The sequence below is a fragment of the Chaetodon auriga genome, chromosome 1, assembly GCF_051107435.1.
Source record: "Chaetodon auriga isolate fChaAug3 chromosome 1, fChaAug3.hap1, whole genome shotgun sequence".
Classification (NCBI taxonomy): Eukaryota; Metazoa; Chordata; class Actinopteri; order Chaetodontiformes; family Chaetodontidae; genus Chaetodon; species Chaetodon auriga.
Genome location: NC_135074.1, coordinates 25,337,758 through 25,480,765, shown reverse-complemented (window position 1 = coordinate 25,480,765; position 143,008 = coordinate 25,337,758). Strand labels below are relative to the sequence as shown.

Sequence of the window (143,008 nt, the reverse complement as noted above, 5' to 3'; positions counted from 1 at the left end):
CTGTTCACTTAGAATGAAACATAGCGTGACGATAAGGCCTGCAAGAACACACTGATGTCCTCTGATGTCCTCTACGTTCTCCCAGCTCTCCCAGAACCCAAGCGTACCTCCTTATCACACGCAATTAGTGCACAGGCCCAATGTAAGCACAGGAATATGTAAGCTTATGCGCGCACACCAAACACTGCTGCAACATCAAATCAATAAGCCCATCCCATGATGATTAACAGCACAAAGAGAGCACATTTTTCTGCCTGGTTGGCTATTTTTGTTCTGGATATGTTACTCTAGTCCACACAGACCTCACTGATTTTCATGAAAAGCCATTTCTGCATGCCAAATGCTGTTAGGATCACAGATGTCTGAGGATGTCACCTCAGGTGAAATGTGAGCTGTCTAGCATATTGAATTGAGAAATTTTTCTTTCAAGTCTCATCCATTTTGCTGTTTACAGAGATGCATTTGAATCGTCAGGGCAATTTGCATCTTAGATGCCTTTCCACGCTGACGGGGAGGAGATCATAATCTTCATCATAATCTTTTTTTTCTCATTGGAACCTCTCTTACCCTGTACTGTAACATCACAATGTTATGTATTTACTTCAAAGCCAGTGCACAGGTAGGCACAAAATATGGAAAATGCTTTGCGTGTATGACAAGATTGATGAAAGCAAACATAAAATCCCTTTGCGCAGTGCTTTATGTCGACTGCAGATGCAGGTATAGCTTGGTGTGATGTTTGAGTTATGAATGCATTTTTATAGCATCTGGAAGGTTTTGGAGCCTTATTTTGGTGTCAGTCACCCTCTCATGGAATAAAGATTTTTACGTAATCTGTAATGATATAGCATAAACTTCACTATTTTAAATCACATGCATGAACCTAAAGTTTGGATTTGTCATTTACAATGGTTCTGCCAGTTAAGTGAGATTCACGATTTTGTGGGCGTTAAAAACAACCTCACACAATATATGGTTGGCAAGGGCGACACTGTCTTTCGGGCCACTCTGGTAAATTCAGAGTATTCTGCACTCACTTGATGCACATGAATGCAACATAATGGGATGCAAAATAAATCTTTAATCTTCCATCATTTTTAGCTCCACTAGCTTGTCTTCTCATGCCACTGCGAGAGCCAAAGAATCAGAGGCAAATTGATCAGATATTCTATTTTCATGTCCTTGAGTCCTCTGCAGATGGGAAATAGGGCACAGACTTTGTTTACAGAGCGTGCAGGTGATTCCTCATGAGAGCTGACAGGTGCTTGGGTTCTACTTCTACTTCATCTGTAATGTACTTGGCCAGTGGGGACCTGGATCTTCCCTCAGACAGAAACATTTTTAGTGGCTGGTGATGCTCAAATGACCAAGTAGCAGTAACTTACTGAACATTTGGATGGCAAAAGATTTAACTTCATCTGAAATGTTTTTCATATTTACAATGAATTAAAGGACTCTCTGTGAGATGAAAGTGTTAAGTTGAACTCAATGAACCCCACTCAGGAGGAAAAAGAGAGCCTGAACTGTTTTGCACATACACACACACACACACACACACACACACACACACACACACGCACACAAGAATCACAGAAAACCATTACAGAGTTTGTTGTTGTACTCCTAACATCACTCTGAAGGTCTTACATACAAAATCCTCCAAAGTCTGCTCTAGGTGGGTGTGTTTGATTTCAGTCACTTGACATGTGCGACGGGTGGTGCATTGAATCAGTGATTAATTAAGGTAGATGCAACCCTTTTATTTATTTATTTATTTTCCCCTAGGCTGTTGTAATGCTAATCTTAGCCTTAAAAGAACAATGTGTAAGCTATGGCTGGAAAATGTTCATATCATCAGAATGTGAAACAGTTCTGACACCACGTCATAGATGTCTTTGTATTATGTTGCAGTGCTGAAGTTAGCATGCTAATCAGTTAGCCCTAACCTGGCCTGTCTTTTAATACTACTTTGTACCTCAGTTGGCAATAGTCCAATGGTAAAGCCCACTGTCGTATCAGCTGGGAAATGAATGCGGGTTTGCAACATTTCACAATCTCACAAAATATAAAGAAGAGAAATATTCTTACACCTCTTTTCCTTATCAAACAGAAAAACATAACAGTGCACCTCCAGGCTCTAGACACAGCTTCCATGCAGATGATTACTTACCACCCTCTTGCTGCTCTTCTGGTCTGCAGCTCTCCTGTCCAGGCCTGCTGTCTCACCATCATCCCCAGTGCCAAAGTCCTGACAGTAGTTGATAGAAATCACCTCAACACCAACGTTTGAGGAAATATATTAACAAAGTAAGACGACACAATTTTGCTAAGCATGTTACTACCTGTTACCTAACAACTGTATGCTGTCAGAGATGTGTGTGTTGATATGTGTTTTTGATGCAGATGGACAGACACAGTGTCACCAGTTTTAAGAAGGAACATACAAACCACCTCACTAATGGTTAAAACTTCAAATCAGCACAAAAAAGACACACACATTACAAGAACTATTGTGCAAACACTGATATTACAAAGTAACATTTGCATTTTGAATGTAACACAGCAAACTTAACAAATTACTCAGTCCAGCCCAGCACGGCATGATGGGAAATGTGGGCTGTCACTAGTTCAAGTCTCCAGCAAGCTTCATGCAAAAGAAAAGTGTGTGTGTGTGTGTGTGTGTGTGTGTGTGTGTGTGTGTGTGTGTGTGTGCGTGCGCGTGCATGCGTGCGTGCGCGCGCCCACTTGGGGCAAACATAGCTTCACTGATGAAGCGAGGTGTGGTTAAGTGTGGGCAGAATTGTGCTCTTTTGCACCTGTAACCACAATCAACAGCGAAGAGGTTTAATGACACACATTGAAGACTATATTTTGCATTGCTGTGAGAAAGATGAGAAACCAAAGCGAGTTATTAAGATTTTCATCTTGCTAAATTTTTACCACACCAAATCTTTACCCGTCCCCAGCCATCTCTAACCATAACCTAAATATACAAATATTATGCCTAAAATCAACATTCTGGTTTGGAAAAGCCAGTCACAGTCCTCACAGTATGCCTGAAGGGATTCATAGTTTTACCCACAAAAACATCAGGTAATGAAGCTTTAGGTCTTGTAGTGTAAAACTGAAGGGATTTTAAAAATGAATGATATACTACACTGTAGCACAGCTGAACCCCCACCCGCAGAACCTGTGCCAAAGATGCTCCCTCGCTATCTTTGTTCTGGTTTTCCCTCGAAGTATAATTTAAATCTATGATTACTCTTTGGTCGAACTCAATTATTCCACTCAGAGAGAGATATAGAAATCCTCTGCAAAAGTTTTTCAATAAAAGTTTTACAATGAAAGATGAGTCCAATAAAAGGCAATAACACTAGCACATCCTCATTAAAAAGTGCTTTGTCATATTTCAACTCCAAAGGCAACGTAGGACCAGAAGACTTTTATTAACCCATTAGCATGCTAATTACTCCAGACGAATAACAACACATGGAGAGATGGAGAGATGTTCAACCCCACATTTTAGTTGCAAGGAACGTGTTTTGAATAGTTAGGACGTATATTTCATGGCCCATTTCTCATTTGCACAAATTATGAGAAACACGTTCAACTTGCCGCTGAAAAATGATATTGTCAGTGTAATGAGGGAGCCGCATTAAGCAACCCTGGCTACTGTTTGCAAACAAGCATCATTCATGATCAATATCCACAACTATGAAAGGTGATCCTCCAAGCTTTTCTCAGAAGCTCAATTGATTTTTAGTTTGTCTTTTGTCTGAGGTTTACGAGTATAGCGGAGTGCCATACACTCCGAGACGCCCTTAAACGCTTCTTTGTGCTCGGCTCGTCTTTGAAATGCATCCTTGTCAGTTTTGTTTGATTTGATCCACAGTAACCTCAAGTAGCGAAATACTTCAACAGCTGTTTCTCCCCTGGTTGCATAGAAGAAATGTTTTAAATGTATTGCTTCTTTAAAGGTGCTTATGAGAAGACAAGGGGGGGGGCGGGGGGGGGTGAGGAGAGAGCAATAAGGATGGGGTGATGCTGCAGGGAAGGAACTGGTGCTGCTACTGTAACACCATCATCCAGGTGGTGGATTATCCAATAAAAGGAGATAAAAGACATGACTGTTGGTCATGTACAAGAACACACCAAAGGCCCATATGGAATTGTGTGAGTGTGTGAGCGTGTGTGTCCGCATAAGCTAGAGACAGAAAGACAAAGAGGGGGAGTTTAATGGAGTGTCCCAGGGCGAGGCTCCGTTGTTCCCCCTCATCAAGCACGCTGGCAGTGCTTTAGCCCCATAATGGCTACCGTGTGCCCTGAGCCACTACACGCTCCACAGTTTCCTCTCACTCATTGCTCATTCTTATAGGCCAGGTGCAACCATACTGGGGACAGGAGTTGGAGAGGATGCACTACATTGCATGCACAACACAAGAGACGGGGGGCAGGAGATTGCTGTGATAGGGAAGGAAAGAGATGCAGGGACCAAAAGGGATGGAAAGAGGAGGAGGGAGAGCAAGGGGAAGGGCAACTGGTGAGGGCGGGAGGGGTTTATGAGGTGATTATGGAAGGAATCACATAACAGCACGGTCTAATCACAGAAACAAAGCGGCTGCCAGTCTCTGAGAGGGCAATGCTCGCTCTTATTAACATGCCCATCTGGAATCAAGTCACACACATGAAGAGACTCGCACTCTTTCATGTGTACACAAATACATATATACAGTCAAGAACATCTATGACAGCAGCCATTTAGAGAAGAGGAGGGATATTTGGCCAAGTGGAGAATAGCATGGGGCAGCCGAATCCCTCCCTCATATATCACAGGCAGAGACCATTATAGACAATCATAACTGTGTCATTCAATACACACGAGGAGGACATAACAACAAAGCTGAATGGGCTGCCTGCCTGCTCTCTCTCTCTCTGTCTGCCTTTCTGTTTATGGCCACGCATTTTCAAAACCATTTTCATGCGCTGATCTCCATGTGACTGGAGATTAGACTTTTAAAGCACTGAATTTCTGTATTGACAACAAAAATTAATATTAGAGAAATCTCAGGTGTGAGAGTTATTAGCAACCCAAAAATGGCTCTTCCAGCTATTTGCAGCTGAGCGTTTTTCTTGGTCTCTACTGCCCCCTATTGATCGTAAAGAGAGACACTCACATTACAATGATTGTGGTGGGAAAGGTTAACCCAGAAAGGAACATTAATATAACTGTCCATTTAAAACAGTCACATAAAGACACACATTTAGAAATAGTGAGCGCTGCCATCAAGCCTGTTCTTCTACCCAAAGCGTCCCACAGCGTTTTGACATGAAAACTTTCAGAAGTTAGACAAAATGCAATGCTGGCATAAGATCTGCAGAGAAGGGAAGATCTGTTTCTTAACACGTGAATGTGACATATCCGAGTCAGCTGAATGGCAGGATGTGCGACGCTGTGCTTGCTGAGTGCCCTCATTTCATATCACACTGTCAGGGGAAATTATCTGACTGAGCGTGGTGTTTTCAACCTATCAGTCCCACCAATCACAAAGTGTCGTGCAAAATGAATGTGGTGATAATGAAGGGTGACACGGAGCTGTTTTTTTATACTAGAGATTGCTGGGACATTTCATCCTGTTAGCCTTTAGCCTATTTTCCATCCTATTTTCGTTTCTCTATCGTCCTCATCAGCTGTGATGAAAGTGTGAACTGTTTCATTGCAGGGAAACAAAGTTACTACTAATTCATTGATGCATGCCAGTCAAAACATGTACGAGAAGTCACAATTTTGATACCATCTTTTTTTTCTGCACGCGATTATCTGTAAATTTAAATGCAGCCTTCTTCAGGACGAGCGTTAAAATGCTGGGAAAGATGTTTGCTGATCAGGATTTTAGTGTAATAGCCTGCGAACAAGCAAGACATTTGTACCTTGTAGCTCAGCCAATCTGTTAATTGGTTAAGATGACAGTTTGAGCAGAATTAATTAGAAATTTAGAAAACAAAGGAAATTAGTGCAGGTTAGAAATCAAATTGATGTCTTTATCTCAGTATCTGCACCTGGGACTGAATCTCATCTCACCAGGCCTTTCTTTTCTCCCTGCCACTGTCTAATGGCTCTTGTTAGAACAGGCATGGAGTAGTCTTCACCATTTCTCCACCTCGTAGACCTTTATGTGGTCCCCTCTCTTCACAGGCTTCATTGTCTCCTCAGCTCAGATAAGAAGTCTATTATGAGCTTCCTTTAAAATTTACAAGGGCTGCAGTATGACCATCGTCAAACTCAAGGTCTTTCAAAGTGCAATGGCTTTTCACACTCTCTGTCTCTTTCTTCCACACACACCTGTCAGTCTAAGAGTGATCTTTTAGTTGATTCTCTCTCTAGAAACATTTTATCAGGCCTGATGGTTCAGATTAATGATCAGCCAGAGTACAAAGACACAAAGAAAGAACCATTTACAACAGCCTGCTTTTAAATCAGCCGCTATTCAAAACACCATTTATTATTGCAGCCCCTTTTCTCTCATATCTAATCTCCTTTTGCAAATACACCTTTTCAGACCTGAATTATAATTCCTAACTCGAATGTAGTTTCTGTTAAATACTGTTGTTCACACAATGTGGACTATTGTGTAACTATGAAGCAGGTATTGAAAGGACTAAATCTGAGCCATATTCCCTCCCACTGGGGCTGGATGTTTGGCATCACAGTAGGTGCTAATTATGTCTCCGCCAACTCTGACAAAATAGTTAGTCTTAAATTTTCTTTTTCTATATAGAAAAAAAAAAAACATGTAGCTGTATCAGCCACCTCTCCTGATCCTGGATTCTAAGACAAAGAGCAAACAATTTTCTTTGTTCATTGTTTCCTAATCTTACTATGTGTTGTATCTCCTGTTTTATTAACCACATCGGTCTGTGTCATGACATAATCCTGATAATCCCACTGTAGGTTGCTGAGCCAACAGAGCTGTATGTAAGCTTGGGGGGGGAGGGAGGGGGGGAGGGAGGGAGCTACTCAGCAGCAGTAGTAGCACTGTGTGGTATAATAATTTCCTCCTGCTCTATAGGCTACTATATTCCTGGGGTTCACCCGTCTGCTTATGCCAGACACACCTGTAAATGGATGCTGCATAAATGCATGCAAGATAATACACACAAGCAGATGCACAGACAATAAACTCACTTATATACAAACAGACAGCTGAGCAGTTTCTGCACAAATTTGGCACGTCAGCAGGAATAAATTTTACAAGCAAGGACAGGAACACAAATGCACACACTCACATATTTCATTGACTACAAATACTACTCTACCACAGGACCCACAGCTAAGATAAGGAAATAACTCACTTCCTTATTCGTACACCAAAACCACACAGAGCAGCCCCCCAACCAGCTATGTCTGCATGTTATTTACTTGCTCATTATCAGTGCTGAAACGCTCCCTTAGATATGTTGTCACCAGTCAACAGTGCCCTCTTCTGGCTGATATATCACATTACAATTAATTTGTGTTGAAAGTGTGATATTTATGGTGGAAGTCTCTTTTATCGTTAAACAAATTCATTGCTGAAGGAGCATCCATCACTTTCAGGTGGTGTGGTGATATGCTAGATATCTGAGCCATTTTCCGCCATGTTTAGGTTTGTGTAGGTCAAGATTAAATGTCCCTGCTTGACCAAAATCACAGAAATATAGATGATGTAAGGCATGTCGCAACCCTGCTAAAACCCCTGTGTTTTGAAATGCAGTGGATCACATGTCTTTGTCTGCATTTGAAAAATGGAAAACTGACCCACAGTCACCACTGTCGTCCAGGGTGATTTTGAGGAAATCAGTTCAGTTAGTGGGTTCACATCACCAAACCTAAACCTCTCTTTCACCAACAGTCTAAACCTGATCAAACAAAAACTGCAGAGAAGGGAGACATTTAAACCCATTTTGAATTTTATTTGAGTGATAGATGCAGAGCTCTGACATACGTTTTAAAGTCTGGACCACATAGTTTTATTATGCATGATTTATTTCTGCAGGGAATTAAGAAATGGCAGCAGATCATTATTTTATGGAACATATTCACTCAGCGTCAAGTGTTGGAAACCTCGCAAAATGAAGGGTCAATTAGGGAAAGATGTAAAATGGTCATCTACAGGTACAGCACACTACAGGAACAAGACATCCTTACCCTTTGCTGGCTACAGTGTAGCCTGAGATATCCAACTGTATGAATGTTTGAAATCCTACTAATATCACTGTGCCATGCATTCTCATGATGCTGTGAAATCAAACAAACCTCTCTCAGAAATAGACATATTTGTCGCTAAAAAATGTTTTAAAGATTATTTTGTATTAGATTGTTGTCAGGGGAGAGTGACAGGAAATATTCAGAGAAGTGAAGAGGGAGTATTGGCTCTGGACAAAGGTCCCTGCTCAGATTCAGAGTGACTACAACAAGGTGCACCATGTGAGATGTTTTCCTGACCACCAGGAAAAAAGAAGATAAGCTTTACAGTGTATATACCTGACTGACCCTTGCTTCTTAAAGCAAAACTACAGTGATGATTCCTCTGTTGGCCTCTAGTGGTTCACCACAGAAGAGCTCCCTTGCCTTCAAAGTACTGTGATGCAGTCAAATCAATTCCAATCATCTGTGCACATAAAATATAGTTGTAAACATTTGTTTTTTTAAGAATCACAATAGCATTTCACAATAGCGCACTGGTTCATTGGAGGATTTTTCATGAGCTTCAGTGCAACATGCATAATCCCAGTTCAGTAACAGCAGTTCCTGTGTCAGAGCACGACAGGTAGCCAACCTCTTCTACAGTGGCTTCAGCCTGACTCAGTCGTTGACCCTGCTGTGCAAACTCTGCCTGAATATCAATGAGTGATCTCATAGCCACTTTGTCTGTTACTGTCAACAGTCTATAGATGCCCACTCTTAAAACACTGTAAAATATGACTAAACCATGAACTCACTGTTTAACTCATTCGGTAACATGACCAGCATTCTGCATTAAGGGGTTAGGATAACTGGGCTAAGTGCTGAAGCCCCATGATACATACAGTATATGAATAACAGATATGTGCACCTCTTTCTGTGAAAAATGTTTGAAAATATAGAAAAGCAAATTATAATAAATGCTAAATTAAAGTCTTCTGAGGTGCATGCATGTATACGCCAGTGTATAATATAAACAAAATGATCATACAGCTGTTAAATGCTTTGTAACATCGAGTTCATCGCTGTCTGTCACAGTGATTCAGTAACCTGTTGCAACTCAGATGGGATTATAAGCTTTGGTATGGTCTGTTTGTGTGTGTTTGTGTGTGTCTGTGTGTGCATGCGTGTGTGTTTGCGTGCAAAGCCCTTGATCTTCTCTTCACACTTCAGAACCACGTCAGAAATCTGCTCACGCCCACCATCTGCTCCTCTATCACGTACTGCACTTTGCATAGATGAACTCATATTTGTGTCTGACAAATTATTCGTACACTACAGTACCATCACTCACATCAGGTGCTTGGAAAACAGACACATGCACAAACACTGTGAGCACAGCACCTGCCAAAAGAGAACAGCATGTGAGAAAGAGAAACACAATAAAGCTCAATAATGTGGTGACGAATCATGTCACAGAACAAAAGGGGCCGAGGAAACTTAACATTGCAAATGCATTTCTGCTACTGACCCCACCCACACGCACATTTAAATTGTATTATTGAACAGCCCTCAATAGGTTTCTGAACCACTGAATAGGAAGGGAAATAATTCACACACACTCATCGGCAGTGGCAATGAATAATTCCTGAAACAACTGCAGGCGTGAGAGATTCATCAGTTAGCCCAAGGCTGGCTGGACAGGAAAGCAGGAGAGACAGATGGACTAGTTAAACCACAGCAAAAGAGGGTGACCTTCCTCCGAGCAGGAAGAGGAGGGGAAGCGACATGAGTGTAGAAAGAGCGACGGGAAAGACGAGGCGGTGTCAAAGACGGAGACGATGCTCTGGAATAGCTGTCATCAATCTTCAGTATCTCTGCAGACACAGAAATCTCTGAGCAGGATTGCAGAGTGTGTGAGACAGAGATGGAGGAGGAGGCGTAGAGGAAAGAAAGTGAGAACAGATGAGACTGACTGTATGCTAGTAAAGCCGGTGTATGAGGTTAAAGGAAATACACACCAAAATCAAATACTGTAATGTGGAGGAATTACTGAGGCGAGGCAATTACGCTCAACCGCTGCCAGGAAATGCTGACAGATAAAAGAACAAATAAAACCCTTATGAGAATCACAAATCATGAGCGCTTGTAATTTTTCCTCCAGGCAAGAGAAATCATTAGGATCCATCCATTAAGATGCCCTGGCGGCCATCGAGGAAGTTTTTATTTTATTACGTTTTACTGTTACCATACTGAGACTGAGGAGAATACAGGATAATCTCTGTACGATACTTTTCAAGTTTCACTTTTTCAAGTATTCCAAGTTTAACTGAGGTGCCCCTGAGCTGGATGCTTTTCATTTGTGAGGCATGATGATGCCAAAGATTGGAGACTACAATAGCAAACATGGCTACTGGCCATGGCTTCCTTTCATCATAACGTGCACAAACAGGATGCCGTGGATGCACCTGAACAAATGCGATGTTTTTGCTCTGAGATACATGCTGGCCCCCTGCAGTGCTTTAGATTTGAACAAAAGGATGTTTAAATCCAATTTTGTCCTCTGTGGGTAAGCAATAAAGGATGACAACCACTTGAGCAATGTGTGACATATAACATGGCAGAGTTAAATCTCTCACAGCAGCATTCTGCAGTGGGAGAGGCATCTAAGTGTTAATAAACATGGCGGCATAGAAGTCTAATAAAGACCAATCGCATAGTATTATAGTGCTTTTTAGTTATTGCTAAACAGACCCTCATCATCATCATACTGTACAGTTTGAGAGCAGCAGGTGGACTCAGGAGCAGGGGTAGAAAAAAAATCAAATGGGCATCCTATATTGCACTGCCTCATGTTTTCCACTGATGGACACCCTGTAGGGAACCTCCTCGTGTCTTCTCCACTGGATCAGCACCCTGGAGGGACCTTCATCACACCCAGCCACGTTTTCTCCACAATATCACACTCTCTCGCACATTGGGTCACTGTAGAGTGCAATTTATCATGCTTTAGCACTACCAATAGCGGCATCTAAGGGCATTTTTGCTGCTTTTCTTTTTTTTCTTCACACGCAAAAAGCCAAAAAGTTAAAAAATGGCCAGACTGTACCCCACCTCATTAAGGAGTAGACCTTGCCCCAGAGCACAGCTTTCATTCTGTGTTACACAAAGTACTGTACAAAGTGGTAAACTGTCATAAGAGGCTTTTAAAAAAAGACCCTAATAAAACAGTTTATTGACGCTGTTATGAAATGTTTTACTCTCCTGTGCGTGCTGTTTTTAAGGCAGAACACTTCTCTCAATTGAGCAGTTTGACTTGAAAAGATGACTAATTATATATGTATTTTTTATGATTCAGCTGCTTATAGTCGTAAAAACTGGCCCATTTTACTTCAAATTTTCAAATTTTATTGATTTAAGTGAACCTCTACCACCATCATAAAACTTTAATAACTCACTATAGGGGGAGCCAATATGAGATGTTTAATAACACTATTAGTTTTGTTAGTGACAGCCGCTTCCTGTGTTCTGAATGTTCGCTGGTATCTTCTTTGTACATTTATATAATGGATTGCGATGTCTTTAATTATTAACATATTTTATTCATTTGAGCAATCACTTCACCAGGCATGCTATCATCATTAGTATCAGTTGTTACAGTTGAACACAATCAGCTTTGTGAAACGATAGAGGGAGGAAGATAAAGCTAGAGACAGAGAGACTGCATGCAGCATGGTTTGAGACCGGAGGCAACACATCTGTTCATGAATAGGGTAGATGGATGAACACTTGAGTGGCCTGTTTTAAGCCCGCTTCCTCACAAGTGGATGGATGAGAAGCGTGCCCAATCCTGTTCAAGAGTCGTGTTCTTTGGAATGCGGCATTGATTTGCTGCCATCGGCGTGACGCATTTCATCTCCTTTCTAAGCAGACGATAAGGAAATAATAGAACGACTGGTGAAATGATTGCGCGTGATGTGTGAGGAAGGTCGGGTGTCTGGCATGCATTTTGCTCATGCGTCGTTTTTACGTGCAGTTAAAGTGTGCCGGTCATGCTTCCTGAGCTGTGATTGATTGATTGTGTTAAGAAACTGTAAGAGTTGAGAGTTGCTTCAACATACAAAGGTGACCTGATCAGATCATCTGATTTCATGAAGGCATTTGAAATATTTGGAGCTTTTCATTCTAACTCTTAGCTGCCATCAGTCATGTTGTTGAAGCGAAGAGCTAATAGTGTAATTTAACAGCACTTCTGAAAGCTGTCTTGAATCCTCTCTACCCCTGTACAATATATTACTCTGACATTTCAAAGGAACAATACTGTATTAGATATTCTGTGTTGCTCTCCTGGGTCCCATTAGTATTATTTGCAAACATCACAATGTGTTTATCTCATAATTTCCACCATAATTCATTTTCACTCACATTTTCAGAGAACCACTGAATAATTATTAAGGTTATTCTTTGCTCCCTGCTGGTCAAGGCCCATTTCTTTTGAAACAGTGACAAAGCAAAACGCATGTGCCAGTAGTCACAGATTGCCAAAACACACAGAGCAGAATGAATACTGATTCTCTTGGTTGTAAAACGAGATGAAATAAAAAAGGCTCTTCAGACATCGAAACTTATTTATAGTTTTAATCAAAGTCTGACTGAAATGTCAGATTCACTTTTCGACATTTACAGTGAAGACACAAGGTACCATTGTGCTCAAACTGTAGCTTATCTCGGCATTTACGTGCCGCTTTGACAGAAAACTAAGGCGCTCACACGGTCAATATTGTTACATTATGACAGTTACATTTAAACAATATACAGCGATTTAATTATTTAAGATTGTGTAGAAGCTCCATTACATTTTTGTCCTGGGGAGCAGAATGCGTTGTACCTCCGGCCCAGACCGGAGCTCCCTCCAGCTAGCAGCCATCCATGAAATGAGAAAATCTATAATGCATTTAATTCTGTTCTCTGTAGATCAAGACTCTGTCTCCCAATGGCACTGCAGGGACTACAAACACTGCATCAACCTTCTTCCAACCCTACTGCAATATCCATACATACAGTGGCTGTTACTCACAGTGTCCACCCCCCCCACACACACACACTGTGCATATACTTGCATGAGCCTCATTTCCTGATCTAAATACACAGGTTAGCTATGCTGCAGTAATGGAATATCCTCATATAACTCTTTTTTGGCTCTCTTCTCTCTGCAGTGATCTCAGCATTCTTGGCCAAATGCACAACATCCCTGGGATTTTAAGAGATGAATCCCCTGTTTCTTAATAATCTAAAGTGGATGCTCACCATAAATCATAATCGATAGGGAAAGGCACCCTCGAAATAGGTGAATGTGTCCAGTGTTTTTTTTTTTTTTTTCTTTGAGTGCGAGTATAAATAGCCTTAAAAACATTTGAGATATATTAGCTTGATTACTTTTTCGGAGAGAGGTGCTTCAAGGTAAAGGTATGCAATCGCAGCAGTCAGCCATTCAGGAGCTGAAAGAAGCAGATTTCAAGCAAGATTTCGCTGACTTTCAATTTTCTGGATGGTTATCTGGATTGCACAATGCTACATAGTCATGCAGGGATTCTGTTCCTGATTTATAAAGACTTACAAACGGCTGCTTGTACTGTGTGAACTGGTCTTTAAGTTATTCTGTGACAGTAATTACTTAATATCAGAAAAAACCTTGAGTGATCTTGAGCCTCTCTATATTTACTTTTCAAATTCCCCCCTTCAGTCAGCACAGATAGCGCTTCCCTTCCCATTATCGTGGCCTGTCAGTGATTACAGAGCAGCTGTAACATCTGACACTCCAAGTTCAAGTCACCAAATGCTAAATGGACAGACAAAATACTACACATCCTCCAGGACGAGTGTCCCCCGCCATTGTTGTTGACACTGCTTATGTGTATGTGTCACATTCTCTCTGGGCTACTGCCTCGCAATTTTCTGTTCTGCTGTCCTGCATGTCATGGTGCCTGGCAGGCTGGCCCTGCCTGATGATGTCAGTGTGGTTTAAATAAGTAGGCCAATGCCATGATGGTTGGTTGTGAGTATCACCACCACGGGTCCCCGTCAGTCCTCTCATCAGACAATGAAGGAGAGAGTCTGACAATGGATACGTAAGAGGGGGTTCAAAAGAGGAGGCGGATAAACAGTATAATGGTGATTTGCTCCATTAAATCTCATCAGTGAGACGAATGAGGGTAGATAAGGAGCTGAGGGACAGTTGCAGCGACAGTGAAGCTCAGACAGGTCTTGCTCACTCACTCTCTGTTCTCTGTAAAATGTCAAACAGTAATGGACATCATTGTCACAGCACTTCGTGGCTTATGTTGTAGCTGTGACAGCAGCTGTTGCCCATGACATCAGGGCTGCAACTAATGGTTATTTCCATTATCAATTATTCTGCAGGTCATTTTCTTGATCATTTACTATCATACTGGTAATCCAGTAAACAACTAAATGTTTCAGACGTACATACCTTGAAACCTTCACAGCTTCACGCGGGATGGAAACAGATTTTTTTTTTTTTTTTTTTTTTTTTTCTCCATTTTTTCTTGCTGAGTTGTTGCAGCACAGTTTCATAAGCATCATTAAACAGTTTCCAAATTTGCATGTGACCTGGTTAGACTGCCACTTTCAACCCCACATAAGAAAACACTACAGCTCCATAAAGGCTGCTGTCTGCTGCATTTCAACGCTGTTTTGCGTCCACAGTTTTCTCTCATTCCGTAACTTATTTCCAATCCTTCAATATTACTACTCTCACCAGGTTTGGTTTCACCACAGACTCTACTTTTATGATCAATGAACTCAAATCATCGATAGAGGGCTTCTAGCTCCACATACTGGCGCGCCGTAAACATAGAAAAGCAATGCTAGAGCGGCTGCACAGTGCCCCAGAAAGAGACACGGTTCATCATGAAAAGAAGTGTTCGAGTCATTTAAAGACAGACACGGTACCACGCACAACAGGATTTTATATTCAGGAATAAGGCCAAACAGGCTTAAGGTGAAATCCAAGAGTCGGTAGGTCCCTGTCTAGGTTTCGCGTATCTATGATCATTCAGTCGTGCCTCGACAATGTCGTGAACGCGCATGTCAGGTTCGCTGCAGAGATCCCACTGCCTCGGCTCTCACGATTAATCGTAGGGATGGTGTTGACAGTGAGAGGCGACGGGCGGCCAGTCTTACATGTTTAAATAGATGACAGGGCCAGGTGAGATTACATTGATACGGGTCGAAGACAAATTCCCCGCAAACCTTCCGTTTGTGGGGGAAGACGACGCTGCCAGGCCGAGGACAACGTTAACGTTACTGATGGAATTCCCAGTCGTTGTTAGATGGAGAAACCGAAAGGGTGGACTCGTTATTAATAATTAAAAAAAAAAAAAAAAAAAACATCAGCTGCTAAAATATAAGGAAAATGCATCTGCATCAGGTGCTGACGGGAGCTGTAAACCCTGGAGATTGCTGCTATTCGGTGGGAAGCGTGGTTGACATTCCGTTCACGGTGAGCTTTTATTTTGATATTATTTGCTCAAGATGACACCCATTGAAGCTAGCCACTGACGAGCTAGCTGGCTAGTTAGCTAGCTAGCGCTGTATTGGCTGGAAGCGGGCTGGCTAGCGAGCTAAAGCCCTGGCTAGCCGGGCAGTGTGCTAGCCAATCTGCCGCACCGAGGGATTCACAAACAGTGAGTCGAGACCACTCGGGGCACCCTGATCACGAGCCCCTCTTTCATTTACCTTGACAGTCAGGCAGGCATTGATAAGCAAACGTCCTCAAGTAGATACTCAATGGAAATGTCTGCATTTATCCCTTAAGGGTAACGTTATACTGTAACGTTATTATTTATAGCTACAAGACGCTAGCCACTCAAATGACCTTTAGCTGCATCTCGTTACGTTAGAATACTGCAAGGGAATCCCTTTGCGCAGCCATAACATTATTGGCAAATATTTGCAAAGGGGACCAGCTCTGACCACATTTTGCAGCGCACACACACCACAGGTGACTACGCACGGGGCTCGGCAAAAATTGCGCACCGCTACGGGATGGCAAAGCTGTGTTTTGTCTGGTTGCAGAACAAGCTAAGCTCGCTACCATTTGGCGTTAAATCCTCCTCACGGATCATTAGCTCGCTGTCATCCCAGCATCAGCTGCGCCAGCCATGACGTAGAGAGCCATATATGGATACATGAGCTGGAGGGCTGAATGGCAGCGTGTTGGTGTCGAAAATAACAATCAAAAACGTGGTGCCATCTGTCCTCTTTTTGAGTTCAGTAGAAGAGAAACCGCATCTATTGTATTGATGTCTGCTGGCCCCTTTTCAGCTCGCATGGGGGAGCTTGGCATCAGTCATTTGGGCTTTATGTACTGGTGCACATGCTGATCAAATACTACCTGCCACATACTGCGTCTGCCATTTATTGACCTCTTTGGATTATACTCATTCTTTATCCGTCTGAGGTCTCTTTGTGCTTCAAGTTGACATGACCGAGAAGCCCAGTCAATATCCCATTTAGTGCAGCGAGACATGGCAAGAACATACAATAGTGCAGCCCCTTTTGTGAGAACGGGGGAAAGTGGCCAATAGTTCATAACCACATCAGATGCCGTGGCTCTTAAAATGCTTAAAGTGGATCTGTTGACGTTTAGAGTAAAATGTAGTAGAAAGTAAAACTCTAGCATCCTGAGTTGGCTCTTGGATTGAGAGCGGAGGGTGAATGGGGAATCTGTTTCTGTCAAAAGCAGCTTTGTCACCTTTCATACAGTTTATCATTTACTGAAATGACGTCTGGAATGGTGTTTAGCTGAAGCTCAGGGTTTGTCGACCACAAAGATTGAAAGCTGAGAAAATATGCCACTGGTATGTCATTACATAATGAAACTGAGACGTGACGGTCTTAAATGTTAAGATTGGTTCAAGATGGAAACGTTAGGTCATCATTTTGGCCCTGTTGGTGACGCTTGTGGCTGCTTTGTCACCAGGACGAGAGTCATGGAGTCTTTTTTTGACCAGAGTTCATATCAAAAGGAACACGGCTGCATTAGTGAAACTCTGTCCCTGCAGCCTCAGAGTAAATTCTTGAGCAGATATGTTGCAGGCCACCATTCCCTCACGCTGAGAACACAGTGAGCCTGTCTAATGGCTGCCAAATCTGGGCTTGGTCTGTTCCTCCTGCGTATTAGTGAGGTGCTGCTTTGTTGTTGTTGTTGTTGTTGTTTCATATTTTTGTCAGCCACCCTTTCCACCCTCCTTTCTGATTCCCTCAGTCTGTTACAATATAGTGCACTGATTCGTCATCGTGTTCATTTCTGTGAAAGCTATAAATAGGAGTTTTCCCCCTTTCCCCTTACACTGACCCCAGATCAAGGATGTTTGAATGTAAACAGGCGGGCTCTGTACCGAGGGTCATATCTGCTCAACAGCACAGGACAGAGCTGGTTGTGAGGCTAAAGCCCGGCACGTCGCCACTGGGCCCCAGTTTCTATGCCTGGTGTTTTCTTTCTGTGTCTGAGAGGATATTTGAAGAACACTAGACATCATGTCCGATGCAGTTACACTCACACTGACCCTTAGGGCTCCTAGGCCAGACCCTGACACACACACACACACACACACACCTAACCTACAGCAGCCAGTGCACCAGTTCAAGTGAGCAAGCTTGAGGCCAGCACTTCATTGGACATGGAGTCGTTCCCTCTCCATGCTGTTTGTCTCTGTGCTCCAGCATGGCCTCTAAATGTTGTGCACTGGCACATTGTTAGAAATTGAAAGATTTAAGTGGAGTTTGGATGATTGAGAGTAAAACGCAGGTGCCCTGTTGTTGTTGTTTCTGTGGGCCCGTGGATGGTGGGTGTAGTTTCATGTTGAGAAGCCCCCATCAGTTAAGTTTGAACTGTGAGTACAAATGTGAAGGAACTAGATGCTGATCAGCAGGAAGAGACCAAACCAAAGTGATGTTCTTTCTGTTTTCGGTTGAATGACAAATATGACAAAACAACCGTTAACCATATTTTTTTAGCTATTTAGTGTCACCTGTGTCTGTTATATTGGGAACGTTAAGCACTGAAGACTCAATGGTAATGTTCTCTTGAGAGGCTGTAAAAAAGATCATGGTTATAAAGACTGTTTCTGGGTCTGCCGCACTGCTTTTTCACTTGTGGTTGTAAATGCACATACAAACAGACCTTTGGGTTTGATGTGCAGAGCGACAGATGAGTGATCCACTAAAAATAGATTACACTACAAAGCACACAGAGAGAGATCGAGAGAGAGAGATTACAAACCCCACCCAGGCTGCATATTCCTTTAAATTTAGTTATCTTAATAGTGGAAATATTTACTCTGCATCAGGATCTTGATCTGTGTCAGAATATAGATAGAAGTGTGAATTTTGTAAAATTTCAAGTGTTTCAGGCTCATGACCCATAGCCCTTTAGCTTTAGCGTGTTACTGTAGAAACACCAATAGGCTGAATGCAAAAAGATTTCGCTGGTTGAAGTTGCAGTGCGTTCGGGTATGTCATGGCAGCGCATGTGAAACGGGTCATTCATACAAGATTCGAGCCATCCTTTACAGAGCAGTGATATGGCATACCAAAACACGATTGACTAACCTTTTTCAAGTTCCTCAATCATGTATCCGAATCCCGACTTTAGATAAACAGGATATTATCACCCCTGTCTGTGTTTTCAGATCGATTAAGATGCTGCAATTGCAGCCAGTCCACTGGATACATGGATTAAGTTGGATATGATATGACCGACAGACAGAGTGGAGACGAGGTGACGCTGGACTTGGTGTAGTTTGACCACTGCTTCACTGCAGTCATGCTGCAGTGCATAGCATGAACAACAGGGCCCATATGATATGGCTGTAGACAATGGGATCAAAGTACAGGTCAGTGCTTCAGGCTTTGCCAGGGATAATGCAGGTCGACAGAGAGACCAGGTTACGACAGGCCAGAATTGATCAATTCTTTCTTTTAAATATTTGCTGTTTTGACCGTGGCCCAAAGCCAGCGAGCTCGCACAAACATGAAAATGGTCCACATGGTAGCAGCTGTGGCTGTGGGACATTTTCACATGATTGCGTTAGGCATGGGGAGTGAGGGGCATTAGCAGAAGCAGAAGTGATTCCTCCTGTTATCTGCTTTCATTATCACAGCATATACTGTAGTGTTCTGCATTCACTCTTTCACTTTCTTTTGCAGTGAATTTCCCCTGAAAAGCAGCTGAACCCCTTCCTCAAGGTGTTTTCCATTATTCAAATAGCATTTAAGACACTTTCATCAGTAATATAAAGTAAATCAAAAAAAAAAGCTCACGCTCAAGAGTCATTGCATAAACTGGATGAGCTGCAAGGATAATACACTTAGTAAAATTGATCCGAACTGTCAGTTTGCCTCGAATAATTAATAGAGATGAAGGAAAACCTGACGTGATAGGAAGTGTCTGTGTGCTCTGGTCTTCATGGTGGACATTACCAAGTGGCTCTGAGAGCTCAAGCTCAAGCTCCAGCCGGCTTCTCGGCTCTCTGCTGTGGCAAGTGCAACGGGGAAGAGGAAACAACACCGTTCATTTTCCTTCTCAGCAACATCAAAAGCCTGCCATGACATGCATATATGCTGGTGTGTGCAAAACTTCCTCTGACGCTTGATGAGAGGTTTTAGGATATGAAACAAAAGGAGTTGAACATATTTGCTGTTTAATGTGGCTTCAGCTGCAACAACCTCCAACTGAGAGCAGCTCTTTCAAAAACTGACTATACTGACTGACCCAGATCTGGAAAGCCATCCACGAGTAGCATCATCTTCATCAAAACCATCAGACACCTCAGCAAAGAGAGCAGCCGTAGTCATCGTAGAGGTTAGTGTGATACATGTGGTCAATAATTTAGTGTGGGCAGGGGAGCTGCCAACGGGCAGCACAGTAAGCTTCTTAGGTGCTGCCCAATCACCAGTGACCCACCTGGCATGTGTGCCACTCCTGTGACAAATTTCTGGGGTTGCCACTGAGTATGGCCCTAGAAGGATGTTATAAAAAAGGAAATGACCCTCAATAGGAAAAAGGTTTGCTACCCCTGCAGTAATAGGACATCAAAACACTTGTAGACCTTTAGCTCAAATCAAAATGCTCCCAACGAAGTGCAATGCAAAAAAGCAATTCCAGCAAAAGGTCACGTGACTGCTCAAGACAGTCGTTGAATAAATGTAAGTTCACTTTCTATAAAGCAATATCATGACATTGCAATTGTTTCCCTGCCCACTATAAATGGAACTGCTTCGTCAGTGTTAATGTGTTACGGAGGTAATATTTATCCAAAGGCAGCAACGGTCTGGATGTAAGCAGCTTTCGTGACTGACAGGGAGGAAACCTTGCTGCTTCAGGGTTGCACTCATTAAGTCAGCAAATTTATAAGCTACAAATACTTTAGTGTAGCTCCAAGCACATTCATAGACAGAATCAGCGGCTCCTTGCTGCTGTCTGTTGCTGAATCAAATGAATATCGTGACAGCTGCTAACATTAAATTGATTAGACTGGGCATGCAGCAGACCCTCATGTCTTCTGTCTCCAGTATTATTGCCCCTCAGTAGTTGAATACAGTCATGTAAACAGATAGTGCTTATGAAAGGCCAGATTGCACCATTTTTGATCATTGTTGAGATGGGAAATTTTCTAGTATTGACTGTTGAGGATCTTATTCTCCATTTAAAAGACCAGATAAACAAATGTTCAAAATCAGATCTATGAAATTACTTATGATGAAGATGCTAATGAGGCTTCATGTGAGTTGTGTCAATGTTTACCATGATGCCATTTATCAGTATTATGCTGCTACTAATGAATCATCCCACTTCATATTACTGTCCCTCAGTACCTTGATGTTCTGCGTCCGTGCATGTGTGCATGTGGATTTATGGATGATGAAAGAAATACATGACACACGCCAAGCCCAAACCAAAAGAATAAAGCCGTGATGATAGGTCATCCCATTTAAGGCAGACTCATGCTTACCAGCCTGGCTCAAGGTCCTACCACATCCAAATTACCTCGCTGACAAAGAGAGTGAAACGGACTCACACTTTCTGTGTGTGTGTGTGTGTGTGTGTGTGTGTGTGTGTGTGTGTGTGTGTGTGTGTGTGTGTGTGTGTGTGTGTGTGTGTGTGTGTGAATGAGAGAGAGGTGCAGAGCAGTCCTAGACAGTGCGTGACGGTGACCGCTTTTAATTCCAGCTGTAATGTGCAGGAGGAAATGCCGCAGTAATAGTAAAGCACACACTGCGCCACCCTTACTTCTCTTCCTACCTATGTCTCACATGTTATGTAAGAGCATGTAAAGTATAATCTTATGACAATCTTCAATATAACTTCATCCCCAGCTGTCACTTTATATTATCCGGCAGGCTGTAACGCTGTCCTGTTGTGTGACCCAGTGCTTCCCAGCCTCTCCTCTTGTTCTCCTGAATAATGAAAGACACAAGCCGTCATCCTGGCTGTACTGTTGCTTCGAGGCCGGCTTGCCCGTCTCCCAGGTGCTGCTGCCATTGCTGCCATTGAACACACGGCTCCCAACCGCCAGCAGCCACCATTGTATCAGTTTACCTTGCTGCTCGTAATGCAAATATTAACAGAGGTCTGCTCATTAAGCTTGGGCGTTTAGCATGCGCTGTGTATTTCTGCTTATTTCACATGAGTAGGTACAGTCCTTTCATGTAGTAGATCCGTAAAACAGCATCCTATGTTAGCTGTTATGAGGTTTCTATGCTCTTTTTCCCACCACATCCTGACAGTCTTACGGTGGTTTAAGGGAACTGCCGTGCTGTGCTAATCCTGTCGTAATATCTCACCCTGCTTATGCAATATTCATATCAGAGTCATGGAGTGCGATGACGGCCTGCTTTTAGTTATTCATACTTATATTTAGTTATTCAAGCAGTAGACTATATGAAATATAGAGTTAATTCATAAATGTGACTGAGTGTTTTCAAGACACATTTAAAGCATTGATGTACTTTACAGTCATATTTATGATTTAAAGTGCTTTGTAGGCCTGAGCAATTAATTGATATAGTATATGTTAGCCTCTATATGCAGCTCAAACACATCGGATAAGGGTGTCTGACGGAGGCTTCTCTCACGTTCGGGTAACGCTCCTCCTTGTTTTCAGTGCTTGACCAGAAACGGACGTAGCATGCAGCCACGAAGTGTTAAGCGAACTTGCGTCTTGCGTCTGCCGATGAGGTTGCACTCCTGAGAGTTCATCCAAGTGATGAGCTCTTGCTTGCGTGCTGCCTCTCTCTTTGACATGACTTTGTGTGCGTAACACCAAAACACAGCATCAGTGGCTTTTTGTTCTGTTCATCAGGCATAAGTGCTGTGAAAAAGAGCGTTTTTTAAATATATTTTGGATCTGTTATTATCAAATGCTGCAATTCTGTCTGTGTTTTCTGCACTGTGGAAACTCACAGTATCGCAGTATTGTCATTTATTTTTTGCGTACTGTTCATCCCTAGTGTTGAAGTGAGATTTCTTCATCGTGACTCGCTCTGATTTGCTTCCTCTTCCTGTGCCTCTTTCTTTTCCAGGCCTATGGCTCAGGTTGTGATGTAGTGATCTTGGCTAGTGACTTTGAGTGTGTGCAGATTATCCCGGGAGCTCAGAATGGAAACATACAGGTGGGCTGTGTGGAGTGCTCCCACCAGCTTGGCAGGGTAAGTGTTGACTGCACCTTCAGACACGCTCCCACATGCGGGTTTTGTTTGTTCCGCGTTGCCAGAAGACATTGTCATTTACACTGAGGATAAAGAAGTACATTTAGCCCTGCGTTTGCTGCTGCCTTGCACTGCCCGTGCTCTCCTCTCCTTGCCATCGTGCACCGCTCCCCACCTACCCCTCTCCTGTGGGAATGGCTGTGCAGAAGCACTGATGGGGTGAGTAATGTTGTGATGATGAACACAGCTCTTTATTTTTAGATCGCTGCTTCCTACGGAAACACAGTCTGCATCTTTGAACCTCTTTCTACCAACCCAAACAAACGCCACAAGGTGAGCACAAATGTCAGTGTTTTAGACATAAATAGTGCTTTAAGTCGGTACCCAATGAGTTAAATCACACTTGTGTGCCAATAACATTGCATGGTGTGTGTCACTCTCCTGTCACTAACAGCAGCTAAACTATCAGTGGCAAAAGACAGGACAGTTCTTCCTCGATGCCATCACCTACAACCTGGCCTGGGACCCACAAGGTACGCCCATGCTTTCTGTGTTTAACCGATTCACTGACAGAATTAATCCACGCTACGCACAGCTCCCATTACAGCCCCCCGCGGTTTGTCTGGAACAACATGTGCATTATGTAAGAGTCACAGTGTGCATGTGGCTCTGTGTACTGTAGTTGTCAACGTGGGACGAGAGGTGTGTAACATAGTGCTTTTGTGTCCTCAGGGAACCGTATCCTAGCAGCAACTGAGCGGCTCCAGCTGTGGGCTCCACCACTGACAGATGCCCTGATAGAGGAGGAGGATGGGCAGTTGACGGAGGACAAGCCCCACCCTGTCCTCAATGACTGGAACTGTGTCTGGCAGTGCAAGTACGCGTTTGCATTAGTGTATACTGTAAAAGCATGCAACATGATTGACATGGAAAGGAAATATTGCTGCATCAAGGTTAACGATTATGGGTGAAGCAAATATGTACACATCCCAACAGCTAGCTAAGCAGTAAATTGATTAGCCTGAGCATCAAGCAGACTTGTGTGTTGTCATTTCCTTCATTCCCTCCTCTCTGCACTCTTGTTCTGCGAGTTTGTCACTCTAAGTGAAAGACCGCTTTGCTCGTCTTTGAAAATACCAAAGCTTACTGTCAATTTTGTGAAAGAAAATTGAAGTGGAATTGTTATTCGGGCTGTGAGGGAGCGGTTGAGTATTACATGTGCGCACGGTTCATTTTTGCCCACTGAAAGTAAAACAGGAGCAAAATGTTTCTGTCTTTTCCTGTCAGCTGATGTGTTCAGCTTTTTTTCTGTCACTCGTGCAGTAAAGAGTTTGTGCCGCGTGCAGACAAAATATTAACTGTAATTCTTCCTCTTGAAAGTTGTGACATTCCAACATTTTTACTGATAAAAACTTACAGGCGGTTACTGATTATCCAGGCTCAGCTGAGCAGGTCTGTATGCGCTGTCGTCAGCCACTCTTTTGACTCTGTGGCCTGTGCTTGCTTTGAGCTGTGTAAACAGACATAGACATATAATACCATATGAGTAACTGTCATCTGATGACACTCGTGCATATCCAGCAAAGCAGCTACTGTAGAACAGGGAAGTGCAAGTTCTGAAATAACCCACGTGCAAAATCACCACATACAGGATAACAGACGACAGCAGAACCGCTTGTGCGTGTTTTTTGTCCCGTGGAGAAGTGAATGTAGCTGATACCATTGTTTATGCTTTCTCTCAGGACTGCTGCATCCGTTCACGTTGCCAAGTGGTCTCCTGATGGGGAGTACTTTGCAACAGTGGGGAAGGTATGATTCATGAAAACAGGTTGCAAAACAACACATTGCTGAGAAGTTTTTGTAAATGAGCCTGTGGTGATGTTTGTGGCGATGCATGTGTTTGCACACGCAGGATGACTGTTTGCTCAAGGTGTGGTATCCCACCACGGGCTGGCGTTCTGCAGTGGTGGTCCAGGACCCCTCCGACAAAAAGCCTCCGCCCGTTCACTTCTCCTTCGTTTACCTGGCTCATCCCCGCTCGGTCACTGGTATGTCCTGGAGGAAGACCAGCAAGTTCATGCCCAAGTAAGAAAGCACACACACAAGCACGCGGTCAGAGTGGCCTGTTCTCTTCTAAAGGATGACCTTATTTTTTGGCTCTAGAAAGAGATTTTGATCCTTTTGAGTTATGTGTTATCAGTCTTCAAATATTTAGCAAGCTATACTTTCACAGATGCAACAATAAAAAAAAGCTTCGCTTAAACATTTTCCTGCAAAAGTGTGCAGTCCCATGGCTGACCCTCACTGCCGTCTGCCGTGTCTGTGGCCAGTTTGCAGCAGTCGCACTTATCTGTGGCTGATCGGCAAATTAAGACAGTTGGATCGGTGGTGGAAGCAGCCAGTTCTCTGTTTGGCCTTTCCGCTGAGTGAATTAGTGATTTCATCAAGCAAAAGATCACAGGCTGAGCACAGAGAAGTGTACAGCGTTAGTTACACATACTCTCAGCTTATATTCAGAGCATCTAACAGGTCCATTTAAACAGTTTTGTTTGTGAATCTGTAGTGTTTCGTTGGATCTACGAATAAGAAGCAGTCTGGTTGTTTCCTCTCATGCAGAGAGAATCTGGACATGTTAAATTTTATTCCACCCACTTGCACTCCCACTTTATTTACCATTTTATAATTCATTGTGTCTGTCGTAAGGGTTGTAAGATGCACCGAGCCTTTTAGAAAATACTTAAATGACAGTGCATGCTCATATGCCACATACCACTACCAGTTATACCCACGACCGTCTTGATTTCATAATACAGTGTAATGTGTTTTAATTGAATGTTTTTAGGGTAAAAATATTGAGGAAGAACAAAGTGATTGCTGATTGTGTAAGACAGTTGCTGTCTGCTTTTATGTTCTAGGGGTTCGGTGTGCAACGTGTTACTGACGTCCTGCGAGGATGGTGTGTGTAGGTTGTGGTCGGAGACGCTGCTACCAGAGGACAGCCTGCTTGGAGGACAGATCTCTGAGAACACACAGTCCTTCAGCTCCAGCCTGCCAGGCCTGGCAGGCAATAAGGACAAAATCCAACACGCTTTGGAGGTACACTTATTTACTCAGTCAGATCTGACCAGAGACAGTTCATCAGAGAGAATCTAAAATATGTACTATTTCTGCTTAAGGAATTATCTAAATCTGGTCTGTGTTATTCCTGTGCTTTACTCGATTAGTCAATCCACCACCTGAAGCATCTGCGCCGGGGCCGGAGACGGTCCTCGGCTCTGGTGGCACACAGTGAGCTGCTGCCCTCTCAGCTCAGCACGCAGGACACACACACTCACCGCCATATCGTTCATCACGCTAACGCCCTGTGTCACTTCCATATCTCAGCCAGTATTAACCCCAACACAGGTGGGTTGTCCTTTGTTGCAACTGGCTCAGACATGTTTCTGTATTTCTGATTTCTTGTCCAAGCTTGAGTAATACTTTATTGACCCTTTTGTCACTACATTCATCCATATTTGTCTTCCTCCTCCCACCTTCCTCTTCCTCCGTCAGATATCCCGTCAACGCTGGCTGACTCTGCAGTGTTCAACCCTGACGATGGCAGTGGTGGTGGAGGCTTCGTGGTTCACTGGCTCAACAATAAGGACCTCAGCTTCACTGCCTCCATGGAGCTCTTCATGTTGCAGCTTCGTAAGTTCTCTGAACAGCAGCTGGAGCAGACCACTGAGGACCCCCTGGACCCCGAAGGATCCCCTATGAAATTCGACTTTGGTATGACCCACAGCCAGGCCAACACTCATTCCTTAAAACGCATTAGTTTAAAAGCAGCATCTCATATTGTAAAAACACATTGTTTTCTGGCCTTCCAGACCTGGACGAGATGTCTGACAAAGCCTCCTCGGAGCAAGGGGAAGAGGGTGAACCAGGGGAGCAGGGAAGCACCAAGGCATCCTCCCCGGGATCCAGCTCCAGCATGCCTTTGCCCTCCATGCTGCTGGAGCGGAAGATGGAGACTCTGACCACGGAGTGGAACAAGAGCCCAGACATGCTGTTCACCATCCACCCTGCCGATGGATCTTTCCTGGTTTGGCATGTGAAGTACTTGGACGAATTCAACCAGGGAATCTTCAGACAGGTTCAGGTGAGCAGCAAGCAAAGCAAGTGAGAATTATTGTTCCAAATTAGTAGCTCTTCTGCTTTAAATTCAGTAGTGAATCACTTGCTCACACATTGGTCAGTCAGCAGTGAAGTTGTAGTTTGACTTTTGTCGAAAATGTGAGGTGACTCAGCACTCCCCCAGCCTTATGTAACACTCCTAATATCCCTTTTCTTTCCTCTGGGGGAGAGGCACTGTGCTCCTGTCTGCATGTAGGCTTTTAAAACTTTGCCATGTCATAACACTGTTTTCTGAAAATTGATTGAGTTCCTGGCAACTGTTTATTTTATATTTGGAAAGGCAATGTGTATTATTAAAGTTTCACTTGAATGAATCTTCACACCTTAATTGAAAGTTTTCAATAATAATTCATGTATAAAAAATATGGAGGGGTGTCCCATTCACATTTTTGGGCCCCAATCGCAGTCATTAAATATTGGGTATCTGCAGAGACTGTTAAGTTTCTAATTTTTAATTATTGATCTGATATAAATACAAGTTTAAGTGGGAGAATGCAACCCCTGAAATTACAAATGCAATGCAAACGAGGCGATCAGCTCGTGAGCTGAAGAGCTGTTGGAACTACACAAACACTCACAGTTGTAGGTGGTGTTACAGTTACAATTGTTGGCTGAGTGTAGACACTGGCTGCAGAGACCAGACAACAGTCAAATTTAATTCTGGCCTGTCAACAAGTTGCCAACAGAATTGACGGTATATTGTCGACAGCTGATAACGTGCCCGCCAGCGACGTTTAACCGGTGAGGGCGACGGTTAGAAATGAGAGATCACAGATTCGTCAGCGAGTTTAGTGAATCTGTCTTTTGCCAGCCTTAGAGTGTGAACTCCGAGTCGCTCACTGGTCCAGCAGACTGATTTTCAAAGGCTATAATTTTACAGTGAAGAAAGCATCAGAATTTGATTGGTTCAATGTAAGCCGATGCAGACCCAAAATATGGCCAGATCGGCCCCAGGGAGGTCAACTCTGAACATCTCTAGAAAAGTAAAATAAGCTGTGTGTGTGTATGAGCCTGTATTCCTAATTCTTATTTCCCCCCATCTTTCCCACCAGGTGTCCTTCTCCTCCCGTATTCCAGTGGCATTTCCTACAGGTGATGCCAACTCGCTGAGTAAAAACATCCTGATGTACGCCTGCACTTTGACTGAGGGTGAGAGTGCCGGGGCAGGGGAGTTGGGTAGGATGGTCCAACGTGTCTCCCACTCTGCTTCAGCCTCAGCCGGCCTGGGTTCGCCCGCCCTGGCCTCCTCTCCCAACCCCTGCATTGGCATCAGTCCTGCTGTCATGATGGTCTCCAAGCATGTCGATGGATCTCTCAACCAGGTAAAAGATTTGAGAGCTTGGGATGCCCCTGTTTTATTCCATGTTTTTCAGTGACCATTGTTGACCAAACACTTGGCCCTCACTTCATTTTTTTGGTTCCCTCTGCAGTGGGCTGTGACATTCGCTGAGCGTTCTGCCTTCTCCAACGTATTGACTGTATCTCACAAGTTCCGGTACTGCGGCCACCGCTTCCATCTGAACGACCAAGCCTGCCACACAGTGCTGCCCCTGCTGCTGACCTCCTCTCACCATAATGCTCTGCTCACCCCTCCGTCGGCCCCTGGCAGTCTGGAAGGAGAGCAGCCTCCTACCTTTCCACTACCAAAGGGACTTCCCAGGTACAGAAAGGAGGGAAAGCAGAGTACGAGAAGGGAGTAAATGAGAAAGAATGAGCAAGGAGCACATGATTGAAATGCCTTAGATGCTGCTTATCGTAACACACTGTGAGACACTTTCATACTGTAAATGATGGACTTGTGCCTCTGCATGATGATGAGTGCTAGTGTTACTTTTCCATTAGCAGGAAGCAGCTTCGTAATGCAGCTACAAGGACCTTCCATGACCCCAACGCCATCTATAGTGAGCTGATCTTGTGGAGGGTGGACCACATTGGACCCCTGTCCTGCACTGGAGGGGTTTCTGAACTGGCCCGCATCAACTCCCTGCACACCTCTGCCTTCAGCAATGTTGCTTGGCTACCTACACTAGTACCCAGCTCTGTACTCGGTAAACACCCCATGCATTTTTAATGTGGTGGAAATTTTAACCTCAGTGATGAATGACAGTGCAGAAACTTTGTGGCAGTGAGAAAATACTTATCAAGAACTCAAATAAGAACTTGTTTGTAAAAGTGGAAGTTTCACAGTTGCTGAAGCATCTGAACTTCTGCTTTTTCTCATAGAGCAAAATTAAATTTGGATCACTATGTGTGAAAACAAAACCGTGCCAGATATATGCACAGTGTGCAATGGCATTCAGGCCACAAAAGTGTGTACCTCCAATGCAGTTTTGCATGTCAGATTTGCACTCAAAAGTTCCTCCGTGTCTCATTATTGCCTGCACATTTTCATGGCTGTGCTTTGAAAGATGATATATACACTATATAATATATCATTTTCCAATTAAAATCCAACCTGGATCTAGTCTCTCTCTGCCGTCTGAGGAAGGAAATGAATCTTTAAAAGTAATTCTTTCTGAGATTATTATTAATTAATAATTAAAAACTGCCAAATATTTAATGAATTTCTTTGGATCATTGTGTTGTAGACAAAATAGTAATTGATACATTCTTTGGCACTGCGGTACTTGCATGAACTTTGTGTTGTGTCCCTCAGGAACTTACTGCAACAGTGCGAGCGCCTGCTTCGTGGCATCGGATGGTAAAAACCTGCGTCTCTATCAAGCCGTGGTGGATGCCAGAAAACTACTGGATGAGCTGTCAGATCCTGAAACATCTGTGAGTGGACACACACACTCGGCCCTGCACAGGAAAGGAATAATGTTGCTTATTGGGATGTGACAAACTCTGCTCAGTGAATCTTACACATGTGGGTCTTTAAACTTTTATCAGAAAGGAATGGAGTCCAAAGCAGGCTTGCGGGCACCCATCAATCATGAAACATCACAAATCTGATATAACAACATCATTCACAGATATTAAATTCTTATTATTAAGCAGCTTTTCATCATCTGTGAGCTTTTTAATAATTTCCTTTAGATGCTGCCTTATAAATCTTGCCAAAACACAAAACAACAATATGCTTTTGACATCAGACACAAGATCTTACATTTATTGGAAATGTGGCTGTAACCATAAAGCTAATTTTTCTATCTCTCTCCTCATAGCAACCACAAGCCTATATTTCCCTGCACACTGCATCATATCGTGCAGTATTTTCTCGCCATGGTATTGGTTTCAAATGCAGTACACTAAATGGATAATTTGCCATTTTTCATGCGTGTGTCCCTGTTTAGAAACTGGTGGGCGAGGTGTTCAACATCGTCAGCCAGCAGTCCACTGCCAGACCCGGATGTATCATAGAGTTGGACGTCATTACAAACCAGGTTAGCAGCTGCTCTGTGTTTTTCACACCCACCTCAGGTCAGCGTTGGGCAGAAATGCAGGGCTTGAAATCCCGAAAGCTGCTAATCAATATACATAGTAACCTGTTTGATGCTTTTTCCATGTGCACCCAGTGTGGCGCCAACACCCAGCTGCTTCATGTCTTCCAAGAGGACTTCATTCTAGGTTACAAGCCCCAGAAAGAAACAGACGCATACACACCGGCTTTTCCATCTGGTGAAGGTATAGCACACCATTAAATTAAAACTCTGTGCAGGTACGTTTCCAAAAAAAAAAAACAGATTTTCATTAGAAGAAGACAGTAATGTACTTTTACTATACCTAGATTACCAACCTGCCCCATTCTCTGAGAAGTTCTTCCTGGTGGTGATAGAGAAGGATCTCAACAGGAACTCTGTCCTGCAGATGTGGCACCTGCACCTCAAGTCTGTGCAGGCCTGTGTCGGTAAGTGTGCGCTACACACAGCTGAGCAGCTATTGGTATAATTGGAAGTAGAGACATGAATTTTAAATATGAAGCCAACCATTTTATTTACATCAAACTGCCTCTGCTGAGATGTCGGCCAGCTTTGATATTCCTGCGTCTCTGTGTCCAGATGAGCCGAGCCCAGATTATAGCTTCCAAAGCCAGCTGATGGTTCCCAATCAAGTTTTCAATGCCGACTCGTCTCCGGAGACCTCTCCCATCAGGCCCCTGCCACGGTCCGCCTCCACAGCCAACTTACAATCAGCAAGCAAACTCATCCTCAGCTCCAAGCTGGTGTACAGCAAGCGGCTCGACCTGCCCCATGGGGTGGAGGTTACCAGGGCCACCCCCTCTGCAGGTGGGGATGGTTGTCACATCTATGACTCACACCACCTTGTTGTTGCCAAATCAAAGGGAATGTGTAGAAGGCATAGTCCCAAAAAGGTTTATACTCATTTTTGATTTAAGAACTCATGGTAATGCAAGTAAGCAACCTGGATCTCCTCCTCTTCCTGCTAGGTCACCTGAGTTCCTCCTCCATCTACCCTGTGTGCCTGGCTCCGTATCTGATTGTTACGACCTGCTCTGACTCTCGAGTGCGGTTCTGGCACTGTGCTGTGGAGTGTGATGACGGGTACAGCGAAGATGACCGGGACAACAGGGTGTACCGCTGGGAGCCCTGGGCACTGATGAACGAAGAGGAAGACAACAACAGTGCTGTGTGTGTGTCAGGGCGGCCTGTTGCTGTGTCCTGCTCCTACATCGGCAGGCTGGCCGTGGCCTTTAAAAAGCCACGACAAGGACAGGTGGGAAATTGGAATTTGGCTTTGTAATGGTGTTTTCAGTGCAATGCACTAAAAAGAATAGCAGTGTGGGAATCCATTTTACTGTGGCAATCACCTTGAGGTGGAAAATTGCAATAAAAATGTAAATGCAGTGAGTAAACATCATTTGGCTACATAGCCCGGATCCTCCAGAAATAGATAACGATTCCATATATCAGCATATGAATACGTATTTATGTGAAGCAGAGAATGGCCGAGGAGGAACTAGATTGGATCAGCACATGCATTATGCACATTATACATTGCAGTGTGTTCAAAATCTGTGCTAACAATCATTAGACATTAGTGAAAAGGAAGTGATAGAACCTGACTGTCTGAGCATCCTGCAGCTGCTCTATATCTGGATTATGTGCAGCTGGATGTCACTGAACAGAAACTGAGTTGAGGTCTAAGAACAGTCGTCTGGCCTGTGAGTTTGGGTTTTCAGCGTATTTCAGGATGTGATTCAGGATAGAGGCCCTTTGTCTTGTTTTTACAGTGCGCCTGATTGACTGTTTCACAGTGTCTACAGTATCTTCAGATGTGCCATGTTGTAAGAAATCAGACATTTTAAGAAAGCACTCATCTTGTCTTCAGCTGCAAGGTTCTGGAGAGGACTTCTCCATGCACGTGTCCATCTATGAGTGCGAGTCCACCGGTGGCTCAGAGTGGGTTTTAGAGCAAACTCTCCACCTGGACGACTTCACCAGACCTTCGACTACCCTGGATCCAAGAGTCAGTGTGGACTCCAACCTCTTTGTGTACAGCAGGTCAGGAGAGCACTGCTTGTGTGTTTATATCATATTCTGTCTGCCACTGTATGTAAACCAGTTATTGGGTGTTATAATAAAAAATCATTTTCTACATGCCAGGTCTGACCTGTACATGAGCAGAGACCATAGCTCCCCCAACATTAAGCACTACGTTCACCTGGACTGGCTGTCAAAGGAGGATGGATCTCACATCCTCACCGTCGGAGTTGGATCCAACATTCTCATGTACGGCCGGATCTCTGGTATGGTCAATGAGCAGACGAGCAGCAAGGAGGGGGTGGCTGTCATCACCCTTCCTCTAGGGGGCAGTATCAAACAGGGGATCCGCTCCCGCTGGATCCTGCTTCGGTCCGTGGACCTCCTGTCCTCCGTGGACGGCACACCGTCTCTGCCAGTCTCCCTGTCCTGGGTGAGGGACGGCATCCTGGTGGTGGGCATGGACTGTGAAATGCATGTGTACGCCCAGTGGCATCAGGACAAGAAACCCGGTGAGGGAGAGGAGGGCAACCTATCGTCCGCAGACATCGCTGGAGGTCAAACTGCAGGTTCCTCCTCGGTCTTTGAAGGGAGAGCCAGGTCTAAGAGCGTGTTTGAAGGGAGTGCCGCAGTGGACGAGGCCCTCCGTGCCCCGGCAGGACTTCAGGAAGGGGGACTGTTCGAGGCGGCTCATTCCCTGTCCCCTACTCTACCCCAGTACCATCCCACACAGCTGCTGGAGCTCATGGACCTGGGCAAGGTTCGCCGTGCCAAGGTGAGTCTGTTCCCACCTCATTCAGTGACTCCAAAATATGTGAAGTAATGGATCATTAAAATCTCTAGAAGGTTAGATTACATTGAGACCTACTTTTAAAGAGACAGATGGCCACAGACACTGTCTAATAGATAAACAATGTCTAATCCATATTATTGTATTCTCTGTATGACCTGCTGCTCTTCTGTGTTTCAGGCCATCCTCGCTCACCTGGTGAAGTGTATCGCCGGGGAAGTTGCCGTGGTGAGGGATGTGGAGGCTGGTGAGGGCGGCGCCAGGAGACATCTGTCTCGGACCATCAGTGTGACTGGCAGCACAGCGAAAGACACCATTGTGGCTGGCCGCGATGGGGGCAGAGATTACACAGAGATCAACTCCATCCCTCCCTTGCCTCTGTACTCCCTCATGTTGGCTGACTTAGACACCTCGTACAAGGGAGCAGAAGAGGCTGCTAAGGGAGCTAAGGTGGCCGACGGCGAGGGAGCCCAGAAGTCCACAGAGGACCAGTATTCCGACCTCTTCCAGGTAGGTAGAGTTAAAAGAGCTCTGAGAGAGAGAGCTGCTAAAGGTGTCGTCCGCTGATGCTTTTAACTCCCTTCCTCCTGTGTAAACAGGTGCCAACAGTTACCACAGACGACTTTGTGAACTTTGCCACTGACAAACCAGAGAAGAAGTCTCGAGTTATCAACCTCTCTCAATATGGACCAACCTACTTTGGACCAGAGCATGCTCAGGTATAGCTCTATATTTTAGAAGAGGGTCCCATTTAAAAAAAACAAAAGGAGAATTACACTTAATGTAGGCTATTTATGATGAAACTCAAAGGCAATTAATTATTTTTATTCCTCAGTTGTATTTGAATTAAGTGGTAAATGAATTATATCAGAATAGATTTCTCAATGAGTTTGTGTGTCTTATTGTATAATTTTTGCAAATTCAAAGTAATGACAATATAAAGGCAATATTTAACAATCCATTTTGCTTTTTTCGTTGCTCTCCTCCATCATTTTCTTCCTTTGCGTGTCCAGGTATTATCCAGTCACCTCATGCACTCCAGCCTACCGGGACTGACCAGACTAGAGCAGATGTTCTTGGTGGCCTTGGCTGATACGGTTGCGACCACCAGTGCTGAGGTCACCAGCTCCACTGATCAACAGTACACAGGTTAGTATGTATATTTGTGTGTGTAGGTTACGATCATATTTACGTGTACAGTGGATCATGTAACAGAGTAAATATATCATATTGTACCAAGGTTCATTTGAGTTAGAGAGTCTAACAGCCTTCACCCCATTAAAATACAAAGTAAACACACTCTTCCTTATATTGAAACGAAGCACTCACATCAGCACTCACTGCAGCAGTCCAAGCTCTTATCTTTGTTGAGTTATTACGTTGATTGAAGTTCTTCCATGTGCCTACTGAAGTGTCCTTGACTGCCGACCAGCTCCAGGGTCTTTATTTTATAGCTGTCAAAATGCTCTGATCTGTCAGGTGGGAAGACAAGTGACGAGTATTTTTCCTCTGTGGATGAATAAAGTATTGCCTTATTTTTTTATTATAATGCACTCTAAATGTTAGATACATATACCAGTAGAACATGCTTGTATTGTAATTTGCAGTGTCTTCACATTGCCTAAGCAGTCCATTAACTTTTACCCTTGGTAAGAAATAGTACTTTATAAAAGTTGACTAAAGGTTATAGACGTAAAAGCTCCAGCCATCAAATCTTCATTAACATAAACAGCAGTGCTTGTACTGTTCTTCTTTCTCCGTACATAAACACACACTGCACTTTTTCCATTATCTTTGTCTTTTTTCTCCAATTTTCCATCTTATTTATTTAGTCTTTTGAGAGGAAGATATTAGCAGGTTGTTCCAGGGCTAAGTAAGCACAGAAAGGGTAAGAAGGTTCAGGGACGAGAGACGCAGACAGCATCGCCTGAACTCAAGTGATACTGGACTTTTAAAGGGCTTTGCTCTCCGGCTGAATTTCAATAGAGGGGTCGTAGAGACTCAGTGACACCGCTGACAGCTCCCTGGTGTTGTGTTTGTGTAGGTGCTGAGGCTCTCGATGAGTGTGGACTGAGGTACCTGCTGGCCATGCGTCTTCATACCTGCCTGCTCACTTCTCTGCCCCCCCTCTACCGCATGCAGCTGCTCCACCAGGGTAAAACACACTGCTGCTGTGACATACTTATTAAACATTTTGTATGAAAATAACATCATTATATTGTCATTTAGTGGTTATGAGATGTAGATTTCTCAGGTATCTTGGAAATGAACTTTAAAACGTCTTGCTCGCTCCCTCTCGCTCTATCTCCACGGCAGGCCTATCAACATGCCACTTTGCATGGGCCTTCCACTCGGAGGCGGAAGAGGAGCTGCTGAACATGATCCCAGCCATGCAGAGAGGCGATCCACAATGGTCTGAGCTCAGAGCGGTTGGGGTGGGTTGGTGGATACGCAACATCAACACTCTGCGGAAAATGGTGGAGAAGGTACCAGGACGAAACATGCTGTCTTCTTTGTGCTAACCAGCTGAAATGTATTTCCTGCAGGAAGTCTGCAGTTATAATGATAAGAAGTCAGGATTATCTTAAAGAGCAATGCAAATCAAGGCAAATAGTTAAAGTACACAGAAGCTGAATAAGGTGACCATTTGTACTGGCATGTGTGGCGATTTGCAGTGTTTCGATTACTTTGATTTCGATGTTGTTACAGTAAGTAACTGTAATATTTGTGTGTAATCAGTTAGGTAAAGCTGCGTTCCAGAGACACAACGACCCTTTAGATGCTGCTCTGTTCTACTTGGCCATGAAAAAGAAAGCTGTCCTTTGGGGGCTGTTCAGGTAGGACTTTGTCTCTGAACGCATCACTGTTTTGAATCGAGTTACGTTACAGGATATTGAGCTGTGTGGTTTCCTTCTCTCAGGTCTCAGCATGATGAGAAGATGACTCAGTTCTTCAAGAACAACTTCAGTGAGGACCGCTGGCGAAAGGCAGCTCTGAAAAATGCATTCTCCCTGCTGGGAAAGCAGCGCTTTGAACAGTCCGCTGCCTTCTTCCTGCTGGCTGGATCACTCAAAGACGCCATAGAGGTGTGAACAGCACACACACTTCTACACTCGGCAACACATGAGATTGAGTCTGCATTTCCATTTCCCTCACAGTGGAAACTTGGCATCACCTTGTTTTGTAGAAACAACAGAGTGTGAAGGTGTGTCTGAGACTTAAATCAATACATCACTAATGTGCAGATATCTCTTGCTGAGAAAGCTGGGTATTCTGCAGCCTGTAAAACACATAAGAGGAGTCTAAATTACACTGATAAGATGCATAAAAAGCCTGCATAGTTTTCCTTGGCCTGGGTTTTCATATCACACAGTCAAAATATACAGATAACCAAAAAAAGGAAATGGAAACATGAGCATTATGTGCTTCAGCTGCATGTAATGCACTCAGTGGAAGTTACTACCTCAAAGTTCTTTACATTTACATTAACTTACGTTTCTAAACTCCAAACTGAACCCAGTCACACCTCTCCTCTGCCGATCTGTGTTGTGTAGGTGTTGATGGAGAAGATGGAGGATCTCCAGTTAGCCATGATAGTAGCAAGGCTGTATGAGGCTGACTTTGAGAACTCATCCACTTGCCAAGGCCTCCTTCATGAGAAGGTCCTGGGCTGTAACAGGGATGGAAGTGGCTATCACTGTTCCAGACTGCACCCTGACCCATTCCTCCGCAGCATAGCCTACTGGATCATGAAGGATTACACCCGGGCCCTGGACACTCTGTTGGAGCGAATCCCCAAAGAGGATGACGAGAACCCTGGTCAGTTGGTAGCAGGCATTTCAGTCACTGTCCACTAAATCCTGTTTGTTGTGTTCATTATGTGCACTGTGTGCTGTACGTGAAGGCCTTTTCTTTTCACTCTCCCGGTTCTTCATCCGTCTTTTTTAGATGTGATGGTGAAATCTTGCAACCCGGTGGTGTTTAGCTTCTACAACTACCTGAGGACACACCCTTTGATCATCCGTCGCCACTTCGCAAATCCGGAGGGCACAGCAACAAATGTGGGCCTGACAGCTGAGAAGAGCAGCGCAGATGAGATCAACCTCATAGAGCGTAAACTCTTCTTCACCACAGCCAATGCACACTTCAAGGTGAGCGCTTCCACAGTGTGACTACTCACTCCAATCCAGTTTTTTTATACAGTGTGATAAAATGTGTTGACATGGTGTAACCATGCATACATCTTCTGTAGGTGGGCTGCCCAGTTCTGGCTCTGGAAGTGCTCTCCAAGATTCCCAAAGTTACCAAGAAATCTGGCTCCTCACCTCTTAGCAAAGCTTCATCCAAGGCCAACTTAAACTCCAGTCAGCCCCTGGAAAATGGCACCCAGGGAGGTGTGGACTGGGCCTCCCCAGCAGCCCCTGCCTATGCCTGGGGAGGAAACGATGCAGGTGCGGGTGGGTTGGATTGGAGCCAGCCCATGATAAAGGTGGAGGACGACGGGCTGAATCTGGACTGGGGAGATGATAAGGATGATGATGAAGATGAGGATGATGATGATGGTCTGACCATGAAGAAACCGGAGGCTGAGACCAAAGCAGACGGAGGCTCAGGGGCCAGTGGCTCCAAACTGCAGAGAGAGAACTCACAGGTAGGAATAATGTCTGTCTGTAAAATTACAAATACTGAAATGATTATAGGATAGGAGGATTGTACAAACTTGAAACATTAAAGATTCCTCTATTTTAAATCTACTCAAAAATAAAGTCTTAAAAAAAGTCTTATATATTTATAAACTTGAACAGTAAGTTAACTGGGATATAGAGACATTGTCTGATTTGCAACCAAAAGTTTTGCAACATTTCAGACGAAAGTGGCTGAAATGGCATGACACATGGAAGAGGAGGGTTTCAAATGTGTTTGGAGATGAGACTCCCAATCACTGCCATATATATACGGCCAGATCTGAGGTCTTGACCCTGCAGTCCAGCTCAAAATATTTTTCAGAAAGGTTCATAGTGGAATTTACGTTCATAATTTGCACCATTATTTTGCTATTTAGGCTGTTTTAGAGGCTATTTTTGAGGCTGCTTTTTAAACAAAATCTCTTTAAGACTGCACCCAGAACAGACTCTCTGGAGGTTTATAGAAAGTGTGCTTGAGAGAAGAGCCCTGACAGAATTGAATGCTCCCGTAAGGTCAGCGAGTCTGCAAAGCGCGGGGCATTTCCTTAAACTCGCTCTCAAATATTTCAGGGTGAGTCAGAGGTGGACGTGATAGCAGAGCAGCTGAAGTTCCGTGCCTGTCTGAAGATCTTGATGACAGAGCTGCGCACGCTGGCCACGGGCTTTGAGGTGGATGGAGGAAAGCTCCGCTTTCAGCTCTACAGTTGGCTCGAGAAAGAGATCGCTGCCATGCATACGATCTGCAACTACAAGGTACGCATTGATGATATGAGATGTAATTCCGTTATGTTCTTCATCCTGGCTGACCATGGTTATGCACCATAAATTCAATTTAAAGGTGGAGGGGAAGGAGGAAGATTCAGAGGTGGAGCGTTGGGGGGAGCGCACAGCGTCAGTGGACATATCAGACGAGGCCCTGGAGAACACAGAGGCCGGGGCCTACGAGCGCCACCAGATGGAGCGGCGTCGTCTTCAGGCCAAGCAGCAGCACTCCGAGAGGCGCAAGGCGTGGCTGAGGAAGAACCAGGCCCTGCTGAGGGTGTTTCTGTCCTACTGTAGCCTTCATGGAGCCAAGGGAGGAGGAGTCACCTCTGTTCGCATGGAGCTTCTGTTCCTTCTGCAGGAGAGCCAGCAGGTACACACACACACACACCCGTACACACTTTTATGTTATGTACTTCTACTGCATTGATGCAAAGCCAAAGAAAATCTACATCTCCTTGTCTCACTCTGTAGGAACTCACAGTTAAGCAGCTGCAGTCTCCTCTGCCTCTGCCCACCACACTGCCTCTGCTATCTGCTTGCATTGCCCCCACCAAGACGGTCATAGCTAATCCAGTTCTCCACCTCAGCAACCACATTCACGACATCCTCCACACCGTCACCCTCATGGAGGCCCCGCCGCATCCTGACTTCATGGATGATCGGGTCAGAGTCTAACTTGGTTCAGACTTTGCACAGAGTCTGCAGCCTTTCTCGCAGTCATCTGAAGTTGTTCATTTCGATGCCGAATACGTGAAATGTGTTTGTCTTTCACACTCAGGTGAATGCTCTGCACACGCTAGCAGCGTCTCTGTCTGCTTGCATCTATCAAGCACTGTGTGACAGCCACAGCTACAGGTAACTGTGCCCCTGCAGCGCGGCCGCCTCAGGCCCAACAGCCTCTGCCTGTTTGCCATCCTGAAAACAAAAATGGCTTGTTCAACATCATAAATGCTTTTTTTGATGTCTGTTGTACACACACTGCTGCTTTTTTCCCCTGAAATGACATCATTGTAAGCTAAAGTAGGAGTCAAACATATTGGGAAATTTACTGTTGATGCCAAACTTAGCTCACCACACCCTGACTCTAGCTCATACGTCTTCTCTTCTCTGCTTTTGGCTTTCTAGCAGCCAGACTGAGGCCAACCAGTTTACAGGGATGGTGTACCAGGGCCTGTTGCTCAGTGAGAGGAAACGTCTCCGCACAGAAAGCATTGAAGAACACATAACTCCAAATTCCGCTCCTGCACAGTGGCCAGGTAACAAAGCCTGTGCTTCTCCAACCACGCGCATTTGTGGGATTGAGGGGCCCGGCTCCTCATTAACATTTTTGTCATAATGCTCTCAAAAATAGCTTTAATGAGTCCGAAGCTAAGTCATGATCATATCCCAGAATCTTGCCGAATGCATAGAAAGGGAAAATGGCATATGTCTGAGCATCAAAGGCATGATTGAGGGAGAATATGAAAAGCAGAGGGAGAGGAAGAGCAGAGCAAAGCAGGCCGTCTGTGTTTATGCAGAGAGGCAGATGGTGTTCTATAATAGGAGCTTCATGGCCTCTGGGAAGGAAACGGAAAGACAGAGACTGATCACGCCATCATGCGAATGTTTCATAAATGTGTTCTGCCTTGTGCAGAGATAATGTTTTGTTCTGCTGTGGAAGCTTTTTTTTTTTCTTTTTTTGCAAATTGCAGGTTAATATCTACCGCAAATGCCATGTTGTGTGTACGCGTGTCCTCTCTCTGCAGGTGTGTCGTCTCTGATTTCTCTGTTGACGTCTGCCAGAGAGGAGGATCAGCCGAGGCTCAACGTGCTGCTGTGCGAGGCGGTCGTGGCTGTTTATCTGTCGCTGCTCATCCACGGCCTGGGCACGCACAGCAGCAACGAACTCTTCCGCCTGGCAGCACATCCCCTCAACAACCGCGTGTGGGCCTCTGTCTTTGGAGGAGGGGCCAAAGTCATTATTAAGCCAAAGAGGCCCGAGGCCCCACCAGGTAGGCTTACTGTATTGTCGTTGATGACTCTTACCTGTATTTCCATCATCATTGTCGTCCTTCGTCTCCCTCCCTGGTCTTCATAATCTGTCCCTGTCCCTGTTCTCTTTTCTTGCCGTCGTCCTCTTCTGCTCTGTCTGTTGACTCTCTGACATCCTGACTTATCTCTGATCTGAGGCAACGCTTCCATCCCTCAGGCCTATCCCCACAGTGACATAGACATACACCTAGTCCTGTCCTGTTGATGCTCCTAAGATGCTGCTGCCGCCGCTGTGTAGTGTCTTGTGTGAGTGTGCCCTCTGCCCTGTGTCTCAGTGCCAGCTGATTTTGAAGCAGCCAGGCCAGAGGAATCTCAGGAGGCAGGAAGATCTGAGCAGAGCAGCCTCACCCCAAACCCCACTCCCATCCCCACTGAAACCCAGCGCCCCAAACGACCCCCTCCTCCCGTTTCAAGGGGAGAGGGGTTGGGCACTGTGGCACCAGCAACTAAGGCCAGCTGTGAGTAACTGGGCTGGTGGATTGCAGTGCTGGTTTGCAGGATTGCAGTGCATGGTAACTGTAGAGGTTTGCATTGTTGCAGATGCTTGACTTACCCTCCTCTCTCTCTCGTGCAGCTACGACTGAATGCCCATTAAAAATAACAAAGCTCACTAGTGCTGTGAAGGCTTAGTCTGTGCTCAGTGTTACGATAAGCCAGCAGCCGTGTGTGTCGGTGTGAGTGCGTGTCCTGCATTGCATGTACATGTTGTAACGTCCTCTATGCTCATCTCATTGTGTCATTCCCGTCATGCCACTGAAGCAACAGCTGGGCCTAGCAAGGAGGGTTCAGAGGACAAGGCTGAGCAGCCCTCTCAGACTAAATCTGAATCTGAGACTAAACCAGGTACACCTCGAGAGGTTTTTAGACTAGTAGAATGCTGATGTAGAGCTGGCACTGCATGACTGGTTCTGTTTTGTCCTGTTTGTGGCATTAAATGTCGAAAAAGAACGTGAATGGACCAGTTTTTGCTTGTTTGTAGCCGAGGTAATACTTAGATCGTGCACTGATTGTAGCTCTTGTGCGACTTGATTCAGCTGTTTTGTCAGTTTTTTAGATTCGTAGAAATTAAGCCATTTCCTGAGTAGCTCTGCTGTACAAGTCTTAGTGTGTTGACTGAACTTGACACGTTCATTCATATTCATTAGGCTAAAGTAATCTGCGCTCACGTTGTGTTTGTGGGGGAGGAAGATACGGGCTGGCATTTAGACTCGTTATCACTGTAGAGTCTGAGATAGCTCTCAGCAAAGCCAAGAGCCCTTTGAGGAGCTGCTTAGGGGGATCTTAAATGCCAGATGTTGATAGGAATCACTTTGCCAAATGTTAAAACCCCCCTTTTTTTTTTTATTTGAGCACCGCTGCAAACTAAACATGCATGTCACAAACACACAGCCGTATGCAAATGTTACACATCGATGCCTCCCTATCATGTTCTGATTAACACTCATTTTTAAACTAAATAAACATTTTACAGTCGTTTGCCTCCCTCAAGTGCTGTGGATACAAGAAAACACTTAAAACATGACTGCTTAACAAATTCACCATTGATGTTTGATGTGTTTTTTTGTGTGTATTTCCTTTCCGATATTTACTGATCCAATTATTTAATTATCTGTGTGTCTAACTGCACTGTCTACTCTGGTCTTGTTTTGTCTGGTGCGATGCCAGAGATAGTCGCCAAGGATAACGGTGCAGGTTTGTGCACAACCCCGTGTGTCTTGCCCTGTGCCTCCACCCTAAACGTTTGTTTGTGCATTTGTCTCCCTCTCTTCCAAGTGTGTCTCTCATGTGAGTTTCGCTGTAGAAAAGAATCTGATTTTAGAGAGGATTAAGGTAATGGGTCAGCATTTATAGTTCATCCCTGTCATGGATGCCGTGCTCTGTGCAGGGTTTGGGTGCAGTTCACTTCCCCCCGGTCTGTTTCTTGACCTTCTTCTGGCTTTAAAATGGTGTTGAGTCTCAGCTCATCCTTATCATTTGTTCAAAACTGCAGCACACTGCAGTCTGCAGCAGACTGACCTTATCAGAGTTCATTGTGTTTGATAGATAACATCTCTTCGTTCTTCTCCTCCCCCCTCCAGCGGCTCCCCCTCAGCCCCCAGCGGAGGATGTGGATCGATACAGACGTAGGTTCAACATGAGGATGCTCGTTCCTGGACGGCCTGTAAAGGAGACGCCGGCCACCCCGCCTCCTGTGCCCACAGAGAGACCCGCGTACAGGGAGAAGTTCATCCCCCCGGAGCTGAGCATGTGGGACTACTTTGTGGCCAAAGTAAGGCATCGAATTCTACATATGAGGAATCCTCCAATTAGATCAATGATTCATTGTCGCCCTGTCTGCCTTTTCATCCACTTCGTCCTCTTTCATCGTTATTTCCTCCCTCCCAGCCCTTCCTGCCGCTGTCCGACAGCAACGCTCTGTGCGACTCAGACGAAAGCGGCGCAGAGGATGATGAAGATGATGACGACGCCTTCCTCTCTGATACGCAGATAACGGAGCACTCTGACCCCAACTCCTACAGGTGGGGCTCACCCTCTTTTGTTTTCCGGCCGCCTAATTTGGAGCCGATGCTTCAGATTTTAAACTCTCTGCTTGTCTGTCTGTGCGATGCGTAGCTGGGCTCTGATCCGCCTGGTCATGGTGAAACTGGCTCAGCACAACGTCAAGAACTTCCTCCCTCTCACTGGCCTTGACTTCACAGGTACACACCTAAACAGCTCCTTAAATCTCTGTACAAAACGATTTATTCACTACGAAGATACACTGAATTATTATACTGTGATTTGAGAATGTATATAAATACACATAAGATATTCATTGGTGCTGTATGCAGTATTCACTCTATACTGACATGCATATGTGTTTGTGTCACAGACCTGCCAGTTACCTCCCCTCTCGGCAACGCCGTGTTGAAGACTTTAGAGAACTGGGAGCAGCTTCTGCTGGAGCGAATGAACAAGTTTGACGGTCCGCCTCCCAACTACATCAACACTTACCCCACTGACCTCAGCGCGGGAGGTGGACCCGCCATCCTCCGTCACAAGGCCATGCTGGAGCCAGACAACACACCCTTCAAGTGAGCATTAAATCATGCACAGCATGCAAAAATGGAGATGCGCTCTCACACTAAGGCTGGGCATTTATGCAACAACATCTAAGTTTTATTTTACTTTCTAAATTTGGAATAGACCACACTAGTCGTAACAGTAATACTTAACAGCTATTTCAGCAAATATTGAGTTTTGTTTGTGGATAGATACGAAGTGCACAGTAACAAAACAAAAAAAGACACCAAACAGAGAGTCACAACAGACACCAAATGAAAGACATATCTAAACTAACTCATTTTACTAAAGGACAGGACTGTAGCTCAGGAGCCCGCCTGGATCAGTTTTAAAAAAGATCAATCATAGATGATGCACCCGAGAGCAAGACCGATAAAATACACTGCATATGAAACAGCACCTCAAAGATTATGTCAGATACATCCACAGATCACGGAAAACATGCAAATATAAAAGCGTAAAGAGCGCTCTCCTCAAATATGTCAGCAGCAATTCTACTGTTGCTTTGAGAAATAAGAGACCTCTGTCAACAGTAACAGCAAGCACAGGAGCAAATCCCAAGACACATTTTAACGGCAAAAAAACAAAAAAGAAATACAATGTCAGTCCAAATTAATTACATACATAAACTCTGCCATAAAGTAAAAGTAGTTAAGTTGATTACTTCTTTAGAAAATACTTTGGCTCTACAACCAGTTTACACACCCAGAACACTTAATCAAACAGTGAGCAGTCATTGGTCAGATGTGACTGTACTGACACTTCATTTACATCCTGTATATTGTGTGTTTGGATAATACAGAAGGGAAACTTCACTATTAAAATCACTGTGGCTTCATTTGCTCTTTCCATATTACCGATGCAGTCATTCAGTCATGTGCTGCAGATTTCAGTCATATTGTTTTCCATGAAACTGAAAACCAATCGGATTTGCCTCCATATTTTGTTTCTTTCAGGACGAAGAACCATCAGTCCTTTCCAGCCCGACGTCTCTGGCATTTCCTGGTCAAACAGGAAGTTCTTCAGGAGACTTTGATCCGGTACATCTTTACTAAGAAAAGGAAGCAGAGTGAGGTCAGTGGTCCACAGACATTAAAAAAAAATCTGCTTGTTTTCTCTTCAGTGTTCATTAGCTGTGATGATTAAACCTACCCTTGTTTAATTTAAGTCACGTTTATTCATTTACATTTTATTTTTTGGTCACTTCCCCTCATGCAAGTACTGCACTGGTCCAAATATAAGACTGTGTTCTTTTGGAAATAACATTTTTAGAAGTGTGTTTGTCTCATTTAACAGCTAAAGGTTTAAAAGTCACGTGTAAAAGAAAAGTGCCCTTTGAAAGGCTCAAGTTACTGTCACTAAACTTCAATGCCCGGATCGACAGATGTAGAAACATTGTATGTGTGTGTTGAAAAAAATGGCTTAAAGTTCGCCATAATAACGACTGAACATGACGGCCATAAGGATGGTGACTGACACAGCTGTCACGCAATCAGAGAAAATCTTTTGTGTATCATAGAAGGTGTTATTGTTATTTTTGTCAAGGTCATTGTATATGGGCCAGTTCAGTACATCATTTAACTTCAGTATTTTTTGCACAGCCACCAGAAACCAGAATCTCCACATTATCCACGTAGTCTTTTGCATTGCAGTTGCAGTATACTTAAGCTCGGAGGCGATGGTTTATGGAGGTTTTTATCATCATACTTTAATCATTTACCTTAAATGAATGACTGGCTGACTTCTAAATTCACGTCACGTCTTTGTAATACACACAGAAGTGCTCAGTAAGCTTTTATCTCTTTTGCTTGTATGTATTTGTTATTGTCATTGTCATTGCTTTGACTCCGTGGTCTGTAACCAAAGCACAGGACAGTTCACTGCCTTCTGTGGTGTCTAGAACTAATCATTATTATGTAACCACTGCCATGACAGGCTGCTGCTGAAGCTGCCCGTCCAGAATTAGACAAAAATCCCAGAGATCATGGTCCCAGATTCTGAGTTTCTTTATGATTACAGCATTGATTTTGGTCTTTGCTAACTGTGGTAACCGTCTTGCTTTAGATTAAACTGTAGCAGTCCGATCCGTAGTTCTGCCTCCATCCATCCTGCTGCATGACTGCAGCTCTGTGCCAATGAGGCGGACTGCAGAGCAATTTACATTTTATCACCAAGTATACATCAAAGTTCCTGTCAACCTTTTACATTTTCTTTTCATCCCATGTTTTATTTTTCTGTGTTTGTGCATGTGTTTTGTGTTGTGCCGTGTTGGTGTGTGTTCTGTGTCTATATTGCCTCTGTGTGTGTTGTGTAGCCTGTAGAGAACCATATGGACCGTATAAGCCAAAACTGCATAGCAGGAGCTAGCAGTCCCTATAAGGTAGTATCATTTACTGTACCAGCCCGGGCCCTGGCTCTGTCTGTCCGTCGCTCTGTCTTTCTGGGAGAGTCACTGCAAAGCCAAGCTTGAAGGAACACATGCATCAAACTTTAAAATGACCGTTGTGCACCAGTTGCACAGGTTTGCATGTTGTGGTTAACAGTTGCACCAAACTGGGTGAAGCTCTCGGTGTCTCCGCCCCAGCTTGGCCTCACAGTGACTGCTCTGGCAATTTTTCTGTCCTAAAATTTACTCAAGGCTCTGAGGCTTAGATCTAACGTCTAATCTCTTCCTCTCACTGGGGCACCTGTGACATCCACTCACATAACCTCACATCCGATCCCTACCAATAACACGTCTCCCTGTGTTTCTCACTCCTTCCTCCTCTCTAGCTGGACTGATTCTGCTGGACCCAAAAGCAAATAAAAAAAAATCAAGCTCCCCTTAAGAGAGTTGGCACATACAGTAGACCTACTAACTAACTTGCATGCTCACTGTCAGGGCTGTGTGAAGCTTGCTAATGGTGCAGGGTGTGGTCACAGGGGAATCCCAAATCAACAGTCCAGATAGTCAGTATTTAATTGTGTACCTCTACATGTGACATTCTGCTGTGATTACTGCTCTCCCCCCTTTGAATGTGGCTGTACTTTGTGCTACATTCATGTGAAGTGGGAATATTCTTTGGAGCAACTTTATAGCCCAAAGCAAGTTGTTTTGGAAGTCTAGATCTGAGCACCCTACATGTCGTAAAAGGAAATTAACATAATTTATGAACAACAGGCTTCTAAACTTTGTTCAAATTTTCAGTCAGTGGCCCCGGAGCCCCCTGTTTTAGCTTTCATTTTATTAAAATATTGAACCCTGATGTATTCTGTTTTCTTTACTTTTCCAGGTGGAGGCAGATCTTGGCTACCCAGGAGGAAAAGCTAAAATCATTCACAAGGAGTCTGACATAATCATGGCATTTGCCATCAATAAGGTAAGCTATATCCTGTCCAAGAGCCTCCCTCTGAAAACAAATACTTATCAGTTCCTTTCTGGGAAATTAGAGCAAACTGTTGCCAAGTCCACCTTTAATGTTGTCTTTTCTTTACCCTTCCTCCCACTCCCCCACTCCCCTCCGTTTCCAGGCTAACTCCAATGAGATAGTATTGGCCTCCACTCATGATGTCCAGGAGGTGGACGTGTCGAGCCTGGTGGCTGTCCAACCCTACACCTGGATTGGGGAGGACTTTGATAAAGAGTCCCGCAGGTGAGGCTCAGGGCAGATCATAGGTGGCATTTCTCAAATAAACAGTTTTAATCCTCACTGCTCCTGCACACACACACACACACACACACACACACACACACACGATTAACAGTTATTTAGTTCATATTTATTTCCATGTCATGCTGAGTATTTGGTGCACCCTGCATGAGATTGCAAAACACCACTATACACCAATCATCAAGAATATGCATGTTCCTGTTTCACCAGAAACACCAGTCATAATGGGGGGATGCCGGGGCCGATCAAGGCATGTTTGAATGGATCAGTATCTACAACAGTAAAGCCAATCAGAATCTGAGTCTTTCCTCACTGCGCTACACGGCAGCCTGCTGCTCTGCTGCTTAATGACAGCCGGGCTCTGCAGTGCGAGCATTGTGCTCTGCATGACAGTGAAAATTACAGTGTGAAATGATTTGATCGCACTGCTGATTGACTCTGTTCTGACACCTGGGTTGGTAAAATACACGCAAAACTGTTATCTCTCCTCTCTTATTAGCAAAGCGTAGTGAACAAACCAGTTGGCCAGTTGCTTTTTATTTTGAGCCAGCACTCACCCTCACATGGTATTTAAATGTGTCAGACACATATTTAATCAACATTCAGGTAAATATTAGTGTGGGATCGGTATCAGCAGATAACCAATATTAAAAGACTCTGATTTGGGCCAGAAAACTTGATCACATGCTCATATCCCAACAAATACACCTCTACATAATTTCAGGTAAGGTCTTAATGCTTCAAATGAATTGTGCACTGAATAGCAGAGGAAACGGTGCCTGAGCTTCATCCTGATAAAAGGCTCGTTTTCCTCGTCTCCCAGACTTTCTCTTAGCACAGGGTGCGCTGAAGGCCTGCTGGAGGCAATCATGTTTGTTATAGAAGGTTTTTGTATCCAGTTGCGGGCTGTCAGGAGACATTACACACCTTTAAAAGTGAGATTGTTGCAGCAGTGGATTGTGTGTGCAGGAGGACGTTCAGTCTTTTTGTGGAGTTTCAGTCAGTGCCATCACACCTCGTCAGCACTCTATCTAGGAAGCTCATTGTGTCGTTTAGTATAAACTTTTAATAATTATCAATTAATTATTATTATATATTGCTGAGAAGTAATGAAAAAATATGATATAATAATAATTAGTTTGGGCCATTTCGCCCCTACTGGTCTTCCATCATCACCACTGTCAGACTTGGGCAGGTATGACGGTATTACATTGCATTCTATGTGGTGTTATCTTAAAAGCTCTTAACTTTGTGAACCCTGCAGAAACCCTGTGAGTAACCAGCTGACTTCAGTGTTTTGTGTGTGAATGGCCGACTGAGTCTTTGTTCATCATCCGTATTTTAAACATCTCAGCGACGGGTTGTGTTTTGTTTCTCAGCTCTGACGACATCGACCATCGTTCTTCTCATACCAACATCGCCCAGGCGAGCTCCGTCCCCTTTGCGCCGCCGCAGATGCCGGTCTCTGCGTCCATGCCCTGGCTCGGCAGTGGGCAAACCAGCATGGGAGCCAGTGTGGTACGAGTCTATGCGCTTCAAGCACGGATAAACACAAACACAGTCAAAGCAGGCAGTAATGGGTGTGCAGTTCTCAGTAATCGTCAGCAGGGGGATTCTAAGCTCTGTTTCGGAGCCTATAGACATAGAATGTTTTAATTCTTATCAGAGTCGAGCCAAACTGAGCCATGCCGACTAAACAGTTGGCCTGCTGAGTCTATGGAGGCAGATACAAAGAGGGGGTGTGTTTGGGAGGCAGAGATGGGCGCGTATAAACAGAGATAGCAGCAGGTCTCACAGCCGGCGACTCCAGATACAGATTTGCGTCACACTTACACGCAGGCAGGGTTCGACGTGTCCCTGCCATGGCGATAAAAAGACAGGACAGAGGGAGTCACGCCGGTTCAGTGGATTACGGGAGGGGCTCTTTCAAGTCTGCACTGGGGTCTGGTTAGTTCACATCCAGCCTCTCAATGCCTGGATGGATAGTCAGAGGATCCTCATCTGCTGAGATTTGTTTCTGGTCGTAGCAGAATATTATTCAGCAGGAAAGAACCAACATTGTCCAACACTCCTGATAAATGAGTGAAACAGCAAGTTAGTGTTTGCAAATCCTGGAGGACTGGGATTGATGGATCAGAACAGAAATATTGATGAAATGGAAAAAGCACAATTTTCTGCAGATAATTCAAGCCACACTGACTGGTTGGCTCACACTGAAATGTGCTCACTGGAAATGAGTTTGTCTGAAAACACGACAAACGTCAGACTCATTTCAATTTAACGTCATGCGTTTGCACTTGTCGTTAAAATAACGTGTGGTAGGCCCCATTGTTTCCCACAGACGTTTTCATCATTATAGTAACTTTAATGTTCATGTTTTCTGTTGATAAACCAATGCTTTTATCGATGTTTTTCAGATTATGAAGAGGAATCTAAATAACGTGAAGAGAATGACATCCCATCCCATCTATCAGTATTGTAAGTGTGCACACTGAAGCCTCTTCATAGCAGTGTGTGTTTTAATTATGATCGTCTTTTAGTTGGTTTCTCCTCATCTCCTTCTCCCTGTTCCCTCCCGTCTCCCTTCCCCTCTGTCTGCTCCCATCTCACTCACTGTTTCTCTTCCTCTGTGTGTGTGTGTGTGTGTGTGTGTGTTTGCGTACATGTGCGTCAGACATGACAGGGGCTCAGGATGGCAGTGTGAGAATGTTTGAATGGAACAGACCTCAGCAGCTCATCTGCTTCAGACAAGCAGGCAACGCTCGAGTCACCCGCCTCTATTTTAACTCCCAAGGCAATAAGGTACACACACACGCGCGCGCGCGCGCACACACACACACACACACACACACACACACACACACACAGCAGCGTCTGTGTTTGGTGTGATTGTCCTCATTCCCCTCTGCTTGTCTTCCAGTGTGGAGTTGCTGACGGAGAGGGTTTCCTCAGTCTCTGGCAGGTCAACCAGACATCCTCCAACCCCAAACCCTACCTGGTGAGGTCACCACTCACCTGCCTCACCTCTTTAATCACCACCCCAGTACACGCATACACATCTTCAGACTAAAAAACGAAAGATGTGGCATCTAAATGAATATGTGCTGCTTGTTTTGTCGCTCTCTTCCTGCCCACAGAGTTGGCAGTGCCACACAAAGACCTGCGGTGATTTTGCCTTCATCACGTCCTCCAGCCTCATCGCCACGGCCGGACAGTCCAATGATAACAGGTCTGCTTCTGCACCACCATTGAACCATAACTAATCCTCCTCTTTCAGTGTCGACTAATATCATCCTTGTCTTGTTTTTCCCTCAGAAATGTTTGCCTGTGGGATACTCTGATTTCACCTAGCAATACCATGGTCCACGGTAAGAAATCCCAAATGCTTCCAGTAAAAATACTTTCATGATTTTCCCCCGTATATCAAGATGTTTTGTGATCCAATTCCGCATTTCTTCCCGCCCACCCCTCCAGCGTTCCCCTGCCATGAGAACGGGGCCACTGTGCTGCAGTATGCTCCTAAACAGCAGCTGCTGATCACTGGAGGCAGAAAGGGCTTTGTGTGCGTGTTCGACATCCGCCAGAGGCAGCTGCTCCACACTTTCCAGGCTCATGACTCAGCCATCAAGGCTCTTGCGCTGGATGCCTTCGAGGACTTCTTCGTCACTGGCTCTGCAGAGGGCAACATGAAGGTGACGCATGCTCCATCAGTCGCTCACGGACCTGCCAAAACACATTCATTTTTACAGTCAGGCTTGGATTGTGTACTGAGGGTTAATGTCTTATTCTCAGTACAGAAAATCAGGTCAAATGTCCAGTTTTGACACTTATTGCTCATAATGTTATCAGACAAATACTGTATATGCAAATAGTCTGGGGAGAGTCGGACTTTAAAAAGAAAGTTGGAAAGGAGGCCATGACGCACGTTATTAATGATTCCCTGTAATCCGACGTCTCCTGCATAAAAAGCAGAATACTGTACTGTTGTAGCCGACCCGTGTGATGTGTGCGGAGGTATATGAGGTTATTTTGGAGCAGCCCGTTGTTGCACGTGATTTAATGAAAGGAAAACACAGTGGACCACCATGCCGAAATCAAAGGCTGCACATTTATTAGCGCATCTGTCGTGCTGCCTTCAGCCGCCTGCAGAGAGTTAATGAACTGCAGGAGGAGGCTTTCATATCCGTATAAAGCAGCTGCTGCCAGCAGATCATGTCATGAATTTATAAATCACTGCAGACTCATTTAAAATGTTGTTTTGAATGTGATGTCTGATTCAGATTTCAATGCATCTATTGGCAGGAGAGTGTGTAGTTCAAATAGCTTATTTGCATTTTGAGCATCACTCCATTATTTCTGCGCATTTGCTGCGAGTATTCAGTTTGCTCTTGTTCACTGAAGTGGCAGCGGTATGACGTTGCACCAGAAACAGACGTCACTCTTACATCTAAGACACAGTTTCCACTGATATACCGAGACAGTTTTGGCCTCAGAGTTCTGCTTATGATGGCATGCTGGTTACGGTGAGACATTTGTCGGCTTGATTATCAGTTATTATAAATTGGATAAAGAGCAGAAACACAATTGCTTTGGACAAAATCATTTTTACACCACTTTGAGAAAGTGTCGCAGCAATCAAACTGAACTTGGCAGTTGACAATAGCAGCAGCAGGCTGTGCGTCATGGATTTAATAAAGAGCAGTAAGTCGGTGTGAAAAGAAACTTGACGCCTGTTCCGTCCTCTCTCCCTCTGCCGTCTCTGCCTCCAGGTGTGGAAGCTAGCCGGCCACGGGCTCATGCACTCTTTTAGCACCGAGCACGCCAAGCAGTCCATCTTCCGCAACATCGGCGCCGGCGTCATGCAGGTGGAGACGCGGCCCGGAAACCGAATCTTCACCTGCGGGGCAGACGGCACCCTGAAGATGAGGGTCCTCCCAGACCGCTACAATATCCCCAGCAGCTTGGTTGACGTCCTGTAATGCCGACTTCCACTTCTGAGGGTCCAAAGAGGAAAGCAACAGAAAGAAAAAAAACGCAAAAGGCTTATGTAACACTCGCTAGGCATTAATAGTGTAATTGATGGGGAGTTCGTCAAAAGATCACCACGCTTTTGGCCTCTTTCAGCGTGTGCAGTGTTCACGGGTTTACACTCAGTGTAACTCATATCCAGAATGAGAAACGGAGCTGCAAATATTTCTTTTTTCCCAAAGGCTGAAAGCAAAGTTACAAGAAAAAGGTATCATACTTGATTTTAAAGCTAGATTTATTGTAATTTTATTGAAGAATCTCTACTCTTAGAGTGTGTCCATAGGGAAGCTATGCATGTCCTGTTCTCGTTACGCGGTGCAATCACAGGTCTATTGATAGTGCTCTGTAAAAGTGCTCAAGCAAAAATTTTAAAAGTGTGTAACTGTCGTCATTTTGTGCCCACAGCTGAAATCTCTTAGCATCTACTGTAACCAGCACTGTGGTTTGTTCTTAAGTCAGTGGTTTCCAGTGTGAATCGAGTTGTTGGAATCTGCATTTTGTTTCAATGGTTTTGCCCCCTCTGCCTTTTTGCCCGGCTTTTCTCAGCCCTTATGGAAGAGTTGATGGTGCATTGCTCTTATAGTGACGCCCCCCCCACCCCCCACCCCCACTCCCCGACTCCCCTCTTCACTGGCTGCCCGTCACTCACTCGGGCCTCTCCCGGTTTGGGCTCGACCCGGCCCGGTTTGGTCGTGGGGTGTGCGTTTACTCTGCTGTGTCTGCCATCTGTACGCCTGCCCGCCCCCCCCCTGCCCTCAAATGCCTGTTTGTGCGGCAGACTCACCGCTAGAACATTCCTGTTTGGAAGACGATGTGTTTTATTCCTGTGACTGTGATTTCAATGTTTCCATCTGTCTGGTCCAAACCTGAACGCCCACCCACCCAGAGAAGAAACACAAAGGTTCACTTCTGGTTTTGCACAAAATATTCTTGAATTTGTCTTCTTTTTTTTTTTTTTTATTATTTAAATTATTTATATGTTTGTGTTTGTTTGGTTGACCATTCCTTTGTAAAACTATTTAACTTATTGCCTTTTATTTTAGGAATGTAAGAGGTTTTACTGTATCTGACTGGGAGATGTGCAGCACAGTCTACTGTATGTAAGTGTGTGTTACCTCGCTAGTTGTTTTTACCGTTTCATCCATAAGGAATAGATATTTGCACTCAAATTCTGGAGACACTAAAAGTTTATTTCAAATAAATAGGTTATTGAGGAAGAAACTGTTATATACAAATGAATGTCTGGCTTTATTTGGCCTAGTAGTAAAACGTTTGAAATAGTTTTAATATATAAATGATATAAATATATATATATATATATGAAATACCACAACAGCTTGTACAAACATGAAAGCATTTCTTTATTTTTGGTTTGTATCATACCAGCTGGATTAGTTGTAACTTTTGTTAAGTGTATGTATGGTATTTATTAAAGAGATTTGTGTTTCTCTCCCTCTTTCTGCCCACTACGTGTACTGTATGTATCTTAAGTGTTTTACCGATGGTCCTACTGGTGTCTGGTGTGTATGTGCGTGTGCATGTAATAATGCAAAAAGAAGCCAATATCATGGGTAGACGCTTACTAGGGCACTTGAGCCTGGAGGTGTGTGAGAGAACAGGTCATGGTCAGAGTTTTACCTTTGTAAAGTGAATAAATTCTTTTTATTTCATCAGGTGGAATTGGCGCTGTTATTTTTTGGGTTTGTTTTTCGGTAAAGAGGAATAAGCGAGCAGGGACATCATTATTATTATTATTATTATTATTCATCACAAAGGCAGACGGACGGACTGTCTGTACAGAATATCAGGGAACAACATGTACATCTATGTAAAAATACATGAAAGATAACTGTCATGCAAATACACTAAATAATGGAACAACTTACAACACAAACGGCCACAAAAGTTGAGTTATAAGTTCAATTCGTATAAACTGTTTGACACAAAATGAAAAAAGTTTTCACACTGTTAGTAAAATCTCACATGTGCTGTGTGTTGGGAGCAGGATATAAATACAGCAGTGTTTATTTATTTATCTGACAGGATCACAATAATTATGGAGCAAAACCTGATTTCCTTCAGTGAAACTGATGACTGTCCGTACATCTGTTCAAAACCTAAATGTGACCACTTTCCAAAGACAGAGTGAGTATTTGGTAATCAGCAGGCTCTCTGCTCTCGCTGTGTAACAGTCATGTCTGCATGTTGTCTCTCATGACACGGCGTTTCTCACTCGTCAGAGATGAAGTGGACCACGTAGAGCCTGACGTAGCTGTGGTCCCACACGTACAGGTGTCTGTCCTTCGGGCTGTAGGAGAGCATAGCCAGCACTCCGCCCGGAGACCTCAGGTCAAAGGTCACATTGACCGGCTTTCCCTTCAGCAGGTCAAAAGCGAAGGTGACCCTGGTGTCTTTGGTGTCGGTGACATAGAGGATGCCGCAGGCGATGAAGGCGTTGCCGGCCTTGGTGCGGGGATAGGTGGTGTTTATGTAGGACGTGACGGAGAAGGTCTTCTGGTCCAGCTGGGCCACCGTGATGCTCTCATCTACGCTGGAGGCAAAGATCAGCCACAAGCCGTTCTCATCTGCTGCCAGCTTGAAGTAGGTCTTGGAGTTGTGGAGCAGGTAGGCGAGGTTGTGGTACAAAGCGTTTTCTATAGTGAGAGTGTGAAGCTTCTTGGTTTGAAAGTCAAATCTGGGGAAAAAAAACAAGCAGCGAGTTGTTAATCAGCACAGCAAAGCATCGGACTCTGCATCGCACGGTGTGCCTGCTTACCTGCCGATGCTGGAAGTGCCAGCGATGTGATAATAGAAGGAACCGTTGTGAACAGTGTGGCCGCAGCCTTGGTAGAACTTTCTGACATCCACAACGTTACTGCTGCTGTTCTGGAAGGAGGCGATGCTTTTATACTCCTTCACCACACGACCTGGAGGAGAAAGAGGAAACCGTTCACTGCCAGCTGCTAGAAAAACAGTGCAGAGCTTGTCATACATCTTTGTATTGCTTGACCTGGTTTGAAATACAAAGATTGCTGTATTGTCTCTGAGTCCATGCTGAACGTCCTCAGCCACGACCTACCAGAAAAGTGTTCCGCCACCCATATTCGCTCATCGTTCAACCGAGCCGTGTCTTTCATCCATGTACCAAATGTGCTCTCCATCTTCGTCACGTTCCTGGGGTTGATCAGAGACTTGATCAGGCAGTCTGAGGGGAAACAAAACAACAGGCTTAGATGATGCTCCCATCTCTAGCACACAGCACACATTGTGCACGTAGACACTCTGAAAACGCACCGTTCTTCTTCGCAGGCTGCTCGTGTAGTTTCACCGCCTCCCTTACCGATGAGGTCTCATCATTTGGAATCGCGTGCAACAGCCCTGTTAAAGGATTTCATATGAAGTTATTCACTTGGCAAAAGAATCTGTAGTAGCTGTTCTGGAGCTTTTAATCATATCATACAACTTTCCTCAACAGACGTTCAAATTTCAATACTTTGAGAATGTGGCTATGTGAACACTTTAAGGTCTTGGATGAGAAGTCATGTATGACGCCATGTCATATGAAAAGCTCCAGAACAGCTCCAACATGAACGTCGTGGTTGAGAACGTTTCCCAGAGCATGAACTTTCAATGTCAGTTGCAGAGCATGTGTTTGCTGCAGGCCAAAAAAGGCCTCTTACCCAGGGTCTGTGCAGCCTGAAGGTTGGCTCTGTGGTGCCTTGTTCTGGGAGGCCCCTGAGGCCCAGGAGGCCCAGGAGGTCCTGGAGGTCCAGGAGGACCAGGAGGACCTGTACAAAGAAGAGAGGACCACATCGAAACACTCTGAATGTAAAAAATATAACATGAAACAGATTTATTCTCATCAGATTTGACGTCCTATATGTGAGAATTCTTTCTATCCTTCATCATTTTAATTGAAGTTTAGAGTGTAAAGCTCTACTTGCCCTCGATAATGACATCATTGGACGGTTTCCCCATCTCTCCAGGCTCCCCTCGCTCTCCTTTTTCTCCCGGGTCTCCTTTGTCACCTGGCGGTCCTGCGGACGACATTATGCAAACTAGCTCCGAGACGGCATTCATAAACTCAATACACTTCGCTCTATTGTTAAAACCATGAATTATTCCATTGACTTGCTCGGGTGAATCATGCCATCCACTGTGGAGGAGAACAGAGTGAAGTGGGAGAATATTTCCGGTTAATTTAGCTGAAGCCCGAAACCGCAGAGATGAATAATATTATCTGACAATGTGAGAGAAAGGGCGCTGTTTCAGCCTCTTCGGCCATTTATGAATTCCAAGCAGAATCCACTGTGAATAAAAACCGCAGCCATTATGAAACATGGATGGATCAGGACGCTGTGCTGGTATGTTTTGACTTTGTGTCTTTGTATGACTTTAAGTGACTGTGTGTGCTTTACATTTTGGTATTTTTAACCCCAGGTTACACTCAACCCTTTGACTGTTGCATTGTACTATTCTACACTAAAATGGCCAGCACTGCCTGAGGCCTTCAGAAAAATGGACATGCAGTAAAAACAGAACAGAGCCTCACTATTTCCTTACCTTTCTTTCCTCTTTTCCCATCAGCCCCGGGCAGTCCATTCAGACCGGGGATCCCATCAGTCCCATTGTGGCCGGGCATACCGTCCGCACCAGGCAAACCTACAGTAACACAAAAAAAATCTTCACCATGGGCAGAGTGGAAAATACATTTCGCGAGGATATGGGTCACTAAACCACAAAGGAGACATACAGTATGGCTACATTTTAAATTTGGATCCAGGATTAAGAGTTCACTCACCAGGCGGTCCCGGGGGTCCTGCAACAGAAGGTTTGGGGATGTTAGAGAGTAGAAAGTGATGTTTTGGACATGAGTAGCTGGTTAACAGGACATGAGTGAGACATACCGGTGATGCAGGCTCCCTTGGTGCTGTTGCAAATCTCGATCAACAATTTGATCTGAAGACAAGAGAAAATATCAAAATATGATAAATCACTAAATCATTGACCCCCCCCCCTCTAGTATTTAGTGATAGACCACTACAAAAATACTCCTTTAAGCAAAACTTACGAAGTTAATTAGTACTGCAATAAAGCATTGAAGTATTATCAGTAAAATATACGTAAAATATACTTAAAGTTGGCTAACTATAGCACAAAGCAGCACAAACTGGAAATGCTCAAGCTCAGCACAGGTCTCTAAAAATGTACTGGAGGGCCTCGAGGTTACATAATAAAGCAGGTGTTTCCCTGAAGCCCGGATTATTTCAGTTTGTGTTGTGCTGGTGGTGCATACAGCTTTCCCAAACAAATTAGGAATCAATCAGTTCCCCTTAAGGCCCTCTGATGAATGCAGACCCCAGGACCCCTGCCCATAATGACAACATAACACATGGCACCATGTGCTGCGTCTTATTTCTAAATGTGTCTGCCTGCACCTCCGCTCTACTCCTCAGTCAAATAAAATCCACCAGCAGCATCTCACCGGGACCATGGAGTAAGTCATCATCATCATCATGTCATCCTGCACGTGGGCTTTGTGGTAACTGTGTCGGTGTTTGTGCTTCAGCTCATGCTGCATCTTCTTCTCGGCCTCCTCTCCCACCTCCTGGCTGGCCTCCTGCTGATGGACCACCTGTCCCTCCTCCTGGTGATGCTCCTGCTGTAGCTCCTTCTCCAGCTCTTCACTTCTCTTATTCCTGGAGTACTGGTACTGGTACTGGTATTGAGGAATTTCCGCCTGCATCCCCGCTGCTCCTCTTGGCACCTCCTGGAGGAACTCCACCACCGAGCTCTGCTCCACCTCCGTCAGCCTTGCCTCTGTCTGCTCCAGCCAGGCACGTTGCTGATTCTGCTGGACCAAGAGCACCAGAAGGCCCACAGAGTTAATTAACGCCACGATGCACGTCCCGTACAGCACCATCCGCTGAGGGAGAGTCATGCTGGGGGTCGGGATCCACATGGTTACCACTTCACCTCCTCTCTTCTGAGCGTCGCCCGCCAACCTCAGCATTCACAGGCGAGCACAATTCCAGCAAGGCAGTGAAAATAAAAGGACAAAGGTCAAACAGACGGACGGAGAAAGTTCAAGTTTTATGACCTTGTAACCCAAGATGCTGCCAGCAAAGATCAAATCAAACCAACAACAACAAACTAATCCAACAGGAAGGAAGTCCTCAGCTGAAATTCAAGCTCCTGTTCAGATTATCTGAAAGCTCCAAATAGAGTCCAGTCAGCCTCAGTGTCTGCGCTCCACCCGGGTGGTCTATCTGAAGGCAGACTGGTAAATACCAGTGGAGAAGGGGCTGTGGTAATATGTGTGTGTGTGTGTGTGTGCATACAAACCAGTGTATGTATGTAGGAGTGGGCATTACACAATCTTCTGGGCTTGTCTGGGAAGAAACCCCCGCCTGTTCAGTCACCTGATTTATATTCATCACAACCCATTCGACTGCACCGCCGTGGGCAGACTGACATCACACACACACACACACACACACACACAAGAGCATGATGCATGAAAGCATTCATAAACACACCAAATGAAAGCACGCACTGCACCAGACAAACTGGCTGGTCGCTGATGTTTACATACGCGTACATATTATTATCATTACGACAGAACCAATCCAGAATTAAAAGAAAATACATGAAATCAAAACGCATTAGCATCAATTTCAATGGTTCATGGCCTCTCTTACCCGACTCCTGTATCCTCCCTTCATCTGTCCCCCTGGGCGCTGGTCCTCCTTCACATCCTCACAGCTTCCCTCCACCGACTGCGACCACGACCCATTTCCGTTGCTTTGATTTGGACCAGAAAAGAGACATTTCGCCAGAAAAAAGACAGTTGAGCAGAAACCTATCAGCTCCGGGCATTCGTAGCATTCTTCACCGTGAGAGGTGGTTGGCTGTGCATCTTTCGACTGTAGGTGTAGCTGGCCCATTTGATAATTAGTTCAGTAACGACACAGCATGTTTCAGTAAGTCAGTTAATTGGCCTCTCTGGTGATTCGCGTAGCTGACCTACTGTACAAGTGTTGTGGACACACACACAGGAAGAGGTAGAGAGCTGCAACGTTACTGTCAGATCCACGTCCTGAGCTCTGTTGTGTGGACTCCTGCCTGAGGCTGTAGGTCACTGACAGCCAGTCACCGGACATGCTGATGTGCAGCAGATGTGCAGATGTGAACGCACATACAATCCAAAGAGCACTGAGGTCGTTCCTTTGTTGCCTCTCCTTCACTCTGCTCTGGGTCCATTAACATGAGCCATATGACGCAAATGTGTCCACATGCCCACAAAATCTTCTCCACCTCTGGTCTCTGATTGACCTTCTGTGGTTCTGTTTCCTCCTTCCTGAAGTGCAGCTGCTGGGAAAGCAGCCTTATCTCTGAGGCTTACATCTTCTTACCACAGCGCTGAAAGGCCTGTGTCCATCATACCTCTCCAGGCCAAGGACAGCTAGATGACCTGACTCGTCTTCCAAAGAGCTTGATCCTCCCAGCGCCTCTTCTCTCTGTTTCTAAGAAACTTGGGAGTCTTTTTTTTTTTTCTTCACACTGTTATCTAAGTTTCACGAGGTTAAATCTGCTATTATTTGAATGCCAAAGTCATCAAGAATAAAAGAACAGAATTTAAAAAAAAAAAAGCCAAAACATAATTTACAAAATGAAAAAGAAAATCATTTATTGATCATCCTGAATTTAAACAAAATGAGAAACATGTTACTGAGAGAAGTCAGCTTTTCTATGTATATTATGTAAGAGATGTTTATTGCGTAAGTGTGAAGCTACGCTCTCTGTGACATGTAACTCTCATTGTCTTGTGAGAGAGTTCATGTTCTAGCTGTTCTCACATCTCTTTGCCACCTCTCATCTCCATCACCTATTCAATGTTTCTGTCTTACTGCATATATACTGAAGAAAAGTGAAAGGTAAGAGAGGAGTTAATGAGCTCTGTTCAGACATCGTGCATGTCTTGACATTTCACTTCTTTTCCTCAGCTTTCCATCAACAACTCCCTACACACACAGTGGAGACAAAGATGTGGTTGACCACAACACCAGAGCCCAGAGACGAGGTTACATTAACTGCTCCTCTCGGGTGGAGGAGGGCTGTCTCTGCTTAATCATGCAGTGCAATCTGGGTCCGAGCCATCGCACAGGGCATCGTTTTCAAGGCAGGGCCTCAGCACACAGTCGGCCATTTGAACAATTCACATTCTTCGACTGGCGTGTGGGCGGTGAGTGAATTCACAGAGTCCTTTATACAGAATGAGCAAACGGAACGATGGCAGAGATAAAGGCGAACAGCGCTGGCCTTGTCACAAATCACTCAATAAGAACAAATAAATCAAATAAATCCATTTTGATTGAAATCTAAGCAAAGAAAAAAAAACAGTTCACACAGCTCAGAGTTCATAGAAGGTAATATGTAACAAAGGGCTGGCTAAAAACAGCCGTTCATATGTTTGACAAAGTACCATAACCTATATGTGTGTGTGTGTGTAGGTGAATCTTATATTTACATATAACATAAAAGAAAACATATTTTTAATGTCTTTCTTCAGTTTTCTTGGCCTGATAACAGTCAAATTCAAAGGTCTTGCGTCTAATTAAGATACGGTATCTGCCTTTAAGACCCCCATTATGACTAACATCCTCCAATTCATCCCCCACTAATTCGGACATCTTGAACAATTAATTACATTCATCCGTACATAATCATCCGGCATCTCTCGACACTCACGGAGAGCAAACAAGAAGAAAATGATAGTGAACATTTTTAAGTATGGAAGAGAGAGCAAGCGCAGATCCGCTCGCTGCCTGTCTCCAGACGGGAAATAAATGATTTATTTGGAGCCTGACGGCGTGCAGGGCCAGTCTCCTTCAAACGCTGCATTTAGTTGCAGCTTTCCCTTGTCTGTCTGACAGATAAAGCTGGAAGAAGAAGAAGAATAACAACAATAACGCAGATATTCTCACAGCCAAGTGATCTTCTGCGGGATTTCCAATCAGATGCTTTTGATGTTCAAAGGAGGAGCAAATCTTTGCTTCTCATCAGCAAAATGTCAAATACGGCCCATGATAGAAGCTCGCCCCAACGCCGGATCGCACTGCAGCACGTACCCACTGAAAGCGCTGTACGCTCAAGGGCACAGGCACAAATCCAACCCCTCAAGGTTAGTGTATGTTTACCTTTTCCCTCCTCTGTTGTGGCTTTTACGTTACCCTGACCTGGCTCGTAACCAGCTCAGACCACATATAAAGAGGAGGCTGATAGTTGAGGCAGCTTTCATTCATCCTTTTGGGTTTGTACGGACGTGTGTGGGTCGTCTGAAATCTGCCTTCTTATGGATCTGATCTCTGCTTGTGAAGGGGCCATGACTCCTGTTGGTTTGGACGCCATAGGGGCAGACCTGGTCTCCATGTCCCCGAATGCCACTGCAGCGGGATCACTGGACATCTCTGTGGCAACCAGAGCTCTAATACTGCTCATCTGTCTGCTGCTGGTCGCCTGGAGCCACACAGACAAGAAAACCGTACCAGGTAGGTTCACCTCAGGTTTGACACGTCTCTCTGCCACTCTTCTTTCATTTCAGTGAATTTGCACTGAGATACTTTTACTGTCATTTACCACAACAGGTCCTTCTTTCTGTCTGGGTTTGGGGCCACTTCTGTCATATCTGAGGTTCATCTGGACTGGCATCGGCACAGCCAGCAACTACTACAACAAGAAGTACGGAGACATTGTGAGAGTCTGGATCAATGGGGAGGAGACCCTCATACTCAGCAGGTTGGCTATCTCTGCTAGTGCTGATGAATAAAGTTACCACACAGTCAATCCGAGTGTAAAATGATAATCTGGATGTTTTTGTTTTTTCCTGTTAGGGCATCAGCGGTGCACCATGTACTGAAGAACAGTCATTACACGTCACGTTTCGGGAGCAGGCAGGGGCTCAGCTGCATCGGCATGAATGAAAGAGGCATCATATTCAACAACAACGTCACTCTGTGGAAAAAGATTCGCACCTATTTCACCAAAGGTAGTGTTTTAACCTTTATGAACTCAGTGACTCCAGGTGCAAAATATTTGACTAACCTGACCCCCCTGACTTTCAGCCCTGACTGGTCCGGGCTTGCAGCAGACGGTGGAGGTTTGCCACTCCTCCACACAGACTCACCTGGGCAACCTGGACAGTTTGGATCACGTGGATGTCCTCAGTCTGCTGCGTAGCACCGTGGTGGACATCTCCAACAGGCTCTTCCTGGGTGTGCCTGTGAACGGTGAGTAAGCATGCAGAAATCTTACTTATCATGGCGCTTGGGTCGGTTCAGTTTATCTCACTGCCCTGCTGTGTTCTTAATACACCTGCGTTAACTCTGTGTCCAGAGAGAGAGCTGCTGCTGAAGATTCAGAAGTACTTTGACACGTGGCAGACTGTGCTGATCAAACCAGACATTTACTTCAAGTTCGGCTGGATTCACCAGAGGCACAAGACGGCAGCGTGAGTCACTCTATCGTTTTATCATTCATATTATCAGGCTTCGTCAAACATAAGCTCATCTTTAGTTTCTTGGGCTTGTTGAGTTCCTTCGTTTTATCGTGGAGGGTTATATATCTGTTATCTCACAGCCAGGAGTTGCAGGATGCCATAGAGGGCCTTGTGGAACAGAAGAGGAGAGATATGGAGCAGGCAGATAAACTGGACAACATCAACTTCACCGCAGAGCTCATATTCGCACAGGTCAGTCTGAGAGATGAATCGCTGCCGTTTCTGTCTGCAAATACAAAGAGTTCTTCAATTTCAAAGAGAAGTCTTTTGTCCTTGTTGCCATTCTTCAAGCCCTTTCAGCATTTCCTCCAACCCAAATGTCAGAAATCCTGCAACGATGAAATACATTCTTTCTGCCAATCAGCTGATTCATGTGTGTGTGTGTGTGTGTGTGTCCCCTCAGAACCATGGCGAGCTGTCTGCAGAGAACGTGAGGCAGTGTGTGCTGGAGATGGTGATTGCAGCACCAGACACTCTGTCCATCAGCCTCTTCTTCATGCTGCTGCTCCTCAAACAGAATCCAGATGTGGAGCTGCAGCTGCTGCAGGAGATAGACACGGTTGTAGGCAAGTAGCTGGAAGATTTAGAGACGCTGCGCCTGATAAAATATAGATTAAGGGCTGTCTACTGATGCTAAAAAGCTAGATTTAAACATTTGAGAGGCTGTCACTTTGAGTTATCACCTCATCTGCCGCACATTAGAGACGCATCACGGTGTGCTGAGATATGAAAGGCGAAAGTAAGCAAAAGGTTTAAACTAATGCAGTCTGATATAACAGTTCTGCATTAAATACAGTCTTCACAGCAGTTATAATGCTCAGTTCTGATTATATCTCATTGTCATTGTCTTGCTACAGGTGAGCGCCAGCTTCAGAACGGGGACCTTCAGAAGCTGCAGGTGCTGGAGAGCTTCATCAACGAATGCCTGCGCTTCCACCCTGTGGTGGACTTCACCATGCGTCGAGCCCTGTCTGATGACGTCATAGATGGCTACAGGGTACCGAAGGGCACAAACATCATTCTGAACACCGGCCACATGCACCGGACAGAGTTTTTCCTCAAACCCGATGAATTCAGTCTGGAAAACTTTGAAAAAAATGTAAGTATCTGCAGCTCTGAGACTCCAAAGTGTGAGAGGGAGGAACTTAAAGTGAATGAATCAACTCTTAAAGACCCTGAAAGTCTAGTTTCTCATCCAAGCTTCTCACACTGGTTTGAAGAGGGCGGGGCTCGGCTGAAACAGCTGACGTTCTGTCCACCAATTAGGATTTAGCAACATCTGAACGCGAATCTGATGAGTTGGTGTGTTTGTTTATATTGCCGCTGTCAATCAAATCTGATCAAACCACACCAACACAGCCCTCGTGAAGCAGATTAGCTGAGTTTTGAGTGACATTTTTTAAATAAATAATACATAAAGCTTTTGTTTTCTTTCAGTCATGAATATTTCTGTCATAGATAAACGTTTTCAGGGGCGTGAACCACCTCTCTCATCCGTCCTCTGCCCCTCCCCTCTGTCCTCCCTCAGGCTCCTCGCCGTTACTTCCAGCCGTTCGGTTCAGGACCTCGTGCCTGCGTTGGGAAGCACATCGCAATGGTGATGATGAAATCCATCCTGGTAACGTTGCTCTCCCAGTACTCTGTTTGCCCCCATCAGGGCTTGACCCTGGACTGCCTCCCACAGACCAACAACCTCTCCCAGCAGCCTGTAGAGCATCAGCAGGAGGCCGAACATCTCAGCATGAGATTCTTACCCAGACAGAGAGGTAGCTGGCAAACACTCTGAGACTCTTCTTCATTTGTACCCACACACTTATAAAGAATATATACAAATACTATATGGTCCCCACTACTTCAGCTTTAATATCTTAAGCCTGTACAAAGCAAACTTTTATATTTTGTATGTATTAAAATTGTATTTCTACTATTATGAATTGTGTGAAACGTAAGTTTAGACACTGAAGTAAATGTAAATTATTGTGCTGATATTGTGCGTCGTTGTCGTTTTTTCCCTTTAATGTGATCACAATGTTTTAGACCAGTAAATATTTGGAGTGTTTTCCATAGAAGGAAGTGACCCTTAGTTTTAAAATCCCTCAGCTCAATTTCATAAAATGTCCTACACCACCATACTTATTAAATTCCACTCATAATTCATTTTAACTTTTATTATCTTACTCCCATCTCTCCCAGCTGCATCTCGTGTATAAATAAAAAGTATTTTAATTATCGGAACACAAACTTTTATGAGCATCTCTTGTGTAATTCCAACTCTGAACAGCCACAGACAAAGGAGCAGAAATTATTTACAACAGTGAGAGTGAAAAAAATATATTGCTTCTCTTTTCATATCATTTTGTATTTGCAAATATTGGTCAGCAGAGGGCAATGCAGCACATAACACAAAGATGTGGTCTTCAGCGCAGCCCACTGCAGCAACCAACCTGCTCATCACGTTCAAATGCTCTGCTTGTGGGCAAACATGGCAACACGTTCACACACGGACGTTTCAGTTTGTTTTGCCTCTGCTTTCTGAACACAAGGGATTATTCTGAAAGGCCACAGGAGCTCTACTTTCTAACGTGTGTTTGAAAGAAACAGAGATGGAGGTGTTGATGAAGAAACTGAGAGAAAGTATACGTGTAGGTAAGGTTTTCAGCTGTGCGGTGCAGTTCCTCCAGAGGTGTCAGCTGTCAGCCTTTTATCAGTGATGCAAGAGAGGGAAACATCTAAAATAAGAGTCTCAATCTCACTGACACACAACCTCCTGGGAGCACAAGTGTGCTGAGTACAGTAACGAGGAGTCTGCCAGGGAAACACACACACACACACACACACACACACACACACACACACACACACACACAGTGTAAGTGTGTGTGCACTGTAAGTGCTGTAAGTGCTTCACAGACGAATCAATATCTGCAACAGAGCATTTCACCACCTCAGCAACAAGTTTACCAACTGCGTGTGTGAACTGTAAGTGTGTGTGTGTGTGTGTGTGTGTGTGTGTGTGTGTGCGCGCGCACATGCACTGTATTGGAGTCTGGTTTGAGACTCAAGCTTGGTCATATTTATGTTTTTTCTCTGTAAAATGTTCTTTTCAAGTGTTTTTGGTGTGTATGTGCATGCAAATAGCATTGTGTGCGTGTTTTTTCTTGTTTCTTGTTTGCGTGTTTGCGTGTGTGCGTGTGTGTGCGTCACAGGCTGTTGCTTGCAGGTGTCGTGGGACCTCTTGAATGAATCACTATATTCTCATTAACCTCAGTCTCGTCCCTGTCCTCCATCAGAACGGAAAAGCTCTGACTGCACTTCGTTAGATGTAAATCTTGTACATTCAAAATCATCTTCACAACAATCTCCATCTTCTCTGCAAAGCCTGAAGCCACTACTGAGAGAATTAAACTATCAAAAATGGATGTCAATAGAAGAATACTTGGAAAAATCAAGCCGAATATCCGATGAATCTGTTGCTGCTAAGATCCTCTCATTTGCTGCTTGTTGCTCTCTCTCGCTTTCAGTTTGTCTTTCCACAACCCAGAAATCCTTAAGGCGACACTTTGTCAGTCTATTTTGGCTAATAAAGTTAAATTGAATCTCTACTCTGTAGAGGATGACTACAGGCTGAACAGCCAGTGATAAGACCAAACTGGGATCAACAGACTTGGCAGTTTAAGTTTTAGTTTATTATCTGCAGCAGTTTTTAGTTAAAGTGCCACTTCCAACAGCATCTGTCACATTTGTTCACACTTACTACAGTGTTCAGAAGCTTCAGGGTGAGAAGATGCCTTAATTATCACTTCCTCACATGAGGTCCTAATACTGTCTTTTCCAATCACCATCAGTATCTCTCATCTGTCTGTCTCTCAGTCCAGGGATGGAAATATTTTACTCAAGTAAAATTACCTGTGTGAAAACCTACTCAGCCAAAAAAAGAATGTGGCAAAGAGTAAGAGTAAACATTACTGTGCGGGGTGAGGAAGATGATGGGGAGCATGATGGTGATAATGTGACAGAACTATCAAATTAAAGAACACCTTCAGGCTACCAAATCAAATGCATCGTCATGTCAGCTTATGCACGAGTGGAACAACAGCATACCTTTCCCTGCAGTGTGACCTGCACCACCGAGCCCTCACGTCCAGCATATATTATATAATTCTGTTTCTGCAGACGGACACTGGCAGCCTGTGCATTACAGCTGATCATCAGCTATAAAAACACAGCTGCCGTGCTCAGTGCAGCCTTTCAAAAATTACGTTAAATGACGCGAGCCTGTCACTACAACCACTGTAACAGCATCATAAAGCAGACGACACAGAGATGTAAAGATAATGTACAGATATCAACAGCTGCTCCAGCCTCAAACACAGTCATTAAAGCATAAAGAGAGCCTGCGGCAAGCTCTCCACTGTTGTCGATGGTTGTTGCTGCTCTCATCTGGAGACAGAGTTACAGCCATCAGTGAGTTTGTGTTGTTCATTCGCAGAGCTCTGTACACTGCGCAGTGCTCCTCAGTCTGCTCTCGGTTCATTCTGTACATATTACAACATGCATATTGTTCCACTGCGCTCCTAAAACCTTTGAGCTGATTGAGCACTCAGCAGTCACAACTCTGACATGGATGGACAGTTCTAAATATAAAAGTCAGCTCTGGATGACCATGAGCATTTTAGACCCAGTGTGCTGACACTGATCACACAACATCATGGATGTGTTTGATTTGGGTTACTTTGCATGCTCACTGGGCTGTGCATCAATAATTAATTACTGTTGATACAACCTTTTCTTATCTATGCCGAGGTAATAAACTTTACCATAACCCACAGCAAGGTCATCCTTGATTTTATTGCATTGTTTATACTGTTCACAGACTGACAGGCCTAGTTGTGACCGCTCCTCCCTCCCACCCTGACACTCGACAAACAGTGAACGTTTCCATCACTGGAATCTATCTGAGCCACGTATCATGTTGTTGTTGTATTTAATCAAAGAGTCCACGCTTGCAGCCCTGTGAGGCTTTACGTAGGCACAGTAGTGCTTTGAACTAAATGCTGGTTTCAGCATGCAAACATGCTCACAATGTCAGGAACCACATGCTGATCTTTAGCAGCTATAATGTTTAGCATGTTCACCATCTCAGTTTAGAAGTTAGCATGCTCACATTTGATAATTAGCACTAAGCACAAAGTAGAGGCTGATGAGGATGTCATTAGGTTTGCTCATAAAAGTACTGGACAAATAAAAACTTTTACTTGATGATGGCTCTCGATGAAAAGACTGCCAAAGTTTTTACAATTTATCCGTGTCTGTAACAAATTACATTTGTAGTGGTGGATCAACCAACAGAGCAGCATCCCCAGAGCCATGCCACTAGCATGGGAAATATTCGATACTTCCTTTAAAGCTTCTTGTGTGTCTTAAGAGTAGAATAAATTTTTTGCCTGTCAAAACTCGGTTGCTTTCAGTGGTCTAGTGCAGAAAATGTGGAGAGCTCCTGTATAAAGAGTGCATACTGAGCTAATGTGATTCCTCTGGCTCCAAGCTGTGGGATATCAGGCATCTGCTAAATAGATCTGTGGTAACTTTCACTTCAAGTCTACCACTGGGTACTGCGGTGTGTGTGTGTGTCAGTTTAGGAAATATTCTCAAAGGGGAATTGAATAATACTTGTGGTTTCAAACTGTGTCAGCCTTGCCTGCTTTTGGCAGAAAGGTCGCCCGTCTGTCTGTCACAGTGACTGCAGTTTTATCATGCCAGCATCTACTAAAGTGAAAGAAAGGACACCTCAAATAAGATATGCATACTGCAAATCTACAACACAAATCTGCATTTTACTTGACCAGCGAGGGGCATTAGTGTAAGGCATTACAACAGCTCGCCTTGCAGAATCTGATGCACTTCTTTGAAATATTCAGTCTGCTCTTTCTCTTAAGAAAGTCCACGGTTCTTCATTTGTGGCTTTTGTTAGTCACATGATGTATATTTTCCGTCTCGTTCCATTTATTTCTATTGCCGCATGACAGATTTACAGAGGCAGGATGCCAGACAGCTTTTAAAATAACTCAGACGCAAGAGCCTCGCAGCGAAAAGTTTAGACCGTCCTGCCTTTTGGCCCGATTGACAATCTGACTGATTACACGCAAACAAACAGACACACCGTGCACACGCATTTACGTTGTGCTGAAATTCTCAAATGCCAGTGGCCATATTGTCTCTCTATTTCAGTCCTCTGCTGGATCACTGCTTCATTAAAAGAGAGCCTTGGTTGCCATGGAAACATCGACCATAAAGGGTCAACTGGAAATGTACTCATCTCTCTACATTGTCATTGTCGATGCGAATCGTACCTCCTACAGCTGGCACTCGCGCTGTTTTCCATGACGCTGGGAGACGTTTACTTATCTGAATGTCTGCCAGCCTCACTGATATATGAACTGTGTATTTCAATGCTTTTCACAATCACAAGAAAACAGTAAAAGAAATAAGTAAGTCCTTGAAACAGGAGTGAATCTCTTTCATCAGGCCAGTCTGTCTGAAGAGGCCCAGACTGGAAGGCGCTCTGCCAGTAAAGGCACCGGATCACAGGGAAACTCTCACTTCATGGCCTTTTCATGTGGCCGCTTTGCAAAGTCAGCTCATTTTGTTTCTCATTGAACATCAGAGAAGGGTGGTGCTGCTCATCATTACAGGAAGCTCTTCTTCTTCTCCTTCTTCTTCTTCTTCTTCCAGTATTCCTTCTCTGCCCACTTTCAAAACAAGCCAGTCTGAAGGTTTCAGTTTGAGGCTGCAAAGTTTTGGTGCAGCAGCTGGTCCACATATACGCATCGATTCTGTAGTTTTACTTCTTTTTCTTTGGGTTGGAGTGGGAAAGTTAAGGATTATATTACCTTATGTTAATAGTAGTATTGTACTTATTATGACAAATACCCAGCCTGCACAGGCATATGAGCAATTAAATTCGCCATTTACAGGCGCTAACGTTGTCACGAGGGGCGTTCAGGATCATCAGGTTAGCCAGTGAACCGCGGACTGCTGTTTCCGGTTTGTGAATCCGCAGCTGGAACACTTCGGCTAGTGGCAGCGAGAGGTGAGGCAACTAGACTACTACGCATAGCTGGCTAGCTAGCCCACCCACGGCCGTCACAGAATTTATTATTATTTATTTTTCTTCCCGTTTATTAACACAAACAGGACGTTCACGTTTATACTCATTTTATACACCGTTAGAAAGTTAATTGTCTTGTGAATCGATTGATACGGTCACAACAGGAAGCGCAATTAACAGCAACAGAAGACAAACAACCGTTTTTAAAATTCATACAGCATTGAGGTAACTCACCAATGACGTCTCTCAGGGATTCACCAAGCGATAATACTCCGACAAAAACGGTCTGGTAACATCAACAAAGGTCCACACGATCCACTGCAGTAAAAATATTTAGTCAAAAACCGGATAATAATCCACAGAAAGATGCTTCCTCCTATCAAATTAGCAGGTGATATGCTCGTTTTCCGCTTGTTTACTCTGTTTCCCCGTTACAACTTCCGGAATCATAAACGGGCGCTCTTCACTTGGCCAATCACGATCTGGCGTATAATTTTGCAGATGACTGGCAGTTTGAATAGCCAATAAAATTCTGAAGAGGACAACAAGCCACTTCAGTGGATTATTTATAGGAATCATTTACAGTGATAACTATAGTAAATGGCCTCAATATAATGATATATATAGCCAAAATATTGGTATAAATACCTTAAATATGAAAATAGATGGTCTAAATAGAGATTTCATTAATATAGATATACATGTTGATGATGATGATGATGTACAGCTTTTTAAGCTGATTTTACTATCGAGATATTTGATCAGTTGTTTAAATGTGTTATAGATTAACCTACTTAATAGTAGTTATATCCTCTGTCCATTGGTAGAAGTATTCAAATACTTTAAAAGTAGCAATACCACAGTGTAAAAAAAATAAATACTCTGTTACTCTGTTACAAGACAACGTCCTGGATTCAAACCCACCCACAGTTTAAAGACATGCTGGTTAGTAAAGTGGTGCCTCTCCATGGCCTGTGGGTGTGATTGTAAATTTGAATGGTTGTGTATGTACAAGTGTCAGACTGGTGACCCCACCACCACCACCACCCACAGGCTCCTGCCCCTTGTGACCCTGCAAAGGATGGATGGATGGATTCAACTAGACAACAGTATATCATGCAGTTAAAATGTGCTTCATATATTAAAGTATTTTGCTGATAAGACTTATGTTCCTATACATCTTTACTTAAGTACGATCCTGAATGCAGGACTTCCACTTGTAACTGAGTATTTCTACATTGTGCTACAGATATGCATTCTTCTTTCACTGGTGGCCATTATCTTCTATTAGTGTAGGCTGGTTTGTCCTATATCACGCACAGACACAGTAGATTTGACAGTAGCTTGCAGTTATACAAGCAAAAGAACTTACAAACTAAATGGCCCAACAGTCCAGGGGGCACATTTACGGAGATGCTGGTGATGGTGATTACTGTCAGAAAGTGAATTACTGAAGCTTAGCCAAAAAGTCAAGAGCTCTTACGCAAAGGCCAGAGGGACTGAACTGTGCTTGAGAATAATACTCTGCTTCCATTTCGTGTTTGTGTTCTCATAACTTTTGATTAAAATAAAATGTCCAAGTACTCCTCCAAGTAAACCAGAATGCTGTAGACTCACTTTTATGCTTTTCTGTCTCACGGCACTGTTTGGTTTTATTCACGCTCATGCAGTCTGTACACGCACACATACACTCCATTATACACATCAGGTTGAAGACATACACAGCATTAGTGCTTGGATAACAGTAGCTCAGCTTGCTGTGATCGCAGGCATATATTTTTTGTCACTACAACATTGCATAAGATAGCACACATGCGCATGCACGCAAATGCACACAGTGTCAAAGATAAGTCAGCCTTGGGCAGTGGGCAGACAGGCTAATGCCATCTGGTACCCAGTGTTCATGCTGAGCAACAGTCAGCTCCACACCTGGGAGATGGTATCGCCTGCAACTGTTGTCGGACCACCAACTGCACGCCCACCTGCCCCCACACTTCTCAATCTGAGCTTTCTGTTCAGACAAGAAGTAATTGAAGAAAAGAGAAAGCCACCCAGAGAGGTTTTACACATCTTACATGTCACCAGTCTGTGATGTTCAATGTCTTGGAGGGATTTTGTGTTATTCATCTGGTGAGTGTGTTCATGCAGTATTTCCCAAAGTGCCCCTTTTTCTTGTTTTCAGCTGGGGGAAAGAGAGTAAGACTCTTTTTTTTTTTTTTTTTTTTGCAGTTAGAGTTCCAGTTTCTGAAAGTCACAGCGTCTTGCAGCTTTAAGTGGGTGGAGAAACTGTTAAATCTTCCACAAAAAAACTTCTCTCTGTATGACTGCTGAATGTGTAAAATGGTGAGTCAACAAAGAATCTGTTGTGTTTGTTGTTTGATTCTGAAGCCAAAACCTGACACTGATTGCTAAAAATCTAATGCAGCTGTGCTGGAAATACCTTGAGACAGCGTCTCTGTACTTTTCCAGTTATCCAAGGGAGCAATTTAACCCAATGCTGCAAAAAAGTCTTACCAATAGCTGTTTATTAAACAGTTTGAAGCAGATTTTTCTTATTCATTTATTTTTATTTTTTGGCTGCTTGGGGGCAGTGGAACAAGCTATAAACACAACAGTGACATGTTTTCACCTTATAAAGCTGCTGTGGCAAACGTGTTAGCAAACAGTTGACTTATTGTACATGTAGCAGACACACAGCAACGTTAGCTTTAATTTGAATTGGTGTTTTCTGTTTGTCTGTTTTTCTTATGTGTTGTTTTTCTGGCCACCCAATGAATGTAAATCAAATATTCCACCGCATTTTAGTTCTGTTTTGGTCTCCACCAACTCCTGGGGGAAATATCTGCCTTTTTTTTTGTTACTAGATGTTCCACTTTTTTCACCACCTACTTATTGTCTGCCTGACATTTAGTGCATGCAGTTAGCATACATTGGCTTTATCTGAGCTTTTTCTTTTTGAAACAGCTGCCTCGATGCTGCTGGAAACCCTGTAAAACCAAAACAACGGGCTGAAAGACCCTAAAACGCTCTGCAGAGTCTCTGTGGGTTTAGCACCGCATTTAAGAACTCACCAGTTCTGCATGTTTATTGTGAAGACTTTACAACAGATAGAAGAAATGTAAAGTTTGCATAAGTGTCAACTATTTTCTTAGATTCACTTAAGTTTCCAGATTTGGCTCCTACCTTTCTGATCTAGCCTAGATCTGCCCATATACAGATTAATTATCCTTATAGTCTCATATGATTCATCAAGTTATACATTTACTGAATAGTAATGCATTTTAAAGCAGGCAGTACTCTGATGCTCAAGGACACACTGACATTCTGAATTTCAGAGTTGGCTTTCATAAGCTAAGTAATAAGAAAATCAAACCCAGGAGACAAATATGGAGGCTGTGAAAGTGATTCTGTAGGTTTTATGATGTCGTGCATTTGAAAAGGCTGCTGTTTGTTGACCGGCTATGAAATACTGCAAGCTGGAGCATCCGTGAACATCAAATCATCGTCAAAAACAAGGAGCAGTTCTCTGCAACAAATGAAAACAAATCCGTTTCTGTAAGAAGGAACCAAAACTATACAAGGGTTTGGATAGAAGTGATTACTGATGGAAAGCACACAATCAGTCATGTGACTTTGTGGACTTTCCTTCAAATGTAAATCATCATTTATGACAACCCAAAAACTGCTTTTCTCTTTGATTTAAACAACCAGAAAACATTTCAGACCCATTCCGTGATTACTGTAAAACCGTAACCTGGCCTGACTCCATGTGACCACCTCAGATAGTAAGTGACTGATTTTATAACAGCCAGTAACAAGGGGTCATGGGATTTTTACTGCTGGAGATGAATTTCAAGTCGCCATGAATGAGTCTCTCCCATTGCTCTGTTAAAACACAGGCAGCACTCTTACCCAGAGACACAGAGCGGGAGGGAGAGAGGAAGAGAGAGAGGAAGAGACGGCACTTACAGCATACAGAAAGAGGTAGAGAAAGAGTTTGAGTGGAGAGAGCGTGAAGAGGCTGAGTGTGACAGCACCAAATGAGAGGAGGAGGAGGTGGAGGAGGAGGAGGGACCGAGTGGCAGGGACAAGGGAGGGAGAGACCGAGAAGGGGACGGACCAAGAGTGAGCGAGGGGAGGGAGCATCAGAACCGGGGAAAGTAGATGAGAGGGAGAAGGAAAGAGGGAAACTGAGGGAGTGAGGAGAAGAGAAGAGAGCAAAAGGGAAAAAAAGGAGGACAGCTCAGCAAATCAGCCCAGTAGCATTCCTCTCACAGCTACAGTGATCCAGGCTGGGAGGGGAAGTTTAGCTCACCAGGAGAAAAAAAAAAATACAAGAAATTGCATTTTTTTTATTTTTTTCTCCGGGTGAAGAAAACAGAAGACTCCCTGGAGAGGACCGGGAACAAGAAGAAAGAGGAATCAGAGAGCTTCTGCAGCCTCCGAGTGTCCTGCAGGGGAAGATGGATTCAGACTCCGGAGAGCAGAGTGACGGAGACCTCTCCCCAGGTAAGCATCAAGACCCTTACTGCAAGTACAGCATCACTTTCTGACATGTTGTCATAACTGGATTTTAAGCAAATGCATTCTAAACTATAGTTTACCCAGAGGGTCAGTGAGTTCATGCCGCCTGCTTTCCATGTTCACAATCTTCCAGAATCTTATCAGGTACTGGACCCTCAACACAGATGCATTTTGTCACAGGGGCTCATCAGCTCTGTGCCATTTCTCTCAAAATGCCACTTGCCTAAACATGTGAAAACCTCTTTTAATGTCCCCAAAATTAAGAGATCAAGAGTCACTCTTATCCAGTATTTGTGGCTCATTTCTGACATGTATCAAGGGCAAGCTGCTGTCAGCTCTGATGGATGCACACTCTGATGCTGGTGACTGGCAGAGCCTTGTTGAGTGTGCGAATGAAAGCCGGCTCAGTCACCACCAGGAACAGGCAAGCTCTGACACGTGCAGCCAGTACGCTCATCAACACGTCCAGCTACAAGAGAGCACGGCCTCCCCGAAGTCTTCCTCCTGTCTGTGGTGCATCTCACACTCATGCAGCATGGAAATGTTTAGATTCTGGAAGTTTACTGGAAGCCGTTTGTGGCTGTTTCAGAAATAAATTCTGCCGCGCATACTTTGTAGTGTCAGAGGACAGGATTGCAAAGATCTATCACAACGATGAAAGCTGGACTCGAACGTTAAACATGCAGATGCTCACACAAACACTCCTGAAAGTTTAGTGTCTCTTACTGGTTGTTTTCCAACATTCCACGCATGTGGGCGATTTACTGAACTGTGATCATGTGGAAAATTCAAGCCAGGAGATGAAACAGCCTTCTGGAGATAAGTTAGAGTTCAAAGATCCAGGAGGCTTTTATAACACGGCGTAGCAAACTGGAAGAGTCAAATACCTGCACTATATGTCATCCAGAACTGAAACTTTTCCATGTGCTTTTTTATATACAGATTCAGATTGATGATTACCAAATACCAGAATTATTATACATGTATGGACTGTCCCTGGGTACTACCAGCAGATTTGCTATACATGTCAAACACTTGGTTTACAATTTATCAGAGTATGTTGTTGTGTTAGTTAGTGATGGTGTAGTATTGTTGATGGTGGTGCGGCTGTTTGCTGTTTATTTGACAGCATAGGGCTTTGTATGTTAATAATGCTGTGCTGAACTCTAACCATCTGTCTGTCCATCTGGCCCATTGTCTGTCTGTCTGTCTGTCTGTCTGCTTGGTCCATTTGCAATGGGAGGGGAACTTTAATATGAGAAACAGGAGATATTTTATGCACATCACCAGAAGGTGATGACGTGTATGTATCATCTGCTGATTTAAGGCAGACAACTCAAGGTTAAAACATCAAAACTCTGAATATGTACTGTAGATCCATTGCACTTTCATGTGAAGGATGTGCTCTGTTTTCCAGAGACTGGGCCAGAGGTAAATCATGGAAGCGTTTTCCTCGAGATGCTTTGATCTGCTTAAGCTTCGAGCGGCAGTTGGATAGTCTTTGTAATGTAAGAGGGGAGAACCCTTGTAAGCTCTTCTTTTTTGGCCTGGTGCTACACAGGTTGAAAAGTTAGGGTGATGTGAGAGCAAAAGCAGAGTGACATTTTTCCCAGTCAAGAGAAAGCATGAGCCTGAGTCATACTCAAAAGGCATCGCACTTTGCGGCCATGTCGCAGTTTCTACTCTTCGGTCCACTGCCAGTGAAAAAAAACTGGTCTGACTCACTTCATAAGGTCAAGTGTCCCAAGAAACCTGAGTGAAAGTATTTTGAAAACAGTCATATTTTGAAAGTGCTGCTGTACACAAACATGACCCTTATTACTGGGTATGTGCATGAGGGATGTGTGATTGATCTATGCTTTTAACATGTACTCCGGTACAAAACTTCAGCAGTGTAAATATTGGGGGATTTTGTTTCAGGTGGCTTTGACCCTTCAGCCTTCTCCTTTGCCCTTGAGCTGTAAGTGGTTGTCGTTAGAGGATGAGACTGACATCTTAGAGTTCTCTGCTCCCTTAAATTCACCCGAAGACCTTGTTTTTAGTAGCAATTAGCAATGTTTGGGACATTCCTGCAGATCACAGTTGCACCAAATTTCCCTCTATCTTGTATTTTCCTTCAATTTTTCATCTCTCACGATGCCTTTGTAAAATGCCAGAGAGCATGCCTGACCTTGGTCCAATCAGCCGTAGGTTATGCTGCATGTGAAACACGAGAGGTAGTGTTTTCAGCATGGGGACGTCAAGAAGATGCCTTATTGTAGGCGTTCTACTGGTGTGTCATGAGAACATTGTGGCTAGATGGCTATAGAAAGACAGTATAGACAGATGGTTGAGTGATTCTGTGTGCTTTGCATTTTATCATCCTGCTAGGACTAGGAAGACGATAGACAACAAAAGCAATTTAAAAGCATCAGCATGCATCAAAACTCTAGCAGAAATTTCCACTTAAAAAGTCATGAACTCATCAAATGCTTCCGATGGAGTTAGATGAAGCGATAACACCAGGTGGGTTTGGAAAAAAGGCAGCGTGTTAAACAGGTTCTGTTGGTGGAAACGTTAGTCCTCTCCCTGATTAGACTTCAGCAGTCTTGCACTTGCATTATGAGGGGCTGGCTGCTGCTGTGCCTGCAGTGAAGGCTTTTCTACTGTGCAATGGAAATGATTCAGCGCGACTTCACATAACCTGTGTTTGTTTGTTATCTCATCCCCAAAAATGTGCAAAAGCCCACACAAAAGAACCTTTGCAGGCAGAGTTTTGTCAGCTATAATTAATGTTTTTATGACAGGTTATCATGTGAGAGTCAGGATATGGACTGTGGAGTGACACAGAATCACTAAAGAGAGCCGTAATGCTTTTCTACCTTTGCTCTACAGCTCTCTGTACCTTTTGTTGTGTTAAAGCCAAAATGACCAGCCATTATATGCAGAGCTCAGCTGTAACTTCTCTGAAAGAAATACCTCCTAGACCTTACAACAAAACATACACACACACACGCACTCACACAAAGGCTCACATTTTTTCCTGTAATCATCCAGTCATGCAACGAGCACGCCACTGACCATACCAGAACCCACAGACTGATTCATCCAGCAGTCCTGTCCTTCCTTCCTGTGGCAGAGTGGAGGTGACCACACCTGATTTTGATTATGAGTCAAAGCGAGGCACACCTGTTGTGCTGCAGGACTGCTGGAAGCCACATTGCAGATACTCCGGCATTCTGGTTCGAATTCTTTTGTTATATTAGTCTGATATTGTGTTGGTGAATAATCAGCCCACGGTCCGCTTTTGGCTGATTCACCGTGGTGATGCGACACACTATAACACCATAACCCAATCTGCCATCTGCAGAGCTATTTCCAGCCGCTTGTGTTTACTTCAGATTTTCTATGGAAAGCGGACTTGCTGAAAAGAGGAGCTCTTCGGCTATTATAATAACAGCTGTGAGATCCATAAGGGCATGAGGGTTGTTGCTGTGCTTCCATTACAAACAAAAAAAACTGCAGATGTTGTTTGATGACACAACTGAAATTTTAATCCGCGGAGAGGTGATCTTCAGCATTCACACATTCGCATACGGACAAACTCTTCAGCTCCATTGCCCCGGCTAATTGCCACTGATCCACACTTCCACAAACACTTGAAAGATCCTAGAAAATAAATCACTGCTGCATTAGACCGAGCCAGGAGCAGCCGGCAATCAGAGGACAGCTTCTGCCTCATGATTGCCATGTTGGCAGACTGGCCACATGCTTTACACATGAGAGACAGGCAGAGTGGGCCAGCCCTGCATACACTGAAACACTCCCATCCACAGACACACACGCTAAAAAAATGCCCACACTCTTCTTGCTCATTCCCCTGGTCTCGCAACACATGCATCCCTGATTTTTTTTCCCCTCCTTCCTTTAATCTGGCCCACAGATGGAGAGTGCTCGCTGCACCCCAGCCCTCTACACACACACACACACTCGAGACACCAGGAGCTGGTTCTGGAAAATTGTAACATGAACTGAGAAAAAAAAAACAGGAGCGAAGCTGTAAGTGGAAAAGACGACTCAGGAGAAAGTGTTTTTTCCTCTCGCGGCAGCAAAAGACAAATCCTAAAGCTCCCAGGTCTCTGGTCGGTGTGTAGGCACATGCATGCTCTGACACAATAATACTGTGGCATTTCACAGTGTCTGTGGGACATTTGGAGAGAGAATTGTTTCCCCACGGCTGAGCCATTACTGAAACATGGAATTAGACCACAGCGGCATTTTGACAAGGCCTCATAGACACACACTCAGGAGGAGGAGAAGGTTGTGGTTTCACTGGAGGGCCAGTCGGAGTAAAGCAAACAGTCACTGGTGGCGCCTGGTGTGAGAAGCGAGCTGTTTGAGGGAGGGTTGGCGTCAGCGGTGCATTGAGCCTGTGCAGGTATCTAGTTCTGTGAATCCTTTTTTTGAGGAAAGTTTTTTGGCTTTTTAGGTCCGGTTTCACGTCAGACGTCACAACTGTTTTCACCATTAGTGCCAGTGAAAAGGCTGATGTGCCTCCGGAAGCCACTGCAGTCTGGCTTTGTCTTGCCCACCTTCACCTATTATAGCTTTACCATGCAGATTACATCAAGTTAAATGGAGACTTCTCCTCTCCCACGTGCACATTATGCCAGCAAAAAGGCATTAGAAAACGAGGTAGAGTGGGAGGCAATTACACACGAAGCTTTTCACACTAAACTCTGGCTCAACTCAACCAACTGTGCTGATTATAGCGTTATCGCTTCGTTTTAGGAAAGAGTGGAGCGTGCAGAATGTATGTTCAGCATAATATATCACAACAGTTGTCGCATTAAGCGTGTTACTAGAACTATTTGCCTCTGGGAGGTCGAGGGCAGCAGAACAGACAGAACTAGCAAATGTGGCAATTACATTTGTGGGTTTAGACATTTCATGAGTAATAATGGAAACAGAGAGAAACTAAACTTCCACACTCTGTTTTCCTTAAAGGCGAGGATTTGAATTAAGTCATGGAAGGATTAGATTTGGGCTGGTAGTGGAGAGGGTTAAGCTGAAAGAAGGAATGTAGTCACTAAAAGTCATAAACAAACCTACGAGTGTGTGTGTGTGTGTGTATGAACCACAGTTATTTCCTGGTCATTAGTTAGCGGTGGGTTGGCAGCCAAGAGAGAAGCAGCACTCTGGCTTCACACTAAAGTGTGTCATGCACAGAGAGGGCCTTCAAGGCCGAAGCTCAAAGTCTATCCAGTTTTATCACTCCAATCAAAGTCGGAGCAACCTTTTAATTGAGGCCGCACAGACAGCCGAAACCCCGCCCCCTGCCCTGGCCAACCTTTGCTTCCTGAACACGAACGCCTGAACATCTGTCTCCTCTGAGAAGCTGGAACATCTCGGCTGCGTCTGTGCTGGCTAGTAGCATTTGTACACTTTGTCATTTGAAATAAAAAAAGCATATGACGTTTGCCATTGGAATGTTGTGGTTGCTAAATGCTAAATGCTAAATGTTGTGTCATAGTCCTGAAGTCACGTCCAGGATAGCTGCTGCTCCACTAGCTTCTGTAACTCAGTGCAATCTCTCTGTCAGCATTTCCTTCAGTCTTGAAAAAAAAAACCAGATTTCTCAACAAAGTTAAGTGCTAGTTATTAGAACCGTCACTGTGATCCCCTCAGCCTCCCATCAGCCACTAACAAGCTGTCAAAGCCTCATAGTAACCTTAGTTGTGGACTGCTAATAAAATCATTATTTCAACTTTGTTAAAGGGGAAAGATCTTCATATTGTATCATCCAATGCATAAATACCAATGTAACATAAATTATGGACCTGGAACATGTTTCAGTTTTACATGACAGCAACCCTCTATGAGAAAACCCACTGAGTTATGGATGCCTGTGGTCGAGAGGGTAGCTGGGGCCGGGGGCCGTGCTTCAGCTCTATATAAGGGCAATGACAGACGAGGCTTCTAGTGATTCGAAGCTTCCCAGTGCCTCAATTTTACGTAAACTCGGTTAGAGTGGGTGAACTAGTAAACAAACCAGGGGGCCAAGGTTATGGGGAAAACTGGCAAGGCCCGCACGATTGTGCATGCGTGTATTTGTGTGTGTGTGTATGTGTGTGTGTGTGTGTGTGTGCGTGCGTGCGTTTGCATGCACGTGCGTGTCTCTTTGTGAATGATGCCACGGCATGCTGAGACTTGGCCGAGGTCTATGAGAGGAGCGACTCACCCGGGGCCGGAAAACACTTACTTCCTTGCCACTCACGCTCAGCTCAGTGTTGTAGATGTGGTGAGAAATGGACAGAGAGGAAGAGATGGACAAAAAGAGATGGGAGCTTCTTGAACGTTAGAGAAAAAGACACGCGCTACAGCCAGTTCCTAACACAGCTGCAGATGATGTGAAGAACACGGGTGAGAAGATGCGTCTGATGCCGTGTGGGTCTGTGTCTGACGAAGAGGGACTTTGACAGGATCCAGACAATCAAAATATGGACATATGATTTCACATCTCTTTCTTCAACACCACCACCACCTCCTCCATCCTTCTTCCCATCACTCCTCCACGCTCCCTTTAAACGGAGTGACACATCGACAGTATATTTATTTTCTCGTCCATGCGTTTTTCAAGCAAACATATTCTCTTTCCTCTTTCCTCCTTTTTTTTTCCTGCTTTCTTCTGCTCACTTCTATTCTAATCTTGACTGAATGGTGTGAAATGAAAATGTACATATTGCCAGCTCTGCCCACACCCCCTCCCTCTTTCTCTTGCCCTCTTTCTCTCTTTGTAAATAGCTTAGTTTCTTTATTTCAGATGGAAAAAGTTAAGGGAACTTTCTGTCCGGGTCCTAGGCCAGACGAAGTCAGGAAAGCCCCAATATTTTATCCTCCTCTGTTTTTTATTAGGCCTCAGTCTCACAGTCTATCATTACAGTCCACACACACACACACACATTTGTACCCAGCTTCCTATAAATAGAGTGGCACTGTTTCATAAGTCAAATAATATTTTGAGGTGGTTATCTATAGGAGTTTTTGCTCAGCTGTGTTTCCCACTCATCACATCAACTGAGCAGCATTTCTTGTGCTGTCTCACATTTCCTTGCATTTTTGCTCACTGATGGTTAACTGTAGCTGGCACTCTTGTCTTTGTTTGTCCCGTCACGGTGGTTATCCACCCACTTTCTCTTCAGTGTATTCCAAACAAACCTCACTTATTGTTGACAAAAAATGTAAAATGCACCTCGTCCCGTGAGCCAGTACAGGTTCACAGAGAGCCTAACACTGGCGGTTTAGGGCTATAAATGCAAAATCTGTTTGAGTTCTGATTGTGTTCTTGGAATGATCAGCGGACAGAAGCACATCTGTCATTCATTCAAGTACATTGTTTTGTCCCTCGACCAACACAAACCTGACAGGATTTGTTGGACGATCGTGACAGAGTAGTTTTCCAGAGAAGCTCCCAGAGGAGGGAGGCAAAGAAGGGAGACAGCCTGCAGCCAGTTCCCATGCCCGCTTAACCAACCAACTGTGGCCCGGCTCTTTACGAGCGAAACAATGGCAGACATCAGCGAACCACAGCTGGTGAAGACGTTAGCTTTACAGCAGAGGACAGGTCAAAGGGCAGGCATCTCACAGGACCCCGCAGTCCACTGTTGTTCTATATCCTGGATACCGCTTCTCATCCTCTGTGGCCCAGCCGCGTCTCCGGGCTTCATAACGAGAAGTGACGGCAATGAGAGACAAGGACAGGGCTAAAGGTGGAGGTCAAGTGGCTGACATCTCTCTCTCTCACTCTCTGTCCTTCTTTCTTCGCTCTCTCTCTCCTTGTGACAAGCGATCAAGCCAGTGGCACATTAATCAATCAGACATCTCCCACCACTGGCTCATTTCGCCTCATCTCTCTGGTTCGGCTCTACAGGGACGTGGCCATTAAAACCAAGAGACAGACGGAGACAAAGAAATAGATGAGGGATGGAGCATTAAAGACAGTTGAGCTGTGGCCAAAAGCAATCTGTTCTTGTGTCCCTCCTGTCTCAGAGAGGCTCCTAAGTGCTTTTCCCTGGACTGTTCGTCACAGCAGAGGCACTTAGACCAGTCCCAAGATAAACACACTTCAGGTTCAAACACTGTCTGATATATCAGACCTCTTCATTACACAAACACTCCTAACAGGTGATCTTCATCCATTATGCCCATTACCATGAATTCTGACCAATAGGCAGAGAATAACCCATACTCCATGTTCATTTAAACAGCTTGTTAGCAGGAGTTTGGACTTTTACATTTAATCAAATCCATCTTCTTCTTCTTCTTTTTTTTTTTTTTTTTTTTTTACTAATACTGTATACTCACATTTGAGCTTTTGTAGATCACAAAATAAGGACAGTTACATATTATCCAGAGCAAAGTTTAACCAAAAGGTTGATTACAGACTTGATTCTGTGTTCCTTATTACTCAAATAACGTCCAAACCTAGCAGACTATGTCATTCAACCTTTTAAAGATTGTCAACAATTTTTGTTAGTGCGACACTTCACAGATGAACCTGTTGGTGCTCATGTGCATGGACAAACCATGTAAGGGCATTGCTGCTGCCTCAGACATATCTTTGGTATGTCTGCACTGCAGTTTCTTACATACTGGTCAAAATGCATGCTGATACCGATATATCTGTAAAGTTTTATCAAGTCAAGCATAAATCTGTTGAATTGCTGCGCTTGTGGCCAGGTTTTCAAGGAAAGGCACTGCAGCCATTTGCTATTTGTCATCCTCTTATAAGGATAAAATTCTCACAGTCCTCCAGAAAAAAAGATCATGAATAAGTGATTCATAGGATCGGACCTTAATCTGAACATTTATTGCACTTTTAACACCAACATTAATGAGGAACTTTATCAAAGCGATTTCACTAGCATCCATTTGTCTTCTTTCTTAGTTGTTTTGCACTTGGCATTTCTCTTGACTTGTATTCCTTTCCTTTATCTCCATGTTTTGGTTTGTTTTTGTGAGGATGCAGTTTCATTAATTCTCGAAACAAATGAAAACTGGGTTAAAGCCGAGACAAGTAACACCTGCGCAAACCATTACCCCAACAAAAAAAAAAATCTGTTTGTCTTGTCCATGAAGGTTACACAGCAGTGTGCCTTTTATAAGCCTCACGGATCAGCGAGGAGCATAAATCTGTATTTCCTGCTATTACACGTTCTTCCAGTAAAGCCTCAGTAGCCTCAGCTGTAACCTGCACATTCCAGTTTCAGCCAGACGCTACATGATCCACATCTATAAAAGGCAATGAACTTTAAACTCTGTGACCCCACTTCACACAAATGAGAGTCATTAAGGTATTAAAATGGAGTTATTTATTAACCCTAAAGGTCTGGATGCCCCTCTACATCCTGAGCAGCTGTTAATGGCGCGGTGAATGACCAGAGTGCCCTTTGGAAACTGGCTCAGAGTCAAATTTTACAAGTCATGAATAATGCACATTAATGCACTACACTATACTGGCTTTCTCTCAGTAGAAAACACATCTTTCTAGATCTTTGTCATCCCCACTTACTTTCATCTAGACATAAACACACACATGCATTACAAGAGACAGAGAGTGAGCAGGGGTGGTGTGTTTGAGTCATCTTCTGATTAGCTGTGGGAGTCAGAGACACGACAGTACAAAGCCTTTGTAGGTTCAGAGCAAGTGGAGAAGAGCCATGAAATGACAAATGAGCCTCAGTTTATTCCAGTGCTGGATAATTCGGCAGCTCTTTCCTCATGTATGAAGGCTTGCATCATAGTCTTTACACGCTATTTGCCATATGTCTGTAAGCATGTGTACCGCAGGAGTGAACTGACAAAAACGAACCTTGCAGCCTTGCAGGGTGACGCTGGAAAGTTAATATTTCTCTCCTCCAGCTCCGCTAGTCGAGCACTGGTACCAGCTGGCACAACTCGTCATCCTCTGCTCCCCACTCCAGTCCACTGGCCTCTCAGGCTTGCTTAACACTAACCCTGCAGGCTATTAAAAACCCCTTTACTGTTGCTGAATGACCCACTCCATTGTTTTCCTCGAGCCTTGTAAATGCAGCCAGAGAGAGTCTACAGCGACTCCTTAGTGGAAACCAAAAGCGGATGAAGAGGCCATGGCTAAAGAAGTGGAAGTCAAGCTGTCACCCCTGCTCACTTCTGCTGCACATTTTCTCAGTATTGATACGTTTATAACGTTGCTTTTGGGACATAGCAGTGCCGATGGGTGACAGACTTTATTACTGCGGGCTTTTCCTGGACTTTCTGGCACAGTATAAGCACACAAGCTGGCAAACTTTAAACTCTAGTATATGAACTATATGCAACTGCTGCAGAAGTCCAACTTTACAGTACGCATGGGGCAAAACCAGATTAACGCTGCGCTGCTGTTTCCCTTATAAAAGAAAGTATCTGAAAAGGAAAATGTCTGGGAAATTATTGCTGTTTTAGCATTTACAGGGTGCAAAGAATGGCCTGGCAACCACTCATTTGAGAGAGGCCTGTGTTGGCTACTCAGTTATACAATACATTACTGCCTATGAATGGAAAATAGGTTGCACATGGAAAGTAAATGTACAGAAGGGAATTTTGGTGATGGCTATAACTGGGCTGTAAGGAAGCTTTGGAGAGCTGAATCACTTTTTTTATTGTCAGTCACCACAAACACTCCTAACCTCTCCTACCTTTCTGCATCTCGAAGCTAGATTGCCTGACAGCAACTGTTACTGTCTGATTGTTTGAACTAATAATGTTTAGAGGAAGGAGCGACAGGTGCCACGCCGTCAAGAGTATGCTAAATAAATGTTTTTCTTTATCCTTTTCTTTCTTCTTCTTGTCTTTGTCTGACTATCACACTTTCATCCTATGCAACCCTAATAGAATGATTGTGCACCAACACCTGTGTCTGTTGTGTGGGCTCATCCGAGCAGGTGTGGTGAACATATTTTTCTGTGTCTATCTGGGAAAAAAAACATCCCATGCACCTGTGCAGAGAGTGTGACCTGGTTTTGTCCCGTACTAAACATGAACATGTTGTCATTAGCAACGCCAAACAGGGAAGCAACAATCAAGCATTGTGTTTTCTTTGTGTGTGTGTGTGTGTGTGTGTGTGTGTGTGCTTCAGATACCTGATACTGTCAGGGTCTTGAGCCCTGCAGAAGCTCTGAATGTTTCAGAGCAACAACATCACACGATTAGTGGCTTCAAAATAAATGACTGACGGTTTTATTAATACAGATGCTGTAGCTTTAGACTTTTTTTGCATCGATTTTTTTCATTAAACTCAGTTCAGTTCACTTTATATCCAGATAATAAACAGATAAAATGTGTATATACACAGATGAATGTCTTTGATCATCCCTGTAAACAAGCAGTCTTTCTCCTACTTTGTGATGATGACTGTATTCTATTTATCTTGGAGTTGTTTATTCTGCTGTCGAGACATGAAGCCCAGCAGCCACTGAAGGACACACACACACACCCACATGGATTCACACACACACTCACACAGTTGCCTCAGTCAAATGTGTGTTTTTCTGCAGCGTTAAGCCCACAAGTGCCTCCAGCATTGACTCAGTAAAGGCCAGTCGGCCCTCGTTGGTGCTAGCTGCTGGTCCTGCTAATGGCTCATTCCTCTGGTTTCTCTGGAACGAGACCAACACAAGCCTCAGGACCCCGTCTCACAGCCCAGCTGCCCAGCACGCTGCAGAAATGTCCACATTAGCAAGTCGTGTCACATAGTGTTGAGCTTTATTGCTGTGCACAAATAATAAATCTGCTAAAGTGTGAGGGTCATTTAACTTCCAAAGAAAGCTTATTTATGTTTTGGGTGAATCTTCTAGATGATGCTGGAGCGGTCTGTCTATCAGTAAGTAATGATTTAGGAATGTGACCAGGTGAGCAGGTGCATGTGGGAGTCAGGTGACCAGGATTGGTGGGGGACGTCTGAGGGCATCTGGTGGACAGGTGGAAAATGGCAGATGTGGAAAAGTCCTCAGAGATGCTCAAGGCAGGGACGGAGGGGCAGACGGAGATGCTGGTAGGCAGATTATGTTATCTTTGGGTAGAGCTAGGCTGGGTCTTCTATCCTTGTGCTCAGCTAAGCTACACTGTTGCTGGCTGCAGCCTTACATTCACTGTATTTGACTCAATTTTTTCATCTGATCTGAAGGTGAATTCAGATTACAGTGGAAAAACAATAGGCCTGCACTGCACTTCCATATTGCCTGGCACAGTATCCACCAGTCTGGAACTCCATAAGATGCTGCAACGTCACTTAGCTTCAAGGACACGGCGTTGCTAGCACTGGATCGCTGCATTTCAGAGACTTAAACAGCCATCTGTGCAGACCCATCACAACACACCACATAATGTGAAGGCACATGCACCTGTATATACATAATAGTACTATGCTAATTTTATCTTTTTGAGCTTTGTTTAACAGCTGTTTTAGCCTGTTTCTGCCTTACTGTGAATTGCTCATGAAACTGTGTATAAGTCAACTTAATACCAGAGTCTTTAAAGATAAAGCTACTCTGCTGTTTGTCCACTGAACAAAGCCAAATGTCAAACTATTACTTTTAGGGAAAATAAGTTTCCCAGTCCTTATTTCTGCTCAAATCTTTTGATAGAAGCAATTTGCTATAAATGGTCACATCGTTAATATAAATGTCTGACTGAACTGAAAACAAATCCGTCCAGATTGGCTTTTTTTTTTTTTTTTTTTTTTTTTTGCAGAGCGCCACCTTTAGCAGGGCAGGTTTGGCTGGTCTCCATGTTCCACATTGGATGTATGTTCTGATGCAGCGCAGCAGAAACTGTTGACTCAGCGCTCTAAAAACATCAGCCGGAACAAAGAGAGACTGTCTAGTCAACAGCCGCGGCCAGAGAGCAGCAAGCACCTTACTAATCCTGATGTTAAAAGTAAACTTCACCAACTCCCAAAACACTCTTATATAACCGCTTTGATGGGCCGATGGCTCGCACTGGCCTGCAGCGGTGGAGAGCTGGTCTGCTTTCAGCGACTTGTTCCCACATGCTACGCTGAAAACCCACTTTGTTTTGTGAAAGCTTCACACATGACAGCGATGCAGAGAAAATAATGAGCAGGCAGGAGAGAAAGTGTGAAAGCAGGAGAAAGATAAGTAAGAGGATAGACAGTTTTTTTAGCCAGCTCTCCCCTGACAGCTTGGACTCTCCTCTAACTTGTTCTGACACTCTGGCTCATGCATGTCACTCATCCCAGCCTCTGGGTGACAGGCTGTATGTGAGCGTGTGTGTGTGCGCGTGAGAGAGCTCGGACTTCTCAGAGCCTCCATGTGCACCCTTATAATCATCTACCCTCACTTACTGTATGTGCTAAAATCTCCAGCCAGACTCTGAATCACCCACCTCCTTCCCCAGCACGCTGACTCACACCTCAAGCAGCCTCATGTCCATTCTTCACAGAATCTTTTCCCCCCCACACTCCTTCACTTTTGCTTACATTCCTCGTCACTCTGGGATGTGCAAACAGACTTGAGAGATTCGATAGCCACCTGCTGGTCCTCAGAAACAGGCTCCAGGCTGTGTGTTGGGGGGTGGCCGAAGTATAATTAGTCTACTTTTAGCTCTGCGCTAAAAAAGAAAAGATCAAATCAGTTGCTTTTACGCAGAGCAGTTTCCAGTTATGAGTAGAACTGACCTTTGCGGTGACAGTTGCAGATGTGGGTTATTTAATTGCAAAGAAGAGGATTCATTTAGGAAGGGACAGGCCTCACATACTGGTAGGATCCAAATCCAAATAGACTGCACGACCATTGGTCTGACAAGGCCGTCTTTATGGAGTAAGCTGTCACCTTTATCAGTGTGCCAGGGTTTCAGAAATCTATCCAGTTGGGTTTCTGAATATCAGAGGCTCACTGGAACAAAGAGCTGCTTCAGAGAAACAGGAAATAACAGTGACAAAGAGAGCCTGTTGATGAGAGGCACAGATCTGCCTAATGAAAACCACAGTTATATGTCCCGGTGTTGCTTTTGGAATATCATGGAAATTACCACATTGTTGTTGTAAAGCTTACACGTGTGTTATCTATTCGTCACCTCCCATGTGTAAGAGCGGTCTCTAAACAGCAGCCTGCAGGGATCAGACACCAGCGCGTTTCTCCAGACTGATGTTGGCTCATTTGTATAAAGCCATGGGAGGCTGCTCTTAGTATTGTGTGGTGCTTCTTGTCACAGTTTATTATAGGTGAGGATAGATTTGTACTTTGAACATCCTTCATGGATCCAAAATGGATCCTTCCACACAACAAAGAGCACAGAACAGCTCATTATAATCTGTCCACTAGAGTGGAAGATGTACTTTCTGATTATTTCCTTGAATTTGTAATTTTCTCAAAGCTGCACTAATTAATATTCTTATTCCACTCGTAGTGACAAACACACAGAGAATTGTCTCCGAACTGAAATTCTCCTCAGCTGTGCTCATGGCTTTAGCCTCGTCCAGCTGTTTGTTTTGGTTTTATGGGCTGGAAATTAAAGATTTTGGTTCAGTCTCACCACTCTCATCAGTCTTGTTTGCTGTTTTCAAGGGAAAGATCTTTAATAAAACCACCATTCACTACCCGCCCAGCACCAAAAGGCAGATAGACTAACTGGCGAAGAAAAGAAAACATTTAGCAGATAAACATCCTGATATAACCCTCAGGAGACCAACACAGAGCTTGAAGAAGAGACTTCCAGTTGAAAAATTATTTCAAATCTATGTTGTCCCATGTACTGAGTGTGAAGTGTTAGCTAAGTGTTAGCTAACACGCTGGCCACAACCAGTGTGAAATGTCATATGAAGATCTGCACTCAAATACAATCTGGAAAAGCAGAAATTATGTTACAATCAGGAGTTTGTTCACTTTCACAAACTTTCAGGAGTTAGATTTTTTTACTTTTATTGACTTTTCTAAAATGTTATTAGAAAAAAACAGTGCACAACCCTGATTAAAAAAAGTTAGGATGCAGCTTAAAGTGCTTAAAGCTTTGACAAACATAGGTCTCACTCTTACTCATGAAGCTGCAGATCACTACATCTGATCTTATGTATTGGAAAATGACTGTAGACAAAGACATTTGCCTTATTAGCTGAAAATGTCATCGCGGGCTAATTATATGTACATGAAATGTCATTTAGCTTCATACCAACATATGAAATGTCACTTCAGCACATTCACATGAAATGCCATGGATAGGATTTCTCCCAATTGTCATCCTCCACACACACACACACACACACACACACACCTATAGACACGCATACGCAGATGATGCAATCATGGTGTGAATTCTGCATGGTCACATAGATGTCTGTTTCAATCAAGTTAAAACCAATACAAAGCAGGTTTTCCTCGTTCGGTTTGGGCTCATCTGCTGCTCTGTGCTGAACTGACTGGGCAAAGACGCCCCCGTCCATTCTCTCTCTCTCTCTCTCTCTCCCTCCCTCTCTCTGTGGACATACATGTGGAGGAGGAAGAGGCTGACAGTGTGCCCAGGCTTCAGGAGGAAAAAAGTGAGGCGTCTTTCCTGAGCTTTTATCATAATTGGAGTTATCTGGTGTGTAATTTGTGGCTGGGTGGCACCTAAATAAAACCCCCTTCCGTCCTCCCACTCCTCACATTCACACAGACACATGTTAAGCTGCTGGCATCGCTGTATGAGGACTCAGGCAGCCTTTGATGTTCTCCTCTATGATAAAATTGCGACAGCAGTAGGACACGGCATTAAACTGTGATGAGTCTGGACTTGCAGAGAGACAGTGTGCAGAGAGGTTCTTATCGGCGTACAGCTGTTTGATGTTATCCAGGGCAGATAGTCATTCCTCCCATATTCGGCCAACCACACCGCTGGCTGCTGCAGGAAGGACGCCGCCCTGCTTTGAATGTGGCTTCACCGCGTTTCATCTACTCCTCAGCTTCCACTTGTTCAGACTGAACTCTGTATGAGTTACTCCTGCAACTTTCTGAAAATCTAAATGCAGCAGTGTTTTAACTTTTAGTCAGTAGCAGTTCTTTATATCCAAGTTTGGATTTAGCTTTTGTTCATGCCAAAAAAATAAGCTGAATCATCCAAGTGTGGTCTGATCACTGCTGTGCCTTCATATCTGCTGAGATCACATTAAATACTGCGACCAATTGTTTTGTTACACAACAGCAGCAGTTGTGTAACAACTTACTGTTGTTGTTGTTGTGTAAGAAAACTACAGTTAAGATCACACTTTTTTTTAGCAAACAGAGTTTTTTGTGGAAAGAAAAAGTGGTGTCAGTGACAGATGGAGAAAGGAAGGACTCCTATTTTTATTACAGCGGGTCAACAGAGTTGCAAATGCTCTGTCTTGATGAAAGTCAGCTGTTACATGTAAACATACTGTGCTGGAATCTAAGGCGGGTGGTTAAAGATCGGAATAAGAACATGTACACAGATGTACTGTAAAAGTGCTCCATCTTTTTCCCACGTTCAGGCTGCTGTGCTGCTGCCTGAGTTTATCCATTCAATATCTCTCAGAGAGGCAGCACGCTGTCTGCTGATCTGTTATGGCGCCCAAGTGGCCAAAACAAAATTTCTGACCTTTAAGACTAACAGCAAACCTTGTCTTTCTCTTTGTTTCTCTTTTCTGTGCCCTCAGGACAGGAGAGCTTCAACTCTCGCTCCCTGGCCCTGCAGGCCCAGAAGAAGATCCTGAGCAAGATGGCGACCATGGTGGTGGCCAACATGCTGACGGATGACACCAGCAGCGAGATCCTGGACGAGCTCTACAAGACGAGCCGGGAGTTCACCAAGAGCAAGAAGGAGGCCCACAAGATCATCAAGGACGTCATCAAGATCGCCCTGAAGATCGGCATCTTGTACCGCAACCACCAGTTCAGCCCCGACGAGCTGGACACAGTGGAGCGCTTCAAGAAGAAGATGAACCAGGCGGCCATGACAGCGGTGTCGTTCTACGAGGTGGAGTACACCTTTGACAGGAATATTCTGTCAGAGCTCCTGCTGGAGTGCAGGGACCTGCTTCACACCCTGGTCGAGCAGCACCTGACCGCGCGCTCACATGCCCGCATCGATCACGTTTTCAACCATTTTGCCCACGGGGAGTTCCTGGCCGAGCTGTACGGGGACGCAGAGGAGTACAGACTCTCTCTGAGGAAGATCTGCAACGGCATCAACAAACTGCTGGACGAAGGAACGCTTTAACCTCTCACACCTGACCTCTTTCTCCTCTTGCTCCTTCTCTCGCTGGTCTCCCCTGCCTCCTTCTATTTCCTTTTCACTCGCTCACCCCTGACCGCTCACATGCTCTACCTTCTTTTTGCTCTCGTCTTCCTGTTTCTTCTTCATCCTTTTCCATGAAGCTAGTTGTAACATCCTGCTGCGGTGATTCAATGAGGGAATTTTTTGGACTGTTTTTCCACTCAGTGGATCATTGCTGCACACTGGGACAGCCTGTATCATGTTGTATGCATTATAGTGTTCCAAGTCATCCCCTTTGTGTGCAAAAGTGTACTGTACCAATGGCCAAAAAAACATACATTAGGTATATTTGGATATGGAAGATAATCAGTGGTAGTAATCAGTGTCTTTCTCTGTTCGTGTGTGTGAGTGCGGGTGTGTGCACATGTGTTTGTATGGGACTCGCTTGAATAATGTGTTTGTATATAAGACCAACTATGACATGGTGTGTGTGTGTTATGTATCTGTGTCAATCTTCTCTACAAGGGTGTAACACTTGTCTTTTATTAAAGATTTCTTGTAAACATTATCTTGCACTTCTTCTGACAACACCTCTCTGTGAACTGGGAAAACTTACAGGAAGGATGGGTCTGTTCATAACGACAACATGTGACGGAAAACAATGATTTTCATGCTTGCTAACCAGCTACTTTTAGAGTAATGCCTCAATTTGACAAAAAAATATAATAACTAAAGATTTTGCAACCTATTTTTTAAGGGGAAACAGCCGCCATGTTAGAAAATGCATGGATGGATCAGATCTGGAAAATAAGCCACAAATGGTGCATTAAGCTGTTTCTTTCCCGTCCATTTGACCCACATGCACGCCAGGCATAAATTTGCCAACACTCTTTTTGAAATGAGCAGGAAAATCAGTGATTTGTCATTTCTGGATCATTAGATGCCCTCTGCTCTCCAGTCCAGGAAAACTGTTGGCTTGGTGTGACTCCAGACGAATTATTTTGGCAGCCAGTGGAGAGGAAGACCAGTTTTATGCCTCTGTCTCCTTGTGGGAACACAAAACAGACCGACCACCCACCCGCTGGACCTTTCACACTCACGTACTTGCTGTCAGGCAGAAACACATACACCAAGTTAGCTCTGAGTCTATTTAAATGTTATTGGACATTAAGAGAAAGGTGAAGGTTTATGTCTTTGTATACTGCAGGAAATGTCAAAACTATAGGAGTTTGGTACAACACCTACGCACTTACAAACACAAGTGAATTAAGTAGTAATTGGTCAATCACATATGTAGCATTGGTCAGGGAGTCATTTCGATCATCATATTAGGTCGGGGCAGTGTTTACAAAGCTACAGCCAGAGAGTAGCTTAGCATAAAGACTCAAACATCTGTAAACAGCCAGCCTGGCTCTATTTAAAGGTCACTAAATCCCACTACCTGCACCTCTAAAGCTCACGAATTAACATGTTAAATCTTGTTTGTTGTGAGCTCCCAGCTGCACCTTCAGTGTGGTGTCAATCTTCCCATCAAGCTCTCAGCAAGACAGTGAATATGCAGATTTTCCAAAATACTGAACTTTCCCTTACCGTATCACACCCAGAACTTTATCTTAATGTCAGAGGGGTAGTTCATCACATTACTACTGCACTAAAGTCAGGGACTCAGAGGAGATAGATTAAAAAAGAATTGTCAAAATTGAAGCAGCATGGTGCAAGATACGCTGACTTTTACTCCCAAGTGTGGCTTAAATATTACTATTCCCATTATGCAACCAGCACTGGCATCTTTTCTTTCTACCCAAACTGCCTGGTGTGAATCCACATCTTTCAAACTCGATGCCCCAAGCTTGTAACAGTTTCCAAATCCAAGCAAAAATAGCCCTGAAGGCATCATTAGGGGTCATTTTCTCAGACAAAGTTCCTCCACAGCCAGAGACGTTAAACAAGTGTTTTCAGAAGTGCTGTCACACAAGACCACACACCAACACAACCAAAAAATGCACATATCTGACAGACTAAAACAGCCTGTGACTTAATGATCTCCCAGAGCTGCCACCCAAAGGATCAGAGGATGAGGAGGGAGTCAGCTGCATCATCACTTAATGGCAGCTGGTGAAAGAGAAGCCCAACTGTTGATACCACCGATCCCTGCTGCAGGATGCTTGACCTTTAAAAATGTCTTTGAGGAACACAGAGAATAACCGGCTCGCTCATTGGAACTGCCTGAAGGTGGTAAAATTCAAAAATAGCACAGCTAGCCTGAAAAAAAGCAGATAATAGGAAATCCTAAACCAGGATGTGGCAACGTGACAGATGTGCAGCAGCATTTCACCCCACAATTAAGTTTCATTAAACCATTTTGCATGCAAACAAATAAGAGGGTGGTTAAGATTTTTGCTTGTTGACACATTTCTGAGCCTTTTTTTTCTCATTCCATGCAACTTCTCCATCTCCACTGTGTTTAAGGGGAAAGCATAGACCTCTAGTGGTGAAGCACCGCCTCACACTGATTACTACGTCACTGGGCCTGATGCTCTCCAGCTGATAGTTTGCAGTCACAAAAAAAAAACTGTGTAACTAATTGGAAATAAGTGCCTCATATCAAGGTTTATCAAAGGCATTTCATTGTGTTATGACTGCTTTTTTTTTTCTCAGTCAAAACAGCCGTTCAAATGGAACAAAGGAACCACTTCAAATGGGACCTATTTACATAGGCCTGGTGACCACAGATAGCAATCTGAATAAAAGAATGGATCAATGTGTCCACACAAAGGCTTGTTTGTGCCAAACAACCACAGGGTTTCTTGGTAAATACTGAACAAAAAAAAAGTGTCCTCTGCATAGTGTTTGAAAAGGCTGTAAATAGATGAAATATCAAAAGCGCCTCTCTCCCTCAATTTCCTCTGGTATGAATCCTTGAGTCAGGGCTCCGGTCTTTGAAGCCCTACAAACAGTTTGCCCTTGGATCTGATGCAAAGAGAGAATTCATGTCCTTCCATCTCGGCCTCATTCTCCAGAGACAGCCTCTGTTTTGAACCTTCCCAGAGGAGAGTCAGAGGGCATTTACAAACAGCAGAAGGACAAATAAATTCTATGTCAACAGCGCGTCCCACCACCTCTCCCCACGAACACGCACAGACGATGATCCGGTCAGGTCAGGTCAGGTGCACGTCACGAACGCTGAGAAACTTTAATCACCAACCTCCCAGAGATGCAGTGTTTTAAATGGTGAATGCTGGAAGTGCTCAAAGAGATTCGCCAACGATTTGACACATCAAAGTCTGTTTACAGGTCTTGGGGAGGGCGAGCACATATGGGGAAAAGGAAGTTGTATAAAGCCTTTTGAGGCTCTGATGAATTGCCTCAAGTGATGTCATCTGAGTCAGCATCAGTCGAGGGTGAACACTAAGTTTGAAAATGATGAAAATAACTGTAGGGAGTGAGCATAAAAGTCCTCCGTTACCCACCTCTCCTCTCAGCATCGCAGCTCCAATAGCAGCCACCACTAGCATAGCGCACTAGCATAGCGCACCCAAATCTCCGACTGTCAGCGGTCGAGGTGCATTGTGGGTAAAATAGATGCCAGGTCTTGGCAAGGAAGCGGAATAAGAAAGAGGGCATCTCTGAATGCACTGCATCAAATTTGATGCTTTTTTGAGTGGGACAATGTTGTAGGAGTGCTAAACTGGTGGAGCACACATGCAGTCAACCATATCCACTGAGCTGAGACATTTATTGGGCAGTTATAATGGTAAATGTTAGGGTATTGAAGTCATACTACGTATTTTCCTAGTGAAAGCTACACAGTATGGTAGGTATGTGGACATCCAACACAACAAAACTGTATGATAGTTCAACATCTCATTCCAACACCACACGATTTTAAGACCTGGTTGCACAGATTTGACCTCAGAACAGCCACTGATCAGGAAAAATCATTTCTTCATGAACTTCAACATGGGGTCACTGTCATGACGAAACAGGAAACAGAGGACCTTCCTTTCCAAACTGTTGGGAGAACACTATTACAAAGTGTGGTTGTATTAAGATTCTGCTCATGACTAAGAGCTGAAGGGTGTGGCTCACCCACCACAAACCATGAAAAATAACTCCTGCTTCTACGACTACTCACAAGTGTGTGGTTTACAGCAAAGGTTGTGAAAGCTGTGTTCTGCTGAGTTCTGCTTCCCAGAAACTGTTAGCTTCTGTGTTGTCTTCTCCGGTCTCTGCTGTGTTGTTTGTTCACAGTTAACTCACTGCTTGTCTTAGGGCTTCATCTGTTTGGTCTACATTATCAAATGAGTATTCAATCACTGAATCTTCTCATCTTATCTTCTTAAATTATTCCAATACTTGGATTTACACAGTTATTATTCAGTTTGACTTTTCTTGTCATCACCACATACTAAGAAAAAAGCATAACATGCATATGTCGATTTCTAAATTGATCACTGAAATATCTGCTGAGCAGTGATATTCACCAATCTGCTGGCACTATAAACCACATCATTATGATCTAGTTTGTTATGTACATCTCTATGAAATGTATAGTTTTATTAAAAGATGACCAACTAAAAGCCTAATTTCCATACAAACTGTGGTATATTCAGTAAACACATGATGGCAGTATATTCACTGTATGAACCACAGGCTTGATCTGGAATAATCACACACATACGGACATAACAGAAGTTACTGGTTACCTACAATATGTAAGAAAATTTGACTAATTCTTCATTTTAGCAAAGACGAAATAAAATAATTTGCTAGAATTTAGCACTTACAGCTCCCATATGAAGCTTCTGCTGCTAATATTATATTGTTGTTTAATTTATTCAGTATCATTGTTCAATATTTATGATGCTGTGGTCCAATTCACAGTAGTAAACCTTCATTTATTCCATAATGTCAAAAGAAAACTTCTCAGTTATGTCTCAGCTCTGTTGGGAAGGCCAGTGAAAGAAACCATCTGTGAGAAAATACATTATAGACGTATAGATGTATTACAGAGGTATAGTGGGACAGAGGCTGTACAGTTTGGAACAACTTGGGGTGAAAGACTGCTGCAGTGTTTACAGGGAGAAACTGTGTGAGTAAGCAAGCGTGCAATTAGAGCCAAACAAGTTGTTTACATGTTTTTTTTTAATTATTGTCAGAGGTCAGGAAGTCTTTGTGAACACAATTCTTCCCAAGGGTTGAAGCTCATAGATGAACTCTTTCCTCCATGGGGAAACTCGTGGGTTTTTTGGCTTGAGTGTTGACATTTTATCAAAGGAGCGACCGATTGAAGGGTGAGTGTAATGACAGCTCCTCCACACAAGATGTCAGCAGCGCAGTGCATATCTGAGACATGATGTCAGCTTGAGCCAAGTCAGACACAGAAAAGATCAGCAAAAAAAATCAAATATGAGGGATTTGCAGTAAATATAGCTGAATAAATCCACGTAAAGCTGAAGAAAATGAGCACTGCTGCACACCCATCCGAGTCTCCCCTCTGCTCATCCGTCAGGTAATTACCTCTGCTTTGGATGATGATATTCCTTGGATGTGTCCTCTGGTGTTCTTCCTAGATCGAGTGTCGGATAGGCTTGATCTTGGCTGTGCTCCTGCTCTTAGACTGCTGAGGCAGGCATTGGACAGGAAGTGCAATCATCCCACAGAAGGTGGCAAACATCCCATCCTGCACTGAAGCAGGCCGAGTGATGGGGCAGAATCAATCCTACCATCCTGAAGCAGCTTCACTGTGTTGATAAAATGGCTCATTTTCTTAAGTATGAATAATATTTAAAGATGATAATGATGATGATGATGATGATGATGATGTAAGACTATATTCTAAATGATGCTTGATGAAAACAAATGCCCTTTACTAAATCGCATATTCCATATGGTGAGCGTAATTGCACAAACGCTTTCAGCAGGAGGTATAAATACCAGGAGCACCTTATATTACACATTACTCTGCAATCCAGCTTAACATTCGTGCAAAACAAAAACACAGTTTTTAATCCCTTGTTGTTGACACAGAGCAGGAGGTGGATTATCTCTCTGATCATTTCTGAGGTCACACGATGTTGTTGCGTTGGCCTATATGATTAATTTTAAGTGTTCCTGTTATTTTGTCCATCCCCGTCTGAGCTGCAGATATGCTGCTCGCTGCTTTAGATGTTTGCGGCGCCCTTTGTGAACACCTCACTGAAAGCTATCCTGTCAGCGTTGTCAAGCGAACAAAGCTGTGCGTCCTGTTATTAATAGATTTGAAGTGATGAGGTGCTCTCTGCTTGATAAATGTTGAGTATGTTGTTTGCTATGTTTCCTGTTCTTCACACACTGAAATCCTCCTCAGGACAGAGAAGGAGAAAGAAGAGAGCTGGAACTGAGAGAGAGAGCACATCAGAAGGAGGGAAGGCCTGGAGGAAAGTGCAGCCAAATGCTGCAAAACCTACAAATATGTTCAGGAACAAGGCACCACCAGCACGGTCAGCACAGTGTAAATACCACAGACACCATTTTTGATTCTGTGCTTTGAAAACTAATAAATGTTATCAACACTTCATTTTGTTATGTAGGAAAATATTGTAATAAAACTAAAAGATATATTACAAACCACAAAAAGAAAAATGAAACAGTGACAGTGTACATGCTCTGCTGTGAATGTGGGGAGCTTGGCTTGGTCCAGGTGTTATTATCCCAGTCTGAAACTCCCCTTAGCTGTTTTGACAGGACAAGTAATATGATTAAATAACAAAATTAATGATGGTTTCAGTTTCCTGGTAACGGTTATAGCAACACCTGTGCTTTTTCCCTCCATGACAAGCCAATGTGTCTAGTATTGCACCATATCACAGGGCATCATCATGATGTTTTATATTGAATGTTCCATGACAGCAAGCTGCACTGTGAGGACACACAAACACACACACACACACACACACACACACACACAGAGAGAGAGAGAGAGAGAGAGAGAGAGAGAGAGAGAGAGAGAGAGAGAGATCACTAATGGCTCACAGCCAGCCAACAGTGGTACCAAATCTAAACAGGGTGAAAGCCAACAAAAGTTCACTCCTACATGGTGTGTGGGAAACAACTGGCAGCAAACAGCCTTAAAAGTCATTTACTCTGCTGCCAAAAGGAGAAGAATCGAAGTGAAGAGTTCATCCCACTTCACTGCTTCTTATAAAGGCCAATAAATGGGCGGTGTGAAGTGATATGACTCCTCTGAGAGAAGAACTGTCAAATCACTGACCAGGGTGCATTTTAATCTCACACATAAGGCTTTTAGAAACCAGAGGATTACCAACAACATGCTGCATCATCCAGATCATATGGCCTAAAGCTACGAAGGACAGCCGCCCGCTGTGGAGGGACGTGACCTGCCCTTCATGTAGATCACAAACTTTTTCATGATGACACCTGATTTCACTTCATGTTTTTCAACAAGTAGAGCATATTTAAAGACATGCTCTAATAGCTGTAGCATTTCACTCTCTGCTTTCATTCTTAAAAAAGAACATGGGAAATTAAGCCACTTCATTTCATCCGGACCGTCACTTTGGGAACTGAACAGCCCGCTGGAAACTGAACCTAATGACCCCTGAATCATCCATAAGAGACGTAAGCCTGCATCTAATTAGCAATGCGCTGGGCTTATGAAAGCAAAGTGGTCATAAAAGTGGCCTAATATATCTCCCCCTTTGTTGATGTGTCTGATTGTTTGCCGTTTTAATAACGGTTGCTATTGACCGGCCAGTGGAAGATCTACGACCATGACGCAGGTTGTGTGTGACGCACGGAATGGGCGGATTTTCAGCTCAAACGCTGCGCAAAGTATTGAACCCTCGTGTGCACTTTGCATCGTTGTGGGTTAAGAATTGAGCAAATGAGGTAAACTAAATGCGGCTTATTACATGTGCAGCCTTACTTGTTTCTCTGGGTTTTCTCCTGCGAAAAAAGATGTTGAATGATGCGTAAAAACGCTCCTCCAGTGTTCAGAGAAACAACTTATTTCAAGAAAAAAAACCAAAAAACTAAAGTGAGTTTTAAATCTTTTGGCACTGCAAATACGTGAAATGACATAATTGCTTTATTGTTTCCCCCTGATCATCAGTGATAAAGCTACAGTTCAGCAGCAGCTGAAACACCAGCTGAAAAGTCTTGGCAAGATGGACACTTCTTGCAGTGTTCTCCTCCTCTTCCTCCCCCTTCTCCTCCCCCTCCTCTGTAAAGACATGAGAAGGCAGGTCTTGTAGTAGGCTCTATTACAGCTTCGGCAGATGATGCTGTAGCTCACACGGGGCTTGAAGAGCCTCCCTGCTTATCTGGTTATAATTATAGAGAGGTGACCTGGTTTCAGCACCGCGGCTCGTCAACAGCTCCAGTGCACAGCGGAGATTTGGCCAGCCCCTCCCCGCCCGGTGCGTCTGACAGAGCGGGTACCCGGGGCGCATCCTCCGCGGCAGTTTCAGCACCATTGACCGGACGGAGCAGGAGCGGAGCTGTCCACCCATTCAGCACTTCTCTTCAGGGGGAGGGCAAGACAGCCGGGATATATCTTCCTCCTGGACGATCCGAGGCGGCGTATTTCAGGATGGCGTCAAAATCCGTTGGCCTTTTCGTCCTTTTCCAGCTTCTAGCCCTGAATGTAGTGAGCCAGATATCTGCCTTCCCCACACCTACAGCCTCAGCGGATGGTGAGTTCGGCATCGCCTCCAACCGGGCAATAAAGGTGTATTGTAGTAGCCTTGTGCTGTAAAGCAAATGTGCAAGAAAACTGTAGAAATGTGAGAGAAAACTGTTTCTGTGTTGAGAAATTAGAAATAAAAACACCGCAAAGTGCAGTAGGGTCGTAAAACTCTAGTCAGCACACATGGCACCTGAAATTTAAAAATAGAAAATACTACAAGGTTTTGGTTAACTCATTATTGATCGTCCTTAAAACATTTACAAAAAATAGGAATATCTTTAGAGATTTAAACTAAATTTGGCCACCACGCTGCACACCTTCTGCAGTCCATGTTAAAAGATTATTATTTGAATTTCTTATCAATTTCTGTTCATCTTTGTACAGCTTTTATCATGTTTTCCTATACCCCAATTTACATTCAGCTTTCAGCCTCCTGACTGACTAACCATTGTAAATGAACAGTGCCTTTAAAGTTGAGCTCCAGCTCAGCAGAGACGGGCTGGTGGGGTTTTGAACGACGCCTGGTCGCATGTTATGGCCGCTTGTGGTCTATTTTCGCCGCAGTTTAATCTTTTGTTTGATAATCCGATTAAGCTCTGCCTCTGCCTTTGGTGAGTTGGGAAAGCAGGAACGATCCCGTATAAGTCTGAAAGCAGAAAATGTATGAAAACGACAACAAAAACAACTATTCAATAAATCAAAGTTTAAAAAAAATGACTTCTTAATAGACTTACATCATCTTATCTGAGATTTGTCAAAACGTCTGTTTATCTATGTGTAATGTGCATTTGTAATTTCATAATAAAGTCTTCTTTGAGCCACCAGTTTAGTAATTACATGCATTTTGTTTCTGTTCTGCAGATAAAACTGTGTACAATAGACAGTTAACAGAAGAAAGACCACTACAAGAGCAGGTAAGCCCTCTTTCTCCATGTCCCACAGCTAATTTTCCCATCCAATATCCGGCCAAACAGGCTTTATGGTCACTTGTTAAACAAGTATCAGCCCAGTAAATATTATTAATCAGAGTTTATATCCTGAGTGGAAATTATTTGTTTGTTCGTCATTTCCCCAGATTGCTGAGGCGGACAGTGTGAAGGCCGCGGTCCAGTCAGCTGGTAAGAGGAAACCTTATTGCCAATCAATTAAAGACTTCATTTCCGGCTCCTGAGTGAGTTTGTGGTGCAGCGCTTCCAGTAAAACAGGCTTCATCTGAACTGGGAAGCACAATAATGTGAGAGGAGTTCGCCTTTTTCTCCGGTTGGCTCATTCTGTCTCTGCTGCCTTTCAGAGAGCAGGCGTCCCACTGCCTCCAAGGACACAGAGACACAGCAGGACCTGGATGACTTAACTGTGCTGAAGTCACTGGCAGATGGCCAGAAACCAAAGGAGGCCACCGACGTGCCACTTAAGAACGAGGACCAGTACGTTCCAGATGAGTCAGACTCCACCAAGAGCCGGCGCCTGGCTGAGGACTACGACTCCACCAAGAACGGGATGGACAACGGCAAATACCAGGGTACGCACACCTGTCACCATGCACCTCGTTCCAACAGGCTCCGTCCTGTTTGTAAGGGAGCAGTGCTGCTCACCGCCGCGCTGGGTGCGTGTCCTTCTGCTCGGGCGACCTTTGCCCCCGTCGCCAAGGGCAGGCCTCACGCCGCGTGCTTCTGTCTGTCACTGGCAGGCCAGCAGGCAGACATTTTAAGGAAGAGGAGGCAGAGAAAACACGTGCATGTGATGGGGATAAGCAGAGACAGATAGAAAGAGTCAAAGACAGAACACGTGCTCGCCAGTGAGAAAGATTATCCTCGTCCTGTCAGACACTGCAGCCATGAAAGCCGGCCCTCACTACTGCACTGGCTTCTTCTTTTATCTATTCACAGGAGACTGGATTTTTCTCATAAACACAGGCCACCACTACCTCATCTGCATCTCATATTATAATAAAGAGAAATACCAAATATTTCTGACTGATCTAGCTTTAGAAATCACACTCAAAAGACATTTTCCGCCATCATTTGCTGATATCTGCGTAGATTATTTCGCCTCCATAGTTCTCTTCAGATCAGCACACATTTCGCTGCATACGCATGCAATCTGATATCCAATTATCAGCATAAAGCAGAGGCTCTGAGGTGAGGTGACTCAGACACAAAGCGCTGAGTGCTACGCTTCATCGATCGCTGGGTCGGCCCGGCAATGACAAGCAGCTCGTCGGGTTACGCTACGTCTAAATTTGGCAAGCGCAGCTAGATTTCATTTCTTGTTTCCAAGAGTGAGACAGAAATAAGCCCAGAGCGTGGAGGTAAAGCACATCACTGATGATTCAAGCCGCCAATACAGGCAAAAGTATTCCGGCACTGCTTATTTTTATTGTGTGTGGACCTTTGGGAGCATCAGGGACCGTTATGTAAGAGTCAAGCTGGAACAATTGCACTTTTCTTATTCAATACTGCAGATATAGATGTGTGGAATATGAGAAGAGGATTTATTAGTGGCAAATCTTTTTCCGCCAAATGTGAGAGAGGCTTTATTTATGTTACAATAGAGAGTTAGGAATTGAAGAGAAAAAGGCAGATAGAGCACAGTAAAGAGCAGAGAAAACAAGCTTGAAACCTTCTACAAAAGCTGAAAAAAGATCAAAAACTAAAGTAGAAACACCCGCTTTATATGTTGCACAGCTAACAGCGTGTTCAGAAAGCTTTAAAAAAAATGTCAACACGTGTGTTGTCTCCTTTTAGATGACCCAGAGAGCTTCCGTCAGGTCGACGGCACTCCGCTGACAGCTGAAGACATCGTGCAGAAGATCGCAAACAAGATCTATGAGGAGGACGACAGAGGGGTGTTCGACAGGATCATCTCCAAGCTGCTCAAACTGGGGCTGGTGGGTTGTGAGCTTGTACTCTCATGTGCCGTTGGACCCAGCATGCAGCATGACATTTTCTCAACAGGATTGCTCTCTCTGCAGTTCCCGCTTCCCCACCAGGAGACAAAGAGATGTGTGAATTGTGCTTTGTTCTGGTTGTGAATTGGTTTTTTGACACTCAATAAGTCGCTGTGCAGTCCCCAAATTGCTCCCTGAGATGGATTTTTCAGTGACAGTGATCGATATATGTGATACACGGAGGTTCATCGTCAGCACGGGTTGTTCTGTTCCACCACATTTCGCAGCACATTTGCTAACATGCATAATTGTTCTCCGTCTGTCTCCTTGTCTCTCTGTAGATCACAGATAGCCAGGCAGATACTCTGGAGTACCAGGTGGCCGAAGCTCTCCAGGATCTCATCACTAAAAACGCCAAGAACAATGAGATTGAGGACGTTGACAGCAACGACCAAGAAACCAGGGGAGAGCAGGACGACCAGGGTTCAGACACAAACATGGTAAAACCTGTAAAGAAATGATGAGAACAGTAACAACAATAAGGATGAGAATGACAACAACCAAAAAAAATGGCTTTTCCAGGACACATGGGAGCCTCCCAGACGCCGCTACAAGGACGACGAGGAGGACGAGGGAGAAGATGATGATGAGACTGAGGACGAGATGGACAGGGATGCAGAAGAAGAGGGCGGCGACGTGGCTGACAACACCTGGGACAGAGACGCTGAGGAGGGCAACGAGGTGAGCCCAGAAGACGGCCTCCAGGACCTGCAGTACTTCCCGAACTTCTACCGCCTGCTCAGGAGCCTCGACTCCGGTAAGAACTCCAGCGCACGCCGGGGTCGCCGTGACATTTTACATCACCGCTTCACTGCATCCAAAGATACGAGTTCTTCAGATCCATGGCAATATTTTTCTCAAGGATGAGCCTGTGCTTAGTTTGTTCACCTTTCTTTCAACCATACATCCTCCTAGGAAGTGCGCATGAAACACACACACATACACACACACACACACACACACAAACACACACAACTAATTGCTCATAATCCCATCATCATGGCCCCCACAGTCAAACACCATGTGGTAGCATTAACGCCTTGACAACCAATGAGCATTAACGAAACGCTGATGCTAGACGCTGGTTCTGAGTTTGTCCTCTGCTTTGCTCCTGCAGAACAAGACATCCAGGAGAGAGAGACCCTGATCACCATCATGAAGACGCTGATTGACTTTGTGAAGATGATGGTCAAGTACGGCACCATCACGCCCGAGGAGGGAGTGTCCTATCTGGGTAAGACACAACACAGCAAGGAGTTTTAGGACTTCTATATTTGCTTATAGTGCATATTGCTCAAGGGGTTTTCTAACTATGACCTGCACAATTTGCTTCTTTCCTTTTGTGTTGTGTTTTTAACGGTTTGATTTTACTATGGAAATAAATGAAGGAGTAAGATAAAAGCAATATTTAAATAAGCAGTTTATCTGCAGTCTGGTACATTCAGTGCCAGAACGTGAGGCGTAGAGTTATACAACAGGTTCTACAGTCCTTGAAGGTCTCGCTTCATGTCGACTGTTAGCATTTAAACCAAGTTCAGTTTAAGCTTTTTCCAAACCTTTCAAGCATACTTCACGGTCTTTAAATGTGTGAAACATCCAGGAAAAAGTCCCATAAAAAGTCATAAAAGCTAGTGTTGTCCACCTTGATTTAAAATTATTCTATCAAATTATTGTATCTACTCCCTGTGGGATCATGTTCAGATGTGCCGTTGTCTAAAGTAACAAGTCCCAGCCAATTTTGACTAAAGTAACAAAAGGAGTCATTGAGGTTTTTGTTTCAAGAGTTTTGCTGATGTACTGCATTACAGTGGAACACAGCCGATTGCTTTGAAGACCATTTTTTATCTTATTTTGTGTCATTTTGTATACATTTGCCACCTTACATCATATAATACATATATAATACTGTGATGTTGATTCTGACCATGTTGAGCAGCAGCAAGAGGATGAAAGATTTTAAGTTTCAATCCATCTATTGCATTAGCCGACTAGCACACACGCATTTCTACGTCTCTTCACATTATATGTGTGTTTCCCTGCGTTCTATGCGTGTTCAGTCGAGCCAATATTCCCTGTCAGTGGGTGCACTGGAGTGTGAAGCCTGCACAGACAGATTAGTGTCAGGGGCACCCTATATAACCAGCCCAGACTTTAAGGCTTGTCATCACATCAGCGGCCAGTGAGAAGGTCAGCCACCTGTAAGGGACAGCTGTCATCTCTCTGTGTGAGCCTCAGGAGACCCCAGACCCGACATCTCTCTCTCTGTTCAGACGACATTCAGTGCCAGACACAAACAGTGGAAGCGATTTCTCACATGTAGCTGCGCTTTGAAATCAGGTCTCGCAAGATTATTGTCATTATTGATTAATGTGTCGATGAATCAATGTTTTTCATTAACTTTCCAGTCATTTCACATTGGAATTGTGAAAAATGGCCGTCAGAGGTTTGCAGAGCCCAGGATCGTGTCCTCAAATTGCTTGTTTTTTCAATCCAGCAGTCCCAAGAGAAGAGAGATTTATATTAGAAAAAATTACCAGTTAATTTTCTGTCCGTTGACTACTCCGTTTGTCAGCTAATTGTTTCAGTCAATTCAGATCAAAAATATGTTCACAATGTGTGTGTCCCACGCGATCAAGTGTTATAACTAAGGCTGACTTATGTGGGCTGGAGAGGGATTAATCAATACTCCTTCAGATGACCCCTGGCAGCAGCTGGCCATTGTTATCCCTTAGAGCAGAGCAAATGACCAGTGCTGACGTTACACACCAGAACAAAACAGGCATACAGTGCTACACAAGATGTGACTGTCCTTGGCAACCACTCTGGCTTTATGTAGTATAGGTTGTCAGGAGACAAGAGGAAGGAATCCCACCATCACCTAGCAACATGTTATGTTAATCCCCCCCCCCAACTGGCGGTGATGCTCCGATGAGTCACCCAGGTACACAACTGAATAAACACAGCTGTCAATCAATGCTAATCTGCCCGAAGCTGATGCAGACAGATAGAGAGAGAGAGAGAGAGAGAGAGGAAAGGAAGTGTGTGTGTGTGCACATGAGAGTGTGTGTGTGTGGGCAGATGGAGCGGATGAAATAATGGACCTCCACTCTGCTACAGGTGGGTGGAGGCAGCTTGAATTCACAGAAAGTGCAAGGCAAAGCGAGATGTTCAGACGATAAGAAGTGAAAGGAGGCCGGAGTGAATGCAGATGAGAGAGGAAGTCGTAAGGCTCCCTGATGCTCGGTTACTCTGCTGAATCGTATCTCATCTCTTTGTTGTCCTCGTGTCCTCCTTTCCATATATCTAATATTCTGTCAGCAGGCAAACCTCCCGTATGTTCTGGACTTACGTTCTATCTTTAGTCACATATCACATATTTTCACAGTTTTCACATATTTTATCACAGTTTGGGACTGTGCACAGTGTGTCTTGGGCATATATTAGCTCGTGTAACTTGGGTAAAACTTCATTTGAAGTCCCCTTCTTTAGCATTTACAAGCATTAGCATATGTAGACAAACATTTATAACTCCTCTTGTGAGGCACCCATAAGTGTATAAACAGATCATTAATGACAATATAGTTAAACACACTTGTAATGATATAAAATATGTCATCATCTGAGAAACTGTTGCCAAATAGGTGTAAAATCATACACATTTGTCCTTAGAGCTATGGACAACTACACTATAGTGTGTTATAAAGCATGTATCAAACATTTAAATAGTGCTTTTAAAAGCTAAGCAGGGGGAAGTAAAGTGATATAGATTATGACATTTCAGCTGATCCCTAAGGTGTGTGTGTGTGTATCTCCAGAACATCTGCTTCCTCTATTTGTTGAACATAATGTTTACCCATTTGTTAAACCAGGATCAGCTGTTACTTCTTTGAAGCGTATGATCTGTTTGTGTCAATCCAGGCTGGTTTGGGATCTCTAATCTTGCTGTGAAGGCGTCACCCACTGTAAATATAACTATATGTGTAAATAACTTAGCATTTTTTCCTATGGTCAGCCTACAGCATAAAAAAACTTCTTGAAAATGACCATGGAAAAAACAAGATTTATTTTTTTGCCATCGTCATGCTCCTGAACCTCCTTTTCGTTAATTAGATGGCACGCCTTTCTAATGCTAATCACCCTCTGAGTCACACAGGAACAGCGTTGGACTTTCAAATGGTTAAGAGGTTTCCATTCATCATCTGTAGAGGGAACTGACGACACAAGGCTAATCAAATCTAAAGTAAATGTTTGGTCTGTTTCACCCACTGCAGAGAACCTGGATGCTATGATAGCCATGCAGACCAAGAACAAGCTGGGAAAGTCCCTCGGACCTCCTGACTTCACCGGACCCAATGGTAACGAGCCTCAAAAGTCATCCTCTGCTCATCAATTAAATCAGTTACTTGAATTAGACATGGTCAGATGTAAGCGGTATATTAGGCAATGCAGAGCTGCAAAGGTGGAACTGTGCAAGTAAAGGCTCTGTCTCTCTCTTTTGGTTAAATATGGTTTAATCATATTTGTACCTACATTTTTTAAGTTATACACCTTTTAAAGTCATGACCTTGAAAGATATGGGACAAAACCTGTACAAAAACAAATCATTTGCAAGTAAATATAGGTTCTGGGAGGTTAAATTTACCTTTAAAGGAACAGGTTGGGATATATGCTTATAAGCTTTCTGGCCGTGTTCGATGAGCAGGTCAAAACCACTTTCAAATCTGCTACAGCCAGCAGCCAATTAGCTTAGCTTAGCCTGATAACAGGGGGCAAACAGCTAGTCTGGCTTTGTCGGAAGATCCATGTACCAGCACATCTAAAGGGGGTGGGGGGGGCAAATCAGGCAACAGAATCTAGGAAATGACTGCTCCTAGCCAAGAGATAGTCTGGCCGCTACCCTCCAGACCAAAACAGCTGACTGTCAGCCTTACATTTCAGTCTTTGCACATATGAAAGAAAAAATGTATAAGCCGTTCATTAGTCTCTGCCAGAAAGTGAGTAAGCATATTTCCCAAAATGTTGCAATACTATCTTCAGTATCTCTACCAGCAGCTGAGCAGTAATTTTTAGTGCTCTTTGCTGTAGGAAAAAACTTGGACGAGGATGACAACACCAAGGCCGAGGCCGCCAAGATGCAGAGGGATTACGAGAACCTGAAAGACTCAACCAAGGAGGAGCAGCCATCCACTGAGACCAGTCAGTCCACTACACAGTCCCAGTGACCAGAGGACACACGAATAGCTGCTTGTTTAGTGATAGTCATAGTTTTCTAAAGTAATTCATACAGTTTTGCCCCTCGTGTAAATTGCTCGGCTCATTTTTTATTTTTTTATTTTTGTTTTATTTATGTTTTTTCCATTATGGTCTTATTGTTTGGTTTTCTGTCCAATGTCTCAAATAAATGCAATATTCTCAAATATGGCAAATTCTAACCACATCAGTTCAATGGCGCAAAAACATCTTCTTCGCTCTGCCTCAGTGAAAGATCTTTAAAATTAGTTTGAGAGTACTGGTCGAGATACTTTCAGACCTTTTGTTTGCCCTCGACAGGGCTGACAGGAAATGGGCAGCACTGCGTAGTCTGGGCCAATCATAGTTAAGTCCCTGCTTGTCCCTGATCTAGGCCAGTCCAATAACACTCATAGAAAAGCTTGTCACAGCTGCCGCTGTTCTCTGTCCCTGAACACAGCACTCTATCAGTCTAATGCACACGCACATACACAAACACACTCTCACACACACAGAGAGAGAGAGAGACACGCATAAAAAAAAGGAAAGCAAAATGAAATATAGAGCAGGATTACAACCAGGAAATTTATTTCAGCCGGAAATGAAGTAAATCCTGAGTAACGTCAACTGAACTCTGTATTATCTGTATGTCAACACGCTGCACTGAGTTGCATCAAAAATATTTGTGGAAAACCTTTAAGGGCGTGCATTGCAATCCAAATTTAATCTGTGGTTAAGCAATAGTCTGATCTTGATTAATGGTGAATATCAATTAAATCTAAAACTGCAGATATTGTATACAACCCCTCTGAGCCCATGTGGTGATCCACTTCATACAATCATGTGTTCACAAAGCAGTGAAGCTCGCACCGTCCTTGCTTGTGGACATCTGAGCCTTTCCAGGATTCCCCTTTCATACCCAATCATGATGCTATCACCTGTTACCAATCAACCTGATTACCTGTGGAACGATCCAAACAGGTGTTTCTGGAGCATTCGTCAGCACAGCATCCAAACCTTTTTGCAGTCAGGGTTGTACATACTGAATCAACCATGTCTCCACACTGAACAGGTCTTTTCTAGACCAGAAAAAACATGTCTTATTGTGCCACTAACTTAATGTGAAAGTACAAGCTGAGCTGCCAGCATGTTCTCATTGCTACTGAAATTTAAAAGATTTGGCTTGAGGGAAATTATGGGGTGTAAATAATTGATAGGTCTAAGATAGCAGTGACTTACTCTTTAGTGGAAACTAGGCTCCTCTGAGTGCTAATATACGACAGAATCAGTAGGGACAAATTCAATTATTTTTCCACTTTCTAATAGATTAAAGGGGAAGATTTTCATGTCTCCTTTTCTTCATTTTCTCCTTCTCTTATCAGATCATCCCGGCAAGTCGGAGACTTATCTGGAGGCCATCAGGAAGAACATTGAGTGGCTGAAGAAGCACAGCAAAGAAGAAGGCAAAGATGGTGAGAAAGTTAACAGAAAGCAGCTACAGACCTAAATCTGGTGTGCCTGCAGAAAGCCCACTCTGCCCGTGGATACGCTACCGTTTCCTTTAGAACCACTCAGCCTGGACTGATCTTTCCTGAGTTTTAAGAGCCTCGTCTGCTCACTTCACTGTCGTGGGTCACAGACAGGTCCGAGGCGACGCACAGAAAATTTGAAGCCTTCTTTGTTAGCCCCAATTTGCAATTAAAATGAGTGTGGGATACACGGGATGGATGCTTCACTCCAGATCTCATGAATATGCATAATTCTTGATGAGTCTGTCCTAATTACTCCTGATACAGCTTCCTTGTTCAGAGACAAAGGTCCATTCATTTATTCGCTCCTACCTGTTCCTCAGCAGTTACGGTGTATGTGTGCGTGCCCTGGTGCATAATTAGCACTTCTATCACAACAACGCCATAAATTAGCCATAAAAAGACCATCACGTCTTTGTCATCAGTGTCGACTCACGCCTTGAGATTTATAGCATTTGTGAGTGTGTATTTAAATTTGCTGCCTTAGCCACACTGTAGCTGTCACCATTCATTAAGAGGCAGCATGTGACCCAGAAACGGCAGCAGTCTGCAGAGCTGTGAAAACTGTTGTAGCTTCACACACAACAGTGCGCTGGTCTAACAGGAGAAGCCTGCTGTTGGACTCTCCGCAGTGTAAAATCAATGCCCAGTGGTGCTTAATTAAGCAGCGGAGAATGAAATGTTAATGAGTTCTCACTATTCAGGCCATCCGTCGGCTGGAGATCATCTCAGCGGGACATCTCGGACGAAAAAACAAAAGTTCCAGCTGAGTGAGATTTATATTTACGGCCTGATCCGAGCCAATCAATAGGTGATTCAGCCGCTGGCGAGCTAGAAAAACAGCTCAAAGACAGAGACGTCACAGATGAAAAACAAAGTTTGACCTAGATTCTTGAGCGCATCTTAACCACAGAAGAAAGAAAGTTAAAAAAAAAAAAAAAAAAAAAAACTGACACTGAGCTTATAGTCCGGAGCAGAGGGGCCGAAGCAGCGGGGAAGTTTTGTTCGGTGCTCATCTCCGACCTGGCTCCATATGGGACACTTCATTAGCATTCTAGTGTGCGCTGTGGTTGTCTGGGACAACAGGGGCCTCGCCGCCTGCCTGTCAGTGATCTGGGCAGAGGAGACAGACAGATAATGGTGTCAGAGCAGACCAGCTCAGACTGAACACACACTGAGAGTCAAAATGTGCCTCCAAAAATCACCCAATTTTCCCATAGCGGGCCTCTCAGTAGGTAAAATGAGACACCATCAGGAACTCATTTTCCAGCACACCTTATTCACCACATTAAACTGCTCTCATCCTCTGTCTCGCTATATTTTCCCTCTCTGTTCGGAGACAGTACAGCTGGAGGAGAACAAAAGCCCTTTCAACCAAAAAGCAGTGTCATAGAAACAGAGAGAGCGACGGGCCATTTATTGTGTTTACTCTGCCAGAAGCACCCATTAGGACAATCTCAGCAGACTCTGTGTGTGTGTGTAAATGTGTGGTGCATGCGTGTGTGTGTGTGTGTGTGTGTGTGTGTGTGTGTACGCCCACACACTACACAGATTAGCCAGAGGAGCAGATGGACGTAGAGGCAACATCCTGGTTCTGCCTCTTGGCTCCTCACAGCCAAGATTGAGAGGAGCGGCGCTGTCTCTAATCACATTCTGCTAATCCCTCGCGCACGTCATGTTTGTCATCGGCAAAGCAACTGTATCTCAAAGTGGTGCAATAAATTGCTTATGCTAGGAATGTCATTAGGAAGGCGCAGAAGTTGTTGTGAGACTTCTTGGCTGTCCTCTGTCCTTCTGTTCCCCCTTCACTCAGAGTCACTGGGAGCAGGGAGAAGTGGTGCGGCAGCTGTTTGCTTGCTCTCTGAAACTCATTTGTTACCATGATGGATAATACAGAGTTAGTGTTCATCTCTAAATATAGCCACATCCTGCCACGGCCTTATGGCGCTGCGTTAAATGATAGCAGCTTGTCTAGAGCAAGGTGAATACGAATGGTGGTTCAAAAAAAAGGTGTAGCAAGCTTTATTAGTGTTTGAGGGAACCTGGTTTGTTGCTGAAACTGATTCCAAACTAGGAATCATTTCATGGTACCAAGTTTCCAATTCGGCTTCTCTCTGTGATCTTTTGGCCTTCTTATTTCATGTGGTATCTTCTTAACTCCAGACATGCTAACTTTGACCTTAATCCTACTTGATAATGAACTACCAGATTATAGCTTGTTTGGGTGTGCCGCCTTAAGAAGACCGTGCTTCAGGAGTTTAATGTCTGATCTATGGCGCCAACCGCCGCAGCCTCATGATCCCCCTCTTTGATTCGCTGGGTCTGTCTTTCCAGATTATGACCTGTCCAAGCTGAAGGACTTCATGGACCAGCAGGTGGACTCTTACATCGAGAAGGGCATCATCGCCAAGGACGAAGGCGACACCATCAAGAGGATCTACAGCAGCCTGTAAAACGCCCTCGCCCATCCTCCAACCAGCCTAAAACACAGGACTGAATCTGACACCAGGATCAACAAAACCACGATGACTTACAGTTATTTCCCGTGGCATGGTAAAATATATACTGTGTATTCAAAACTACCTGCTTAGGGGAACTTTCACCCTCTCAGACATTCCCAAAATGCAGAGAAGGGATTTAATAAAACATCCACAAAACAGTAAAATTACTCCTTACAGCTACCTAATCATATTTGCACGCCAAGATTGCAGAGTAATAATCACTAGAATATTATTGAGAGAGAAATCAAAAGTATTTTATGTAACCGACTCACGTCCAACTAAAAGCTAGCATTTACTCCAACCTGACTCCTGTGGGAAATGAATGTTATGAGAGTATGACGCTGTACCTTCATCATCGACTGCTGTCCCCAGTACATTTCTTTGCAACATATATCGAACTGTACTCATTCTGTGTAACACGTCTTAGCCTATTTTATTTCTTTTTTTCTGGTGTTTATGTAATATCTCAATGTATTCTTGCTTTTTATTCTACCAAAAAATATATTTGTTGTGTATCATGTCAGTGCCCTCCGTGCTCCTCTGTTCCACTCTGCTGTAATTCTTCTGGGGCCCACTAGGGGGCCGTGTCTGTATCATCAGTTCTCTCTGCATGTCTCTGTGAGTTCAACATTTCCATCTCTGTAGAGACAGAAGATAAGTATTTTTAAATGTAAATATTTGTGATTTTTTCCTAAAGTTTAAAAGCAATTAAAGCATTGCCTTTTCTTTATCTGTGTGCTTTAACTGTGCCAATGAAGCAGCACTGAAGCCGGCATCCAAGAAGAAACCGCACCGTCAGGAAAGCCCTTAGAGATCTTTGTGTTTGGTTTAAATACATATTTATTCTCACATCCCGCCGCGACAACAAAAAGAAAGAAAGAGAATTTCAAATCACAATAAAACAGCTGTAATAAGACAGTTCTCCACACACATAAATAATGCATTCACGCCTCAAAAATAGAGCAGTCCCTTCTGTCCCGAAAGAAAAAAAGCTTCTATGAGGCAAATCGAATGTGTTCGAAGGCTTGAGTCCATCCACTGCTTCTGTTCGTGGTGTGCTCGTACGGGGTAAACACTGATGAGGAAGGCCTGAATATACTTTCCAATGATACTATTCTAGGAGGGGATTTAGAACATCAGAAGCGGTTAGCAAGTCCAACAAGCTAATCCGTCTGGCATTGCTTAGCGCTGTGTGTATGAGTGCATGTGGACATATGCAGCAGGTGGGATCTGTACAGCAGCGTCAGAAGCGTACGATGAGCGCACGGTGCGATGCCGTCGATATCGGACGCTCCCCTGTGCTGTTAAGTCTCCCTGTAAAACTGTACAAAACGGTAACAATCATATACATCATCAGAATTGCATATCAATAAATAAAAGGCAAACATGACACTTGCTCAACGCGGTTTGGTAAAAGCAAAAAGGTAACAAGGGAAAAAAAAGCCATGAGGTTGTTTGTGTGTGTGTGAGCGTGTGTGTGTGTGTGTGTGTGCGCGTCTGAGAGAGGGCTTCAGGTAAACAGACTGGTCCTTTATATCTCCTGATATGACGTCGTGGGGGCTGTGTAGTCCTCCTCGTTGCTCCTGCAAGTAAGAAAAAGAACACCTTTAATTTTCTGGGAAATCCACAGTGGACACACATTTTAACATGACTGCACACACACACACACACACACACACACACACACACACACACACACACACAAGCTCTTTAACTCCTTCCCTCCCTTTCTCCATCTGCAGAGCAGCGTCCAGGTGTGTGAATAATGGATGAGGCTCACCATGCAGTGTATTGTTCTCTGTCACAGCTGAAGGCTCACCTGGCCACAGAGCTTAATCTTAACGTTCAACTTTGGCTGTTAATTGGCTGCTCTCTTCAGAAAAGTTACTTCAGAAGTGCACCAATTCCGTCAATTAGAAGAACGAACATTTTCTTTAGAGCTGCTGTTCATGTCCAAACTATCCACGAGGGACGAGAGAACAGTCCAGCCAAGGGTTACACCTCACGAGGGGAAGAAATATGGAAGGATCAGAATCAATAGTGGATGGAAAGGGAGGTTTTACACCATGACTTAGCAGGAAAAATGAGGAGAGGAGAGAGAACAGTAAAGTTAAGACGCCAAAAGAATGATGCTATTGATTTTCTTTTATGCACTTCTGGACTAGAAAACATCCTGAGGCAGGACAGGATCAATCCTTCAAACTATGAAGAACTCGCTAATGACTGCTCAGCGTCTTCAAGAGGCCATTCATGGACACGGGGAATCGTTCCAACAGACTCTGCGCCCACTGATTTCTTGCAGGGGTTGAGCAGAAGGTAAACTTGTCCAATCCCACATTATTCTGCTGTTTATTACCAGTTTGAAGCAAATGATGCTTTAAACCTTGTATCCAGATTTACATGAAATTTGATGAAGAGCAAAGCTTTGGTCTGAGGAACAACCAGCTGCATTTGGATCTGTGAATTATGGCATTACGAAACAGAGATGGAGCAACTTCCTGGCCACATGAGGCTGGATCCAAAAGTAAGTCAGTCCCCATAGACCCCCATATATGCCCAACTTTACAGCCTGGTAGAAAAAATGGTTTCAGTGTCTGAAGCGACAGCTGTACAGATTATATAACTCACTCATTTAAATTATATTAAGGCTTAAAGTCATGTATAATTCTGAGCATGGCAGCTTTAATTGACAGCTAGCCTTTAAGTTTCAGCAAACAGGCTTCGTTCAGCTGCCTCTGCTCCACCTACGCTCCACCTCTTTGCCCATTTTTGGATTAGACAGGAGGTTGGTGGAGGCCGGAGCCACTGTCACTGAAGTCAGAGCGACCAGAGGGAGTGAAGGGATATGACACCACTGACAGGCGACCAGATGAAACGCATCATCACCTCGAATAAAATCACAGATTTCTCTGTGTTTGAACATGGATGGAAACATTTAGCGTAATGTAAATATAAAACTCAACAAATACATGCTGCAGGTCTAGTTTCTTCTCAACATTTTTATGTAGAAATGTTACATTTTATACCTTTAAAAATGTAAATTAATATAGTGATATCATAGTTCCTTGACGCTGATGTCAAACTATGATATGAAGATGTAGGGTCTTCTAAAGAAAACATATCTATCAGTGAAGTCTTCAGTCCAGTTTATCTTAAGAGCGTTTGTGGTTTGTCCCATGTCAAAGCGGCGTGCGGCCTGTGTTTGCTCTGGGACCGGGTGGAACGCCTCTGTTTGTCTAAACACACTGCGGCTCCACAGGCCAGCCTCTGATGTGGCTGGAGTCACAGACAGAAGCTGGGCTTTGCCTCAGCTGCAAGACAAACATTTAAAGAGACATCTAAAACTCTGGCTTGCCCATTTGCTCAGGCCTCGCGCCTTTATAAAACAAAGCACGGGTCTAGAGTTACTGTCGGGTGATGACAAAACAAATAGCGGATGTTGTGCTGTCAGTGGTGACGTAACAATGGAATGCTTCTTAGAATATTTCTCGATACACTGACAGATAGTACCCACTGTGTATTTATAGTAACATGGATAACTGTCTCATAATCTACATCTGAAGACGAAACTGCTGCAGCGTGACTCAATCCTGACTAACCTGATAGTGCCAACAAAGCCTGTTTCTCTATGAATGGGTGCATGCCAGGCGTCCATTACTACCTCACTGCTGAGCAGACGTGACAGCCTTCTCTGTCTCAACATGCAGTGTCAGGAAGACATGCCTGCTTCAGCGAGCCAAATCTCCTCCTTAAATACCTGACTGCTGACTAGTACAGCAGACAGGCAATGGCCCTGATTCCTGTCTTCCACCTCACCCCTGAAAAAACACTTTCACTTCCTTGTACCCGCAGATTGGGGCTTCTGACAATCACCTACTGAGCTCAAGGATGAGAGTCTGGACCCCGTGTCCGGCAAGTATTGCAAGGCTAAGCTCAAATGAGGCTGAGTGAATGGTGACAACACAGTGACGCTGCACACCTACACATGCTGGACAGTATCAAAGCAAACATACAAGTATATCTACTAACCCCTGTAAGGTTGCTATCAACACTGTGTATGCCACAGTTTGGCAGGCAGAAAAAAATGACCAGCATTTATGATCCCCCAGTGGCCAATACCAAACCAAGAACCAGGATCAGCATTTGCTGCTGACAGGTACCCATCAGTTTAATGAGGCACCAGTCAGCCATCGCACCCAGAATAAACACCATCTGACTGGATGCGGGAGAGATAATTACTGAGCGTTCACAGTCTGGTCTGAAAGAGTGTGCACACGCAGGCTAGAAGCAGCAGTTTGGCTGAGGGGGGAAGTTCAGCACCTCACCTTACTTCCTCTTCTTTCAGCCTGCGTGCCGCCTGCTTTGACTGTTTAATTTGCAAGTCCAGTCTGTGTAAGAAGTCTTTGGCTGACAGCTCCTCTGGCTGGGAGGGTTTGGAGTCCGCAGGGGGCGGGGAAGGGGGAGGCGAGGGTCCCTCAATATCCTGCGTCACCACGCAAGGTGTGTCCGCCTCCTGGCACGCTGCTTCACCGTCCCCATCAGGAGACTCCAGAGACAGTCCATTAAATATGGAGCGCTTCTCAGACACCACGGGGATGTTGAGGCTGTTCCTCAGGAAAATGCAGTCATTGCTGAACAGCTTGTTGGCTCTCTTGATTTGCTCCATCTGGCATATCAGGGTGACAGAGAACACGACAGGGTTAAAACCGTACCGTCTCAATGACTGACCTCCCACCTTCCATGTCCACTCCTATGAATACATGGACATGAGAGTCAGACTTTGAACCCTTTTGATTCTTTACAAATGAATCAAATGCACTAGGTTTTTACATTACACATGCATTCTCAGCTAACGCGAAATAGTCTTGACAGCATCTTGGGATAAATCCTCTCCACTGAAACTCACTGAATCTATAGTGAGTCTCATTTTCCGTTCATTTTCTATCTGTTTTATGTCACTCCATCCTTTTATGTGAGCTACTTGGTGCATGTGATTTCCATGTCATGAAGTACTTTGAGCTGCATTTGTGTGTGTAAACAGTGCTCTACAAATAAAGTTTCTTATTACCATTAGCTGCTGTTTAAGCATGCTAAATTCACTGAATGGAGAAACGTCTGCAAGTGTGTCTTTAAATGGAGATTAATGCTTTAAAATGTCCATTTAGTGGCTGTGCTCAGGGTGAAATCTCCAGTGAATCAGCAGTGAATGACTCATGGCAGGCCAATACGCAATATCTATTTAAAAAGTAGAATCTCTGGAAAGTATCTGGTGGACTGGCTGGATTAATCTGGTGGACTGGCTGGATTAACCTGTTTGGGGTCGACGGGGAGAGATGTTTGTTGATGGACCCCATTTAAATAATGCACAACCTGTTTTAGTACATATGGGCGCAAATAAATGTGCATTTCACCAAATTTCAGACAACCAATTATCCCAGAGTGAACGTTGGGCTTTTGGGGCCAATAGGAACTGAGGCCCCTGGGCAGGTGCCACTTTGCCTGGTTGCTAATCCAGCCTTGGCTGGACAAAGTACACATGCAAACCTTTCACTTTCAATCAGTCTGGACTTTGCTTTGACTTTGAATACAGTGTGCAGGAGCACACCTGGGACTTCTGAGTGCGGTCTGCCTCCATTCTCCACCTCCTTAGAACATATCCTATTGCATGTATTGTGGGCTCTGAGAACTTTCACCAACTTTCACTTCACTGGCACTAAAAATGAAAGTTGAATTATGAAGAAGGCCCCTGTTCTAACGAGATGAAGTGAAATACAGAAGTGCTCTTAATGTGTTGGATGAAATCCCCCTTCAGTATTCCTGTAAGATGCTTCAGCAACATTTCTGAAGATCTCTGGTTAATGCAAACACTGCGTGCTCAAAGGCTCTTTAAGTAACATTTCTGGATTCAAGTTTATTTTGCTCCACGAACTGACTTTAAAGGGGACAGATCCCTGAAGATGAATGAATTAAAAGTAAACGTGATGTCCACATTACAGAGAGAATAGGCGTGATGTTGTGGCTTGCTCTTCTTATCTGTCAGCGAGCGGTAATCAAATGCATTGACACTGATTTCAATGTTGTTCTCTTCAAGGTGAACATCAGAGCACAAAGCATCGCAGCGGGTGTGTGGAAACCTTACCGTAACTCCGTATTTGAGAGCAATCCCTTGCAGGGTGTCACTGTCTGTAACCCGATGCTCTATGAATTTCTCTCCCAGAGAGGCTGTCACGCTAGCCGTGCTTCCGTACGAGCGGATCTTAGTTCGGGCCAGGCTCTGGGACAGTTCGCTCTCTGACTCGGAGCCGGACCTGGACCGAGGGAAGATGGGTTGGCCAAATCGTCCTCCTCCATCCCGCATCGGCAAGACGGGCGAAAACTCCGCCATCTTCTCTTGAATAAATAAAGAGCCCGACTGTCTCTGTTTCTTTTAAAGCTCCAGTTGGCTCGCTGCAATGGAGTAAATCGCTGATTTAGGCGGCAGGGAGATTCCCATCCCCGGTCATATTCAGCATGTCAAACCAGAGCATAAGCGACATGTTTCGGGACCACTACCTCACGGCTGGCTTCTGTCATAGATCCGTTACGTTGACGTAAAAACGTACAGAACGTCGAAACGTCAGGCAGGAACACTACTACTACTACTACCATTTCCGGTTACACTTTCAAAATAATTCATAATTACAAAGAATAATATCATATTTACGAACATTAGTTGAAAAGTTTTTACTTATTAAATTGCTATGACGTGCAAGTACTTGAAATAAGATGAAACTAAAATGTAAATGTTACCTTATCGCCCTGTATTCATGATAAAAGAGCAATTGCTAATATCCGGCAACTTCCTGGTAACGTTAGCTAGCTACTACCTAGCTAGCTAGCTAGTGTTAAATTGCTCTAACCAGCCAACTTCCTAATTCTGTGCCTGAGGATACGCTTGCGTGTTACTAATCACAAGATAATACATATTTAAAAATGCACACATTTACTGGCCTAGGCGAGATTAATCCAAACATTTTCTGAAAACTGACACCACCAAAACTACAATTTAATGATCTGTCATTTGGGAAAAGTGAGACATTCAATGCACTGTGAAGATACAACAACAAAGCGTACCTCATGAGCACAGCAAGTATGCAAAGAGAGTTACTGTTGTAGTCACCTTTGTATTTATTTACTTATCATACCTGGACATTTAATTAATTGCAATTTTGTATATTAATTCTGTATGGGCCGCTAAATCACAATATTCATTGAAATGGGATCTGAAGGCAACATCTGCATTATTCCCCAAAATTTAGCCTCCATTTTATAGATATAAATAATATATATGAGTTAAAATGTACTTTTAAAGGCCTTATTGTGTCAGTATATATTGTTCTTTTGCTAAATAACATTGTGCATAATAAAGTTATCACAAATTATTTACCACTTAATGATTAAAAACATGGCCCAGCTACAGTCGTTACTTTCTGTTAATTACATTGACCTCATAAAAAAGCAGTCCCTCATTACATGGCTGCCATAAAAGGTCCTTAGATCCAAGATCCGGCTTGCTATTAGTGAGGCTGATCCACTTTTACTAAGAAAGACTGGAGAGAGCCTTTCACATGGGGTGGAAACATTTAGCAGGTCTCTGTGACCACTAATCACTACATGAGACATCTGGAGCCAGTGCTGTAAATACAGAATAACTTGGTCCGTGTCTGTGAGAGGAACCTGTTAACAGTCTCATGACCAACTGTCCATAAAAATAACCTGTGCTTGATTATCATCACATGGTAAAAGCTATAAAAAGGTATCAGGGATTTCCTAATCTGGGCTATCAGTGTCATAAAGTGGAATGAGGAGCTGACTGTTTATACCATAAACAGAGTTTTTCCTTATGATCATACTGACATCAGTCACACAAACAAAGCAGTCACCTTTATTTTTAGATACAAGTTACAGTAAAAAGACTCAGACATAGAAAATTAAGCAGAAAGGTAAAGTTTTAAATCTTCTTGTCTTTGACTTCTTTCATACATTCTAGGTCACTGAGAACACATAGCTGCTGTATGTTTTTCCATACTGGCCTCTACACTTGGCTGCACTGTTTTAATGCAAGATTAGGTTTGTTTACATGATTTATTATAGTGTGAATGTCAGTACACTGATGTTTTCATTGTATGACATTGGCAAAGGCAAACATAAATGACCTTTTCTACCATCTGACATGCAATAAAATCCCTACTATCTCATCTTCTTTTCTCTAAATAGTGTGATGGAAAACCGAGGATTGATATCAGACATCAAACAACCACCTGGGACAAGTTAGTTAATCATTGCAGAGTGGCAAATGAAAGATAACAAGCAACAAGATAAATCCTGAGTTACACGATAGCCAATATGGGAACTCAGACAACACCCCTCTCATTGTGCATTCACTGCTGGATAGTGGCTGGTGGAAATATTCACTGCCTCCTGTCCCTGTCAGCTGTCGTCTCAGTACGGTTCATGATTATTCAGAACCCAGAATTGTACTGAATTCCCAGAGGTTGTTTTCTCCTTTTTGAATCTGTTATGATGTTAATGTGATTACTTACTCACAGAAGCACAGTGTTGGCAGTGGAAAGCAATGATGGTGCGTACTATGTTATTAAGACACTATGTCATTTTAATGTAGTGTCGGTGAAAGGTAATATGTAATTTAACACAAAGGACACAAAGACTGCAGGTGCTACTCTGGGATGCACAGGGTGTACCTCCACGAAAGCTAACTCGCTCAGGAACAAACACTGGGAAGCAACAAGTGGATTCATGATCTCTGAATAATTGATTAATTCAATTAGTCTCTCTTGGTTATAGATGCTGCTGCTGTAATCTCTGGCATTTTCTAATGGAAATCAGGTCATTAAAGTTAGGAGTACAAAGAGGGACCAGGAGGAGGGAGCTCAGTTCATTAATTAAACATGATGTTCTCAATGTGAGCTGGCACTTTTTAGATTGAACTGCAAATCAGTTCGTCATCCATGTTGTATTTGCTTCTCATCTTTGGTCTTGACTTGTCAAATGCATGCGTGTCTGCTGATGTGAAAAAGATGAGAGGCACAAACCGCTGCTTTTTTTTTCTGCAGTGAGCTCCTGGGATCTACCCGGGAGTCAAAACAACAACAGGAGATTGCTCTGACAGACTGACCTACAGCAGGAATCGGATTACCTCACTTGCATTGCTCCACACGCTCTTTGTCTTATAAAACAAACAAAGGACACAAAGAGGGAGGACAAGCAACAACACCGTGAGTCATCTATCACAACGTTACCATGACAACAATCTCCTGAGCCACTTCCTGATCCAACTGCACCCACAGGTTGTGGGAGAGGAGATATTGCAATCAGTGCAATATCACCCCTGCGATCACTTCGTTGTCTTGAAGGAGGCGGTGAGCCGTGTCTGATGAGGCCTGTAGGACTTCAGGTTTTACGGTGTTGTGAGGATTAAAGTTCATTTCAGTCTGTGCTGTTGGAGGAAGATAAACTAGGTTGACCAAGTGAATCAGGTGTTAAAGTATTAAAGTCGTCAATCATGACCGTTACACTGCATCTGTGGAACACTATACAAGGAAAATTGTGCATCTGCATGAGGTTTATGAGGTTAGACAGCGGTAATCTATCAGCAGCCTGTCACAGGAAACCTCATAAACCTGACACACATTGGATCTTTCTATAAGGTCCACACTTAGGTATCACTCGGTTCTTCTCTGACCCCTACTGGACATTATTTGGTATTGCAAATGTGCAAAGTCCCTAATATTTTCAACCACTAGATGGAGCCACTGAATCACCAATCAATCCTGCAACTCTGAAATAGAAACGTGCCTTTCTTTGATATTAAATGCTTTGGCAAACCTGTACATTTAGTCAGAGTCCAGTACTCATATATCTACATTATAAAACACTCAAGGGTGGAATGGGAGCTTCTTTGTTGAAGGGAACTGTTTGGTTTGGTTTGATTTGGTTTGTACAGACTCTGTTTTGAAGGGTTGTTCATCCATAAATGTTTCACAGCCACTTCAAGTAATCATAGAATGGTATCTTTAATCTGGATATTAAGCAGCAAAATGCCAGAGGGATACACTCCTTCGTACTCTGGAAAGTAAAAGGTTTTTAGTGTCCAAAAAGTTCATTAAAGTACAGACTTTTTGTTCCAATCAAGCCCACGGAGAAGAGCCAGCTATCATTTTACAGCGCTGCTAATAATGACTTTTCCTCTCTGAACAGGAATCGCACTGGCAGTTTCACTTGGTAGAGTGGGTCTGACGCTGTGAGGCGGGGATAACTTACTATTTTTAACACAAAGGGAAGGAAAATTAATGCTTGAGTGGGTGAACTGAAATAGAGCTGGCTGTTCCTATTAAAGCTGACATTGAGGACAGGTTGCACCTTTTATACAATGGAGCCACTCATGGCTCATCATACACCTTCCCTGAAATGAAATTTGAAAGTAAGCATATCTCCACCATCGCTTCTTATATAACCAGTGATCTGTTGGCTTATGCTGAGAATTAGACAGAAGATACACTTACTTGAACGTACAGGTTCAGGCCAAGAAAGATTAGATCAAACACACACTCACAGACTTTGTTTACTTCTTCTCAAGGTTCAGTGTTTTCAGCTCGGGTGATTATATAACCCAGTCAGGTATGAGATGGAGCTGGTGGACACCGTCATTGCTCTTTTGGGCCTGATAACATGTCAGCTCTCACCTTGAGGGGCTTCAGCAACGTGGAGCGAGCAGCACAATGAGTTCAGCACAACACCGCAGAGGATTTTTATTTCTTCCCCACTTCAAATGAGGCTGTTAGTTTGCTTTCCTCTAAAATTAGCTCATCACCGTTGGTATAGTACTACATTCAGTGAGTGATTGACTCACACCTTTTGCTTGGCTGCTCGTGAATGCAGTGCAGTACAAGCTGCCTTCCCATTCTCTCCTCTCTCTTCTCATCTGGAGCCTTTGTTTACCAGGCGCATGAGGTCATGATAGAGAGGTACTGCTGAGAGCCTGACTCACCACAGCGTTTACTCTGGTGGAAAATCAACTGCAAGCGAGCGTACCTGTTTAAGAACAAAGCCCCCGTGTGAACGCTTGCAGAGGCAGAGAAGACAGAGGGGAAGGGCTGATGGCAGAGGGGTGAAACACTGATATGAAGCCGCGGTGACGCAAAGTGTTGCATGTCGGCACAAAGATTTTTGGAAAGAGATGAGAAGACACAAGTTCATGTCTGTAAATGTGCAACATCTGCTGCCTTTTTTTTTTTTGTGTCATTCCAGTTCGTGTGGAGGCACGTCAACTCCGACGCTGGAGTCCGTCCAGTGATGTGTAATCCTTGTCAGCATCACCGCCTTGACTAATCCAACTGCCTGACCCACAGCTGCCTTTACATCCCTGTCAGACAGACTGTCCATGTGCCACAGTGCTGAGGAGAATATCGTCCTTTTCACGTTCACTTACTGAATTATCTGTATTCACTGTGAGCTGCTGCCTTTGCTCCATCAGGCTTTGCTGTTTGATGTTATGCATAACTAGTCTCAATTTTGCAATAGCCCATACAGTTAGCATGCAAACCAGGTTTGAGATGACCCATGAATATGTCCTTTAAGGCTTTGTCTTCATGGATTATCAAAGACCTCCCTCTTTATTTAAAATTAAACATAACAACCTCTTTATGACTGAATATCAGCCTCAAATAAAGACACGGACCAGAAGCTGTTAAAGTCTATTTTTCCTGCCTGCGGAGGAGCAGTGCTTAGCCTATTAATAATCATGCCTTGGTCTGAGGCAACAGTTTGATTGTACTTACACAAGCACACAACTGTATATTCTACTGTCAGATTCTGATTCTACGTCGACGTTTTTCCTTTGAAATGATGCTTCCTGGTTTAATTAACAGACATGACATAAACCTGCTGTTCTCGTTCTCTCTGGTCTCACAGAGTGGAAACACTTGAGTCACACACACACACACACACTCACACACACACACACACACACACACACACACACACACACACACACACACACACACACACACACACCCTTGCGGCCACAGTTCACTGCCAGCAGTGCAGAGTTTTCTCTGACAGCAGCTCACCGCAGCGCTCTGGCACAGGAAACCCAGAGAGGGATGGAGTCATATACATTACATCATCTCTCAGGCATGTGCAAACAATCTGAAAAACTGGGTTTGATTAAAGGGTGCATACATACGCCACCTATAGTAACTCCCAAAGTAAAGAGGCCTATCTATCAGCCACTAAAAACACTGTTTGAACATGAGATATGGCCACAACCACCTTTAAATCTGCACTCCAGTAGAAGCACACAGAGTTAGGTAAGTGTTTTGAGAGGCTGCTCATTGCAGAGCCTGGCCTCGTCCAGCTCCACCTCTAGGTCCAGCCGTACCCCCAACCTTTACCCTGACCCTATGGTCCAGAGAGGTGGAGCTGGACCACACATCTGGCTCTGAAGTGTTTTTAACTAATGCTAGCAGCATGGTTCAGGCTGCCTGTCAGTCAGTCAGGCGACCACTTTGGTCCTGACTGAGACATCAGTCTGTGCAGACATTCATGGTCCTCAGAAGACCAATCAGGCTGACATTTGTGTTTTCTAGTGCATCTACTCGATGGACTGCAGTGAAGTTTTGTAAACTCATGGTATGCAGGGGGTGCAGCCTGCTGAATTTGGTGATCCTCTGACTTTTCCTCTATCGCTATCATCAAGTCAAACACTTTGGTTTATGACCCAATACTAGCACAACTAATGTCATCCCTGTCAGCTCAGCTGTACTTTATGTTTACTGCTACTAGAAAATGTGAACATGCTAACATGCTAACAAAGATAGCAAACATTAAACCTGCAATATATCAGTTTGTCATTGTTAGCATGCTGACATTAGCATTTAGCTGGGCTGCAGACTCAAGTCCAGTCTTGCTTTTAACTCTCTTCCCCTGCTGAACCCTCTGAGAGGAAGCAAATTCTGAGTGTTTATAACGCAGACAAGCACAGTTCAGATCTATTATAATGTCAGAGACACAAAGGGCCAGATTTACTCAGGCTCTTTAGCCTGTTTTTCAGGTGACACATGCTGCTCAAACATAGCCTAAGGTGCACCTCCATTCATTGCATATGCAATTAAAATAGTGGATGAATGGTGTGGTTTGTGTTCATCAAACTTGAATTTGAACTTCATGTTTGCAATTATACATTTTTAAAAAAGACAAAATGCAAAGAAGAGTACATAGAGTATGTAAAAACATTTATTGTTGAGGATGTTTTATATTAAGCAGTGCGTTTTGTGGTCTTGTGGTTGTATAATAGTACATATCCTTAAGTGGTGTACACGCCTGGGTTTTGATTTAAGGTACAAAAAAAAAATCTCAGCAATGACTTGTATAGATTTATGTGGCACACACATGAAAGAGTGAGCTGGAGTACATGTGTGCACTTTCAATTTGAGATGGCATCTTACAATTAAAACATATACAGTATTATGAATCACAGAATATTCCTAACGAGCCCGAGCAAAGAAGCAGTTTTCCACTTCAGCTGACCAGTAAAGCAAAGCAAAGGTTCAAGGAGAAATACCAGCAGATATGATCGTGGCAGAAGTACACAGATATAAAAACGCCAAAGTACTGAACTCAGCCATCCAGCTCTTGTCCAAGGAATGTGGGGCTGTTAAGGTGAAAGAGCATTTTTGGTCGACAGAAGCATGATGTTCACAAATGATGACTTCATGCCAGTATATTGTTCCTATTACACATAAACAGTATATACAAGTTTCAAGTAACTCCTGATTTTGTCCTGTTACACTCATCTCAAGCAGGTTAGTGTACCTACGGAAGTCCAGTTTGAGGCACACGTCGGATTTCATCAGCTGTTACACAATGAATGACATGCTACTGCTGAGATGCTGCTGAGAGCCGAGTGAAAGGGTGTGAGGGAATGAAGGAAAGTTACATTTCTACGATCTGTACAGGACTTTCTGGCTGGGAGATGTAGTTCACAGAAGCATTTCACAACCAGCTGCAACCTGAGGAGTTTCACACAAACTGTCTGCCAACTCTTCCTCGCATCTCCCTGAACGACTCGCTCAACATTTTGCTATAAATGGCCCAAAAAATGCATGAAAAAAAACATAATGGCGAGAGCTAAAAAGGTCTAGATCAATGTTGTTAACCCACAGACTGCTTTCCCAGACCTGTACACGAGAAAACTGACAAACAATCACCATTATGTTCAATATTGATAGCTGTTAGTCTTTGGCATGGTTAAGCATCAGAGGAAACCCAGTACGTTCAGCCGAATTTTACAGCATGACTTGTGAGAGCAGATCAAAGCCTCCTCAGTCTAGACTGGGGTTCATATCCTGTTCCTTTTACACTATGATCCCACTTTCACTTGAAACCCAGTTATAATTTCCTGTTAAGGAATAAAAGTGATATGAATAACCAACATGAGATATTGAACCGTAAGAAAACAAGATCTTTAGTTAGAATAAGACAGTAAAGTAATACAAAACATGATGCACTGATACTGAACAGTATTAAATTTATATAAGGGCATGAGCCAGCGTCTGTGCTTAGGCTGACTGCAGCATGAGGTCAGCACACACTTCACCGTTACACACACACCAGCCAGACACTCAAGCTGGCTTTACAAGGCAACTCCAATAAACAACACCTGCAAACCACCATGCAGATGGGATGTAAAACAACGTTAGAACCAAGAGTTAGCTGGTTACAACTTATGTTACCTTACGATAACTTCAGTTATCTTACAGTCAGACACATTTTGCAGGCTAGCAGTCGTAGCTTAGTTATAGCCGTTCTGTATGCTAAATCCATCTTTCTAACCACAAATTCTGCTGGTTCCATACAGGAATTCAACTGGAAGCTTAGACCTCAACTGTCTATCACGGTAGAGGATATGGGGGTTTCTCCATGTTAATTATTGTTTTTATGAAGCTGTTATTGTTATTTCTGTTACTTGGTAATGTTCATTTTTATTTCACAGGATTATAGCATAGTATAAAAGGAAAAAAAGCAAGTAAAAAGTCTGGACAGATCATATAAAGGCTCAACAACAAAAAAAAAAAAAAAAAAAAGAGGAGCAGCTGAAATGAAACGACTAAAAACTAATCAGATTTACACCTTCAACAACAACATAATAATAAACATAAGTATCCACATGTGAATGGGAGAGGGCAATTCCAGTTACTTCCCTTCTTCTCAGATGTATGTTCTGGTTGAGCGCGCCTTGCCCCACAGTTTGGCACAAGACTAAAGTTTCCACACAGTGAGATGAGACCAGGGCATTGGCTGAAATTATTCCACACGGTGAGATGAAACAACAGGATTGGCTGGGAGTCGTGCTGGGCTCCGTCCCTACAGGTCGCCTTCCACTCGCTTCCTGCGGACTATAGGAAAAGGAGAATGACCCAAAGGGACGCCAAATCAATTGACTGACAAAGAATATTATAACTGCAAACATGCTTCACCACCTTCAACCTGCACAGGCCTGTTAGTTTATCATGAAAACACACAGTGAGTCATCATGAGCTACGCAGTCAAAGTTTAGACTCGTTCCAACAGCGTGTCAGCGTGTGCAGAAAACAGGAAGTGAGATGTCGTCACTCTCAAAGCCGTTCAGTCACACCGTGTCCGTCCCCGCGCTGTTAATGCAGTGAGTGCTCCATTCAGACACTCCGATCAACACACGCACACACTTATAGCCACACGCATGCGTCACACCTGTGCTACCGCGACTCTGACAGGACGAGGAGCTAAAAGAGAGGAGAGGTCGTCACTGTGGACCGACGGATCATGGAAAAACGAACACACTGTCCAGGCAGATGAACTGCTGAGATTGTCATGATTCAGAGAGAAACGTACCAGGTGGAAGGTAACATGATGGGCGACAACTCTGCCAGCTTTAGCAAGATTTAAGAAATCACAATTAAACGTGTGTGTGTGTGTGTGTGTGTGTGTGTGTGTGTGTGTGTGTGCATATCATACCCAGGTCGTTGTTCTTGGTGATAGCTGCGGCAGCTCTGGAGCGCGGCCCTTGATGGGCGAAGTGATAGCCAAACTTCACTATGTTGTTGTTCTCTTCCAACATTTTAGCTATCTCCATCTCTACAGTAGTACCCAGCTGCTGCCTCTGAAACACACAGAGAAATATGCAAAGGTCAAGGTCTAACCATCAGTGTCACTTTGCCTCCACTTTGGTTTGTAGCATATAAGACTATAAAACTCAGAATTGGAGTGCAGAAATTTGGCTTAGCTTCATTTGCTCAACTGGAAACACAGGTCCTCTATGTTTTATTCAGGCAGTGTTTCAGTGTTTCTTCAGCTGATGACAGGATTTCAACAAAGTAGGACAATACATATCGGCCCAATAAAGTATTGGCTGATAATGTGGAATTGGAATTGATTAACACCAAGTCAAATTGCTCTCGTTGACTTCTGAAAGGCAGCATCCACACACTCTGATTCAGCAGGTGGTGGTATTCAAGCTATACTCAGGTGTGCAGAAACTACAGGTTCTGAACTTCTTTTTAAAATACAAAAACACTCTTTATCACTGTGATCTTTCATATCACTGGATTTGTTCTGAACTGAAGCCTCTGATCATGTCAGATCCTCTGTGTGTGCGTGTGCATGTATGTGCGTGCGTCACAAAGCATCCGGTACCTGGTTGTCTATCTTGACCTCTGTGATCGTGTCATTGTCCCGCAACGCATCAACCAAAGCCTGCACCCCGGCCCCGGTGATGAAGTTGGACTCCAGGTTCAAACTTCGTAATGTCTTGTTCTCCCGCAGCATGTCGCTGAACGCCTGGGAGGAGGAAAAAAACGGGGAAATGAAGCAAAGATGTGACAACGTGAAGACGTAAGGTGTGAGCAAAGCCGTTAAAAAGCCGACTCCCTCTCACCAAAGCAACCGGGTCGTTGCTCCGTGTTGCTGCCATGCTGAACTTCTTGACGTAGGTGTTCTTCTCCATGGCTTTGGCGATGTCCTTCAGCGTGGGGATTGGAATGTTCTGAAAAACCAACAGAGACGCCGTCGTTGGTCCGGAGATATAAAACAGCAGATACTCACACTGTACTGGATACACACTCATGTTTGTGTTTACCTTAATGTTGTTGAGGTTGACCTCTGTTAGAGAGCTGTCGTTGCTTTTTATCCTCTGCAGAGTTTCTTCTACGTTAGTTGGATTGGGAGGCTCATCAAACACTGGGTTCATCTTCTCCCCTTTGATCACATCTAGAAAAGACACACAGGCAGGCGTCACGATGCTGAGCACTCTGGGACCTTTGAATTAACAGACTGAATTCTGTGATCCTACTTACTGTTGTAACCCTCTTTACTTCCAGTCCCATCATATGTCTGACTACTGGTGACCAGTGTGTGAACGCCCAGGATGGCTGCAAACAAAAGCAAACCACAGACTCAGTGACTGAATCGGTGTGTGTGTGTGTGTGTGTGTGTGTGTGTGTGTGTGTGTGTGTGTGCGTTCTCCGGTGTGAAAAAAAACACACAAGGAAGTGAATGAACGGTAATCAAATCCAGAGGTCATAGCGGACATGCGGTGATGTTTTGCTCAGTGAGCTCTTTTATCCACCCCCCCCCACCCCACCCCACCCCCCTCCATCATCACACACAGAAAAGGAAAGACAGTGATGTGAAAGGAGCTTGTGTCATACTGTCCCAGCAGAGACGGGATCAGGCAGACTCAAAGTTACTCACAACCACACAACACTGCACGTTCAGCACACAAAGAAACCATACAGAGTAATGTTTTCACAGCCCTTCAGCTGCCCCAAAAGGTCTTTATTCATTCTTACCTGCTAGATCACACAGCTCTGTATCTGTGGCGCTGGACAGGGCTTCCTCTAACTCTGGGTCCAGGGTTGTGACTTCTTCCTGGCGTGTTTCTATGGGTTTCTGCTTGGGAATGAATACTTTACCTATGGAGACAGAAGGAAAGGACAGTGAGGAAAGGAGAGAAGGAGGTGAATCAGCATTCATAAAAATGGGCAGGCATGACTAGAACACAGACGGAGGAAACAGGTACATGCAAGCCGTGTGGAGGTTTTATGAGATCTTACACAAGCTCCAGTTTCTATAAAAAATGTCCAACTGTTAACTGTTAATGTGGTTCGTTATTCTCCTACAGCCATTCCTATCCTCTTCCCTTGTGCCTCAGTCATAAGACCACATGACTGCCAAGTGCTCTGTCTGTGTGTGTGTCTGTGCGTGTGTGTGTGTGCCTACAATCAATGGACACATTCCCAGATTTAAAAAAAAAACAAACGTATAATTAATATGCACAAATAGGTTTGGTGTTAACACCAACTTCTTTTCTTGGACGTCAGACAGCACATTTCGCAGCAGGACCTTTAAATGATCATCGCCCTTCTTTGCTCTTGAGCTGAAATCTCTCTTTTTTAAGTTATTTCCATGCCAGGCCTCACTGTGTGTTACCAGGCTTGCTTACTGAAATCCATTAAATGTTTTATTGTGTTTTCCGATGCGAAAGGAGTCACCACAGAACAAGTTGAAGAGATTTATTTTCACTTTTAGTGTATTTCTGTCAGAGTCGCACAGTCCTAATTAGATCAACTGTGAATGAATGTTGTTAATGATATAAAATGAAATTCTTATCTTGAAATAATGGTAATGTTTCTGACGAGGGGGTGAAGTCTGAACAACATGAAATGTGCTGTTTCAATAAGGCCTGGCCTCCTGCTGTTTTACACAACACTCCCCAACCAGCAGCGGTTCAGACGAGCTGAACTCAGTCCAGCCGTGAGTGTCTGACAACTATGGCGCTTCCATGGTAACCAATCTAAAGGAAGAAACGGAAGGAGCCAAAGGAAGTCATGGAACAATGACTGGAGTCTAATCTAAACTGCACTGCTGAGGCAACCAACACTTAGACTGGACAGGGGGACCGTCCAGTGGGTGCCACTCGCTGCCTCGCCTTTCTGCATGCCTGTCGCCTTAAACAAAAACACCCCAAGAGCAGACCCTCCCCCTTCCCCTCCTTCTAACTCGGGCAGGCGAGTCAAAATTGTTCAAACTGGTCTCTAGTGAGGGGGCTCTGGCACTTCCTGAAAGCCAGTAAACAGTAAATACAGTCATGAGGCAGCATCCTGTGCCAGTCCTTCTACAGTGACATGGAGCCCCTCAGCAAGCAAAGAGAAGACATGGCCAAAGTTCTGTCATCTGTATGATCCCACAGGAGCGTATATCATGGACTAAATGAGGAAAACACATTGGGGCACAACACTGTACAAACGCTGAAGGAAAATAGGCAAGCCAATAACGCAGCATCTGCCTATAACGGGAGTATCAGATGCAGAAAATGCTTAGTCTCAAGGGCTTTAACTTGACACTCATGATCCATGAGGATGACTATGGATTCCATAAAAAAATGGCCCCTTTTCCCAGTCGAGGCAACAGACTTCATCACTCATGGAAGCAATGCCTTAAGCGTATTTAAATTTGATGTGACGAGTCATTCATCACCAGTTAGATACATAATACATCATCATGACGTTGTGCATGATTACTCAACAAAGTAGCATCTGGGGTCTGGAAATGCAGTGATATCTTTATGACCAATTCAGATGAGACAAGAAATATGAGCAAATCAAGACAGGATCGTGTTAATGATCCCTCACTGCACAGGATAACTGTTCACATACGACTACAGCAAGGGAGTCTCGATGTTAACAATTAACTGTTGGCTTTTGCTTACTCTTACAAATAAGTTTGGCTAACCTGTGAGCTAATGCGCCGCATGACCACATCACAGGAACTGACTTGTTGAGGTAATGATAGAAATGACGCCAAAACAACAGCATCATGATGCAATAAACCAAGAAAAACCCTGTAAAATGAACTATTATTACATCTGGAACCGTAAAATTTAAGTGCACATTTACTGCCTTTGCGGTGCCGGTTGTCTGTTAATGGCGGCTGCTTAATTGCAAATGCTTCAACAGTGACAGCAACTCATGAGAAAAAGTGAAGAATGAAAGTGTGTGGTGCAGATCTGCTGTGTGTTTATTTGTGTTCATTGGTGCAACAGCCACACCCTCCACAGTAACCTCAGCAAACAAGTTGTTTATCACAGCATACCTTGAACGCTTCAATTAGTTTAACACCACATCTTCCTTTGCTCTGATGCGTGATTTCTAAGCCACCTGTGCCCACTTTAAACCTCCACCGACAACGTGCACAATCACACCACACGTCCGCCTTTTCCGCAGGTAGCTTCAACCACCGTCTGACCAGAACATCTCGATGTTAATAATGTTGAAAAAACCCCAAAGGAAATCTAGGTTGAACAGAAGGAATGAATAACAAAAACAGATGGATTACAGAGAAGCAATAAGAAGGGCTGACCCAATATAATAATATTTAAGTGGTTAAAAAAGGCTACAATGGTACTTAAGCCGGTTGTTTTCCTCTGAAATCATGTGCCACACACACACACACTCATGACCACATTATCTATCAGCAGGGGGTGAGCAGAACAACGGGAAGAGAATCAGCTGCATTCCACAGAACCACCGCAGTGATGTGAGTTTTCCATGTTGTCATAGGGTGCGCACACACACACACACACACACACACACACACACACACAAAGCATAATTTGTAACAGGCCAGGGTGGGGTCAGAGGAAGGCTGTCAGTTCCATATTTTCTCTCAGCGTCCAGATCTCTGGAGTTCCCAACCAAAGGAATTCCTCTGGATAAGAATTTATACGCAGAAGTGTTTCTACTCTGCTCACTTTTTCTTTTTCTTTTTTTTTTTCCTGTCATGCTATCACATAAAGCATCTCCCTCTTCTCTCTTCCAGAAAGTTATTACGATAACCACAAGTGTGTCTTAGAGCGTGTTTGAAGCGAACTGGTTTCTCAGATCAGGTTATTTTGGTTTTCGCAGCCACACTGATCCCACCCGGAGCAGCAGTGGGTGTTTATTTCATGTCCAAGTGAAAGGTGCCACAGACATCTATGGTGTTGTGACAAGAATCCTCTGATTTTATTCCCCATATCACAGACTGTTGTAATGATGCATCCCACATTCAATGCCCTGTGTCTTTTCACTCCTTCGATGCCAATACTACTGGCACAGCTGCTAAAAAAGCCTGATTATATAACTGCGAGTATCACACACAGCCACATTCAACTGCTGTGTGTGTAAAGATTATTTTTATGGCATTAGGACTTTTTTGTACACCTGACAAACATCCACAGCTGGACCCACGGTATGCATCTTCAAACCCGGCCGCTGAGATATTTGCTGATTGGCATTTCAATCAATGAGCAAAGCCAAACAAAAATCTCAAAGTCAACTTGAGGAATCACTTGCATTCAAATAAAAGGCTTTAGGCCAGATTTGCAAAGTTTTGCTAGGGAAAACCCTCAGGCTGGGCCTCAGTCTTAAGCACATCAAGACGAGCTGTGCAACAGCGGTTCTCAAAGCAGGTCCGAGTCATTGTTTATTTATTTACTGTTGGTCTTTAATAATGTTTCACTGCATTAAATTATCAGCAAGATTTACATTAACTAGGTTTCACATTAGGTTTTCAAACACATTAAAATGAAGACAAAAATCAAAATGACTGCATTAAAAACTTAATATGCAGTTATGCAAACACGCTTTCCACTTCAGGAGTTTTTCAAGAGCTCAGCAGTCAGAAAAACAGCGAACGTCAGATCAAGCGAGAGAGAGATTTGAAACGGTGAACAGCTCATAGAAATGCTGAAACATCCAATGGAGCACACTGACTGACTTACAGCCTTTTACTGCACAAACAGTACTGACCACTACGTGTTTCACATACTGAAACAGCCCCCAGCACCGGCTGAGACGACTGAAACTGAGCCGACCAACAAAACCAAAATCACACTCAACACTCCTTGGCTACGGCTAAACATAGAGGTTTCGGCTGCTTGTGGAAGACGGATATCCATCATTGTCTAACTGTAATTCACGGTGGTATCGCATGTTCCCAGCATCATATATGAGTGATCTGGATCTCTCGTCTGTTGGCTTTTATTCCACTCTTATTCTCATGTTGCCATGTTCAAAAAAAAAAACTGTTACCGAACTGATAAAAATCATAAATCAACCAGCTAACATCAATAAACAAACAGATTCAAGACATCTAATCCAAACCTTGCCTCCCGCTTTGACACTCCCTTCCTCCTACCCCCTGGTACAAACACACCTCCCCCTCACTGCTGTGTGTTGCATAAGAGCACACATGCATTAATAATACCTGCACAGACAGCTGAACGGTAATTACTGCTGTGCGTCTGTACTGCGGACACACCTCTGTTCTTCATCCCCCGAAAAATGCTTTACTGACATGCAAGAGATGCTACTAATGCTACTGATGAGGCATGACACGCTACATATGTGACACTCTGACCTCCATGCTGGAACTTGTTTCACTTGTCACCATTTGAAAGGCAACACTTGGAAATCCCTTTGTCACATGTCTGTGCTGATCAGCAGAGGTTCATTTAAAACCAGGATATGGTACAACAATAAAAACAGCACCAGCAATCAACACTGTTACCAGTAAACCAAGGCTAATTTGAAGTTGACAAAACAGTTAATGTTCACATTAGAATGACTCTCTGAACACACGCAGACAAACACACACACACACACACACACACACACACCTTTTTTCTCCCCAGTGAAGGGCACTACATCATCTCTGTCCTTGTACTCCATGGCTTCCTTCTCCAGGTATTTGAGGAGGCTCTCCCTGTTGAATGATCCTGTCGCTTTCTTGGTCGTCTGGTCCTTCTGACGTAAGCCCGCTGGGAGAAGAGCATTCTGAGGAGAAGGAGACAAGGAGACACTTTAGACCTGTCAGCTGATGAAGACTTCAGCACACTCACTATAGACTTGGATAAAGGGTAAATGCTAAATTATGTTTTTTAAGCTGTATCTGTATCTGTCAGGCCGTCATGCAGCACATAATACAGGCAGAACAGTTGTCGGCCTCTCTTTGAAGGTACATGTACCATGACATTGGTTTTCCATCAATTTTCTCTAAGAAGGCTGTTCTGCTTTGAAACAATTACTCATAATTGTGTACTCGACAGAGACAGATTGCCTGTCTACTCCAAATGCTGGAGTGCTCCCAAAACTAGTTTAACTTGATGCATGTCAACTGAGACAGCAACAGCTTAAAAGACCGAACATTAAACTTCAGCCAACGGTGGATCATTTGCTGAAGGTGAGAGAAAACCTGGAGAAGGTGAACGAACACATGTGAAAACTTTGTCTGGCCAGCGTGTGTGGACTGCAGAAGTCAAATGCAATTCTTTTTCCTCTTTTTGTGAACACATCAAATTCTACTTTATCTATTTAATGACATGAGATCAACAACTTAATATCTGGCCCTCTGTCGCTGCCTGCTTCCTGTGAGCCTTTCCTGTGAGCCACCATGTGGGGTGATTTGTCTCACTTGGTTTGGATGGAATTTGAATAAAATGCCCAGGCGCCTGGGAGGGGGGGTTTCATTATACTCTTGAGCCCTACTGACAAATAAACACACAAACACTTGGAAGCCTGCTGACAGAGTCACTGCAGCTCAGATCCCCCCTTTAAATTATTTCCCCAACCTCAGAGGCTGGGGACTGGGAGGTGCGGTTGAAATGCATTCAAGGATATTCAGCTGTGATGATGTGGTATGACGTACTTTTTGGTGGATTCCCTTTCCCTTGAGTGGCTAAGATTGTAGTTCTGTCCCTTATTTGAGAAAATGAAATAGGTTTTTCTGAGCTTTCATGAGCGCATACAATGCATGAAGTCTTTTATTTCTAAATTGGCCTCTCTTCCAAAAAACCCCGCTGTCACAGGAACTCCCTTTCCACTAAAGAGCCCTGGAGCTCCTCCAACCCCCATCAAGTCCTGACCTCAGGGTCCATCTCCTCGAGGGCCGTCTCCAGCTGTTTGAGCTCCTCCGCCGACAGTTTGTTGAGGATTTCATCTTCGTCGAGATCCTTGTACTTGTCCAGGTCCTTCTTGTACGACAGCGCCATGGTGCCGGCTATAGCTTGCTAAGCAACACTGAACAGCAGACCACAGCCACAGTTTCTTCTCGGGCTCACTGCTCCAGACCACGGGGAGGCTACCTAAAGACAAACAAGGACACAAAGGCACAAAAATAAAAATTCACGACAACTGGTCACTAAAGTCCTTTTTACTTAGCTGACTGAAACAAAGTAACGTAATTAAATCTACACTGAGATTCGACATGATCTCATCCCTGTGAAACAATAGTCGTCAATAGTTGATCACAGCTGGCTGGATAATGAGGCCTTGCACTGAAGCAACACACAAACACACAGCTGGAACAAAGGAAGAACTTTCTCAGGCTCAGGCGGCTCATCTGACCGCTCCCTTGAGGATCACCAACAGCTCTTTGTGAATGCAATGCTTTGTGAATTTTCTAATGGATAGAAAAACACACGTACATTATTTCCTTCTAAGGACTAAAAGCGTGAAAATAAAGCAAAGAGTACCAGCGGCAGGAAACACTGGAGTAAACTCTTAAGTGGATGCATAAGACAATATCACCACATTTACGATTAAATAAATCTCAGATGAGCTCACGAGTTCGGGAGCCAGTGTGTATCCTGTCAAACTCAATGAAGAGGCCTCAGCCTTCGGTTCCCGCTCCCACGCCACCGTCCGAACACAGAATGACCTCATGATTTCCAGATACCCTGCAGGACTCCACAGCTGGTCTTAGTCCTAATCACTCACACATACACTTCACTGTACACAAACTTACAGCCTACTTTCCCGAATGGCTTGCTTGCGATATTCTCAAAACGTCTGTGTGTAACACAAAGCTGTGTGTGTTTGTGTAAATACAGAATCGGCACGAGTGCTTACTTTCAGGAATATCTAATCGGTCTCCCCGATTCATGTCAGTTGTGAAATACAGCACCATCTCTAAACTCTGTGACAGGAGGAAAAAAAAAGACTCTGTGCTTTAACTCTGTGGTTTAGCCAAGGATTCTTTAAACATTTAGTGCCATTTCCCCGGAGCTGCCTGAGTGATTTCTCCAGTTCAGAAGAATTCCCTGAAGAGTCTGACAATGTGTCTCTCACACTGTTCAGTTCTGCCTCTCCACAATTCAGGATCTGTCCTGCACTAATCCTTCCCCTCACCTCCTCCATTAGACCTCTGCAATGACACACATTTATTTCTGAAATGGTTATGAGAGTCACAGCAGGGGCATTAACAGGCCTGTGTGCCAGCTGATGAAGCCGGGCTCAAATGTCAGCACTGACGACTTTAATCAAAGCATATGACTATAATGATCTCCAATAATAATCTCACTCTGATGTTTTACTGAACAGCACTGCCATCAGATCCAGTAAAACAAGAGTCAGCAGAGCGAAGTCTAGTTTACTGCTACTGCAGGATATTATCACAGTGAACTGGGAGGAAGGAGATCATCCATTCAAGCTGCACTGAAGCTAAGCTAATGGTGCTACACGAGTAAGGTGGTGAAACACTACAAATGGGTTTAAAAAACCAGCCCAAATGAAGGCTACAACATCATAAAACTTTAATTTATTTTAGGTTGCAGAAGAAAACCCTGGGAGTGAATTGAACACAGCATTACATTGGGGAACCAACATCCATCCACATAAGTGTTAACGTCCATAACAGCTGCCTGATCGTGGACCAGCACCAGGATTTGTTTCAGGAGATGTCATTACAAGCATTTGCTCACATGTTGTGCAAAAGGGAATTTTGTTCATCCTTCATAATCAACACTGAGATGTCCAAAGACACGAAAAACTTATGGAGGCTTTACTGTGATTATGATTACAGCCCCCTTCACAGCTTGCCAGGTTTCCAGATCCTAGAAACACGTTTGAAAATGAAGATTGATGTATTCTGCCGCAAACACTCATGTCTAGCCACTGAGGGGTTGTGTAAAGATTGGTCTTGCCTCATATGAAGTTTGATTTATGACTTTCTTGGTCCTAATTTTGGTTAAACTACCCACACTAATTCTAAGATATGCAGAAGGAAATGATGGAATGGCGTTTCTGGCCAGGAACTGGAAAAAGCAGAGACCCCAGCCTGGGATAAGTGTTACGTGACACACGTGTGTGCACAAACACTCAAAGACACACACACACACCCACACACATATAATGCTCTTATGACAAGATCAGCTGAAAATAACACCATTTACCAATCTGCCGTTCCTTCTCAAAAACACTTTACACTTCACTGGCATATAATTCAGCACATTTAAAACAACAGCCACTGTTTCCAGTGAAGTCCAGTGCATTTGAGTGTACAGAGAGGAGAGTAATGGAGCATGCAGACAGGGATAATGATGGCGATGGGTGGGCCGAGGCAGAGACACTGAGAGGATCCATTAGTCCAATCTGATTGATTCCTTTCTCCTTCTCCTCTCTGCTAATCCTTCAAGACAACAACAGATGGCTCTGAGCCAATAATACTGCAAACCTGTCTGCACGCGACGCTCACCTTACACTTTCCTACGCTAACCCGTGCACTCAGGCTACAGCTGGGCACATAAACATATTACAGAGGACTGCACAAGGACGGAGCCACAAATATCATGGTTTAAGGTCACCTGACCGGGCCAGACATTTAGTGCTTACTTTAAGTCCAGTCTGAAAGTACAAGTGACTAATCTATTGTATGTGTGACATAAAAGACCTAAAAAGCTAATGCATTCTTAAGAGAGTGCATGACCTCCAAAAACTTTTCGTAATTACTACTCTGGTTCTCTGACAAGATAACTTACAAGTAGGTCACAAGAACAACAAGAAAAGCTTTCTTTCTTTCATTGACAGAGTACTGAAAACTTCTTTTGGACATTAAGTCACAGAAAAGGGGAAGTGATATGAAAGATATCAGTTCCTATCTTTGTCATCACTAGCACGCATAACGCTAACCCATGTTTTTATGTGAAACACTTGAACATGTTTCAGGTCAAATTGTGAGGCTTGTCAAAAAGCGGTGCTGTTAAACAAATTGCAAGACCACTCAGGTCAATAAGCATGTGATATCAGACACCACCCCAGGTATCTTTGGCTTATATTATATAACTCTTAGTAGCTAAACAATGCTAAATTTATCTCCATTAAAGCGTAATTCTTGCAGTCGATATCCAGGTTGCCTGTGCTATTTCAGATCTCAAAGGCAGAGAAGAATAATCATAACTTGCAGGGCAGACGTGAACAGGAAGCACTGATAGTTATTACATTATTATAGAGCACCACCCACTAAAAGACTATAGTTAGAATAACCCAGCTCTGCTACCCATGGGAAAAGAGTCTGCACTTCCTCCTCCCACCTACTCTCCTCCACTTTTATTCTCTACCCTTCTGTCTCTCCACCCTGTTGTTACTCAGTTCTCTTTTATCCTTTTTGTGTTCAGCCCCTGCCTGTGAGTGTCAGAAATGATAGAAAACAGATGGAAGGAGGGGGGTAGGAACAGAGGAGGGTCTGGTCATGCTGTCACTATGATATTTTCACTGTAATAAATAAACAAGTTAAAAAAAACAAAGCTGTAGGTGTCAGGAGAATGTGTTTAAATGTGTTTAAATAGTTATGGTACAGATGTTTGACTATATCAGTGCATGCCAAGCGGGCTTTTTCCCCCCATATAACAGTCAATAAAACTGTGTCAGAAAGGAAAAAAAATGATGTTGTTCATTTACTCAAATTTTCTGTGCCTCCATTTTCTTGTAAAGACCTGGAAAGGACCAAACCGGAGGTAGGGTGTGTCTCTGACAAACACAGTTTTGTATACCATACTCCCCTGTTTTAGCAGCACACTCCGGACACACACTCCATTATTACATAATGAGAACTGACTTCGAGGAGTGTCCTGCCTTTCAGCTCAGCAAAGACTTACAAGGGCTACAGTGTGAATAACACTAGCTCAAGAAAGGTTGCTGCTTTTGTAAAAAGCTAAAAATAAGCCACTATTCAGTACTGTAGGTGCATTGTAACAAGAGTGAAAGTAGGTCCTCACAGCCAGGTTTCGCTCTCCACTGAAAGGTATGCAGGTCAAACAAACCCTATCTGAGGAGCCTGTTTATCTGCAGCACTGTGCTGTACAAGGTGGTCCAGTAGTCCGAATCACCAAAAATGCCATGTCAGCGGTCACCCCACCACATTGCTTCAATACCTGCTTCACCTGCCTTCTGACTTAAAGGGCAATCCACACTTCCCTAAGCAGACGTCCTCCTCAAGACTTGGACCACACCCTTCATTCACCACTGAGCCCTGCTGGTCAAACCACCTCTGTCAACACATACATAAACTCTCAGATTAGCTCTTGAACAAGGAGTGTGTTAGTAGACTCACTGACTCAGGTACTCTGACCTCGCACTTATCTATTACACTGTTACTAAAAGCTCAGCCTTTCACTAACCCACCACACTGGGATGAGTCACCCCATCCAAAGTATGTCCTTAAAAACACTGAAACTCTTGTCTTAGTCTAACAGACAAACAGTGATTGGATTTACGTCCTATTTGTATTGCAATGTCCGGGTATGGGCAGCGGAGATTAAATCAGTCATACAATTAATTATCAACCCTCATTTACAAGAAAACAATTAAGAAAACAGAGATCAGACTCATTAAAGGATATTTACATCGGGCATAAAATGACAAATCGCACCGCAAATCTTACATACATCAAGTACGTTATGCTCCTTTGTAGCTGCTCTGACTGAAATAGTTTCATCCATCTCCTGTGGACATAGCGGGCTACGGAACGGCGTTAGCTAACTCGCTCTTGACATGTTTATGATTATCACGCTGACCGTAAACAATGTGGTCGTGACTATCGTCGCCCTGCGAGCGGTACCACGCCTCAGCGAAGAAATAGTTAAAGGCAGTTAAAGCGGTTTATGGGACGGTGACTTTGGTAGCTACATTTCTCGGATGCAGTAACACCACACGACATAGCCCGATGGCATGTAGCAGCTAACATGCTAACCTTTGCAGTTGAGTCAAGTTGCTAGCCGTTTAGCCAACACATGCAAGTGACAGTGTGTAAAACAGTAACGTTACCCTGAGCACGTTCACTGAATTGATATTCTAATTCCAAAAAGCTTTCTGTTTCCTTACCTGAGACGAACGGGACCTAACTGAGAATCCTCCGAATAATGCCAGTCTTCCCAATGAATACGATGTCTTCAGTGGTTGATTTCTCACTCGGTCCAAGGGCGGTAACACAGGAAGAGAGAGCCAGGGCACTCTCTGAGTGGCGTCTGATTGGACCAATAGACAGAGAGGCTGCCGGGCGTGAACCAATGGTGAGAACAACCCGCCCTTTTATTTAGAAGAACCAATCACATGCGATAATTGGAAGAAAAATAAAATTGAATAAAGATATACCGCCCGCTTGTAGTTTAATCTAACATATTTTCATTGTCTTAGAAAAAACTTATATGCTTGCTGTGAACTAAAGGAAATGTACAAAAGTATGCAGAATGGCCCTTTTCAGAGTAACGTATATTACATTATTGGATTTTAAATTCATTTTATCATGTTTCAGCTGGTAAAGATGGGGCTAATTTTAATTACTTTATATCCTGCTGGGTATCTAAACATATAAAAATAAATCACAATTTATTGGTTGATTTATATTCTTTATTACTAATCTGAATATGCAACTAACTAGTAGCTAATGCTAATGAAATAATCGCAGTGAAGCAAAAAGCACACATATACATACAACAGCATTTTCTTTCTTTCTTTCTTTCTTTCTTTCTTTCACACAAACACACATTGTGTAGGCGCCACTACAAACCTTACCTTACTCTGGATAGTGATGTTGGAGGAGAGAGCTCATCCTCTTTTTACTACACTGTGTTACACAATAGTAGAGATAGAATTTCACGTTTCTCTCGGTTCATACAGCATGTGCACTGTAACAGGATGCCTTGCATGTAACACAGAAACTTTGGCAAGGGATGTGGGCGCTGAAACACACAGTATGTCAGCAACCTGTTGCTGAAATCAAATGAATGAGAGCAATCAGCTAAAGGGGTTGAAATGTACTGAGAGG

At 43.9% G+C, this 143,008-nt stretch overlaps 7 protein-coding genes across 15 annotated transcripts; 4 read left to right on the top strand and 3 right to left on the bottom strand.

Moving 5' to 3' along the window:
* The first annotated feature begins 15,312 nt into the window (after positions 1–15,312).
* Positions 15,313–54,196, top strand: dmxl2 (Dmx-like 2). 8 transcript variants are annotated; one of them, XM_076731768.1, is made up of 56 exons: positions 15,313–15,683; positions 22,769–22,894; positions 23,156–23,227; positions 23,349–23,427; positions 23,627–23,771; positions 24,637–24,703; positions 24,807–24,979; positions 25,810–25,990; positions 26,119–26,299; positions 26,447–26,665; positions 26,764–27,035; positions 28,123–28,392; positions 28,501–28,730; positions 28,916–29,118; positions 29,727–29,848; positions 30,367–30,456; positions 30,589–30,697; positions 30,801–30,920; positions 31,072–31,299; positions 31,461–31,747; positions 32,363–32,535; positions 32,638–33,289; positions 33,485–33,814; positions 33,904–34,023; positions 34,318–34,453; positions 35,349–35,459; positions 35,621–35,790; positions 36,044–36,141; positions 36,225–36,390; positions 36,859–37,123; positions 37,253–37,455; positions 37,557–37,955; positions 38,560–38,742; positions 38,828–39,124; positions 39,226–39,417; positions 39,533–39,609; positions 39,880–40,010; positions 40,500–40,745; positions 41,061–41,243; positions 41,545–41,628; positions 42,864–43,054; positions 43,171–43,304; positions 43,399–43,484; positions 43,658–43,859; positions 44,805–44,922; positions 46,163–46,228; positions 47,121–47,207; positions 47,359–47,480; positions 48,878–49,016; positions 49,916–49,976; positions 50,173–50,300; positions 50,419–50,496; positions 50,636–50,727; positions 50,814–50,866; positions 50,973–51,190; positions 52,268–54,196. In XM_076731768.1, exons 1-56 carry the CDS (start codon positions 15,597–15,599, stop codon positions 52,475–52,477), a joined length of 9,462 nt encoding a protein of 3,153 aa, XP_076587883.1. In that variant the 5' UTR covers positions 15,313–15,596; the 3' UTR covers positions 52,478–54,196. The 8 variants fall into 8 exon arrangements, with proteins under 8 accessions (XP_076587883.1, XP_076587847.1, XP_076587892.1 ...); XM_076731732.1 differs by lacking the exons at positions 41,061–41,243; positions 46,163–46,228 and having other exon boundaries at positions 23,352–23,427; positions 28,913–29,118; XM_076731777.1 differs by lacking the exons at positions 41,061–41,243; positions 41,545–41,628.
* gldn (gliomedin) lies at positions 53,462–59,347 on the bottom strand. 2 transcript variants are annotated; one of them, XM_076731800.1, is made up of 11 exons: positions 59,228–59,347; positions 58,012–58,377; positions 57,434–57,485; positions 57,328–57,345; positions 57,090–57,188; positions 56,471–56,563; positions 56,207–56,314; positions 55,821–55,904; positions 55,606–55,731; positions 55,303–55,453; positions 53,462–55,221 (listed from the first exon to the last, which is right to left on the bottom strand). In XM_076731800.1, the coding sequence occupies exons 1-11, from the start codon at positions 59,249–59,251 to the stop codon at positions 54,756–54,758; spliced, it is 1,587 nt and encodes a 528-aa protein (XP_076587915.1). In that variant the 5' UTR covers positions 59,252–59,347; the 3' UTR covers positions 53,462–54,755. The 2 variants fall into 2 exon arrangements, with proteins under 2 accessions (XP_076587915.1, XP_076587905.1); XM_076731790.1 differs by lacking the exon at positions 59,228–59,347 and having other exon boundaries at positions 58,012–58,797.
* Positions 59,348–61,881: 2,534 nt separating this feature from the next.
* Positions 61,882–64,870, top strand: cyp19a1a (cytochrome P450, family 19, subfamily A, polypeptide 1a). The gene is made up of 9 exons (XM_076731814.1): positions 61,882–62,077; positions 62,174–62,324; positions 62,420–62,574; positions 62,651–62,815; positions 62,922–63,036; positions 63,165–63,276; positions 63,488–63,650; positions 63,942–64,183; positions 64,613–64,870. Exons 1-9 carry the CDS (start codon positions 61,882–61,884, stop codon positions 64,868–64,870), a joined length of 1,557 nt encoding a protein of 518 aa, XP_076587929.1.
* Positions 64,871–74,147: 9,277 nt separating this feature from the next.
* tnfaip8l3 (tumor necrosis factor, alpha-induced protein 8-like 3) lies at positions 74,148–92,507 on the top strand. Its single transcript, XM_076731704.1, has 2 exons — positions 74,148–74,701; positions 91,380–92,507. Exons 1-2 carry the CDS (start codon positions 74,656–74,658, stop codon positions 91,940–91,942), a joined length of 609 nt encoding a protein of 202 aa, XP_076587819.1. The 5' UTR covers positions 74,148–74,655; the 3' UTR covers positions 91,943–92,507.
* Positions 92,508–100,171: 7,664 nt separating this feature from the next.
* On the top strand, positions 100,172–113,564 carry scg3 (secretogranin III). Its single transcript, XM_076731681.1, has 12 exons — positions 100,172–100,635; positions 101,490–101,542; positions 101,704–101,746; positions 101,920–102,147; positions 103,373–103,515; positions 103,857–104,015; positions 104,098–104,332; positions 104,693–104,809; positions 107,847–107,930; positions 108,661–108,771; positions 110,187–110,276; positions 112,668–113,564. Exons 1-12 carry the CDS (start codon positions 100,533–100,535, stop codon positions 112,784–112,786), a joined length of 1,485 nt encoding a protein of 494 aa, XP_076587796.1. The 5' UTR covers positions 100,172–100,532; the 3' UTR covers positions 112,787–113,564.
* Positions 113,282–119,424, bottom strand: lysmd2 (LysM, putative peptidoglycan-binding, domain containing 2). The gene is made up of 3 exons (XM_076731692.1): positions 118,974–119,424; positions 117,160–117,500; positions 113,282–114,417 (listed from the first exon to the last, which is right to left on the bottom strand). The coding sequence occupies exons 1-3, from the start codon at positions 119,217–119,219 to the stop codon at positions 114,366–114,368; spliced, it is 639 nt and encodes a 212-aa protein (XP_076587807.1). The 5' UTR covers positions 119,220–119,424; the 3' UTR covers positions 113,282–114,365.
* Positions 119,425–126,109: 6,685 nt separating this feature from the next.
* On the bottom strand, positions 126,110–142,169 carry tmod2 (tropomodulin 2). Its single transcript, XM_076731669.1, has 10 exons — positions 142,066–142,169; positions 136,833–137,051; positions 135,588–135,744; positions 130,720–130,842; positions 130,225–130,299; positions 130,008–130,138; positions 129,807–129,914; positions 129,566–129,709; positions 128,888–129,032; positions 126,110–128,289 (listed from the first exon to the last, which is right to left on the bottom strand). The coding sequence occupies exons 2-10, from the start codon at positions 136,956–136,958 to the stop codon at positions 128,258–128,260; spliced, it is 1,041 nt and encodes a 346-aa protein (XP_076587784.1). The 5' UTR covers positions 136,959–137,051; positions 142,066–142,169; the 3' UTR covers positions 126,110–128,257.
* Between the last annotated feature and the right edge of the window lie 839 nt (positions 142,170–143,008).

Coding starts and splice junctions, on each gene's coding strand:
- dmxl2 (XM_076731768.1), top strand. CDS start 15,597: ATGCATCTGCATCAGGTGCTGACGGGAGCTGTAAACCCTGGAGATTGC. Junction 36,142..36,224: donor GTCCTTTGGGGGCTGTTCAG/GTAGGACTTTGT, acceptor TCCTTCTCTCAG/GTCTCAGCATGATGAGAAGA. Junction 50,497..50,635: donor CCAACCCCAAACCCTACCTG/GTGAGGTCACCA, acceptor TCCTGCCCACAG/AGTTGGCAGTGCCACACAAA.
- gldn (XM_076731790.1), bottom strand. CDS start 58,539: ATGCTGAGGTTGGCGGGCGACGCTCAGAAGAGAGGAGGTGAAGTGGTA. Junction 56,564..57,089: donor TGGGAAAAGAGGAAAGAAAG/GTAAGGAAATAG, acceptor TGTCGTCCGCAG/GACCGCCAGGTGACAAAGGA. Junction 55,454..55,605: donor GGTGGCGGAACACTTTTCTG/GTAGGTCGTGGC, acceptor TTTCTCCTCCAG/GTCGTGTGGTGAAGGAGTAT.
- cyp19a1a (XM_076731814.1), top strand. CDS start 61,882: ATGGATCTGATCTCTGCTTGTGAAGGGGCCATGACTCCTGTTGGTTTG. Junction 62,575..62,650: donor TCGCACCTATTTCACCAAAG/GTAGTGTTTTAA, acceptor CCTGACTTTCAG/CCCTGACTGGTCCGGGCTTG. Junction 63,651..63,941: donor GGAGATAGACACGGTTGTAG/GCAAGTAGCTGG, acceptor GTCTTGCTACAG/GTGAGCGCCAGCTTCAGAAC.
- tnfaip8l3 (XM_076731704.1), top strand. CDS start 74,656: ATGGATTCAGACTCCGGAGAGCAGAGTGACGGAGACCTCTCCCCAG. Junction 74,702..91,379: donor TGACGGAGACCTCTCCCCAG/GTAAGCATCAAG, acceptor CTGTGCCCTCAG/GACAGGAGAGCTTCAACTCT.
- scg3 (XM_076731681.1), top strand. CDS start 100,533: ATGGCGTCAAAATCCGTTGGCCTTTTCGTCCTTTTCCAGCTTCTAGCC. Junction 100,636..101,489: donor ACCTACAGCCTCAGCGGATG/GTGAGTTCGGCA, acceptor TCTGTTCTGCAG/ATAAAACTGTGTACAATAGA. Junction 108,772..110,186: donor GCAGCCATCCACTGAGACCA/GTCAGTCCACTA, acceptor TTCTCTTATCAG/ATCATCCCGGCAAGTCGGAG.
- lysmd2 (XM_076731692.1), bottom strand. CDS start 119,219: ATGGCGGAGTTTTCGCCCGTCTTGCCGATGCGGGATGGAGGAGGACGA. Junction 117,501..118,973: donor CTCTCAAATACGGAGTTACG/GTAAGGTTTCCA, acceptor CTGATATGCCAG/ATGGAGCAAATCAAGAGAGC. Junction 114,418..117,159: donor CTGAAAGAAGAGGAAGTAAG/GTGAGGTGCTGA, acceptor TCTTACTTGCAG/GAGCAACGAGGAGGACTACA.
- tmod2 (XM_076731669.1), bottom strand. CDS start 136,958: ATGGCGCTGTCGTACAAGAAGGACCTGGACAAGTACAAGGATCTCGAC. Junction 129,915..130,007: donor TCAACCTCAACAACATTAAG/GTAAACACAAAC, acceptor TTGGTTTTTCAG/AACATTCCAATCCCCACGCT. Junction 128,290..128,887: donor CACCAAGAACAACGACCTGG/GTATGATATGCA, acceptor CTTTTCCTATAG/TCCGCAGGAAGCGAGTGGAA.